A 139,029-nucleotide genomic window follows, 5' to 3' on the forward strand; every position below is an offset into this window, starting at 1 on the left:
TATTAGCAAAAATCCTATAAAAATGCTACATATGAATTGTGTGTTTCTTCAGAGCTGGGTAGTAAGAAAGAAGTGGGGAAATGTCAACCTCAAATCAAATTCATAGAGCCAGTTTGGCAAAAGACCTGTGGTGGGGGCATGGCACCCAAGTAGAAGAGTAGACAGTGGCAGAGAAAGAGTCAAGAGAGCCAAACCCCTATGACCTTGAAGAGGAAAAAAACAAATTGTGAATGGGGGGCCATTTGAGAAAATAATCTCTGGGGTTTCAAACTGAGAGAAAAGCCTGTGTCCTCTAAATCCTGCCATTATCTGTTTGTAGCTTACAGCTACACTGGTTTCTGGGGGCCTCCTATTAATCTTGTTTCCTGCCCAATGTCTTTTTATTTTCCAAGACCATCTTGCTAATTCTGTCTCTTGACTAATGTTATTTTGCAACATTTTCACAGCTGAACAACCCTGACCTCTCTATCTGCGTGCTTTAAAGTCACGATGGTGTTTTTACCATCCCACCAATCCTTTAGCTCGTCCTCCTAAATTATCTGGTCCTATGACGTGTGGTCATTTTTATCTGTCCAGGATTTCAAGGTATACTCTCAACAGAAAAGGCTCCACAAACATCTGTTGATTGATGGTAGAGTTTATAATCTAGTTGGGGAGACAATATGCCCTCATGAAATGAAAAGTCATGTAAGCAGAAGCACAAAGTTAAAGAATACAAGCCGGGCGCGGTGGCTCACGCCTGTAATCCCAGCACTTTGGGAGGCCGAGGCAGGTGGATCACTGAGGTCGGGAGTTCAAGAGCAGCCTGGCCAACATGGTGAAACCCCGTCTCTACTAAAAATACAAAAATTAACCAGGTGTGGTGGCCCTCGCCTGTAATCCTAGCTACTAGGGAGGAAGAGGCAGGAGAATTGCTTGAACCCAAGAAGCGGAAGTTGCAGTGAGCTGAGATCGCACCATTGCACTCCAGCCTGGGTGACAGAGTGACACTCTGTCTCAAAAAGAATAATAATAATAAAAAATAAAAATGCAAACTGAGTTCATAGAGGTTCAGGAGATGCAAATTGGAGAAGTGACCTGTCAAGTTGAGCTAGTCAGGGAAAGTTTCCAAGGGCAGGTTCGTTTTGAGATTTGAACTGGAAATTTAAGGAGGTGAACTGGAAATTTAAGATGGACATGAGTTGGTGGAGAGGTGGACCTTTTCAAACAAATGTACAAAGGGAGACAATGCAAGATACAACTCAGGCCAGGACAGGTTCCTGCCCCACCCTGCCATTTCCCTGTCTCAGTAACTCTGCATGATCTGCCACCATACCTGTTTCACTTAGAAGAGAGCTCCTTGTGACCTAGTGCCACAAGGCTCTCTCCTCTGCCAAATTCACCACTCATGCAGCACTTACCAAGTACCCTTAGCTGGGGTGAAGGAAAAGGGGGCATGTGCAGGGAATGTTTGTAGGCATTGTGAGCAACTATGTCTCATCTCTCTAGTCTGGACCTCAGATGGGAATATATGGCCTTCTGTATACACCTAGGTGACAGGTGGAGGATAAATGCATGTTGGAGCAGAAGAAGGCAGGAATATGGAGAACCAATATGGCTATTTTACAATGATCAGGCTAATATCACTTTGAAGGCCCAATGTGCTGCCACCGCTGAAAAATCCTTGGTTGCATGGAGATCCTTCTGCACAGAAGGAAGACCTTGTCATCACAGAACATAATAGCAACACTGCAAGTGGCAGACAAGTCAAATTACAGTCTCTGCCCCTCAGAGGTTGCTGTCTAACAATAGGAACAGGGCCAGGCAAAAAATGCATAGGACATGTTTATTTAAAAGTTAAATGTCCAAGTGCTATTTGTGATATTTCATTTAATAAATGATATTTGTCAAGCACTGTGGCTCATGCCTATAATCCCAACACTTTGGGAGACCGAGGCGGGTGGATAGCCAGAGGCCAGGAGTTCAAGACCAGCCTGACCAACATGGTGAAACCCCGTCTCTACTAAAAATACAAATATTAGCTGGGCACGGTGGCAGGCGCCTGTAATCCCAGCTACTCGGGAGGCTGAGGCAGGAGAATCGCTCGAACCTGGGAGGTGGAGGTTGCAGTGAACTGAGATTGTGCCATTGCACTCCAGCCTGGGTGACAGAGCGAGACTCTATCACAGCTTATTGGGAGAGACGGATAAGTAAACAAATAATTACAATACAATATAGTTTGTGCTATATAACATAAGACTGCACAAAGTGCTTAGGAATGCAGGAAAAGAAAGGAGAACTAATCGCACCTAAGGGAGACAGGGAAGGCTGAATAGGAGTTTTCAAAAATAAGAGACATGGAAAGGAATGACAAGAGGGATGATATCTCAGGATGCAGAGAGAAAGGTATAAAAGGGCATGGTATTTCCAGGAAATAGTGTGAAACTCTGCTTGTAACTTAGTGTGCAGGAAAGGTGTGAAGTGGCCTGAATCTGAGGAGCCTGGCATGCCTTGCTAGGGAATTTGAACTTTGTCACACAGGCAATGGGGAAAATCAGAGGAAGATTTAACCAGGGAAATTACATGATCAAAAACACAAAATTTATAGCTGGGCGCGGTGGCTCATGCCTGTAATTCCAGCACTTTGGGAGGCCAAGGCAGGTGGATCGCTTGAAGTCAGGAGTTCTAGACCAGCCTGAGCAACATGGTGAAACCCCGTCTCTACAGAAAAAAAAAAAATTAGCTGGGCATGGTGGCACATGCCTGTAGTCCCAGCTACTCTGGAGGTTGAGGTGGGAGGATTGCTTGAGTGCAGCAGGTCAAGGCAGCAGTGAGCCAAGATCACGCCACTGCATTCCAGTCTGAGTGACAGAGCAAGACCCTGTCGCAAAAAAGAAGGAAAGAAAGAAGGAAGGAAGGACGGACGGACGGAAGGAAGGAAGGAAGGAAGGAAGGAAGGAAGGAAGGGATTATACGATCACATATAAGTTATATAATCCCAGTTCTGCCTCCTTGGGCAAGTCAATCTCTGAGCATCGTTAGTGTCTGCATCTATAAAATGGGGATAATAGTTGTACCTACTTCATGGGGTTGAATTGAGGAGTAAATGAGGAGTAAATGAACTAATGTTCGTAAAACAATTTGCACAAAGACTGGCACATAATAAGGGCTCCATAAATTTTATCCATAATTACCAGACATGTTTCTTAGAACGGTAACCTTGTTGGCAGCTCTGAATATAAACTGTAGTGAGGAAAAGACTGATGGAAGGAGATCCAATACTGCACCTTTTTTTTTTTTTTTTTTTTTTTGATAGGGTGTTATTCTGTCACCCAGGCTGGAGCACAGTGGCATGATCTTGGCTCACTGTAACCTCCACCTCTTGGGCGACTCTCCCACCTCAGCCTCCTAAGTAGCTGGGACTACAGGTGCATGCCCCACACCAGGCTAATTTTTCTATTTTTAGCAGAGATCGGTTTCACCATGTTGGCCAGGCTGGTCTTGAACTCCAGACCTCAAGTGATCCGCCTGCCTCGACCTCCCAAAGTGCTGGTATTACAGGCGTAAGCCACTGCACCCAGCTGATCCTACAATTTAAATGCAGTTATAAATAGGTCTTGAACTGGGATTTGGATGTAGAAAGTTACGGAGATGAAGAGGTAACGGGTAAGTCTAGCTTGGGAGACTGGGTAGATCAGGACTACCATAAGCCAAATTCAGAGATAAGGGTAGCCAGAGGATAGGGGTATGGGTGCAGGAATAGATAATGAGTTTGGGACCTGTTGAATGAAAGTGAAGCCGTTGGAGATGTGAACCTGGAGAGTATCAGTGTTGAAGGGAAGGCCAGAAGAGCCAGTGGAGGAAACTGATTGGTAAGTAAGACCTCACTGTCGGTGGGAACTGCATATGGGGGGATGAAGGCGGGTGGAGGGAGGAGGAAGGGGGTGAGGGGGAACACCACCGTGGGCTAACCATTTGTTTATGTTACACAAGCCCCTCCACCCAACTCTCCAACGTGCATACATCCTATGTTCTAGTCAGTTCCTTGCTTCTTGCTTCTTGGCCTCCTGCTTCTTGAAGAGAAGATTTTTTTCCCTTTTGCCTTCTCCTAAATGAAGGAGGGAAAGGGCTAGCACCTCTCAATCTGGTCACCTAGGCGACTCCGAATCACAAGGGAGACGATGGAAAGGGGGAAAGGGCGAAAAACGATTCTTAAGAAAAGAAAGAGTCCACGACGACTTCTAATAATTAAAGTTCCACCTCGTTATATCCTGCCACGCCGCTCTCCTGCCGCCGTATCGGGCTCCTGGCCGCGAAGCAGGACGGGAGATGTAGTCCTCAAGAGTGACCAGGGTGGCACGACTGAAGAACTCGGTTTCCCGACTGGCTTTCGAGGCGCGTGCGCAGATGGCTGCCCCGGCGAGTGGTAAACAGAGACGTCAGGAGGGGGCTGCTGCTTGGAGCAAAACAAAAGGGAAACCCGGGGGGCGGGGGGTGGGGGGGGTTGATAGGGGAATCGGTGCGGGAATTAGGGAGGCCGCAGCCGCGGGGACCCGGACCCGATTAAGAGTGGCGAGAAGGGAAGAGGCGGGGGAAGGGGGAGTCAGGGGAGGGGCAAGTGACGCGGGGGAGCGGGGCGTGGGGGAGGGCAGCAATCCGGGTGGAGGAAATTTGGGAGGAGTGTCCGGGGGGCAGCAACTTAAAAGGGGGAGGGAACTGCGGCTAAGGAGACGTTCGGTGATGGGAGCGCAATGTATGAGGGGATACCGTGCCTCAGGTTTAAAAGAGCAGGAAGCTAAGTGAGAGGTTGCAGAAAAAGTGTTTTCGCTCGGCAGAGGTTACAGGTGGCATCTCGGAAAGAGCTCTGAGGCTGCAGGCTGTAGTCGCGAAGGGGATCGGAGAACTGTGTGAAGGGACAGCTTAGGGACTAGCGTCCTGGGACTAGGGGGAAGTTCGCGACTTTCTGAGGACTGGCAGGAATGTGCCTCCTGGCCCTCGATGCTTCCCCCCTGAGGGGAGGCATCGTGAGGGACTGTGGCAGGCTTCACTGAACGCTGAGCCGGGGAGGTCCAACTCCACGTATGGATCCGGGGAATGAGAATTCAGCCACAGAGGCTGCCGCGGTCATAGACCTCGATCCCGACTTCGAACCCCAGAGCCGTCCCCGCTCCTGCACCTGGCCCCTTCCCCGACCTGAGATCGCTAACCAGCCGTCCGAGACGCCCGAGGTGGAGCCAGGTCTGGGGGAAAAGGTACACACGGAGGGGCGCTCAGAGCCGATCCTGTTGCCCTCCCGGCTCCCAGAGCCGGCCGGGGGCCCCCAGCCCGGAATCCTGGGGGCTGTAACAGGTCCTCGGAAGGGAGGCTCCCGCCGGAATGCCTGGGGAAATCAGTCATATGCAGAACTCATCAGCCAGGCCATTGAAAGCGCCCCGGAGAAGCGACTGACACTTGCCCAGATCTACGAGTGGATGGTCCGTACTGTACCCTACTTCAAGGACAAGGGTGACAGCAACAGCTCAGCAGGATGGAAGGTAATTATGACCCTCTTACCTTCTTCCCAACACCATCTAGCCCCTGGATTCCCTAGCCTCCCTTACTTCTACTCTGGGGCCCCTTTTACTACCTCCCACCCCCACCCCCTTTGGGAAGCCCAGAGATCCACCTTCAATCTCCAGTTAGACAAACATTTACTTAGTACATAGTATATGCCACACTCGGTGCTTGATGCTGAAGGATCACAGATGAATAAGACACTGTCCCTGCCCTGGAGAAAATCGAATTCTCTGCTCACTGCTCAACACTCGCAGCACTTTGGCTTGGGCTGCCCCAAACACTTATTCCCACAGAGAAGTCTTTATCCTATGTACAGCAGGAACTGTGTGGATTCTCCACATGAACCTACCCTTCCCTCCTCCCCCACCTCCCACCCCAACACCTTTTCTCCCATTCCTGTGGGATTACTTGGATTCCCTGCTTGCCTCCCAATACCTCAGTGTAGTGGTACTGTTCTAGCACTGCTCTACCTGGGAGGAGGGAGTGCAGTGGCAAAGGGTGAAAACAATAATATTCATGGGGAAAGGTAGCTGATCTTATGCACTAAGAAGAAAAAGGGCTGTGAGCTGCCACCTGTCTCAGTTTACCCTGTGCTGCCAAGAAACTCTCCCTTGTAAGGGGCTATCCAAGTTTTGGGGGGAAGTCATCCTTTACTGTTAAGGAATATTAGTCATAAAGAGGAGGTAGGGCTCTGACTTTAGAGCATGAAGTTGGGAGTTCCCTTGGCCTTCCGTGAAGAAACTGTGAGGGAAGATCTCAAAAGATACTCTGAAAAACTTGTCCTGAGAAATATGGGGCTCTAATCACAAAATTGGGGAGCTTCAAGCCCTATTGCTGGCTTGTACCTCTGTAGGTGGTGAGGTCAGCATATAACCAAGTACAGAGGGTTGGATGAGCAGAGGAACTTCCCGTAGGTATAGGAGACTGAGGGATCAGATCTGTGCCGTCCCTAGGGGCTGGGCAGAACAGAAGACAGGACAGCTGACTGAGACCCTTGGCACTATTTCTGGGTAGACTGCCACGCCACAGTCTCAGCTCATAAAAAGCTCAACTCCTTGGACCCAGCCTACACAGCTGTTTTTCTTTTCCCTTAGGTTCATTTTCCAGTGTAGAGGAAATAACAAGTTGTTAGTTATATTGTGGGAGTATCGTCCGTCCTTATAATCTACACTTATGTGGGGCTTTAGAGTTTACAAAGTAGTTTTTAAATTTTTTACTTTATTAATCTTTACAGCAATTCTGAGATTCCACATTTTACGCATTAGGAAACTACGTACCGAAAGGTTAGGAAACTCACCTAATAACAGCAGGGTGAGGACTTGAACTCAGGTCTAACTATAAATCATACTCTCTAAGAAGAGCCTGGCTTGCTCTAATTGGAATGATGGCAAAATCAAATCAGGCTGAGCCTGGGACTTCAAGGCCCACCCCCCCCCCCGGCCCCCGCCCCCCGGCCCCCGCCCCCCTCTGAGGGAAGTCTCATGCCTGAACTGGCCTCCCTGATGATATGCCAAGGTTACTCCCACCCCACCAGGGGGCGGCACTCACTTAGAACAAGAAAGTTTAGATTAGGTGGTTTGGGGAGCAATTAGCAGTCACCCCTACCACCCTGCCCTCCAACATGTAAGAGTTATGGGCTTTTGGGAAACTGACCTCTCCAATTAAGAGGCTGTGTACCACTTGCTAGTTCCAAGGCCTAAAGAAGAGGAGACAAATGGGCCTTGTGGCTATTAAGTAGTAGAGAAAGGAATGGACCTTCTCAAGTAGATCCAGAATTAGAGGATAAAAAGAGGAGAAATCATAGTGCCAGGTCATGGTCATTGTGGTCCTTAGTTACTATGAGGTGAGGTCGGATGGACAAGTGCCACTCCTTGAAGGAACGTCAGCACAGTTGAAATGCCATTACCTCAGGGTCCCAGGAACACAAGGCGTTCTTTGGCTAAAGAGCCCTGGAACAAGAAGCATCATTTGCCAGGCAAAGGGTCTCCTTATCTTAAGAGCACCAGTCAGAGAAACAAGTAGTTTCTGACCGTCCCATGGCCTCAGCCTCCTAGTTGCTCCAAGCACTTCTGGGCTCCTCCTGAATTTCTAAACTAAAGAGCTCCATGTGGGAGGTCAAATGCCCCCAAGGTTGAAGAGTTTATGCACAAATTCCTGAGAAATAGGGGAAAGGCACTGGAAAGGAGGTAGGGAAAAGAAGGCAGGTTTCGGGAAAGGGGGGTGGCCAGGGGAGGGCCAAACCCCTTGTGTAACTAGCCTGCCCCGCGGCAATCAGTAAATATAAGCTGCGCTGGGGGCTGAAGAAGCTGCCAATCTCAGCTCCCTGGCCACTGGAAAGCATCGTCTCTCTAGTAGAATGTCACCAGTAAGGGAGGAAGGGAAAACATACAGCTTCTAATACCCAAGACACTGAAGAGCTGGCAGAGCCTCAAGGGGAACCTCACCATTGTCAACCCAGGGGCAACCCACCAATCAGGTACAAATATTGATTATGTACTGTGAGCTTGAGTAGGTATTGAGTATGTGCTGTGAGCTTGGTGCTCTGGGAGGGCTCTGTTGGGGGATGTGGGACTGGAGGACATTACACTTGGCACTTACACTCGATGAGACGAATTACATGAAACCGTAAACCACACAATATAAATTGGGTAAAATTGTGTGGTGCAGATTTTTAAAATACTATGCTAGAAATCTGGCTGCCAAAGTCAAGCAGCCGCTTTATAAAAGAGGTGGAACTGAAGCTTGGTCTTGACGAAACTAGTAAAACTTAGAGAGGGGAGATCCCTCTTCGGAAAAGAGGGGAGGGGAAGATTGCACCTCACGTATTTGAGGCACAGCAAGAAACCTGAACCTGAACTGAATGTAGTTGAGGGTGTGTGTTGTGGATTGGAAGAAATAAGGCTGGGATTCAGGGAGGGAAGAAAAAGGAATCTTTAAATTCTATAGAGAGCTGGGTGGCCCAAATGCTCTTTGGGGAATGGAGCACCTGCTGTGCTGAGATTCCTGCCCTTCAGCCTATTCAGAGAACTGGCTCTGGGCAGGGCGGGTCCATCCTGGGCTGGTGCTGTACCACTGTCCGGTAAACTCCACCCAAACCCGCACGCAAGGAAAGGGGTTGAATGCTCTTTCCCACCTGAACCTAGTTCTTGCCGGGCGAGGAGCACGTCTCCCCAATGCGCACCAGCCCCAGGTACCCCCCACCCCCGGCAAAACACACATAGAGCCCTGGGAGGAGCACGGTACTAGGAGCTTTTCCAGGGTAGGCACCCCTGTGCCCTTTGCAGTGGGTTATTACATTTTATCTCCCACCCGCTGTACAGAGAAGTCTGGAGCAGAGGCTGAGCAGCTTGTCTGGGAGCGGGAAATGTGTGTGGTCTCCCCTCACACCCCACCCCCATCCCTACTTCTACCAGTTTTCCCCCCTGGATTCAACTTTCTTTGAGTCTCTAGGAATACCCCTGCTGTGTTCCAGCATCCTTTTATCTTTTATCTTTTTTCTCTTTTTTTGTAAATTATTTAAAGTTTTTCTTAAACTTTAATGACCTGGGAAATGAACCCCCGAAATGAACCCCGCTGTGGTGGTGGCACCAAATCCTAACCCCTAGATCTTTGTGGACCAGCATCCTCTTAGACTTGACCGCTGGCCACACTAGCCTCCCCTACACACACCTCACGGCCCTTTCCTGCCTTCTCTGCCCCTCCAGAACTCGATCCGCCACAACCTGTCCCTGCACAGCAAGTTCATCAAGGTTCACAACGAGGCCACTGGCAAAAGCTCTTGGTGGATGCTGAACCCTGAGGGAGGCAAGAGCGGCAAGGCCCCTCGCCGCCGGGCCGCCTCCATGGATAGCAGCAGCAAGCTGCTCCGGGGCCGCAGTAAAGCCCCCAAGAAGAAGCCACCTGTGCTGCCAGCTCCACCCGAAGGTGCCACTCCGACGAGCCCTGCCGGCCACTTTGCCAAGTGGTCAGGCAGCCCTTGCTCTCGAAACCGTGAAGAAGCCGATATGTGGACCACCTTCCGTCCACGAAGCAGTTCAAATGCCAGCACCGTCAGCACCCGGCTGTCCCCCTTGAGGCCAGAGTCTGAGGTGCTGGCGGAGGAAATACCAGCTTCAGTCAGCAGCTATGCAGGGGGTGTCCCTCCCACCCTCAATGAAGGTCTAGAGCTGTTAGATGGGCTCAATCTCACCTCATCCCATTCCCTGCTATCTCGGAGTGGTCTCTCTGGCTTCTCTTTGCAGCATCCTGGGGTTACCGGCCCCTTACACACCTACAGCAGCTCTCTTTTCAGCCCAGCAGAGGGGCCCCTGTCAGCAGGAGAAGGGTGCTTCTCCAGCTCCCAGGCTCTGGAGGCCCTGCTCACCTCTGATACGCCACCACCCCCTGCTGACGTCCTCATGACCCAGGTAGATCCCATTCTGTCCCAGGCTCCTACTCTTCTGTTGCTGGGGGGGCTTCCTTCCTCCAGTAAGCTGGCCACGGGTGTCGGCCTGTGTCCCAAGCCCCTAGAGGCTCCAGGCCCCAGCAGTCTGGTTCCCACCCTTTCTATGATAGCACCACCTCCAGTCATGGCAAGTGCCCCCATCCCCAAGGCTCTGGGGACGCCTGTGCTCACACCCCCTACTGAAGCTGCAAGCCAAGACAGAATGCCTCAGGATCTAGATCTTGATATGTATATGGAGAACCTGGAGTGTGACATGGATAACATCATCAGTGACCTCATGGATGAGGGCGAGGGACTGGACTTCAACTTTGAGCCAGGTACAGTATCCCCTAATCACCACAGCACCTCATAGCCTGTGACCACTCCTAGGTGCCCAGTTAGTCCCATGATCTGGGCGAAGGGGAGATTTAGGACAAGTGGTAGCCAGATCTCCTGGGGAACTGGAGGGAAGATGTCATATTAGAGTAGCATGGTTTCCGGACGGGACCTCCAGGCCCCTCAGCTGTGCCCACCCCTGCAAGGTAGCACAGAAAAGGTACGTGTGTGGAAGCGGGGTAGGTGCCACCATCTTCTTTGGTGGGAATCTGGATGATAGAATGTTGGCAAGCCCCAGATAAGCCTCTTACCTTGTTCTCCGTTTCTTCTTCCCATAGATCCCTGAGCCATGGCTGGAAGCTTTCTCCCCTGCTTCGGAGGTGGAGCCAGGCGTGTCCATATCTGTTCTTTACCCTTGAGCCCTCCCCAGGAATTTGGGACCCTGCTTTAGAGCTAGGGTGGGTCTGGTCACACACAGGTGTTGAAGAAATTATAAAGATAAAGCTGCCGCATCTGGGGACAATATGGGGAGGGAGATGGGAGGGGAAAGGGGAGAGGGTTTTTCTCACTGTGCCAATTAGGGGGTAAGGCCCCCTCTCAGGAGCCATCCTCGGCTTTCCCTATTCCTACCCTCTAGGCTTTGTAGCGAGATGAGCAATGCTGTTGGAAATGCGAAGTCACCAGTGGCCTTACCCCTGCCTTTGGGAGCAGGATTTTTTGTAGAGAGTCTTAGCTGAGCCAGGCTAGCTGGAGCCTGGGATTTCTATGCAGTGGCCCCTTAGGCCAGTGATGTGGGATGGGTGGGCAGTTTAGGGGATCTGGAAGGGCCAAGGTCTGAGCACCGGAGTGGCTCGCCAGGCCAAATCACCCTTAGAAGGCTGCAGATAACAGAAAGGCTTTTTATAAACTTTTAAAGAAATACAAACACAAATATAGAGATTTTTTTAACCATGGCAGGGTGCTAGTGGTGGGCAGAATGCTTTTTTTTCTTTCTGAAGGCTTTGTGATAGTGACATGATACAAACACTACAGACAATAAATGCTAGGAGAGACACAGGGAAATGGGGAGAGGAGGGGAGTAATAGTAAACACAGGGAAGAGCTCCCCTATGGACCATGTGTAAAGAAAGGTCTATGCAGAAATAAGTTGGAGTTTCCCCTAACGAAAAAGCTAACCCAGGTCCCCTCATTCCTTCAACTTGTACCTGGAAGTGTGTGTTGTTGGGGTGCAGCCACACTCTTCTATGACCCAGCATGGGTTAGTGCTACAGTGGGAGAGTAAATTGAAGGCCTGGAATTATCTTGGGGCCAGGGAAGGGACTGGGAGGGGAGAGAAGAGGAGGGAAGGATTTAGGATGGTAAAGTTAGGTACAGAGACCTCCCTGTTCAAGGCCCCTGACAGCTGTCCCTGCCCTTCTTCCCCTTCCCTGACTGCAGGGGTTATGTGGAAGTGTGTGTGGCAGCAGGGAGGGGAGCAACAGGGAAGGGGGAGCTGGGGAGCTTGGCTGAGGGTCTGGGAAATGAGCAGGGATGGGGGGGAATGTGGATCAGGTTTACTAGCACCTGCCAGGGAGGCCATCTGGGGCTCCTTCTCCACCCCAGCCCCCAAAGCAGCCCTTCCCCCAGTGCCCTTTGCATTGTCCCCTCCCCCACCCCTGCTGTGGGTTCCCATCATTTCCTGTGTCAGCGCCTGGCCTACCCAGATTGTATCATGTGCTAGATTGGAGTGGGGAAGTGTGTCAAATCAATAAATGAATGAATTCAATAAATGCCTATAACCAGCTCTGGTTTCTGCTGCCTTGCTTCTCCCCTTGGATAAGGGGGAGGGAGGGTGAAAGGCAAAGGGCGGGAGGAAGAAACTGCCCAGAGGCAGAGACATGGAGGAGGGTGGGGGAATTTCAGCCTGGGGAGGTGGTGGAGTGTGGGGGTGGAGGGACACCTAACCCCTGCAGGAGTAGGCGGGCTGTGAGATAGGCCTCCCAAGGGGAGGTAGTCTGGTTTGAGAAGACCCCACCCCCTACTCCGTCCCTCAAAGGCTCATTGTACTAGACTTCACAGCCTTCCTCACTTCCACCCATGTGCTTGCCCCAGCCCTCTCCTGCCGTTCCCATCCACCCTCAGAGCCTCCTCGGTGCCTGGGGCGTACGTACTCAAGCCTTAGTGCAGATACTGGGAGAAGGAGTCTTTCTAGAAAAAGAAATCTCACGTTAAATTCCAGTAATGTCACACCTAGTATTACTTCTTTTGCTTGGTGGTTTTATTGAGTTGGCGACGTTTATCCTTCTTCAAGTCTGGTCTGTTCCTAAAGGTCGGAGACTTGCGAGTGGACTTCTTTTTCTCTGATCGTCCTGATAGCTTGGACTAGAAAAAGAAAGTAAGTAAACAAAGAGGCCCCTGCAGGGAAAGTTTCTACAACCCAGGGCCAAAGGAAGGAAAAAAGAAATTGGAGGCAGGAAATTCATCTCAGAGGGCTGGGATGGAGGAACATTCAGTCGGCTGGCGGGAGAGGTGGGTGCTGGGGCAGACCACATTTGGCGAGTCTTACCGGGACACTCGCAGTAGGTTCAATTATAACGACCTTCTTGGCTTCTTGCATTTTAAGCATCTGAATTCGTCTCCTCTCCAGGGTGTCACATTGTATGCGCAGTGCAACTAAGAACAAAGAAAAGGCACCTGCACCTCTGAGAACTAGAGACCTTACCCTTCCCGATGCTCCCATTCATTGTTCAAACCATCAGCTGGAACCCCACCTGGCCTAAGATGGAAATGCTGGAATGGTGATAGGGAAATATACGGAGAAGATGGCCAAGAAATAGGGGAAGCAGGGAGTAACGCATGCACATTCCACCTGGTGTGAGCTAAACATCCCTCCTAAAGTGGACCTGGACCCTGCCCCCTTTTTCCTAGGCTCCTATCATCTGACCTACAATATCTCGCTAGTCCCACCCTACATTCTCCATCACACAGCTATATACTGTACCCTTCATGTTCTTCCCTCCCCCATTTCACTTCTTACCAAGCAGCCGAGGCTCCGGATTCTTGAGGAGAGGCACAAAAGCTCTGTAACCATTCTCCAGCCTGGTTCCTGTGAACATAGCCGTGTGCTATCTCCACCCGTCAACCAGTCTCCACCCTTCAGAAGCCCAAGATTCCAGGACCCAACACTAAAGACTACCCACTGGGCGTGGTGGCTCACGCCTGTAATCCCAGCATTTTGGGAGGCCGAGAGTTCCAGACTAGCCTGGCCAATTTGGTGAAACCCAGTCTCTACTAAAAATACAAACAAACAAAAAAATAGCCAGGCATGGTGGTGGGCGCCTGTAATGCCAGCTACTCCAGAGGCTGAGGCAGGAGAATCGCTTGAATCCAGGAGGCGGAGGTTGCAGTGAGCCAAGATCATGCCACTGTTTCAGCCTGGGTGACAGAGCAAGACTCCATCACAATAAATAAATAAATAAATACATAAATAAATAAATAAATAAAAAGACTACCTTGCCGGGTACAGTGGCTCACGCCTATAATCCCGGCACTTTGGGAGGCTGAGGTGGGTGGATCAACTGAGGTCAGGAGTTCAAGACCAACTTGGCCAACATGGTGAAACCCCGTCTCTACTAAAAAATTAGTTGGACCTGGTGGCGGGCGCCTGTAGTCCCAGCTACTAGGGAGGCTCATAGGAGAATCGCTTGAACCCGGGAGGCAGAGGTTGCAATGAGCTGAGATCGCCCATTGCACTCCAGCCTGAACAACTGGACAACAAGAGCGAAACTCCGTCTCCAAAAAACAAAACAAAACAAAACAAACAAACAAACTACCTTGAGCTAGTGGATCTTACTTCTTCCCCTTAGGTATGGACCTAGGGGAGAGTATGTGTCAGATAACCTATTATTATAGAGGTAGTGCCCTTCCTTAGGCTGACTAGAGATAGTCAATTTGGATCTAGTTGAGGGCGTTCTGTTTTTTGAGGGTGTTCTGTTTTTTTAATTTGGTTTTGGTTGTTTTTGGTTTTGTTTTTGGAGGCAGGGTCTTGTTATGTTGCCCAGGCTAGTCTCAAACTCCTGCCCTCTATCAATTCTCCCGCCTTGGCCTCTCAAAGTGCTGAGATTACAAGCATGAACCACTGTGCCCAGCCTTGGATGCCTTGTTTTAAAGATAAGGTTCATAATCTATCTTGAAGGCATTGTTCTGTTTCTGGGGAACATTCCTGAGCCTCTACCTGGTGGCCCACGCTCCACCTTACAAACGTAGTAGGTGCTTCGAGCTGTAAGGTATTTGCTGGCATACTCTGCATGGGTGGGCTTCATCAGGAAAAGCATCTTCATTTTCCCCGTTTGTTCACACAAATCGATGGTGCCTGGAGGGAGATCACAGGGTAATTGGGGCAGCTAAGGAAAGAGAGTGGGAGCAAAAGGAGCCAGTGATCCTATACAGAATGGGTTGGAGGAAGCTGTAAGGATATGAGGAACTCCCTTCTTGCCAGGAGGAGGGCTTGGGGGTTAGAGATGACCCAACTCCTTCTGACCTTTGGCCATTAGTCCCCTCCCCAAGCTCCTCACTTGTTTTAGGCAACTTTACTTTACTGCGGATGTAATACAGCAACACGACGACAGCACAGTTGGTATTGACCAGAAACTGCTGATTATCTGAGAAGAGACAGGATGGGACACATGGGCCTGTTTCTGTGATCTCCACTGCCCTCAGATCCCTCCACCCCCATCCACAGACTCTAGTTCTATGCTGCCCCTCACCTCCATGTTTGATGAAGATGAACATGCCCTCAGGATCGCCTCACTCTTCACAAAATGCCCTGATGAGTCATGCAGAAGGAGGGTGTTCTAGAAGCCTTGTGTGGGGCAAATAGGCCTATAGGGTTGGTGGACTGGAGAGGCAGATGGATTTCATAGGCTGAGGATGCCCAGGCTGGACAGGCAGGAGAGAGCTGTTGGTAGTTGTGGATAACCAGTATCCCCAGGGGTGGGGCCTGAGGCTGCAGTTGAGGGATTATGAGGTCAGAAGTGGCAGGTGTGGCCAAAAAGTGGAGTAATGATAAGGAGAGAAAAACTTGGGTACTTGGGTGGGGTATGTTAAAGATTAGTTGGAAAGGGGGGGCAACATGGTAAGTCTAACTCTTTTTTTTTTTTTTTTTTTTAGACGGATTCTACCTCTGTTGTCCAGGCTGGAGTGCAGTGGCACAGTCTTAGCTCACTGCAACCTCCGCCTCCTGGATTCAAGCGATTCTCCCGCCTCAGCCTCCCGAGTAGCTGGGATTACAGGAGCGCACCACCATGCCCGGCTAATTTTTGTATTTTTAGTAGAGACAGGGTTTCACCATGTTGGCCAGGCTGATCTAGATCTCCTGACCTTGTGATCCACCCGCCTCAGCCTCCCAAAGTGCTGGGATTACAGGCGTAAGCCACCACGCCCAGCCCATTCTAAGTCTAACTCTAAACTAAACCCTGGAATGAGTGCAGGGCACCTGGAAAAAAGTCAGTTTCCAGAACAGTACTCTTTTTCTAGCGAATTGGTAATACTCCTGCCTCCACAGCATAAATGTACTACTCCTTTTTCTTCCCCTCCCACCCTCCTTGTATCCCATGTTTCCCCTACTCCTCACCCCCATGACAGACATTTTTGATGATTATCAACAGAAACTTTATTTCTCATCGGTTCAGGAACAATCAGAGGGTAGATGGAAAGAGGAAGGGAGAGAAAGAGGGAGGGAGGAAGAATCCTGTGGAAAGGAAGGGCCAGACTGAGGGAGATGAAAAACATGTACAGGGCAAAAGGGTAATTCTCAAGTGGGGAATGCCGAATGAAGAGGCGCTTACATGGGGACACAAAATTCCAAATCAGCCACAGTGGGGTGAGGTGACTATGAGACGCGGATGGGTTGAATGAAGGAAAGTTAGTACCACTTAGGGCTACAGGACCCTGGGGTTCTTCTGTCAGAGGATTGGGGTTCAGGTTTCAGGCTTCAGGGTGTAACATGGGGGGGCCCAGTAGGGGCTATGCTGGTTGCATGGGGAGGGCCCAGGCCCCTCCCCGAGGGCCCCTCCTTTTGGGGGAATCTCACTGACGAGGCAGAGTCGTTCACTGTAGTCTGGCTGCAGACTCTCAGCCAGTCCCTTAGACACACCACTCCAGGCCTAAAGACAGATATGTCCAGGTCAGGGGTCAATTAGGGGCAGGAAGTAAAATACTGAGCTCTGTGCCAAAGGAGTACTCATGATGTCTGCAACCACTGTAATTGATTACAGAAGGGATACACAGACTCCTGGGCCCCCAATACCAGTTTCCATCTGCCTCACTCAATCTATAATCTGCGCTTCTGTGTGTATCTCTCTCTGCATAGTCCATCCCCCATTTGGTCGGCCACATCCTGACAGTTAGCGCAGGGCCTCCTTCTCTCTCCTCTCTGCCCCCACCCCCACACTCTGTCTGTCTTGCTGGCAGGCAGTTGGCAGTTGATAGACTGCAGCATGCTTATGACAGCGTTCTCACCGAAAAGTTCCCGTGGTATTCAGTAACAAGATCCTCTAGGTTCTTCAGGGTGGGAATTCGGGGCATCGTCCTGACAGAGGAGAAAGAGGGAGCAGGAGCACATAGGTTAAAGCTTTTTTATCACCCTTCTCCCAGTTGTCCCATATGAAATAAAGTGATTCTGTGTTCTCTGTGCCTGTGGCTTCCTTCCATCACCAAACTCTCTTGGGTAATCTCTCATTTCTTACTGTCTCATCCTTTACTCCTAAAGACCCTGCAAAACCCTCCTCTGCTATTCTCAGCTACTGTTCCCCTTATTTTTCTGGGCTTCTCCAAATCTCACCGTTCCAGCCAGAAATACACACAGAGAAGGCTGATAATCAATCCCATGGAGCCAACGGAGATAACCACGGCTTCCAATGCAAACAGGAAAGGATTCTCTACAGAAAAAAGAAAAGCAAAGTGGACCTTATATTTGTTGTGCGCCTACTACATGCCAGGCACTGGTGCCAGGCACTGTGCTGAAGATATACTCTGTTTAATCCTCACAACAGCTCCTGTGAGGCAGGAACAATTATCTCCATCTTATATCTCAGGAAACAGAATCCAAGAGTTTAGTGATGTACCCAAGGCCAAAGAGGTAGTAGTATGTGGCAGAGCCTAGATCCAGCTGGTTCCAAAGCCATCTTCACTTTGCAGGCTCTCTAGGAATGCTTCAGGGAAATCCTATACACTCTATAGCCCCCTTGAGTACCCCTAAGCCTCCTTCTCAATCCACCCCCTCTAACAACACACTAACCCAACCCTACACAGAAAAACCTTGATTTCTAGAGGTTGGGGTTGGACAGTGTGGGGAGATGGGGCACCAAGTTTGGGGGCTTTAGTGATAGGGGAGTGGAGCAAAACACAATGGTGTTAGAAAGGCTGGGGTGTTGGGCTTATGGATTGGGGTCCTGTGGGCCCATTTTACCTTTTGAACTATTGCTCCCCCAGTGGATTGGGTGGCTCCATTCACTCCAATGCTGAGCACTTCCACAGAGTGGGTTAAAGCGGCTCCGAACACGAAACGTGTAGCGTTTCTGCCCATCCACACTAGGCAAGGAGAACTTATGTCTATAATCCACTGATTGTTCCTTGAGGAAAAAGAGGATGAGGGAAAGTAGGTGTCTATGAGAGAAGAGAGAATTAAAACATACCCCTGAACACCCACCAGTATCATCTCTGCTACTTCCCAGTTTCTCTCTCCTGCGTACTCAAGCCACACTGCTCCCTTCACTGACTTGAATCTAATGCCTCCCCTCTGGATCCCCTTAATGGCTTCCTTTTATTTACTTGTTTATCTGGTATCAGGAAGAGTATGGGTAGGGAATCCTTAATGAAAACTCACTGGTGTCAGGCATGGTGGCTCACACCTGTAATCCCATCACTTTGGGAGGCCAAGGTGGGCAGATCACCTGAGGTCAGGAGTTCAAGACCAGCCTGGCCAACATGGCAAAACACTGCCTTTAGTAAAAATACAAAAATTAGTCAGGCATGGTTGTGCATGCTCCCAGCTACTCGGGAGGCTGAAGCAGGAGAATCACTTGAACCCGGGAGACAGAGGTTGCAGTGGGCCCAAGATCGCCCCACTACACTCAAGCCTGGGTAACAGAGTGAGGCCATCTCAAAAAAAAAAAAAAAAAAAAAAAAAAAAAAAAGAAAAGAAAAGAAAAGAAAAAAAGAAAACTCACTGGGGATTACAGGGAAAGGAGTTGGAGGAGGGAGGGTAGGGGGTGAGCAGAGAAGCTGGGAGGCAGAGAACAGGAGCTTGATATTAGGTCCTCCTATCTGTCTGGTTGAATCCTTTAGCCCCACTTGCTTGGCCTTAGCTGCTACATTCACATCCCTAGTCACTCACAGTCCAGCTGTGGTCCCAGTCAGTCCGGTACTGCACCAAGTGCTCCAAACAGTGGTTCAAGAATCTGTTGTTCCAGTTCAGTTCTAGCTGGGATTCACTCAGTTTGCGAAGTGTTAGGTTCTCCGGAGCCCAGGGGATCACTGGAGATATGTGTGTGTATGTGGTCATTCCCCTGGCCTAGACAAGTCAGGATCCTGAAGGTAGTGCCCCTAATACCTCCTCCCTTCCCATCCTGATCCCCTACCTCCTTTTTTCTGCCCATCTACCCTTATGATAAAATAACACTACTCCGTAGACTCCAATGTCCCACAGTATCCCTGGTCTCTTGACCCTTTCTTTCCAAATTACCCAGATTCTGCAGTTTTAGCATCTGTGTGGCCTGTCTCCTGGGTTCCCGTGGGTCCTGGAGCTGAACAACAAATGTTTGGTAGAGGTGGATCTCCTTTTCTTGCAACTGACAGCCAGAAGTGATTTCTTCAGAGAATAGATAGTGGCTGCACTTCTGGACTTTATCATTATCCGAATTCTTGTACCTAGAGGAGAAAGGTTGGAAGGAAGAGGAACAGTGGGGCCAATCTGGGTACCGCAGCTATCCAGAGCCTAGCCTCATCTCCCCTCAACCGACTTATGACTTACCCCAGGAGAAAACAGTGGGGCACCTGGGAGACTTGCTACCCTCTTTCTTGGTCTCTGATCCAACCCACCTCTTGTTCTTCCCCTCCCCATCTTCCCTTCTCATACCAATAATGCAGAGTGAGGTTGGTAGGCTGGGGCTCAGAGCTGCTGTTCCAAGTGCAATTCATGTACTCGACATTGAACACAAAACACTGAACCTCTGGGAGGGGCAGAGTGGAAACACTGAGGGAGTCAGTGGGCATAGAGGTCAGGAAGAAATCTAGATTGGGAAGAAAATGAAGGCAGGGAGGGAAAGAGAAGAAATGATGGTCAGAAGGAAGAGGCTGAGCATGGTGGCTAATGTCTGTAATCCTGGTGCTCTGAAAGGCTGAGGCAGGAGGATCACTAGAGGCCAGGAGTTTGAGACCAGCCCGGGCAACATAGCGAGACCCTGCCTCAAAAGAAAGAAACAAACAAACAAAAAAGAAAGAAGAAGTAGCATGAGGCAGGGAACCCTCCCCCTTCCCCTTCCCATTCTACTTTTCAATTCTGCCCACATGATTGTAATGGCCAGTGGCAGGTTCCAGATTTCTGTACAGCCCCTTCCCACAGCCACCCTTCTCACCAGCCCCCTCCAGTCCCACATTTCCCACCAGTTGTGGCGTCTTCATTCCCATTGGGCGTCAGAATTGTCGTGTTCAGCGCCACTCCCAGCAGGGGCAGCTGCAGGACTAAGAGGGATCTGAATGGTAATGATGGCTTCAACATGGCGCTTGCTCTTCATTCCCTGGGTGTAGTTTGTCTGTGTCAGGAACCTGGGTCCCTCACCCACCACCCCTCCCCACCCACACATTTCCTCTGTCATAGCTTCCGGTGGAAAGAACCTTATAAACCAGGGCTTTACAGAGGGTGTGGCAAATGTGTGCTGTGTGACAAAGGCCAAGTCCTCTCAGAGATTAGGTGCTGCTGTAAGGTGGCAAACATAAACTAAGGCTGGATATACAATAGTGTCAGAGACTCAAAAATCCTCAGTCCACCTAGATCCTGGGAAGGATCTGTTCACTACCACTAGCACCATTCTCAACCACCTTCTCCTCTAAATCACTACCTTCTATAATGGAAGTTCTGAACCCCACCCCCGACATCACCATCTTATGCCATGCCTCTTCCTTGACTCGGTCACCCTTAAATCTCTGTCAAAGCTCTACTGTTTTGGGAGGATGGAAAATACCGTCTTGGCTCCTGTGGGCACATATACAGCTGTCTTTCCTCTGATCTAATCCAAACCAGAATACCCACCCTTAGCTGCTGCCTGAGCTGGGTCCCTGTTGAGACTGGCGAGGAAGTGTGACTTATAATAGAAAAAGATTCTAGAAATGGAGGAACAACAATACTAGCTTCAAGCTTCCCATCTTCCCCCAACTCTGCTTCTCTTCCTGCCTTCCCCACCTCAGTCGATGGTATCGTCACCCTCTCGGTCACCCAAACTTGAAACCTCAGAATCAGCTTCAATTTCTCCTCCTCTCTCACCCGGAGAATATAACCCACTCTGCTTCTCTGGTGTTTCTCCCAACAGTTTCCTCCTTTCCATTACCACAGCCACTCTGCTAAATCAGTCTTTCATTAGCTCTAGTCATGATTCTTTCTAGACTCCACCAACTGGCCTCCCTTTCAAAAGGTCCTCTGCTCTCTAATCCATTCTTCAAGTTGTTGCCAGTTTTACCTTCCCGCAAAACACAGAGCTGATTGGAGAATCAGAAACTATTTATTCAGCAAACATTTATTAAGTCTTTAATATGTGCCAGGCACTGTGCTTATGTTCTGGAAATAGACCAATAAGACATCCTCATATTTCCAGATGCTCACAAAAAAGTGGGGAAGACATAAACAAGTAATACAATATAGTGTAACAAGTCCTATAGCATAAATGTAGAGATACTACAAAGTATGTGATCACAGAAGAGGAAGTAACTAAATTTACCAAGATGGAGAGAGGGGTAGTTTAGTGAAGGCTGTGCTGAAGAGGTGCTATTTCAGTGGCATCTAAAAGAATGAGTGTAATTTTACCAGACAGAAAGTGAGGTAGGATACCAAGCAAAGAAAAAGAGCACTTGCCTGGGAGTCTCAGGAAAACTGGACTATATGGCCCAGTTTAGTATTTAGTATGTATCTTTAGTATGTATTAGTTTGCTACGGCTGCCATAGTTATCCCCAAATTGAGTGGCTTAAACCAACAGAAATTTATTCTCTCAGCTGGGTGCAGTGGCTCATGCCTGTAATCCCAGCACTTTGGGAGGCCAAGGCAGGTGGACTGCTTGAGGAGTTTGAGACCAGCCTGGCCAACCTGGTGAAACCCCGTCTCTACTAAAAATACAAAAATCAGCCAGACATGGTGGCGCACACCTGTAATACCAGCTACTCGGGAGGCTGAAACACGAGAATCGCTTGAATCTGGGAGGCAGAGGTTGCAGTGAGCTAAAATTGTGCTACTGCACTCCAGCCTGGGCAACAGAGTGAGACGCCATCTTAAATAAATAAATAAATAAATAAATAAATAATAAATATTTTTTTAAAAGGGGGGAAAAAAAAAAAGACATGTATTCTCTCACAGTTCTGGAGCCCAGAAGTCTGAAATCAGTGTGGCCAGGGTTGGTTCCTTCTGGAGGCACTGAGGAAGAAGTTGTTCCATGCCTCTCTTCTAGTCTCTGGTGGCTGCCATCAATCCTTGGTGCTCCTTGGCTTGCAGACACATCATTCCAATCTCTGCCTCCATCTTTGCATTACCTCTTCTTCTCCTCTACATCTCCTTTATCCTTCTCTTCTCTTACAGGGACACCTGTCATTGGATTTATGGCCCACCCTAATCAAGGGTGTTGTCTCCTAGGAGCTTTGCCTTAATTACAGCTGCTAAAAGCCTTTTGTCAAAGAAGGTGACATCCACAGGTTCCAAGTGAACATATCTTTTTGGAGGCCACATTCAACCCACTACAGAGGGCATTCTCCAACTTAAAAGTCTTCAAAAGCTACTCATGGCCTTCAGAATAAAGTCCAAGCTCCAGTGATCAATTCCAGCCACACAGGATATGTCATACGCATTGACTCTCTCTGGAATTAGTCTCTTCCTTTCCGTAGGCTAAAATCCTTCAGAGGGCAAAACTCCGTCTCTACCAAAAATACAAAAATTAGCCACGTTTGGTAGCACTCACCCGTAGTCCCAGTTACTCAGGTGGCTGAGGCACAAGAATCACTTGAACCCAGGAGGCAGAGGTTGCAGTGAACTGAGATCGCACACTGCACTCCAGCCAGAGTGACAGAGCAAGACTCTGCCTAAAAAATAAAAAATAAAAAATAAATCCTTCAGGGTTACATGCCTATTAGAATAGCCAAAATCAACTGGGCAAGGTGGCTCACGCCTTGCCTGAAATCCCAGCACTTTGGGAGGCTGAGGCGAGTGGATTGCCATGGCAACACAGCAAGATCCCATCTCTTGTTTGAAAAAAAAAAAAAAAAAAAAAAAAAAAGAGGCCGGGCACAGTGGCTCACACCTGTAATCCCAGCACTTTGGAAGGCCAAGGTGAGTGGATCATTTGAGGTCAGGAGTTCAAGACCAGCCTGGCGTACATGGTGAAACCCCATCTACTAAAAATACAAAAATTAGCCAGGCAGTAATGGCGCATTCCTGTAATCCCAGCTACTTGAGAGGCTGAGACAGGAGAATTGCTTGAGCCTGGGAGGTGAAGGTTGTGGTGAGCCGAGATTGCACCACTGCACTCCAGTCTGGGTGACAAAGTGAGACCCTGTATCAAAAAAAAAAAAAAAAAAAAAAAAAATGCCCGAATCCAGAACACTGACAACACCAAATACTGGCAAGGATGTGGAGCAACAGGAAAAACTCTCATTTGTTGCTGGTGGAAATGCAAAAATGATACAGCCACTTTGGAAGACAGTTTGGTAGTTTCTTATAAAACTAAACATACTCTTTCAGCAATCATGTTCCTTGGTATTAACAAAGGAGGAGAAGACTTGTGTTCACATAAAAACCTGCAGACGGATGTTTATAGCAGTTTTATTCATAATTGCCCAAACTTGGAAGCAACCAAGTTGTCTTTCAGTAGGTGAGTGCATAAACTGTGGTACATCCTGAAAGTGAAATATTATTCGGTGCAAAAAGAAATGAGCTATTAAGGCCGTGAAGAGACATGGGAGAAAACTTCAATGCATATGACTAAGTGAAAGAAGCCATGCAGAAAAGGCCACATACTATAGGATTCCAACTATAAGACATTCTGGAAAAGGGCGAAACTATGGAGACAGTAAAAAGATCAGTGGTTGCCAGGGGTTGTCGGAGAGGGAAGGATGAATAGGTGGAGCAGAAAAAGATTGTAGGTCAGTGAAAATATTCTGTAAGATACTACAATGGTGGACACATGTTACTCTTTTATCCAAACTCACAGACTGTATAAGATAACATCAAGAGTGAACTCTAATGTAAACCATGAACTTTGGGTAATGATGTTCAAGGTAGGTCCATCAACTGTAACAAATATACCATCTATGTGTGAGGGCAGACAGTATATAGGAATTCTCTGTACCTTCCTCTCAATTTTGCTGTGAACCTAAAACTGCTCTAAAAAATTCTTTTAGGGTCGGGCGTGGTGGCTCACGCCTCTAATCCCAGCACTTTGGGAGGCCAAGGCAGGCGGATCACGAGGTCAGGAGATCGAGACCATCCCGGCAAACACGGTGAAACCCCGTCTCTACTAAAAAATGCAAAAAAACTAGCCGGGCATGGTGGCAGGCGCCTGTAGTCCCAGCTTCTCGGGAGGCTGAGGCAGGAGAATGGCATGAACCCGGGAGGCGGCGGAGCTTGCAGTGAGCGGAGATCGCGCCACTGCACTCCAGCCTGGGCAACGGAGCGAGACTCCGTCTCAAAAAAAAAAAATTCTTTTAGTCCGGGTGCTGTGGCTCACGCCTGTAATCCCAGCACTTTAGGAGGCCAAGGTGGGTGGATCGCTGGAAACCAGGAGTTTGAGACCAGCCTGAGCAACACAGCAAAACCCCGTCACCACCAAAAAAAAAAAAAAAGCAAAAATTAACCAAGTGTGGTGGCTTGCGCCTGTGGTCCTTGGTACTTGGGAGGCTGAGGTGGGAGATTTGCTTGAGCCCGGGAGGTGGAGGTTGCAGTGAAGTGAGATTGCACCACTGCACTCTAGCCTGGGCCACTGAGTGAGACCCTGAAGAAGGAAGGAAGGAAGAAGAAAGGAAGGAAGGAAGGAGGGAAGGAGGGAGGGAGGGAAGGAAGGAAGGAGAAAAGAAAAGAAAAGAAAAGAAAAGAAAAGAAAAGAAAAGAAAAATTATCTTTTAAAAATATCCTTCAGGTCGGTGGCTCACGCCTGTAATCCCAACACTTTGAGAGGCCGAGGCAGGTGGATCGCCTGACCAGCCTGACCAACATGGAGAAACCCCGTCTCTACTAAAAATACAAAAAAAAAAAAAAAAAAGGAAAAGAAAAAATTAGCCAGGCATGGCAGCACATGCCTATAATCCCAGCTACGCAGGAGTCTGAGGCAGGAGAATCGCTTGAACCAGGGAGGCAGAGGTTGCAGTGAGCTGAGATCGCGCCATTGCACTCCAGTCTGGTCAACAGGAATGAAACTCCGTCTCAAAATAAATAAATAAATAAACAAATAAATAAATAAATAAAATATCTTTCAGGCTGAGCGTGGTGGCTCACACCTGTAATCCCAGCACTTTGGGAGACTGAGGTGGGAGGATCACTTGAGGTCATGAGTTCGAGACCAGCCTGGCCAACATGGAGAAACCCCGTCTCTACTAAAAATACAAAAATTAGCCAGGCGTGATGGCGTGAGCCTGTAATCCCAGCTACTGGGGAGGCTGAGGCAGGAGAATCACTTGACCCTGGGAGGCGGAGGTTGCAGTGAGCCGAGATCATGCCACTGCACTCCAGCCTGGGCAACAAGAGCAAAGCAATAAATAAATAAAAGCAATAAATAAAATAATAAAGAAATAAAACAAAATAAACAAAAATAAAAATATCCTTCAGAGTTAGTTCAAATGTTACCTCAGCCTCCCAAGCAGCTGGCATTACAGGCGCCCACTACCACACCAGCTAATTTTTGTATTTTTAGTAGAGATGGGGTTTCACCACGTTGGCCAGGCTGGTCTTGAACTCCTGACCTCAAGTGATCCACCCGCCTTGGCCTCCCAAAGTGCTGGAATTACAGACGTGAGCCATCGCTCCCGCCTTGAATTACTTTTTCTTTCCATTGTGATTCAATAGCATTTTATTTTTGTTACTGGTGTTATTTTTGTTTATTGTTATTTGCTACTTTTGTTATAGTACACTGGCTGTCTTTTCTCTAGAAGGCAATACAAGGCCGGCACAGTGTCGCACGCCTGTAGTCCCGGCTACTGGGAGGCTGAGGCAGGAGGATCGCTGGAGTCCAGGAGGTTGAGGCTGCAGTGAGCCGTGATCGCGCCACTGCACTCCAGCCTGGGTGACAGAGGGAGAATCTGCCTCAAAATAAATAAACAAATAGCAATACGACAATAGGATATTGGCTCTGGAATTGAGAATCTTAGTGCCAGCTCTGTTACTCAGTAGCTGTATAATACTGGGTAAGTGAATTTTCACACTTTGAAAACCAGCTTCCTCATCTGCAAAATCGAGCCAATAATAATCCCTAACTCATGAGGCTGTGAGCAGATTAAAGGAGATAGTGTCTGAAAAGCATCTGACACAGTAGGTGCCTCTTTCGCTAGACCAAGGGTTCTTAACCTGGAGTTCATGGACCCTTAGGGGATACATGGATGAGCTTCAGGGGATCTAAGAATCTAAAGTAACATTTTGCATGTCAATATATGCATATTATTATTATTTCTGGGAAGAAGGTCCATAGCTTTCATTAGCACCTTTAAGGGTTTGTGAATCAAAAAAGTTACTCTGCGGTACCCTTGGGCAGAAAAAACAAACAAAAAAGGTTAGACAACTCGATGGTAGACCTTGAGGGATTAGAGCCAGCCTTTCAGGGTTTAATAGGTTCTTTCTCATGCATACGTAGTTTCTAATGTTCACAATAGCCCCTTGAAGGAGGTGTTAGCGCACCTATTTTTCAGATGCCGGAACTAAGAAACGAACTGATTTGTAATAGACGGAGTTCCTAACCAATGCAAATATTATTGAAGACTTTTCTAGGCCAAAACCGAGCTAGGCTCTGGGAACCGAATTCCAGTCAGAACTCAGCACCACAGAGGCCTCCCTCTTCCCTGGTTTGCATCCCCAGCTCACTCTGCGCCTCCGGAACGTTTCGTAGATTTTTGCTGAGTGAAATCAACTTACCGCCGCCGCCGCCGAAAAACTCCCGGGGCACGGAGCTCCGCCCCCACCGGGCCAGGCCCCACCCCCTCTGCGGTCGGTATTGTCCGATGGTTCCCGGCGTCCCTCGGCTTCCCTCGGTAGTTTCCGGCAATGGTCGAGAGTTTCTAACGTGCCCCCTTGTTGTCTCTCGGCCGCCGTCCTCTCAACCACCGCCCCCCTTTTCGGCTCCCTCTCCCCCTTCCCGTTCCCCCAGTCAGCCTGGCCCTGCTGGCGCCTCCGGCGCTACGGGCTGGGCAAGATGGCGGCCTTCGGGATCTTGAGCTACGAACACCGGCCCCTGAAGCGGCCGCGGCTGGGGCCTCCCGATGTTTACCCTCAGGACCCCAAACAGAAGGAGGTGCGTTCGAAAATCGGGGCTCTGGAAGGGCCGGGGGCACGCGGTCAGCCTAGGAGGAGGCATTGACGTCTGGGAATGGGGGGCGGGGCGGTTCGGTGAGAGCGAAAGTCCCGAAAGGGGGAAGAGTAAAGTGGGCTGGCGTGGGAGGGCAGGACGGGGCGCGGTGGGGGGTTCCAAGGTATGAATAGGGGGTGGTGTAGGGGCCGCACCAGAAGCGCCCTCCTCCACACACATCTCAGAAAGTTGTCTGAGACAGCTTGGTGGGGTACGGCTGCTCGGATGTTCGCAAGAGAAGAGTGATGTTTGAGGGCGCCCTGGGTGATTGGGAATCGTAGTGACCATGGGGGTGACGGTGGGGTCCAAGTGAATGTAAGGGCCCAGCTTTAAGTAACGATCTGTGCTACACGGAACCCTCCTCCTGCCCTTTCACCTTGTTCCTTCGCTTCTCCTGCCCTACTCTCCCATCCCCTCCCCCTCCCCCTAAGGAAAAAACAACTAAACGCCGCTTTCCTGCCTCAGGATGAACTGACGGCCTTGAATGTAAAACAAGGTTTCAATAACCAGCCTGCTGTCTCTGGGGATGAACATGGCAGTGCCAAGAACGTCAGCTTCAATCCTGCCAAGGTGAGACAACTCTGCCAGGCTGAAGGAAAAGGCTGGAAGAATCTGAGAAGGAGCAAAGGCCCTGGGTAGGGAAGACTTATAGGGACAACCTAAGTGGCTGAGTTTGCCTTCATGACCTAATGCTGTCTCATTGGCATTTGCCCAGCAAAAGGCAGGCCACCTGTCTGCCCCTTCTTCCCACCCTGAGGTACAGTTTTCTTCCCTCAGATCAGTTCCAACTTCAGCAGCATTATTGCAGAGAAGTTACGTTGTAATACCCTCCCTGACACTGGTCGCAGGAAGCCCCAAGTGAACCAGAAGGACAACTTCTGGCTGGTGACTGCACGATCCCAGAGTGCCATAAATACTTGGTTCACTGACTTGGCTGGCACCAAGCCACTCACGCAACTAGCCAAAAAGGTAAGGTACTGTTTCCTGTCCTTCAGGCCAAGGAGGGAGCATAGGGTACCAAGTATCCTCCTATTCCCATATTAAGCTACATGGGTGTCAGCTCATGGGGATAATAGAGACCTCACTATTTGCAATGTCCATCCAGGTCCCCATTTTCAGTAAGAAGGAAGAAGTGTTTGGGTACTTAGCCAAATACACAGTGCCTGTGATGCGGGCTGCCTGGCTCATTAAGATGACCTGTGCCTACTATGCAGCAATCTCTGAGACCAAGGTTAAGAAGAGACATGTTGACCCTTTCATGGGTGAGTAACTCCTAACACCAGGTGTACGGCTGATGGCTTCAAGGAGGGATAGAGACACCCTTGCAAACATCCTCCTTCTTAATCTAGATTCCTTGTTTCTGCTTGTTTCTTGCATTTGCTTGATCAGTAAACACTGAGAAATTTGAGTGTCTACTGTGCACATATACTGGTCTACAAAAACGTCCAGTGCATAATCTCTGCCCCTAGGATACTAGTAGTCTAACAGGGCTGCTAAGGTATATGTACAAATAACATAATTAAATATAGAAGGTGGTGAATGTCAAGCTAGGAGCAGAAGGTTCTTTGAGTGGACAAAAGATTACTTTCTTATGGGGATACCCAGAAAGGCTTTAGGAAGGTGGGATTTGACTAGAGACAAAGGATGAACTGAATTTACAAATATGGTGGGTGATTGGGAGTGGGGTAAGGTATTCTAAGTAGAAGGATATTCTTTTTTTTTTTTTTTTTTTTGAGACAGAGTCTTGCTCTGTCACCCAGGCTAGAGTGCAGTGGCAGGATCTTGGCTCACTGCAACCTCCACCTCCCGGGTTCAAGTGATTATCCTGTCTCAGCCTCCCAAGTAGCTGGGATTACAGGTGCCCACCCCTGCGCCCGGCTAGTTTTTGTATTTTTAGTAGAGACGGGGTTTCACCATCTTGGCCAGGCTGGTCTCGAACTCCTGACCTCGTGATCCACCTCAGCCTCCCAAAGTGCTGGGATTACAGGCGTGAGCCACCGCACCGGCCAGTAGAAGGAAATTCTAAGCAGAAGGATAGTATCAAATAGCCCTTTTTCCCTGTTTCCTCCAGAATGGACTCAGATCATCACCAAGTACTTATGGGAGCAGTTACAGAAGATGGCTGAATACTACCGGCCAGGGCCTGCAGGAGGTGGGGGCTGTGGTTCCACGATAGGGCCCTTGCCCCATGATGTAGAGGTGGCAATCCGGCAGTGGGATTACACTGAGAAGCTGGCCATGTTCATGTTTCAGGTAGGGAGTAGGGCATGCTGTGTGGGGCATTAGGTTGAGCCTGAACTTGTACTCTGCCAATAGAGAACAGAATCTGCTTGCCACCTTGCCCCAGTTGTGGTTCTCTTCATCTTTTCATTTACTTTATCTGCTTCATCTCTAATAGTCCCCTCTTCCCTCCCCTGGTACCCATAGGATGGAATGCTGGACAGACATGAGTTCCTGACCTGGGTGCTTGAGTGTTTTGAGAAGATCCGCCCTGGAGAAGATGAATTGCTTAAACTGCTCCTGCCCCTGCTTCTCCGAGTAAGGCTTGGAATTTTGGTGGTGGTGGGGCAGGGGGAGTCTAAGAAGGATTTAAGGAAGAATAAAATGTCAGAGCAGGGTCCCCTGGAGAGAACTAGGGGCTCTGATGGTCATGTCTTCACAGTACTCTGGGGAATTTGTTCAGTCTGCGTACCTGTCCCGCCGCCTTGCCTACTTTTGTACACGGAGACTGGCCCTGCAGCTAGATGGTGTGAGCAGTCACTCATCTCATGTTATATCTGCTCAGTCAACAAGCTCGCTACCCACCACCCCTGCTCCTCAGCCCCCAACTAGCAGCACCCCCTCGACTCCCTTTAGTGACCTGCTTATGTGCCCTCAGCACCGGCCCCTGGTTTTTGGCCTCAGCTGTATCCTACAGGTAGGTACTAGGCGGGCCCAAGGAAGCATTGAGAGATAACCTGAGAAGAATTGGGTGCCCATCCCAGAGTATAGGGGTAATTCCAAATTGGATGTGGGAGTAGGTGCTGAGTACTTGCTTGGAGGTGGTGGTTTCTTGGTAATGGGGTGTTAGTCCCCTTTGGGGGTTTTGACCAGCCTCTCTCTCCCTTCCAGGGCTAAATAGTAGGCCCAGAGCCTTTTAGGAAAGTGAGTGAAGGGAGGGGATCGGGTGGAGTGATGCCTGTCTTGGGGGCCCAGTCAGAATAACTTTGGATCTGGAATCTACGGGTTTGGTCTTAGAATGGGATTCCAGAGGGGTAGCCATGTGAACGAGTTGGACTTAGCTGTTTCTATCTGGCAGACCATCCTCCTGTGTTGTCCTAGTGCCTTGGTTTGGCACTACTCACTGACTGATAGCAGAATTAAGACCGGCTCACCACTTGACCACTTGCCTATTGCCCCCTCCAACCTGCCCATGCCAGAGGGTAACAGTGCCTTCACTCAGCAGGTATGTCTGACCACTCGCCTGGTACTCTCAGATTGGGCTATGAGGCTAAAGTGCTCTCTCAGAAATAGTGATTTGGAGTCTGGTACTATTCTTCTAGCCTGGGGCTCTGGCCTTTTGTATGCCTTGGTACATCCTTATAGCCTTCCTTTTTAACATTGCAGGTCCGTGCAAAGTTGCGGGAGATCGAGCAGCAGATCAAGGAGCGGGGACAGGCAGTTGAAGTTCGCTGGTCTTTCGATAAATGCCAGGAAGCTACTGCAGGTATGTGTCGGAGAACAGATAATAGGAAGTATGTTTGAGGAAAGGATGGAGATAGTAAGGACATGTAGATCTGAGAGCCAGAATGCACTGGGCCTCTAGTTCAGTCCCCTTTACCACTTTTCCTCCTTAGGCTTCACCATTGGACGGGTGCTTCATACTTTGGAAGTGCTGGATAGCCATAGTTTTGAGCGCTCTGACTTCAGCAACTCTCTTGACTCACTTTGTAACCGAATCTTTGGATTGGGGCCTAGCAAGGATGGGCATGAGGTAAGCGAAAAGGGGAATAGAAGGAGCAAAAATCATTGCAAGAGCAATAATATATCTGAGGGGAAGTCATGGTGAGGCATTGAAAGCAGAGCATATCTGCAGAAATGATCTTACTGGGCCCAGAATGTTTTATGATGGAGTGCAGTCTTCAGGAAATTGGAACTCATTTCTTTGTCCCCACCCCTACCTTACTCCTCCCTCTCTTCCTTTGGTCTCCAGATCTCCTCAGATGATGATGCTGTGGTGTCATTGCTATGTGAATGGGCTGTCAGCTGCAAGCGTTCTGGTCGGCATCGTGCTATGGTGGTAGCCAAGCTCCTGGAGAAGAGACAGGCGGAGATTGAGGCTGAGGTTAGAGGGCAGAGATAAGAGAATGAGATTGGCCAATGGGAAGGAATTTACTGGGGTTGGAGACCAAGAGATGGAGGTGGTGGAGGGACCAGAGTTGAAGGTGTGAGAACAGAGGAAAGAAGTGGAAGAGAACCTAAAGGCAAAGTTACGGACATGAGGTGAAAGTAGAGAAGAGTGGATTGTTATCAGAATTAGAGATAACATCAAGGCTTCAGTTGGGAGGTGGTAAAGAAGATGGAGGTCAGCAGGGGAATGAAAATGAAAAGCATGGGGTAGAGGTCAAGCAGGTAGTAGTTTAAGGCCTACACATTGAGGAGTGAAGAAGCAGGTAAAAGTCAGTTCTACAATTTGTTCTGTCATCTTGCAGCGTTGTGGAGAATCAGAAGCCGCAGATGAGAAGGGTTCCATCGCCTCTGGCTCCCTTTCTGCTCCTAGTGCTCCCATTTTCCAGGATGTCCTCCTGCAGTTTCTGGATACACAGGCTCCCATGCTGAGTACGGACCCCTACCACTCTCTAGTTGCGTCTGCCTAGACTCAGTTACCCGCCACTGTCATCAAAAAGTATATTTCTCTCTTGGGCTCTATGCAGAATGACTTTTAGATGTAGTTCTAGTGATCCTCTTTAACTGATCATCTTACAGTTAAAGTAGAGAAATACAGAGAAGGATTAAAACAAGAGCTTGTGATTGAAGCATTTTCACTGCGTAAATCGCAACAAAGATATTACATTCCTTTCTGAGATGGTGTGTGGGGCAGCATGTGGGGTAACCAACCACGCTTTGTCCCTCGACAGTTTCTGGGATTTTTATTTTATCACTCCTATTAATTGCCTTAGGTGTGTCCCTCTCTCTTTTGGCCCACCTTTTTGTGTTCTCCTAACTCATGTTTCCTCATTCCCTTCCTCCAGCGGACCCCCGAAGTGAGAGTGAGCGGGTGGAATTCTTTAACTTAGTACTGCTGTTCTGTGAACTGATTCGACATGATGTTTTCTCCCACAACATGTATACTTGCACTCTCATCTCCCGAGGGGACCTTGCCTTTGGAGCCCCTGGTCCCCGGCCTCCCTCTCCCTTTGATGATCCTGCCGATGACCCAGAGCACAAGGAGGCTGAAGGCAGCAGCAGCAGCAAGCTGGAGGTGAGTGGGCTTTTCCTTGCCCTAGATCGTTTCTTCTGACATTTCTATCTTCATGGCTCCCAGAGGCCTCTAAGAGCGTCTTTTGCGTGGGGCAGGGGGGTAGTATTTTCTTAGCACTTGGTGATTGACCAAGCACTATCACATCAATTGTTTCATTGGTTCCTCCCATCAGCCTTGTGAGGTACTCTTGTCCCCATTTTCAAGCTGAAGGAAGCAGAGGCCTATACTGGTTAAGTGATTGGATGACTTGACTCCAGATCCTGTGCTTTCCACAATCTGGTCTTCTCTCTCCAATTCCCCCGTGAAGTTTTCTAGATGGTGGGAGCCGCTCCCTAGGGCTAAAGCAACTTTGCTTATGTTCTATGCCCTCAGGATCCAGGGCTTTCAGAATCTATGGACATTGACCCTAGTTCCAGTGTGCTCTTTGAGGACATGGAGAAGCCTGATTTCTCAGTAAGTTCAATCCTGAGCGTGGCAGAATCTGGCTCCTTTGATCTTCCCATTATGCCTGCGTTTGGCATTTCTTTACCCCCGCTCATCCCCTTTCCTTCTTCTCATGTTCTGCCTTCTCGCCTTTCTCTCAGTTGTTCTCCCCTACTATGCCCTGTGAGGGGAAGGGCAGTCCATCCCCGGAGAAGCCAGATGTCGAGAAGGAGGTGAAGCCCCCACCCAAGGAGAAGATCGAAGGGACCCTTGGGGTTCTTTACGACCAGCCACGACACGTGCAGTATGCCACCCACTTTCCCATCCCCCAGGTACTGTTCCCCAGCACCTGGTGATGATCTGTTTTGAACCTAGATTGCTGTCCAAGGAATTTGCTGAGGGGTTGGAGCTGTTCCTGAGGATGTGGGTTGGGAAAGGGAAGGGCTTTAGCATGTGGATGCTGAGGGATGTGGAGCATGATTTCAAGAGGAGGGAAGGAGATCGGTGCTGGAGTCTGATGGTGCTGCTGGGATGCAGGAGGAGTCATGCAGCCATGAGTGCAACCAGCGGTTGGTCGTACTGTTTGGGGTGGGAAAGCAGCGAGATGATGCCCGCCATGCCATCAAGAAAATCACCAAGGATATCCTGAAGGTTCTGAACCGCAAAGGGACAGCAGAAACTGGTGGGTTTGAGGCTCCTTAAACAGATCTCCCCCAAAGAGTGCCCTAGTCAGTCTTCCCTTCCCCAGCATAGGGAACTCCCCAGTCATGTCCCAATGTCCTGTCTCTTGGAGTCTCCTGAGAGCTCTAGTCCTTTTGAAACTTCCCCCCTCATTCCCCCCCTCTACAGACCAGCTTGCTCCTATTGTGCCTCTGAATCCTGGAGACCTGACATTCTTAGGTACCTCACAGTAAGCCCCATACTGCCCTCCCTCCCTCTCCCTTCCCTCCCTCAACCTAGCACCTCCCTGTACATATTCCTTTAAGGTCCACATAGTCTGTGGTCCTCTAAACCTTTGCTTCACTGTCCCCTTCCCTTCATTCCTCCCCCATCCCTTCCCTGACCCTCCCTTCCCTGTTTCCCTCTTCCTTCCTTCCCTCCCTCCCTCCTTCCCTCTCTCCCTCCCTCCCTCCCTCCCATAGCCTTCTCTCCATACCCCACTCCCTACCCCTAGTCAACTAGTTATCTTCCCTATCTTGACTGGTCCCTTTCAACTGTCCCCTCAGGTGGGGAGGATGGGCAGAAGCGGCGACGCAACCGGCCTGAAGCCTTCCCCACTGCTGAAGATATCTTTGCTAAGTTCCAGCACCTTTCACATTATGACCAACACCAGGTCACGGCTCAGGTGTGGGCCTAAGCCCAGCCCCTTTCCCACATTCTGGCCTCCTCTCCTGTTTTCCTTTTCTTCCCTATCTTCTCCCCGCTAGGCAGGCTAAGCCTCCTGGTCTCATCCCCTTCCACTGTCATCCTTTCCTGCTTCCCTGGTTCTTTCTTCTCTCCACTCCCGTCTCACTCCCACTGCCCTTATCAGGTCTCCCGGAATGTTCTGGAGCAGATCACGAGCTTTGCCCTTGGCATGTCATACCACTTGCCTCTGGTGCAGCATGTGCAGTTCATCTTCGACCTCATGGAATATTCACTCAGCATCAGTGGCCTCATCGACTTTGCCATTCAGGTGGGGAAGTTGGGGAGATGAGGGTGGAGGAAGGTGTTCGTGCCATATAGGGGCTATGGAGGGTCATAAGGACAGGGGTAAATGCTCCAGCCAGTTTCCCAGGCTATTTGAAGGGGCAGAAAGACTAGCACGGGGGAAGTGGAACATGAGCTGAGACTGTAGGAATAGAGACAAGTGCTCCCTGGGAAGGCCAAGAGGCAGATTAGAGCATTGGACACAGACCGTCCTCCCACTGTGGAGTTCATAGAACTGTATCCTGGATACTGGTTAGAGGTGGTGTTGATAGACTAAAGGACCGTGGCATAGGGTAACGAGCCCTTCTATCCTGAGGCGGCTCCAGCAGGAAGGGGCTCAGGCCCAGCCTTGCCAGCGTCCGCACAGGAAGGTGGGTTCTATGTAACATGAGGGGCCTCTTTGCATTTCTCACCCCTGTTCACTCTGCTAGCTGCTGAATGAACTGAGTGTAGTTGAGGCTGAGCTGCTTCTCAAATCCTCGGATCTGGTGGGCAGCTACACTACTAGCCTGTGCCTGTGCATTGTGGCTGTCCTGCGGCACTATCATGCCTGCCTCATCCTCAACCAGGACCAGATGGCACAGGTCTTTGAGGGGTAAGCAGGACATTGGAATAAATGAAACAAAGCTCTGGCGAATGCTGGTGGAAGTGGCCTGGGAAGAGCATGCACTTCCTCATACTCTGGGGAAGTGCCTGCCACTCAGATGGGAAAGGAATGGTATTTCCCAGAGGCTTGAATCCGTTTGGAGGAGCCCGCATACCATCTGCTGACCCTCCCAACCTTGCTTCTTCATGCAGGCTGTGTGGTGTTGTGAAGCATGGGATGAACCGGTCCGATGGCTCCTCTGCAGAGCGCTGTATCCTTGCTTATCTCTATGATCTGTACACCTCCTGTAGCCATTTAAAGAACAAATTTGGGGAGCTCTTCAGGTAAGAGCGGTGGAAGGTAAGGGGTAGCAAGTGGGACCTACTCCCTTCTTCCCATAACCACCCAACTCAGGAGGAGAGCATGGCCCGGGACCCTGCTGCCTGTCTAGGGTCATTTGTGGACTGTGTCCTCCACATACTGTTGTGTTACCAAGAGTGGGCCCTCTTCCTCAGCAGGCTTGCCCGCCACCTATATCTGTGGGGCCCAAACTTCCTCGCTGCCTCTTCCCCCTCTTCCTCGCTGCCTTCAGAGGCCCCAGTTCCTTATTCCCATGTGGTTCCTTTCCTGCCCAGTCCGTTTTGTCCCATCTCCCTTTTCTTGTCCCAAGATCCTTCATCCCTCACTTTCTCCTTTTTTTCTTTTCTCCCATTTCCTGACCATCCCTCGACCTCAGCAGACCTTCTTCAACACTACTATCTCCTTTCCTCCATCCCTGCAGCGACTTTTGCTCAAAGGTGAAGAACACCATCTACTGCAACGTGGAGCCATCGGAATCAAATATGCGCTGGGCACCTGAGTTCATGATTGACACTCTAGAGAACCCTGCAGCTCACACCTTCACCTACACAGGGCTAGGCAAGAGTCTTAGTGAGAACCCTGCTAACCGCTACAGCTTTGTCTGCAATGCCCTTATGCACGTCTGTGTGGGGCACCATGATCCCGATAGGTATGGGGTGTACTGAGTGAGGAAGGGCACCATGCCCCCACCTGAGATAGGGAGGGCTGAGGTATCTGGGAGGTACTACAACCTTGATTATATACTGGGGCAGAGATGAGAAGTTAATGGGTCTGAGGTTTTGTGGAGCAAGGGTTTTCCTGAGGGCATTTGTACTTTTCCCTAGGGTGAATGACATCGCAATCCTGTGTGCAGAGCTGACCGGCTATTGCAAGTCACTGAGTGCAGAATGGCTAGGAGTGCTTAAGGCCTTGTGCTGCTCCTCTAACAATGGCACTTGTGGTTTCAACGACCTCCTCTGCAATGTAGATGTGAGACTTGGGGTGGGGTCTTGCTAGTGGAGCAGTGACCAGGGCAGGGGCCGGTCATGATCCTCTGACCAGGGACAGAGTTCCATAGAGTGGAGGCACACTGCTTTGAGTGGGCCTCCACTCTGAGTCGTGGTGTCTGTCTGTTTTTTCCTCCAGGTCAGTGACCTGTCTTTTCATGACTCGTTGGCTACTTTTGTTGCCATCCTCATCGCTCGGCAGTGTTTGCTCCTGGAAGATCTGATTCGCTGTGCTGCCATCCCTTCACTCCTTAATGCTGGTGAACTACCAATCTGTAACCCCTAGCATTTCTAGACCTCAAATTTCAATACACACTGGACGGCCATCCTCTCATTGTTCACTGTGGGAGACCTTGCTGCGGCTCCCTGGCCTTCCCCAGAAGGCCAGTCCTTTGGTATGCTGAAGGCTAGAAGGAACCTGTTTTTTAGCCCTGGATTTGCAGCCCTGACCTTTCCAATTTCTGACCCTTCGACTGCATAACAGTTCTCTGCTCTACCTCGCTTTCAATATTATCTTGCTTTTTCTCCTTTCACTTTACCTCATCTTCTCTCCCATGCCCCTGCCATACACTTGCATGCATGCAGGCACGCACACATACAAACCCACATGCATTTCAGCTTCATCCTTCCCAGATCTGTTTTGTCTTCCTTTTAGCTTGTAGTGAACAGGACTCTGAGCCAGGGGCCCGGCTTACCTGCCGCATCCTCCTTCACCTTTTCAAGACACCGCAGCTCAATCCTTGCCAGTCTGATGGAAGTAAGTGACCCTGATCTGAACCAGCCAACAGTAGAAAGTGTGGTTCCCCTGCCTCCATGGATTCCACTTTTGCTTCCCCTGACTTCATCGCCTTCCCCAGACAAGCCTACAGTAGGAATCCGCTCCTCCTGTGACCGCCACCTGCTGGCTGCCTCCCAGAACCGCATCGTGGATGGAGCTGTGTTTGCTGTTCTCAAGGCTGTGTTTGTACTTGGTACGGGGGTAGGAAGGGAGTGGTGCCAGAAGTGTGTATAGGGTGGAGTGCCAGCTAAACTACAAGGGACAGTCTTTCTCCCTTCTGAAGGTGGTCTCTCTGACCTTTCGGGAGGAGGGGAGGGAGAGAAGTATATTTCTGTCCCATAGGGCAGGATTTGGGGTGTTTCTGCCTCTGTGGGCCCAGGGTGGGTCTCCACACAGTGTTCCAATCTCACTCTGCCCTCCCTATCTCCCACCCGTGAACCACAGGGGATGCGGAACTGAAAGGTTCAGGCTTCACTGTGACAGGAGGAACAGAAGAACTTCCAGAGGAGGAGGGAGGAGGTGGCAGTGGTGGTCGGAGGCAGGGTGGCCGCAACATCTCTGTGGAGACAGCCAGTCTGGATGTCTATGCCAAGTACGTGCTGCGCAGCATCTGCCAACAGGTCAGTCTCACCTTCCTCTCACACCTCCTAAATGCCTCTGTGTAATACAGTCCTGTTTCCAGCCCATGATCACACCACCTCCCTACTATACATTGTGTTCCTTACCAACTCCAGCCCATCCCCCATATTCCTAACCCCCTCACTGGTTGCTCCCAGTCCCTGATTGTCAGCTTCCTCAGGAATGGGTAGGAGAACGTTGCCTTAAGTCGCTGTGTGAGGACAGCAATGACCTGCAAGACCCAGTGTTGAGTAGTGCCCAGGCGCAGCGCCTCATGCAGCTCATCTGCTACCCACATCGACTGCTGGACAATGAGGATGGGGAAAACCCCCAGCGGCAGCGCATAAAGCGCATTCTCCAGGTAGGCCAAGGCTGTGGGGGCCGCAGAGGAAGTAGTGGGCCCAATCTGGGGAGAAACAATAGGAACCTTGAGAAAAGGAGAGGGGGAGTTAAGTAGAGAGGAAGACAGACAAGGATATAGTGGAGGGGAGAGGTAGCGAGAGAAACACGGCTCCAGCATGGGCTGAGGAGTAAGTCCAATAGGGTCTAGACTCCAGTGTAAGAGTATTAGGTGAGGGCATAGCTATCGGGAATGAATCTAGCTTATCAATGGGAAGCATAGCATCTGGGAGGCCTAGGCGTGGGCCTTGTATATTTGGCATTTTGGCCATGGCTCAGAACTGAATAGTAATGGCTACTACTTGCTGAGCATGTGTTTTGTGCCAGGTACTGTGCTAGGTACTCTGCACACATTTCCTCATTTAATCTTTATGACCCTATGAAGTAGATGAGCCTCCCTGTTTGACCGATGAGGAAACTGAGGCTTGAAGAGGTTAAGTAACTTGTCTAAGGTCACATAGCTGATAAGTTTAGAGTCAATATGTGAACCCAGACATGTCTGTGCACTTTCCACTTCACATTGCCTCACACCTTCAGATGACCAGAGAGTGGAAAAATGAAGCCATTGAGGAAAAGCTAAAGGAATAAGGTCTCTTCAGCCCAGGAGAGACAGTGTCGAAGAGAGATTAGCTAACAGTAGCCTTCTGGTCTCTATAGGACTTTGAGAGATTGTCTTATAAAGGTCCTGTCAGGGACTTTGAGCAGTTGGTCTAAAACGAGAGAAGCAGGCTTCGACTTTAACATCAAGGATTTCAAGGTTAAGCATTAAGCAGAACTTCCTGATACGAAGGGATGGGAAAGATGTGAAATCTTTCCTGAACTGTTTTAAAAATTGGAAAGATTTTCAACTAGTTTGGACTATTTAAATGTAGTCTTTTTTTTTTTTTTTTTTTTTGAGACGGAGTCTTGCTCTTGTCACCCAGGCTGGAGTGCAGTGGCGCGATCTCAGCTCACTGCAACCTCTGCCTCCCAAGTTCAAGCGATTGTCCTGCCTCAGCCTCCTGAGTAACTGGGATTACAGGCGCCCACCACCACGCCCGGCTAATTTTTGTATTTTTAGTAGAGATGGGGTTTTGCCATGTTGGCCAGGCTGATCTCGAACTCCTAACCTCAGGTGATCCGCCTGCCTCAGCCTCCCTAAATGTAGTCTTTCTTAAAGATGGGGACATAGAGGTCCCTTTCAGACCTCCAGGAGTCTGTGATTCAATGTTGCAGGAGAACAGGAATTGGCCTCAGATTGGTGGGTAGCTGGGGGTAACACGATGATTACTAGCCTGGGTGTGGGGCCTCTATCACAGAACTTGGACCAGTGGACCATGCGCCAGTCTTCCCTGGAGCTGCAGCTCATGATCAAGCAGACCCCTAACAATGTGAGTAGTGCCTGGACCCTCCCTTTCCTGTGTTCACGTTCAGCTCCATGTGTCAGGGAGGCGGTCCACCACAGAAGAACCTAGATCCTACCCTTGGGCTCTTGAGCTGAGAGATAAGAGGGGATGGGAAAATGGTGAACAAGTGGAGCTGATGATAAGGGAAATGGGTTGAGAGTGTTGGAGCTCTGAGCTGTGGGGAAGCTTGGTGGTGGTGGTGGTGGAGCCTGTTTATCTGGCCATAGATGTAAGGAGGTATGTAAAGGAGAAGACAATGAGGAATTGGAGAAATACGGAGGTACTAGAGGACATGAGTCCCAACAGAGTTGGGTTCCTGTCTCCCCATCAACCTCCGCCAGTGCTGTCCTTCTCCCTCATCTCCCATCTCTCCTACCATCTGCTTTCCTTCACCCTTAGCTACCTATTTTAGCACTTCTGTGCCTTTCATCCTCCCCAGGAGATGAACTCCCTCTTGGAGAACATTGCCAAGGCCACAATCGAGGTTTTCCAACAGTCAGCAGAGACAGGGTCATCTTCTGGAAGTACTGCAAGCAACATGCCCAGCAGCAGCAAGACCAAGCCTGTGCTCAGGTCGGATAGAAACATGTTAGGACCCATCCCCTTAGGAATTTCTCTGCTGGTAGCATGAGTGATGTCAGATGCGTGGAGATACCAGCATGTCCATCAGGGAAAGGAGAGGATGGATTGTTCCAGCCTTGCCTGGCTCCCCTGTGACCCTGTGTCCTCTGTTCTCCAGCTCTCTAGAGCGCTCTGGTGTATGGCTGGTGGCCCCCCTTATTGCTAAACTGCCCACCTCAGTCCAGGGACATGTGTTAAAGGCTGCTGGGGAGGAATTGGAGAAGGGTCAGCACCTGGGTTCCTCTTCACGCAAAGAACGTGATCGACAAAAGCAGAAGAGGTAAAGGGGCTTAGGGAGTGGACCAAGATTGAGAGGTAGAAAGGAGAAAAGGCAGGCCTGGGGAAGAATAAAATTGGGGCTAAGGAGAAGCATCATAGGAAAGTGGAAAATCAGAGGATAAGAGTGGGCATGGCTGAGCAAGAGGCTAGGTCTTAGGAGAGTAGAGTCTGGAGAATGAGGTTGGAAGTTGATTCCCAACCCACAGTCTCCCTTTTCTCCTCTTCTCTCCTCTCCTCTTCTTCTCTTCTCTTCTCTTCTCTTCTCTTCTCTTCTCTTCTCTTCTCTTCTCTCTCTTGTCTCTAGCATGTCCCTGTTGAGCCAGCAGCCCTTCTTATCACTGGTACTAACATGTCTGAAAGGGCAGGATGAACAACGCGAGGGACTCCTTACCTCCCTCTACAGCCAGGTGCACCAGGTACGGATCTCTGGGCCATGGAGGTGGGCAGGAGGGCAGGGAAGGATGCACCTAAGGGGTTACTCTGTACTTGGAAACTTCAGTACTTTCTGATAAACATATTGGCTGTTGTGAGATGGAAACACGAAGATCCCTGAACTGCATATTTTATTTGTTTCTATTCTAGATTGTGAATAATTGGCGAGATGACCAGTACTTAGATGATTGCAAACCAAAGCAGCTTATGCATGAGGCACTCAAACTGCGGCTCAACCTGGTGAGAAGGCCAGCTAGGGAAAGAAGGAAGAGGGTAGGGCTAGAAATGCAGAGCGCAAAAGCCTCAGGTTGGGGAGAATGGGGGTAAGGATAGAAGCCCCAGGTTATTCTGAGTCTTGAAGTTTTTTTTGTTTTGTTTTGTTTTGTTTTGTTTTTGGAGTCGGAGTCTCGCTCTGTCACCCAAGCTGGAGTGCAGTGGCACCATCTCAGCTCACTGCAACCTCCACCTCCCGGGTTCAAGTGATTCTCAAGTCTCAACTTCCTGAGTAGCTGGGACTACAGGTGTGCGCCACCACACCTGGCTAATTTTTGTATTTTTCATAGAGATGGGGTTTCACCATGCTGGCCAGGCTGGTCTTGAACTCTTGACTTCAAATGATCCGTCCATCTCAGCCTCCCAAAGTGCTGAGATTATAGGCATGAGCCACCGTGCCCGGCCTGAGTCTTGAAGTATTAACCGTGTTCTCTGAAAGAATGCAGGGACTGAAAGTGGTTAAGGGGGCTGTATCACTGTGGTCATGGTCCAATAGATTATGTACCCTGGATCCTTGCAGGGACTCTGCCTCAGTATCCTAGATTCTGACTGGGCCCTAGAAGCACTGGAAACCCATTGTAGAATGTTGAATGGAATCCTGGAAATCATTCAGTCCAACTCCCATCACTTTCTAAGTATGGAAACAGAGGCCCAGAGATGTCAAGAATTCCCTCATTGTCTCGAGATCATATAGTAAATCATAGGTTCAACTCAAGCATGAACTCAGGCGTCCCAACTCAGATTTGAACTAAGCTTTCCTTAAACTCTGGCCTTGTCCCTGAGCCATCTGACTGACTTGTTGTGGCCCTGGCAGGTTGGGGGCATGTTTGACACGGTGCAGCGCAGCACCCAGCAGACCACGGAGTGGGCCATGCTCCTCCTGGAGATCATCATCAGCGGCACTGTCGACATGCAGTCCAACAAGTAAAGCATCCCCACCTGCTCCCTGCAGTTTCATACCCAAGAGGCTCCCCTTACTCCCACGTCAGGTGCACCCACTGAGATTGGTATGGCTGTTACTGTGGACTCCATGGCCCTGGGCTCCCCATATGGTTTTGGTGCCCTCGGGATGACATATTAAGCACCTCTCCCTGTTTGTGTCCTCTGCTGAGGCCTTTTTCTATCTTCACCTCTTTCTTCTCTGGTTTTCTCTCTGGCTTCCTGTCTCAGTGAGCTCTTCACTACTGTGTTGGACATGCTGAGCGTGCTCATCAATGGGACATTGGCTGCAGACATGTCTAGCATCTCCCAAGGTAGCATGGAGGAAAACAAGCGTGCATACATGAACCTGGCAAAGAAGCTACAGGTGAGCAGAGGAGGCAGGGACAAGGATTGCGGGAACCGGAATCTGCTGTCCAGCCTCAGGAACTTGCTTCTGGCTTGAGCCCTCTGCCTTTCCTTCTCATGTCTATCTTTTCTTTGTTACTCATGCCATGAGCATTTACTGAGTGGGGGTCTTCTCTGTGCCAAGTTCTGTGCTGTCCCCTGAGACTTCCCATCCCTGTTTTCTGTATCTCTGAACTCTTGTCCCATCTTCCTGTGCCTGCAGAAGGAGTTGGGGGAACGCCAGTCAGACAGTCTGGAAAAGGTTCGCCAGCTGCTGCCACTGCCCAAGCAGACCCGAGATGTCATCACGTGTGAGCCACAGGGCTCCCTTATTGATACCAAGGGCAACAAGATTGCTGGCTTCGATTCCATCTTCAAGAAGGAGGCATGTTCCATTGTCTGCCCATGTCCCTTGCCTTTTTTCCCCTTTGGGCAAGAACTTTCCCTGCATCAGCTTTGTAGCTCCAACAGACTCATCAGATTCAGGAGCCCATCCAGTCTCTGCCAGTGAACACCATCTCGGGGGTTTTCAGCAAATCACTTAACTTTCCTTACATTTCATCTCCATCTCTGGAGTCCCACCCTCTTTCCTTCACCCTGCCCTCACCTTTTAACATACCACCCATTTCTCAATACCCTAACCTCCTCTTTCCTCTGCTCCACCTGCCTCATGTCCTACCCCACCCATCTATCTGGCCGACAGCCTGTATCTCTTTTATTTCTGTGTTTCTCTCCCTACACCCACCCATCTCGGCACAGTTTTATCTTTTCCCTCTCTGTCAGTTGCGTATTTGTTGAGTAACCATAATTATTGTGTATAGTTTAAAACCCAAAGTCTAACTCCTTCATATATACATTCTCTTCATCTGTCTTCCTAGTCCATCTGTCTCTTTTCCTCTGTCTCTGTCTCTCTCCGTGTCTGACTCGTTTGCCTTTCTTTGTCTCTCCACCTTTTTGTCTCTCTTCCTGTTTCTCTCTCCCTCTCTGACTCTGTCTTTCTCTGCCTGCCTAAAGGCAGAATCTCTCCCTGCCTTCCTCTCTCTCTTTCTCTGCCTTCCTTTTTCTGTCTGCCTCTGAATGTCAATCCCTCTCCCTCCCCACTTCCTCTCTGGCTTTCTCCCCAACCCCTTTCTCTCCCGGTCTCGGCTTCTCTCCCCACACGCCCGCCGCCCGCCCCGTTCATTCGTCTCCTCTCCTGGTCCTGGCTGGCTTCATCTTGCGTCTCCATACCTCTCCCTGTCCCCCACCCTTCACTCTCTCCCCGCATAACTCTTCTGCATGTATGTGTGTATCCGTGTCTGTCTGTTTCTTACCATCTCTCTTGAATCTACCTATGACTTTCTACCCACTCCTACAAGTGCTTGCGGTCTCTCTTGTGTTTTCTAAGTCCCAACAGCTTATTGTTTTTCATTTTCTGGAGCAGGGTCTACAGGTTTCCACCAAACAGAAGATCTCGCCCTGGGATCTTTTTGAGGGGTTGAAGCCGTCAGCACCGCTGTCTTGGGGCTGGTTTGGAACAGTGCGGGTGGACCGGCGAGTGGCTCGAGGAGAGGAGCAGCAGCGGTTGCTGCTCTACCACACACACCTGAGGCCCCGGCCCCGCGCCTATTACCTGGAGCCGCTGCCACTGCCCCCAGAAGATGAGGAGCCCCCTGCTCCTACCCTGCTAGAGCCTGAGAAAAAGGCTCCAGAGCCCCCCAAAACTGACAAACCGGGGGCTGCTCCACCCAGTACTGAGGAACGCAAGAAGAAGTCCACCAAGGGCAAGAAACGCAGCCAGCCAGCTGCCAAGACAGAGGTGAGCGTCTCCCCCGTGACAGTTCTCCCACAGCCTCTTACTTCATGACGCTCCAGTTTCTGGTTTGTGGGAGGGGTGGGGGCGCATAAGGAAGGGGTGCCATTAGAATCATAATAAAAATTAACCATGTACAAATCCAGCTCCTCTTTACCTCATTCTCCCCCAGCTCCCCGACCCCACTCAGCTACAACCCACTCACCCTCTTCTTCTGTCACTCACACAGGACTATGGAATGGGCCCGGGTCGGAGCGGCCCTTATGGTGTGACAGTGCCTCCAGACCTCCTGCACCACCCAAACCCTGGTTCCATAACCCACCTTAATTACAGGCAAGGCTCCATAGGCCTGTACACCCAGAACCAGCCACTACCTGCAGGTGAGTGCCAGCCACTAGGAATGCTGGAGGGACCTAGGTGTATACTCCCCCTGCCCAAAGGGTGATGCCGTTCCCCTGAGGAGCTATGGATGTCAAGGACACTGAGCAAGAGACAGAGGGATGAGGAACCTAGAGGTCAGCCCACTCTCCTTTCCAGGTGGCCCTCGTGTGGACCCGTACCGCCCTGTGCGCTTACCAATGCAGAAGCTGCCCACCCGACCGACTTACCCTGGAGTGCTGCCCACAACCATGACTGGCGTCATGGGCCTAGAACCCTCCTCTTATAAGACCTCTGTGTACCGGCAGCAGCAACCTGCGGTGCCCCAAGGACAGCGCCTTCGCCAACAGCTCCAGGCAAAGATAGTGAGAGGGGCAGTAGGGAGGGCTGTCAGGGAGAGGGGCTTTTGAGGGTCACAGGACTGAGGAGACACGGGATCTTCACAAGGACACTCAGAGCAGGAGACACAAGAGATGAGATGGCAGCAAGCATTTCCTGAGTTTGAGTTGTTCTCTTCTCTCCCTTTAGCAGAGTCAGGGCATGTTGGGACAGTCATCTGTCCATCAGATGACTCCCAGCTCTTCCTACGGTTTGCAGACTTCCCAGGTAAGAGCCTGGGATTGTGAGACTCGGGGGATGAGGCAAGCTGCTTTGCATACTCTCAGCCCTGATTCCCTCTCTCCTCCTTCCCTCCAGGGCTATACTCCTTATGTTTCTCATGTGGGATTGCAGCAACACACAGGCCCTGCAGGTACCATGGTGCCCCCCAGCTACTCCAGCCAGCCTTACCAGAGCACCCACCCTTCTACCAATCCTACTCTTGTAGATCCTACCCGCCACCTGCAACAGCGGCCCAGTGGCTATGTGCACCAGCAGGCCCCCACCTATGGACATGGACTGACCTCCACTCAAAGGTACCCAAAGTAGTGGTGAGCTAGGAAGAGATGCAGAGGTATAAGGGAGCATTTGACTTGGGAAAGCCCGTGCCTGAAGGTGATGGGACTGGTCAGAACTTTTGGAGACGTCAAGAATACTTATCTGGCCACATAGCCCATAACCACAGAAGTCTCGAGCTGGAAGGGACCCTGGAGACCAATAGTTTCATGTGTACTTCCTTAACAGTTCTTTGAGGCCCAGAGAGGGGAAATTGTTTATCTGACTCATGGAAAAATCTGGGCTGTGTGGTAGCTCACACTGGTAGTCCCAGCACTTGGGGGCCCAAGGTGGGAGAATCAGTTGAGTCCAGGAATTCGAGGCCAGCCTGGGCAACATAGGGAGATCCCATCTCTAAAAAAAAAAAAAAAACATATTTTTTTGAAACAGAGTCTCACTCCAGTTGCCCAGGCTGGAGTGTCGTGGCATGATCATGGCTCACTGCAGCCTCGACCTCCCAGGCTCAGGTGACCCTCCTACCTCGGCCTCCCAAGTAGCTGGAACTACAGGTACACACCACCACGCCCAGCTAATTTTTTGGATTTTTAGTTGAGATGGGGTTTCGCCATGTTGCCCAGGCTGGTCTTGAACTGAGCCACCACACCTGGCCAAAAAAAATTTTTTTTTAATTAGCTGGGCATGGTGGTGCATGCCTGTAGTCCCAGCTACTCAGGAGGCTGAGGTGGGAGGATTGTTTGAGCCTGGGAGTTTGAGGCTGCAGTGAGCTGTAATCGCACAATGAGCCAAGATTGATTGCGCCATTGCACTGCAGTGGTGACAGAGTGAGACACTGTCTCAAAAAAAAAAAAAAGAAAAAGAAAAAAAAAATATCTGGAGTTCATAGATGAACTACATGATAAGGAGTCCTAAAGCCAGTACCGGCTTTAAATACCAGGTTGAATACCAGGATGGATTAATGAATGAATCCTCCCACCATGGTTAATGTTAGTCAAGCCTTAGTTCAGGCCTTGTAACCATGTTTAGAGACTCCAAAGCTTGGGATTAAGAACACTGGGGAGTGGACTAACTGCCCATTGTGTGGCCAGCACTATACCAGGACTGGGTGAGGTGAAGAAAGATAGCAAAAAACCCCAAAATGCATAGTTCCTCACTACAAAGAATCTTTACTATAGCTGGGGAGATGAGACTTACAGAAGAACATTGAGAGAACACTCTGAGCAAAGATATAATCAGGTATGCAGTTGTATGCTATGAGGTAAAATGCGGATTGAGAAAAAGTATGGGGTAGTATCTGTGGGCCTGACTCATCAGAGAATGTTTCATGAAGGAGGTCAGACTTGAGTTGGCCTTTGAAGAATAGCTGTGATTAGGATTTGTGGAGAAGAGGAAAGGGCATTCCAGGTAGAGGATGTAACATGAACAAAGACATGGGGACAAGAATGAGGATGGTGTCTGGGGAGAAGGGCCTGGATGGAGTGTAAAATCTGTGCTGGGGAAGTCACTGGGGCTAGGCTAGGAGGGGGCAGGCTGAGAGATGGCCTTGAATGCTCAGCTGAAGAATTGAGACACAGTCCCAGTAAGGACTCTTTTGATCAGAAGAGTGATAGGAGGAGTTGGGTATGTTGCAAGACTCCTTGGAATGAATGGATAGCATGTGTACTGGGAGGTGCAAGAAGAAGACTTCAGGCTGGGCGTGGTGGCTCATGCCTGTAATCCCAGGACTTTGGGAGGCCCAGGTGGGCAGATGACCTAAGGTCAGGAGTTTGAGATCAGCCTGGTCAACGTGGTGAAATCCCGTCTCTACTAAAAATACAAAAATTATCTGGGTGTGGTGGCATGCGCCTGTAATTCCAGCTACTCGGGAGGCTGAGGCAGGAGAATTGCTTGAACCTGAGAGGTGGAGGTTGCAGTGAGCCGAGATTGCATCATTGCACTCCCACCTGGGCGACAGAGTGAGACTCTGTCTCAAAAAGAAAAAAGAAGACTTGAGACAGGGAGCCTGGCCAGTAGACTCTTGGAGTGATATACAGGTGTAGTAGAACAACTTGAAATGTTATTGGGGAACAACAACAGCAACAGCAAAAAACCTCAATGAGTGTTTATAGAATGCCTATTTTTTTTTTTTTTTTTTTTTTTGAGATAGAGTCTCGCTCTGTCGTCCAGGCTGGAGTTCAAGCAATTCTCCTGCCTCAGCCTCCCGAGTAGCTGGGATTACAGGCGCCCACTACCACGCTCAGCTATTTTTTTTTTTTGTATTTTTGCTAGAGACGGGGTTTCACCATGTTGGCCAGGCTGGTCTGGAACTCCTGACCTCAAGTGATCCGCCCGCCTCAGCCTCCCAAAGTGCTGGGATTACAGGTGTGAGCCACCGTACCCAGCCCTATTTTTCATTTTTGTGAGAGAAAAAATAGCTAATGCAGATGAAAAATTCCTAACCATTAAGGTTATGAGACACTAAAATAGAGTATCATCTTATGCAACTTATTCCCCAGACTGGAAGTCTGGTTAGTGACAAGAGGAATGAATGAAATAACCTGCTAACGTTTCTTTCAGGTCAGGGACCCGAGGTTTATACTGACCCCCTCTCCCCACCTCCCTCACACCTTGACCTCTGGTCCTCTTGTCTTTGGAGGTTTTCACACCAGACACTGCAGCAGACACCCATGATAAGTACCATGACTCCAATGAGTGCCCAGGGCGTCCAGGCAGGCGTCCGCTCAACAGCCATCCTACCTGAGCAGCAACAGCAGCAGCAACAGCAGCAACAGCAACAGCAGCAGCAGCAGCAACAGCAACAGCAACAGCAGCAGCAGCAGTACCACATCCGGCAGCAGCAGCAGCAGCAGATCCTGCGGGTAAGGCACTGGGGAAATTTCCTCTGGGACCTGGGAGCCCAGGGAAGAGGAGAGGCACAAGTTCTTCCCACACAGTTACCAAGACTAAACGAGGCAGTGTATCAAAACACCTAGCAGAGCAGCTGGCCTCTAGTGGTGCTGGAGAAGTTAGTTTCCTACCCTCCCCCTTTTTGTTTTCTGGGAATCATAGTAGGAGAGAGTTGGACATTGTCCACTGGGTACCCTAGATTTGGTTTCTTTCTGGGCAGCTGTCTAAAAAGGGAAGGCAGTAGACCCCGAGCTCCCACCCTGCTTCTTCATCCCCTGCCCTCAGCCCTCCAGTTCTGAGTCTTAGCTTTCTCCCTCTGCTCCTTCTGAAGTATCTTTTATGTTCTTATAGCAGCAGCAGCAGCAGCAACAGCAGCAGCAGCAGCAGCAACAGCAACAGCAACAGCAGCAGCAGCAACAGCAACAACAGCAACACCAGCAGCAACAGCAGCAACAGGCGGCTCCTCCCCAACCCCAGCCCCAGTCCCAGCCCCAGGTAGCTACTGGACTAGAGCCCCAGGCTCAGGGACAACTGCCCAGGTTGGGCATGCAGCCAGTGAACTGGGTTGGGGACAGTATGGAATAGGGTAGAGGTGGGAGGCAGGGCATGGCACCCTAAAGAGGGATTGGGAGGCCAGGTGCGAGGCTCACGCCCGTAATCCCAACACTTTGGGAGGCCGAGGCAGGTGGATCACTTGAGATCAGGAGTTTGAGACCAGCCTGGCCAAGATGGTGAAACCCCATCTCTACTAAAAATTAAAAAAAAAAAAAAAAAAAAAAAAGCCAGGCATGGTGGTGGGCACCTGTAATCCTAGCTACATGGGTGGCTGAGGCAGAGAATTGCTTGAACTTGGGAGGCAGAGGTTGCAGTGAGCCGAGATCACACCACTACACTCCAGCCTGGGGGACGGAGCGCGACTCCGTCACAAAAACAAAAACAAACGGATTGGGAAAGGAGGTTGAAGAAGGCGAAAAGTTAGACTTCAGTCTTCCACTTCCTATTTCCACCCAGTTCCAGCGCCAGGGGCTTCAGCAGACCCAGCAGCAGCAACAGACAGCAGCTTTGGTCCGGCAACTTCAACAACAGCTCTCCAGTAAGCCTGCCTGCCTTCCCAAGGAGAACCCCATGGAATAAATTTAGGGGGCGGGGTGGGCCAAAGTAGCTGAAAAGATGGCTTCAGGCCCAGGTTATGAGAGGAGGCATTCCATTCCATCCCCTTCCCTTGATACCTGAACAGCTTTCCTCGTGCATACCCACACCCCTGCCTGGTCTGCCATCCCTGATAATCTCTGGTTTTTCACAGATACCCAGCCACAGCCCAGTACCAACATATTTGGACGCTACTGAGCCACCTGGAGGAACTGCTTGTGCACTGGATGTGGCCCCACCCTTTCCTCTTAATTCCCAATCCCGTTCCTGGGCTAGCACCAGTAGTGGTTGGGGCCCTTCCCTCAGGCTCCGTTTTTAATAAGTTTTTAGTATTTTTGTTAATGTGAGGCATTGAGCTGTTGGGTTTTGTATATTATTTATATAGAGACCCCAGAGCTGTTGCACCCAATACACAGAGCTTCTTTGCAAAGGGAGTGTGTGAGTTCTGCATGTCTGGGAAGGGTGGTCTCTTGGGAGAATGCTGGGGGCTGGATCAACAAGTCAAAGTCTTCGTTCTATTCCAGTCATCTCCCCTGTTTACCTTACACTCTAAATTTCTTTTTTTCCTTTCTTTCTTTCTTTTTTTTTTTTTTTTTTTTTTTTTTTTTTTTTTTTTTTTTGAGACGGAGTCTCGCTTTGTCGCCTAGGCTAGAGTGCAGTGGTGCAATATCAGCTCACTGCAACCTCCGCCTCCCAGGTTCCAGCGATTCTCCTCCCTCAGCCTCCTGAGTAGCTGGGATTACAGGTGTGTGCCATCACGCCCGGCTAACTTTTGTATTTTTTTTTTAGTAGAGACAGAGTTCCACCATATTGGCCAGGCTGGTCTCGAACTCCTGATCTCATAATCTACCTGCCTCAGCCTCCCAAAGTGCTGGGACTACAGGCGTGAGTCACCGCGCCTGGCCTAAATTTCTTACTTCTAATTGGATTGCTACCCTCTCTTCCTCTTCTTCAACATGGCAACACGTTAAAGTACAGGGGCCCTTAGTCTCTTTTTATTTATTTTTGAGACGGAGTTTTGTTCTTGTCGCCCAGGCTAGAGTTCAGTGCCACAATCTTGGCTCACTGCAACCTCCGCCTCCCAGGTTCAAGTGATTATCCTGCCTCAGCCTCCCGAGTAGCTGGGATTACAGGCATACGCCACCACGCCTGGCTAATTTTTGTATTTTTAGTAGAGACAGGGTTTCACCATGTTGGCCAGGCTGGTCTTGAACTCCTGACCGCAGGTGATCCGCCCACCTTGGCCTCCCAAAGTGCTGGGATTACAGGCATGAGCCACCACACCTGGCCCCTTAGTCTTTTAAGAAGCGGCAGTGAACCTTCTCAACTAAATGTTGCAGCCATAAGCTTTCCTCCATGGGGGATATACCATTGGGATTGAGGAGGGGCCCTTAGGCCAGGGGAAACATCAATGGAACCTGATTCTTCCACAACACCCCAGATGTTGGGCCTCAAACAAGCTGGGGAGGGTGGAGATGACAGACACTGCCTACGCTTCTTGTCATCTTGTGTGGTCCCCATCATGCACCAAGTGGCATACCTTCCATAGGACAGAGAACTTCCCTGAGAGTCACATGCCTGGATGAAAAATTGCCCTCCATTGGCATGTGCCATCATAGAATAGGTCGTGCAAGGACCGCTTGGTTCTAGGAGGAAGAAAGACCAGTAAAAATAAGCACCCTTTCTCTCTCTGCCCTGCTGCCAGAACTGCCTGTTCTCACATGACCCACCTTGGCAGTTACCCAGGATGACTGTTGCTCGCTCCCATTTTACAGTAGAGAAAACTCAAAACTGTTACCCCAGAGTCACATTTGGAGCTGTGGCAGGGCCATTCTCGCCCTCTTGCTTTCCAGTTTGAGTTCTAGATCCAAGGCTGTCCAGGAGAGCTAACTCGTTTACTACAGTGGAGTCTTGGAGTCTTGGAGTCTTCTGCCCTGCCTAGCTAGGGCTGGAAGAGGATCAGCCTCAGCCTTGTGAGTGGGTGGTACAGGATGATTTGACAACTTAAGGATAACATGCAAGCCATAGTTGCACCCTATTACTGGGAAGTGTCTAGTGTGCTGGCAAAAACCAGGAGCGCCAATCAATACCCAAGTTATAAAAAATAAAATAGCCCTCTTTGAGGCCCACGAAGCCCTTGCTTATATGGGACTTACCAAGTTTAAGAGTTGCGTGCACAAGGAATGGAACTCCTTGACAGCGTACAGGCAAACGTGACCGAAACTTTCTTCTCCCTTACTCTATCCTGCCAAACATTCTGAGGAGTCACAGGGGTACAGGCTTGGCTGGGATGAGGGACATTCAGCGGGGCTTGGGGGTTGCTAAACAAACGGCAGGTGCGCCACATACAAAAACACAAGACACAAAGACACTGAACCTGGAGGGGAGAGACTGAAATGGTCAGACAACTGGCATGCTGACAGTCTGAGTCTGACATGCCCCAGCAGAAGCAGCAGAAGGGAAGAGCACTGACCTTTGGGAGAGTGACAGGATGAGAGCAGAGTGGCCCCACTGGTTGCTGCTTGGGTAGTGCTGGTGCTGAGAAGGGATGCTGACTGAGGTGGAGGTGTGTTTTTGTGTAGTATGACTGAGGGTTCCTGCAGGCAGTGCCTCAGTTTCTCCCTTTGGGTCAAGGTCTCAAGCTTTGCAGGTAAAGATTGGGCTAGCTGCCCTGGAAGATCACCTGTCTGATAGCTTGCAATCTGAGGTGTGTGTGTGCGCGTGCATGAGAGGGAGCGGAACGTGCCTGAGCATGGGGGGAATTGGGCCATGCCCCAGGACTTGAGCCATCTCTGGCACAAAAGGAGTTAATGGCAGGGACCGCGCCCCCCCGTGTCCGGGCACGCGCAGCGCGCCCCCTCGGTGCGCGGGCACAGCAGCCAGGCTGCCGGAGAGCTGATCTCGGGGATTCGGGTGCGGAGCCCTTGGCCTGGAGGCGATATGGGTGGTCCGTGGCCCGGTTCAGTCGCTTGCAGCAGCCCGGGGAACAGGTGAGGCCGCCTGCCCCGGTCTCTCATCCTCTAGCTGCCCATACCTTGCCCCCATCCTAACCCCTCCCAATCCCAGGCTCCTCCACTCCCCAGCCAGTGGCCCCCATCCCTCTCAACCCCATGTTCTCCATCGGCACCCCTGACCCCCGATCCTCTCCTGCTTCTGTTCTCTCCTCTACCTCCTCCCTAAATCCCGCATCCCTATCATCCTCCCGCCCATGGTTCCTCTGTTTCCACAGCCCATCCTGCATGCTCATCAAAATACCCCTATTGAGGGCCCCCAGCCCCATCCCGGGATTGCACATTGCCAGTCCCCCCTCCCCTGCAGTGCAGCTCCATCCCCCTTCCATCATAGCATCTCATAGCCAGGCTCCCTCCCCCACTCTCTGCAGCCCCCCCACCCAATGGAGGCCTTTATCCTATCCTCCCCCATTCCAGTGCAACTCCATCCCCCAATCCGTTCCAAGCCCTCATAGCCCCCAATACTGCAGTTCTCAATATTGGTCCATTCCTGCACAATGCCCCGCGCCCAACACCTCTGCAGCCCCAAAAGTACCCCCAGATGCCATTCTCATCCCCGGCATTGCTGCCTCCCCTTGTCTTCTCCCAAATTGCAAGTTGGGCAAGGATGGAGATCTTGGCCTTGGGGATTCACAGTGGGTCCTAGGGTACAGAGGGCGTTTGGGGGTCGGTCCGATTGTCTAGGTGTTCACGGGGGAGGGGCTGCAGGGAATTGACTCAAAGGAGAATTTGGCATTTGGCGCCGAAGGGTTACTGGAGAGGGGGTTATCCCGAAAGGGTTAATGGAATTTGTGGGGTGGGGGCAGCACCGAGGGGGTTAATGTGGGGGGGTTGCTGGCGGGGAAGCTGTGTGAATGAGCGGTCTGTGCCCTGGAGTTGCCATGGAGACGGTGAATGGGGGGATTGTGTGAACTCAGCTGCGGACTATCCCCCCCCATACACACACCCACCCACTCCCTCCTGCCCCACCTCCCTACTCCTACCCCTTCCTTCCCCTTCCCCTCCTCCCCCGACCCGGGTGCATTCTGGGCAGTGTCTGGGATCTTCCCCCCCAATACTTTGCTCCCCATTTCCTCATTTCCTCTGAGCCCCCACCCCTTAAGCCACTTTACCCGCCCTCCCTCCTCTTCCTTTTTCTTCTTTCTGTCTCTCTCTTTCTCTCTCTCTCTCTCTCTCTCTCTCTCACACACACACACACACACACACACACACACACACACACACACACACACACACACATTCTCATTCCCCTCTCGTGGTGGCTGATTGCCGGGCGTTCCCAATCTCCCTCCCCCACCCCTTCAACCAGTTCTTAAAGGAGCAGGCCTGCAATCTGGGAAGGCGGGAGAAATGGAGGAAAACTAAATGTGCATGTGGCGTGCATGTGGCGTGCGTGTGCATGTGTGTGCGTGTGTGTGCGGGAGCATGCGGGAGTATCTGTGTGTGCCTGTGTCTATGTGTTGACTGTGTAACTGTGTCAGAAGGCCTGTGTGTCTGAGTGTGTTGCTATTTCTGTTTCTGTCTCCACCTATGTGTCACCATTATGCTGCATGTGTCTGGATATTTACCTATGCGGGTATGTGTGATTATATTTCAGTAAGTCTCTGTGTGTGTCTCTGAATGTATCACTCTGTGAGGCTCTGGCTGTGTGAGGCGCTCTGTCTCAGAATGTGGGACTATATGAGGGGATCTCTGTGGGTTTGGAATGTATGTCTCTGTGAGTGAATATCGCAGTGTCTGTGATCCTGGCTTGGTCTCTCTCATTCCCTCTTTGAGTCTTTGTGAGTTTATTTCTATGAGTCTCTGAATATGTGTTCCCCACGCTCCGTTGTTTATTTTATAATACACCGGAAGAGCATCCACAATGCCTAGGGTGCTCGGCAGAACTCTTTCTACCTCACTTCTGGAATTCGGTGTGAATTAAGAGAGAGCCAACTGAAAGGACCAAGGCTTAAGGATTTGGGAGCAGTGAGGGCTGAGGAGAAATGTACAGAAGGGGCGCAGGAGGGTCCAGGGACTCCGGTGAATGGCTGTCCTGCCCTCTGCCCTGCCTGAGGGTGAGGGAGTCTCTCTGTGGGACTCTGCCGATTCGCTGCTTTCTGTTCTTGTGTCTTAGTGTCCCGGAGTGAGGTTGACAATCCCACCCTGTCCTGAAGTGGAGGTCCCTGTGTGGGCTTACCAGGTCCCAAGGGCTACACAGCTCCGTTCAAGCAGCATGCCCGGGGACCTGAGCTCCATCTTTGTTTCTCCCCACCCCCTGGCTGTCACACGCTACTCTGGCTCCAGCCGACCCTGATGAACCTCTTTGGCTGTGGGGTTGAAGTTGGGCACCGGGAACTTGCAGTGGCAACAACTGTCACTGTCAAACCCCTTGGATTTTCCAGCCATGGCCAGGCACATAGAATGGTTCTGATTGGCAGTGGATCATCTGTGAGTCCCTGGGCCCCTGGCCATGTGAAACCTCTCCTGCCTATAAGAGAATAGCCCAAGCCCAGCGGGGCCCCCAAAGACCAACTCTGTCGCCCTCCCAGACCATCTTGGATGACACATACTTCCCTCTTTCCACAGGCCTGTCTGGCCCTGAGGGAGTCCCCTTTCTGAAGCTGTGGTGCTTGGACGACCTGCTCTCTACGTTGCTGGGCACCTGTAGGTGTCCCTCGAGAGCTCAGTTTTGAGGTTCAAGTCAGTGTGGCCATGAAGGGGCTGCCTATTGGGCTGATGCTGTGACCCTGGAGTCTGCCTCTCCTGCCAGTCCCCCTGCCCGGAACATGTGGCTGCGGCTTGGCCCGCCCTCGCTGTCCCTGAGCCCCAAGCCCACGGTTGGCAGGAGCCTGTGCCTCACCCTGTGGTTCCTCAGTTTGGCGCTGAGAGCCAGTACCCAGGCCCCAGCACCCACAGTCAACACTCACTTTGGGAAGCTAAGGGGTGCCCGGGTACCACTGCCCAGTGAGATCCTGGGGCCTGTGGACCAATACCTGGGGGTGCCCTACGCAGCTCCCCCAATCGGCGAGAAACGTTTCCTGCCCCCTGAACCACCCCCATCCTGGTCGGGCATCCGGAACGCCACACACTTTCCCCCAGTGTGCCCCCAGAACATCCACACAGCTGTGCCCGAAGTCATGCTGCCAGTCTGGTTCACTGCCAACTTGGATATCGTCGCTACTTACATCCAGGAGCCCAACGAAGACTGTCTCTACCTGAACGTCTATGTGCCGACGGAGGATGGTGAGTGCTGCGGCCAGGCACTGTGCCCTCCCTGCCTCCCGCCTGCCCTGTTGTGTTTGTGGCTTGCATGTGGTTGTGTGCCCTGCAGCATGCGTCTGTCTGTCTGTGAAAATGCTTCTAACCATCACTCTGCTTGGCCTCCCACCCCCCTCCCCGTTCTTCCCTCTCCCAGCATTGTCTGAGCTCCCATGTGTGAGTGACACTGTTGCCAGGAGGGGCCTGGCCCGGCCTGAGAGCTGTGATGGGTCTAGGTCCAGTGCTGGATGGGGGTCCCCTGGGGGAGTATGGGTCACGACTGGCAGCTGCCCGCGGGAGGATGCTGGCTCCACCAGGCCCCCCTGTTGCCATTCCACCTGCTTCGAAAGGTGGTAGGTGTGTGTGGCCAAGGACGCTGGGTGTGTGGGGGGCGGGGGGCAAGCCTGGTGGGCAATGCTTAGGTGCCGCCTCTTTCACTAGCTGATGCCTCCTCCCGCGGGGGTCACACTAAGGTAAGTGACAGAAACAAGGAGATGGTGGGACAGGCTCTCTGCCATGTGCCGCCTGCAGAGCAGCTCAGCTCTTGGGGCCTGGGGGGTGGGGGGTGCATGCCCCTGGGCAGAGGCCTCCTGTTATTTTTTAGTTTTTTATTCATTTTACAGTAAAGCGGATTTCCAAGGAATGCGCCCGAAAGCCCAACAAGAAAATTTGTAGGAAAGGAGGTAGGTAGCGAGCCGGCGGGGAGGGAGAGAGAGAGAGAGGGAGGGCTGCCTGCCCACCTGCCCTTGCCCCCAGGACCCAGCCTTCCTCTAAGTAGCCCAGGCTCAGGGGGCAGTGAGCAGGCATAAGCGCCACCTCATCCGAGGGCCCTGGCTGCCTTGCAGGGAGGATTTGGTGGCCTAAGGCAGCCTCAGAGCAGAAGCAGCAACCCTATTTCTTCCAATATTCCCAGCCCCAAATTCCACCCTAAAGTGTGCGCCAAAGGCAGAGCCAGTGGCTCTCTCGGTGACACCTCAGGAGAAACTCTAGGAAGCCAAGATGGAGCCAGAGGCTCCACCCTTTTCCTAGTGGGTGGAGCCAGAAGACCACCCCTTCTGTGTTCTTTCTCCTGGATTGAAAGTCTAGACTCAATTGTCCCACCCTGAAGCTTAGACCAAACACGTGTACACAGGTTTAATAACTCCTGCCATACACACCTCTGCCTCCCACCCCACCACCTCTGGCCAGAGTGTAGCTGATAGACCCAGGCTGCTCTGGTGGCAGAACTTGGGGGTCTCTGGGAACTATGGACTTTAAAGGAGGCACAGGATCCTGAATTTTAAATTTGCCCTCATGCTGAGAGGAGTTTCTCCCCCTGTATAATAATTCTTCCTGTTGGAATATCACTTTATGTTTTCTGTAAAGTGCCTTGGCATTTACCTTGTAGAATCCTCCCTACATCTCTGGAAGCATCTAAGGCAGGAATCAGTATCCCAATTTTACAGATGAGGAAACAGGCCCAGGGGAGTGACTTGTTGCTGCTCAAGGCCCCCGTCGCTGGTCTGTGGCAGAGCTGGGACCAAAACCTGGGTCTCTTGACCCTCAGGACATGTTCTTTCCACTGTAGCACACGGAAGCAACTCCCATCTGCTCATTCCCATCTCCCCAACTCAAAAAAATGGTGAGATGTGGCTGGACTGGGGAGAATTGGAACAGTAACAGCCTAAGGAACAGGTGGAAAAATCACAGCTTGATCCCTACAACCCTCTGGCAAGCTGGGAGTTTGTTTTCCTTTGATGTCCTAGGGCAGGGTTTCTCAGAATGGGGTTGTCAGGATTCCTGGGATGGGGTGCTCCTTACTGAATAAGAATTTCTGGGGGCAGAGCCTGGGAATCTATATGTTGAACATAAGCCCTGAGTGCTTCTAATGCACACCTGAGCATGGAGTAAGACCCGCTGCTCTAGGGATAGTATTTCACCACAGCCCCATATCCCACCCAGGACCTCACACACTATAGGCAATTGATGTTTTTCGTGTAATTCAGAAGCATCATGGTGCTGCAGAAAGAGTACAGGTCTGGGAAGCACAAGGCCTGAGTCCCAGCTCTGCTGCCAACTCACAGCGAGACCTTAGCCAAGTCTTTTCCTTCAAGAACCTCTGTTTCCACATCTGAGGTTGGTAGGGGACAGTTCTGGCCTTAGCATTCCATTAGTCTATAAATGAATTCAGGAAGAAGGTCTCTTAAACCTGCAGGAGCGGCTGGGCGCGGTGGCTCACGCCTGTAATCTCAGAACTTTGGGAGGCTGAGGCGGGCGGATCACGAGGTCAGGAGATCAAGACCATCCTGGCTAACACGGCGAAACCCCATCTCTACTAAAAATACAAAAAATTAGCCGGGCGTCGTGGCGGGTGCCTGTAGTCCCAGCTACTTGGGAGGTTGAGGCAGGAGAATGGTGTGAACCCGGGAGGCGGAGCTTGCAGTGAGCCAAGATCGTGCCACTGCACTCCAGCCTGGGCGACAAAGCAAAACTCCGTCTCAAAAAAAAAAAAAAAAGAAAAAGAAAAAGAAAAAGAAAAGAAAAGAAACCTGCAGGAGAGGAGATGGCATTCACATTAACCATTTCTTAGGAAGAATGATCTCCCAGTAAGAGCCTTGGGCTGTCCAGTCCAGCCCTGAGAGTGTGGCCAGAGAGCAGACTGGAAGCCCCGGCTCAAACATGCATATTTACCAATTGTGATTGTTGACTGTGGGCAAGGCCATGTGCTAGGTGTTGTTGGGATGTGGAGGGATGTAAGGTAGAGGAAAGATCTAGAAATGACTAAAGGCCTAATCACTGCTCTGAAGAAGCTCTTAGCCTTGTATTAAAACTCAGCTGGTTTGGCCGGGCGCAGTGGCTTATGCCTATAATTCCAGCACTTTGGGAGGCCAAGGTGGGTGGATCACTTGAGTTCAGGAATTCGAGACCAGCCTGGCCAATATGGTGAAACCCCATCCCTACTAAAAATACAGGTGCATGGTGGCACGCACCTGTAGTCCCAGCTCCTCAGGAGGCTGGGGCAGGAGAATCGCTTGAACCCGGGAGGTGGAGGTTGCAGTGAGCTGAGGTGGTGCCATTGCACTCCAGCCTGGGCAACAAGGGTGAAACTCCATCTACAAAAAAAAAAAAAAAAAAAAAAACAACTCAGCTGGTTTCCCTAAGTCCCATGGGCCAATCAGGAAGTGGGTTCCAGACAGTGCAAGGGAAGGCATTTGGTCATTTCGCTGTTCAAATTAGTTCCCTACCCAGGACCTGGTGGCCATTTGGAAGAGTGACAAATCCCGCCTCTTGAGGGAGACCCATCCCCAGAGGTCGTTAGGGTTGTGGTGTGCAGAGGTCTGGGGGCTGGCCTGGCTGGGATCCCTCAGCGGCACAGGGTCTGGGAATGGTGGTCGGCAGTCAGGCTGGCCTGGGTAAGAGGCATGGCAGCTAGGAGCCGCTCAGCAAGTGCCAGGCTGAAGGAGCAGAGGCATCTGTGTGAAGGAGGCTGGGACAATGCAGCAACCCAGGGACACTCTCAGAGGGGTTCACAAGGGATGTATCTTCTAAGTCAGGGATGATGGGAAATGAAGGGTTTCCTGGGGAAGACCTGCCCCATCTCCCCAACACCCCACCCCATCAAGTTGGAAGGAATTCGTGTCGGGATAAGTGACTCCTTTCCGTTTGGTAGGCTGTCCACAGTGTGAGGGATGATACCCATGTCCCATTAGGTTTCTGAGGACAGCAGTGGCAGGTGTTGAGCTAATGTATTAAGACGGTAGGTGCCACCGGAAGTTCAGGGAGCCAGAGGCAATTTCTCCCCTAGAGCTGTGCTCTTGTCCTAGTTGAAAAGCCATTTTGTAGGATGAGGGCAGTTCCTGTTTTGATGAATGGCTGTAAGGAAATCTAGTCATCAGAGTCCAGACCGGCTGGGAAAGAGGGCTCTTTGCTCCTTCCAGGCTGAGGGTATCTGATGTCATAGATGCAAGAGAGCAAGCCCTGGGGTGGCAGCACAGCCCCCTCTGTTTCCACACACTGACCAGCATCCAGACAGCCGGTCCTCTCCCTCCTTGGCCATCACCAGGATGCGCTTCTAGCCTCCTTAGAACAGGAAGGAGAATTTGTGCCAGCTTAGCCCCAGATCCTAAATGTTTCCCTTCTCACCTCTAGTCTCTTCTTTTTTCTCTGCCCTCCTTTCCCCTTCTCTCCCCTCCCCTCCATGCCCCACTGCTTTTCTCATCTAATTCTTCCCTCCCCTCCCCTTTCCCCCACCCCAGAAAGGTGGCATGATGCAGTGGAAAGATCATGGGCTTTGGAGTCAAGCAGACCTGGGTGTGAATCGCACCTCTAGCACTTCCTAGCTGTGTGATCTTGAGCAAGTCACTTTACCCCTCTGAACCTCAGTTTCCCCATCAGTGAAACAGGAATAAAGATAGGACCTATCTCATTGGGGTATAAGGATCAAACAATATGGCAGAAATAGAGTGTCTGGCACATGGTGAATATTCAGTACATGGTTGGAGCTGTGACCATTATTCCTATCTCTTTGTTTCTCTTCTATTTTTTTTTCTCTCTCTCTCACCATCCCTTTCTCCTCTTCCCCTTTCTTCTCTCCCTCTGTCCCTCTCTGGCTCTCTCTACATCTCAGAGCAATGCTTGCTGCTCTCGACACTGGTTCCTGTGGGCAGGAACCCCATTTGCCATTAACCAGAGCAGGGGCTCCAACAAGGAAGACCAGAGGGAAACTTCATCTCCCATTTTCTCCTGTGGGGATCAGGGTCAGCTGAGGCCCAGCTTGAACCTGCCCACTGGGCCCCAGGAGCTCAGGCCTGGGGTCCCTGTACACATCTCTGCCCTAAGTACCTCGTATCCACAACCTCCACACTTGCTGGCAATGTCGCCCCTCACCCTTGGTACCTGACCCTGCTCTCCAGCTCAACCTGCCTGTGTACACACGAGCAGCCCCTTCCACCCAGAATGAATCCTTCCCCTGAGTGGGTCTCTGGCTCTGTGCCCTGGCCCACTTGCTGCTACCTCCTTCCTCACTGGAAAGGTAGTTGGTTGAGATGGGCTGTCGGGGACAGGGAGGCGGGGCAGGGCGGTGCAGAGAGGCCAGCACAGCAGGGACCTGCAACACCATCATCCTGGTGAAGGTCTGGGCCTCAGCCCACCCATTCCCTCAGTTCTTGCCATCCCTCCTGCCTGTCCTGGGCCCAGGCCCGGAGCTGGCTTGCTGGGCCACACTGCAGTCATGCTGTTTTTGAATTCTCTCTCTGTTTTGTTCTCTGTTCTGTGCTGTTGTGTCTCCCCGTGTCTGGTCCCCAGGATCCGGCGCTAAGAAACAGGGCGAGGACTTAGCGGATAATGACGGGGATGAAGATGAAGGTATTTGGGGGCTGCAGGGCGCGGCGGCTGGTGCATGGCACAGAGCCCCTCCCCTTCTCGATGGGGAGAAGCCCCGTCTGTCTGTCTGTCTGTCCGTTGGTGTGTTTCTGTTCCTGTACAAGGCCGTTGGGCTGTTCATCTGTCTTTGGCCCCGTTGGCCACTGGGAGTTCCGGGGTGATGGACATGGCTGGCAGGAGCAGGGGACCACAAGCAGAGCCATGGGGAGGACATCCTCCTTGCCTGGGTCTCCCGCCCCTTCCCCATCTTCTGTGGTTCAGAGGCACCTGCCCCTACTGAGCAGCAGGGAGAGTGGAGAGAAAGCAGGACCACTGAGGGTGGGGAGAGGACAAAGGCAACGGAACGGCAAGGAGATTACCTGTGTTTCAGTGAAGAGACCCCTGTGTCTCACAGGGAGCCTGGCTTCTGGGAAAGGGACCCCGCAGGACGGCGAACTGGGGAGTGAGGCAGTGACAACCAAAGGGGCTGGAAAAGCAGCACCAGAACCTCCCCAGCCTTATCCTAGAAAAGAGAGAGATGGTCTCGGGGCCAGGGGCTGCAGTAGGTACAAGACAAGGCCAGAAAGAGTGGGCTAAAATGCCAGGCTAAGGCCAGGACACCACAGCCATCAATAAATGGCATGAGATCCTTGGGCAATGATCGGACCAGCCTTCCTCCTTGGAGAAACAAGTTCTGTTTGCTCTGCAGCAGAGAGCATCCCTTCCTCCTCCATGCCCTGGCCCCGCCCCTCTGTCCCGAAGGGGCCAGGCAGCTCAGGGGGGCCCAGTGGTGATGGGTAGGGCTGTGCTGGCATGGCAGAGAGTACTGGTCCAGTTCACAGACTGACAGGCTACAGGCAGAGGTGATCAGGCCTGGAGCCTTCTCTTGACTGCCCCAGCCCTGATGCCGTGCCACCTGGGCTTGGGAGCAGCTGCTTGATGGTCCCTTGTTGAATGGCCTCTGGGGAGGCTCCATCTTCATCTTGGTGCTGACTGGGAGCAGGCTCTGTCATTCTTAGTTCTGCCCCATCCCCAATGCTTCTGGTTAAGTCTGCCCGGGGAGAATGGGGAAATGGGCACATGGCTAAGAAACCATGTCAACAAGGTTCCCCCCACCCTATCTCTGCCATTCACTCCCCTTTCCCCACATCCTTCCTTGTTCTCTCCCTGTGCCACCCCTTATTCCCACACCTCTTGTCTCTGTCTGCACTGGGGGGCCAGCTGCTGCCAATGGCCATTTTTCCATGTAACTGGTCTAGTCTTGGGGGTTTCAGGGCTCCCCAGCTCCTGCTCTCTAAAGCCATGTCAGGTCCCAGGACTCCTGGGTGCCCAGGGCAGCGACTCACCTGATGTGGCTAAAGGACCAGCCCTTCCTCTTTCTGCTGCCCCCCGCTCCCAGGGCCCAGCCATGGCCCACTGAGGCCTGGCTATATCACATGCCTGGCTGCCTTCAGCTGGGAGACACTTGAAACCAGAGCCTTCAAAAACATCACTGAAGTCCCACTGTCTCAGGCTGATGCTTGAGCTCCAGGTTGAGCAGCCTCATGAGTCCTGCCCTCAGGGATGGCGGTGGTGTCCTGGCACCTGGGATAGCTTTGCTGCCCGCACCCACCCCCCGGGCTGGCGGGGGTTGGGGAGGAAGGGCATCCCACCCAGCCTGTGTCTCACCCCTTCTCCTTGCAGACATCCGGGACAGTGGCGCTAAACCCGTCATGGTCTACATCCATGGAGGCTCTTACATGGAAGGGACAGGCAACATGATTGATGGCAGCGTCCTCGCCAGTTATGGCAATGTCATCGTCATCACCCTCAACTATCGGGTTGGAGTGCTAGGTATGGTTCCCTGTCTGGTGCCTAGAAGGAAGACTGGCTTCTTAAGGAGGGGAGGAAAGAATGCTGGAGAATTTAAAAACAGAGAGCCTTGCTTCTCTAGCTGGTGCTAATAACCACAGTCAAAATGGTGTTATCCTCTGGCCCCTACCCAAATGCTAGGGGCTTCCCCATATCCCCAGGCCCTTTCTTAGAAGGTTTAGATGCCACTGGAAATTCAATTCAAACTTCACACCTTCTCTCAGGTCCCAAGCCAGGTCTCTGCTTCCAGACTTTCACTTGGCTGGGTTTTGTAGGATGCTTCAATTTTCCACTGTCCCGTCTTCACCTCTACCCACCCGCCCCACATCCCTAAACACCCCACACATGTACAGATATTCCTTCCAGTCCACTCCATGGCCACACACCTATTTACCTTCACGTGTTTACACATCCACCCCGCCATGCAGCTGCAGGCAGACGGTGCTTTCTCACTCACCCCCACAAAGTACACACACCTAGCCCCACATTCACATCTCCAGGCCCCTCACACAGAAACACATTCTCCCAGCACTCCAGGTAACTCCACTCACATAGTCTCTCCAGAACACACACCCGCACACGCGCACACCCGCACACCCGCACATGCGCACACCCGCACACGCGCACACCCGCACACCCGCACACCCGAACACCCGCACACGCGCACACCCGCACACCCGCACACCCGAACACCCGCACACCCGAACACCCGCACACGCGCACACCCGCACACCCGCACACCCGAAAATCCGCACACGCGCACACGTGCACACCCGCACACCCGCACACGTGCACACCCGCACACGCGCACACCCGTACACCCGCACACGCGCACACCCACACACGCACACACCCGCACCCGCGCACACGCGCACACCCGCACACCCGCACACGCGCACACCCACACACCCGCACACCCGAACACCCACACGGTCTGTGTACTCCACATCTGCACCCCGCAGATGGCTCTCACCCTCTGCATGTGCACACACATGCTCATGTGCTTCTCCCCATGTCTCTGGAGCCACATCCATACCCATACCCACGATGCATACACACCCACACCCACACTTTACCCCCGTATTTACAGCCCACACAAAAACCTACACCCTGCACATCCACGTCCACACCCAAACTCCACACATATGCACCTTAAACGTATATAAATATTCCTTCCACCCACCCCGCACACATACCTGTACACGCCCGTATCGCCCTGCACACCCCACTTCTACATCCACTTTACACACCCACCTGCTACCACACACACCTGTCCCTATCTCCTCAGAAACACAAACCAACATTCCCCTTCCCTACACACATATACTCTTACCTGTTTGTCCACACTGTCCCACCCTACACATACACAGATACTACACACACACCATATCCACATCTACATACATCCCACATACTGCCCTTATGTCATTCCCCTACACATACACTCCCCCACACACACACATCGTGCATGCATGCATATACATGTGCACACTCTTCCATACACAGCCTGCATATGTACACCCAGCACACACCCACGCACTTCTCCCCTCACCCCACCCCACAAATACATACACATCCGTGTACATGGGGCTGCACCTGTATCCATACATGCACACACACCTCTACCCATGCCCAACCGCATCCCCCCAAGTCCCCCCACACTTCCTTACCCCGTATATGCACACATACACACTCCTTGTACTCTCTCTATGCATGTCCCCTGCACACTCCCACCCATCGCACACATACTCCCATTCATACGCGCTCATTGCCCAAATGCCTCCTCATATGCACCCATACACCTCCCCACCCGCGCATTCTCTGCTGTGCACAAGCTTGTGTCAGTCATTTAGGCTGCCCCTGAACCCTGTACCTTCCTTGGTGACCACCCATGCCTATCTATGGTGAAGGTCTTGAGGTAAATGAGGTGCCTCAGAGAGGGTGACTAAGCACACAGGGCCCTGCTCATGCTTCCCCAAGCCCCGCATCCCTGTAGTGGCATGAAGAAGCCAACTTCTTCCTGGAGAAGAGTTTCAGCGGGAGTATAGGCTCTTGGTCAGGTCTGTAGGCATATGGGTGCTAAACCAGCAGTTAGGCATGGCTTATTCCATGGCTAGTTAGGGGACATGACCGTATTTTATTTCATTTCATTTCATTTTTATTTAATTTTTGAGACAGGGTCTCACTCTTGCCCAGGCCAGTTTTGAACTCCTGAGCTCAAGTGATCATCCTCCCACCTCAAGGGCCTTATTTTAATTTTTTTTTGAGACGGAGTCTCGCTCTGTCACCCAGGCTGGAGTGCTGTGGCCGGATCTCAGCTCACTGCAAGCTCCGCCTCCCGGGTTCACGCCATTCTCCTGCCTCAGCCTCCAGAGTAGCTGGGACTACAGGCGCCCGCCACCTCGCCCAGCTAGTTTTTTGTATTTTTTAGTAGAGACGGGGTTTCACCGTGTTTGCCAGGATGGTTTTGATCTCCTGACCTCGTGATCCGCCCGTCTCGGCCTCCCAAAGTGCTGGGATTACAGGCTTGAGCCACTGCGCCCGGCCGGCCTTATTTTAATTTGCTTTTTCTCTTTTTTTTTTTTTTTTTTGAGACAGAATCTTGCTCTGTTGCCCAGGCTGGAGTTCAATGGCACTATCTTGGCTCACTGCAACCTCCACCTCCTGGGTTCGAGTGATTCTCCTACCTCAGCCTCCTGAGTACCTGGGATTACAGGCACCTACCACCATGCCCGGCTAATTTTTGTATTTTTAGTAGAGACAGGGTTTCACCATGTTGGTCAGGCTGGTCTCAAACTCCTGACCTTAGGTGATCTGCCCGCCTCAGCCTCCCAAAGTGCTGGGATTACCGGCATGAGCCACCACGCCTGGCTCTTAATTTTCTCTTGACTATATTGCTTTGTCAGTTCCAATCCCAGAGGCCCCGGGGCTGCATTTCACTTCTGGGTGCAGTTGTATGCGCAGAATGGCAATCTTCTCTTGGCTTACAATTAATACTATGTGAGATAGGAAGGTACCTTTTTGGGGTTCAAACTGCAGAAATGATATTCCTTGAAAAAAGCAAAGTCTGTGTCCCCTTCATTGGCACCTGGGACACTGAATATGGAGCATGCAGGCCATTCACGCTGGTCTCCCCAGGGTCTGGTAGGCTTGGGATGTTGGGATGTCATGGTTCTGTCCCTGCCCCTCTGTCTTTCTGCATTACCTCAGACACCATGGTGAGGCTCTTGTAAGCTGTTCTGTCCTGTTGAATCTCATGGTACCGTGAAGGTGGCTGGAAACCCGCACACTAGGGCTGCACACTTTCTTTTTTAATTAATTAATTAATTAATTAATTAATTTTTTTGAGACAGAGTCTCACTCTGTCACCCAGGCTGGAGTGCAGTGGTGCAATCATGGCTCACTGCAGTCTTGACCTCCCAGGCTCAAGTGATCCTCCCACCTCAGCCTCCTGAGCAATTTGGGATTATGGATTACAGGTGTGCACCAACACACCCAGCTAATTTTTGTATTTTTAGTAGAGACAAGGTCTCACTGTGTTGGCCAGGCTGGTCTGGAACTCCTGACCTCAAGTGATCCGCTTGCCTTGGCCTCCCAAAGTGCTGGGATTACAGGCGTGAGCCACCGCGCCCAGCTGGGCTCCATAGTTTCTAGAGAGGAATGAACGTGCAAATGTAATCACAAACAGATATACAGACACATGTACACGGTAGTTCAAAGCCAAAAGTAATTTTGCTACTTTCTTTCCTTAGAGTGACAGAAAACACTCAACTCAGCTGCTTAAAAAAATATAAACACAATGCTCCATTCTATAAGGTTTACTGGAAAATACAAAGAATATTAAAAATGTGCTTCAGAGCAGCTAGGGATGAAGAAAGAGAGCACGGAAAAGAGGGCGAGAGACAGGAGAAAGCAAAGAAGAGAAGAAAAGGAGAGGACGAGAGAGTCAGGGAGAGGAAGCAGAGAGGAGACAGAAGGAGAGACTTAGGATTTGGAGAGAGGCTCGGCATTTCACGTAGGATGTGAACTCTCCACAGTGTCAGTTGGGAACTGCGGGCCGCACAGAAGGCTGTCGCTGGTGAGCATTCCGTATGATATCCTGATTTGCTGATTACTTCAGAGTCCTTCAGCTGCTGTAATCCTTAAGCTTCTACACCAGAAGTTCTTAACCTTTTGGGGGGTCTTGGACCCTTTTGAGATTCTGATGAAAGCTCTGGACTCTCCCCTGGAACGATGCACACATGCACGCGCACACACACACAGACACACACATGCTTAAGAAAACAATTTTACAGGGCCGAGTGCGGTGGCTCATGCCTGTAATCCCAACACTTTGGAAGGATGAGGTGGGTGGATCACCTGAGGTCAGGAGTTCAAGACCAGGCTGGTCAACATGGTGAAACCCTGTCTCTACTAAAAATACAAAAATGAGCTGGGCGCGGTGGCGGGCGCCTGTAGTCCCAGCTACTCAAGAGGCTGAGGCAGGAGAATCGCTTGAACCTGTGAGGCGGAAGTTGCAATGAGCCAAGATCATGCCACTGCACTCCAGCCTGGGCAACAGAGTGAGACTCCATCTCAAAAGAAAAAGAAAGAAAGAAAGAAAAAACAATTTTACAGATCCCTCTTAAGTTCATCCATGAAAATCAGGTTAAGAACTCGCACTTGACAGCCCCCTGTCATTTGGATAACCAGAACAGCACATCTGGGGGGCAGGAACATTCTTCTTTGGGCTTAAGCAGTTGATGATCAAATATTACTGAAAACTCAGAAGGAGTCCTACACTGAGATTTGCTCAGAAGTTCCTCACCACTTCCTACATACCCTTCAGTTCCTGTTTTGGAACACAAATATAATCAATAAGCCCATATTGGATCCTGGGTGCATATAAGATGTTTTTGTCTCTTGACACCAGATGTAGAACATGGGTTTGTCCCTGATGCTTGGGAATTTTCCTGTGTAGTGGAGCCTTTGTTGTTTTGTTGCCCAAAGCATCCCAGAACAGGTGGCTTGTTTTGGACCCCAGTCACAGGCATTCATTCACTCTCCTTCCCATCAGCTTTCCTGAGCACTGAACTCATCAGGCGGATCACTCTAAGGTGCTTTTCTTTTTTCTTCTCTTTTCTTTTTCTTTCTTTCTTTCTTTCTTTCTTTTTTTTTTTTTTTTCTTTTTGAGACAGAGTCTCGCTCTGTCACTCAGGCTGGAGTACAATGGCGCGATCTTGGCTCACTGCAACCTCCGCCTCCCGGGTTAAAGCAATTCTCCTGCCTTAGCCTCCCAAGTAGCTGGGACTACAGGCACCTGCCACCACGCCCGGCTAATTTTTGTATTTTTAGTAGAGACGGGGTTTCACCATGTTGGCCAGGCTGGTGTCGAACTCCTGACCTCAGGTGATCTACCTGCCTCGGCCTCCCAAAGTGCTGGGATTATAGGCATGAGCCATCACACCCGGCCTCTAAGGTGCTTTTCTAGATATCTTGGGTGATTCATGCATGTTGAGAATGTCACAGGCTAATCCATGGATCCTCTCCAAGGCAGAGGGGTAGCTATTATTTGAGAAGGCCCCACTGGGCTTGAGGCCAACAAAGAAAGGGACTCCAGCAGGATATAGGATGTGGATATCCCTGAGGCTGAGCAAGCAGGAACTTGCCAAGTTTTTACTCCAGGTTCCAGAATTGAATCCTACGTGCTTGCTCAGGTACCCTCCAGGCAAACCGAAAACCCAGTAAACATCAAGTCTTGAGTGACACAAATATCTGGTTTTGTTGCAATCTGCCAGATTCCCCCATCTTCTGTTGACGAGCAGTTTACCATGAACTACAGTATAAACTTGGGCCCAGGGAGACTGGCTCCGATTTATTCTGACAGTTTATGGAGTTGGATATTTCAGCCTTCATTCTCACACGGTTTCTGTGGATGGCTGAGTTACTGGGAACTAGCAGTGAGTGACCTCTCCCAGAATGCCAGATTTTGTGTGCTTGCGGTTGGTCAGGTTTGCTGTCATCTTCCTGAGCCTGTTAGAGATAGTATTTCTTTTTCTTTCTCTTTTTTTTTTTTTTTTTTTTTTTTTAAGATGGAGATTCATTCTTGTTGCCCAGGCTGGAATGCAATGGCACGATCTCAGCTCACTGCAACCTCCGCCTCCCAGGTTCAAGCGATTCTCCTGCCTCAGCCTCCCTAGTAGCTAGGATTACAGGCATGTGCCACAGGCGTGCCTGGCTAATTTTGTATTTTTAGTAGAGACGGGGTTTCTCCATGTTGGTCATGCTGGTCTCGAACTCCCGACCTCAGGTGATCCGCCGGCCTCGGCCTCCCAAAGTGCTGGGATTACAGGCATGAGCCATCGCGCCTGGCCTGGAGATGGTATTTCAAATAGGACTCTTCGTGGAGTAGGGATCATTGACATGGCATCATCCACATGCTTCAGGGCCCCTTATCCAGAGGCTCATAGGATCTGAGGGAGCAGAGAGTGATGGTCAAAGCCTCTATCCAATCACCTGAGGTCAGGAGTTCATGACCAACCTGGCCAACATGGCGAAACCCCATCTCTACTAAAAATACAAAAATTAGCCAGGTGTGGTGGCGTGCACCTGTAATCCCAGTTACTTGCGAGGCTGAGACAGGAGAATCACTTGAACCTGGGAGGCGGAGGTTGCAGTGAGCCAAGATCGTGCTATTGCACTCCAGCCTGGGCGACAAGAGTGAAACTCCTTCTAAAAAAATTAAAAATCCAAAAAAAAAAAAAATCCTCCATCCAGCCCTTTCAGGCCTTTGTTCCTAACCCAGGAAATTGATACATGTTGGAGAAGTCTGCTCTATTACATCCAAATGCAGGCTTTGCCTGCTGATCAGGGCAGACATGTTTGACACATTTCAGTAAATGATGCCTTGGAAAAGGCTGAAGCCAAGACCACTATTGCCTAAATGAAAGAAAAGGAAAAGAGAATACAGGGGAAGGAGAGAGGAGGGAGGGTGGACTGAAAGAAGGACAGTGATTTCTGCCAGAGGGTCCCAAGGCTTGGGCAGCTGGGTTGGATCATGGTCAACAGAGTTGGGGTTTTGAGGGATTTTTTTTGTTTGTTTGCTTTTTTAGAGATGGAGTCTCATTCTGTCCCCCAAGCTGGAGCGCAGTGGGGTAATAACAGCTCACTGCAGCCTTGACACCTAGGCTCAAATCATCCTCCAGCCCCAGCCTCCTGAGTGGCTGGGACCACAGGCATGCACCACCACAACTGGCTAATTTATTTTGTTTTAAAAATAAAAGGAGACAGGGTCTTGCTACATTGGTCAGGTTGATCTCAAACTTCTGACCTCAAGTGATCCTCCCACCTCAGCCTCCTAAAGTGCTGGGATTACAGGCGTGAGCCACCGTGCCCGGCCAAGGTTTTAAGACTCAAAGGAGCAGTTTCAATTTCTGAATGGGCCACGCAAAGGAAAAGCTGGTTTCCTTGTCTGGAAGAGCAAGGGTTCCTTTGTTCATCCTCATGCAGGCTTTCTCTAATTCATTCTCATTTCCTCCTCTGCAACCTGGGGCTAAAGGGGACTTGTGACTAGGGCCCGGGAGAAAGAACTAAGTACTTTACATACTTAATTGTACCAGAGGTAAATTAATAACACACTTGAAGAGGATGAGATGAGCTCTTTTGCAGAAGCTAGGTACAGAAGGACTTGAGAAAGACAGTGGTGAGGTCTTGTGACTGCTTGAGTCTATTTGAATTCAGCCTCTGCCTATGGACTGCAAGGACCACCAGAGAACTCCCCATGAGCTCTGGGAGCCTTCTCCAACATGGCCTCTCACAAAGTTGATTCCAGGTGCTGTGAATGAGCTTTTAACCAGGGAGTAAAAATACTGATCCAAGTGTGGGTTTCCAATGTGTAGGAGCTCCACAATTACCCACCTCCAAAGACTTCTTCCAAAAGCCTATGGCAGGAGAAGACAGAGCCTTCCAACGGACCCAAGGATTCAGGGAAGAGAGATGAAATAAGGCCGCAGGATCAGTCTAAAATGGAAGCAGAGTAGGGGGGAATATAGGACATCTCTGTGGGATAGCCAGCAGGTGGGCAGGAAGGTAGTCTCCATGGCAACAAGTCTCCACAGCAGCAAATCCCAGCAGGTGGGTGGGAAGGTAGTCTCCATGGTGACATGTCTCCTCAGCAGCAAATTCCAGTGGGGGGGCGGGAAGACCTGTTTCTGTGGTAACGCACTGCGCTACTTCCCTATTTCTCCACCAGATGAAAAAGATGGTCTGATCCAGTGGTTTCTCAACTTTAGCAGGTGTCAGCATCACCTGGAGAGCTTGTTAACACAGATTGCTGGGCCTCACCCCCAGAGTTTCTGATTCGTTAGGCCTCCAAGGCAGGGAAATGAGGACCTGCCCTGAAAATGAGGGGAAGGGGGCCATCGAGGCCCCAGAAAGAAGTGGAGAGGGACTGATTTGAACAGGAAGGGCAAGGAGAGTTTAGGGATTGTTGCCTCTTGGGATCATCTACACTTCCTTTGGAGAGAGAAGAACGGGGAAAGAGGAGTAACTATAGAGCTACAATGTGCTGAGCATGTTCTAGATGATTATATTCGTTTTATCCTTGTTACAACCCTGTGAGGTATTTGTATCCCCATTTTACAGAAGAGGACACTATGGCTCAGAGATTTTAAACTAAGTGCCCAAGGCTACATGGCTGAGATGTGATAGAGCCAGGATTCAAATCAAGGACTGTCTGACTCCAAGGTTTCCATTCTATCTTGCCAGATGTTAGGGTAAGGTCCTCAATAGTAGCTCAGAATGCTGAGTTCTAGACATTTGCAGTTTCTGCAGTTTGTCTCCTACCTGGAGGCATCCACTTCAAATGGTCTGCAGACCCCTCCTTCCAAGCTGGATAACAGGTGGGAGGCAGGGAGCCGACCCCTCCTCTGTTGACGATGCTGGACATTGCAGAAAGGAGCACTGGTTTAAGTTAGCTAGGTGGGAAGAACTACGCTGCGTGCTCATTCTCTATCCCCACCTCCCCTGTTGACCCTGCCTGCCGTCATCACCCAAATCCTCCATCCCTCTGCCTTCATTGTCCTCATGCCCTTTGTCGAATCCAGGTTTCCTGAGTACTGGAGATCAGGCTGCCAAGGGCAACTATGGGCTCCTTGACCAGATCCAGGCCCTCCGCTGGGTGAGCGAGAATATTGCCTTCTTCGGGGGAGACCCCCGCCGGATCACCGTCTTTGGCTCGGGCATTGGTGCATCCTGCGTCAGCCTCCTCACGTTGTCACATCACTCAGAGGGTGAGTAACTCCTGGGGCAAAACATGAACTAGCCAAGTGCTGGCTGCCCAGCGTGCTCCATCCATGTCCCAGGGCATCCAAGGGAATCGGCCAGCTCTCTTCTACCAGCTTGGTATCCCTTTGGCAAGAAGTGGAAGAGAAATGTTCCTCTGGGAGAAGTACTTCTCCCAAAGCTGGAGAGGGAAGGAAGAGAATCCCATTTATGTCCCGGGAAAGCAAGATTCTCCTTCTGATGTGGGAGTCTTATCTGGGGGAGTGGGAATAGAACAACTGTCCCCTCAGAGGACAATAGTTTGACAGGGGTTGGGGGAGATCTTTCAGTATGGGAAGGACATGTTACTTCTCAGTAGAGATATAGGGTGGAAATTGGTTTCTAGGTCTAAGAAACACCCATTCTCTGCCTTTCTCTCTGAAGAACAAGTCTGTACAAGAGGGGAAACGTCCTAGAGGGGAAAGTGGATCTGAAATGAGAGTCCCTAACCCGTGAGGTGGGCTCCTTCCATAGGACGATGGTCTATTATCGGACTCCAGACCTCTTCCTGGACTGTGCAAGCTGCCGGGGAGATTTTCATTTTTGGCCTCTCTCCTTGTGGTGGGTCCCTTTGCCAGTGACCCTTCCAAGAGAGCAGAATAGGTCCTTTTTGCTCGGCAGGAAATGTTTTCTCCACCTCTGGACTACAGGGAACATTCTATCTCTAAGAGGCAAAGCTGAGCTTCTCAAGAAGGAAAGATCTTCCTGAAATAGGTGCCCTTTTCTTTTTTTTTTTTTTTTTTTTTTTTTTTTTTTTGAGACGGAGTCTCGCTCTGTCGCCCAGGCTGGAGTGCAGTGGCACGATCTCGGCTAGCTGCAAGCTCCGCTTCTCGGGTTCACGCCATTCTCCTGCCTCAGCCTCCTGAGCAGCTGGGACTACAGGCACCCGCCACCGTGCCCGGCTAATTTTTTGTATTTTTAATAGAGACGGGGTTTCACTGTGGTCTCGATCTCCTGACCTTGTGATCCGCCCGCCTCGGCCTCCCAAAGTGCTGGGATTACAGGCGTGAGCCACCGCGCCCGGCGTAGGTGCCCTTTTCTGAAGTAAGGAAATCTGTGAGCGAGGATGCTTTCTTTCTTTTTTAATTGAACACTAACCCCCTGAGTTAGGGACATTCTCACAGGAAGACCTTCTGTCTCTCGGAAGAAGTTATCTCTCTGAGAGAGAAGAACCACCTTCTTTGACCTAGAAATTCTGTCTTTGCCCCTCCAGGGACTACCCTGGTGAGGGAGGACTCAGGTGGGATCTGCATCTCTAAAGAGAGAGACTGTGTTCCTAGGTGACCATAGTGGGAACAGGAATCTCCCCTTTTTCCCCAAAGGAGGGTGAAATGACAGGCTGCAAGGGTGCCTTGGCCTGAAGAAACGTTCTGTGCCTCCTCCGACTGGGGACTCCTCCCCCTGGAGTGGTGCTATGCTTTGTCTCATAGGGGGCCTGTGTCTCTGGAGGTTTGACTTTTTTTTCTTTTTTTTTTTTTTTTGAGACAAGATCTCGCTTTGTCCCCCAGGCTCTGTCTCCCAGTGCAGTGGTGCGATCACAGCTCACTGCAACCTCCGCCTCCCAGGCTCAAGTAATCCTCTTGCCTCAGCCTCCAGAGTAGCTGGGGACTACAGGTGCATGCCACCATGCCCGGCTAATTTTGGGGAGAATTTTTTTTTGTAGAGACAGGTTTTTGCCATGTTGCCCAGGCTGGTCTCGAACTCCTGAGCTCAAGCGATCCGCCTACCTCGGCCTCCCAAAGTGCTGAGATTACAGGCGTGAGCCACTGTGCCTGGCCAAGGTTTGACTTCTTTAAAGACCTGTTCTCTCTGTTTTTCTGTAATTGATGCATGGAGAATAATTTTTGGGAAAATGAGGCTGTCTTTTAAGTAGTAATCTATCATTTCTTTCCCTCTCTTTCCACTCATGCAAACTGGCTTTCTCTTAAAGGAATGGAATTGTGTGCCTAAGGGACAAATTCTCCCTTGGGAATGTTGGGGCCAGGGAGGGAATGATATCCTTTTTTTTTTTTTTTTTTTTCCTAGAGGGGGAAAATTATCTTCTTTTTGAGTTTGGGGGACTGGTTCCCTCTCTGCTGGGGGAAAATCTGAATTTGAAGTATCAGTAGCTTCAGATAAAAGGAAAGTCTCTGCCAGGTGCGGTGGCTCACGCCTGTAACCCCAGCACTTTGGGAGGCCAAGACAGGCGGATCACCTGAAGTCGGGAGTTCAAGACCAGCCTGACCAACATGGTGAAACCCTGTCTCTACTAAAAGTACAAAATTAGCCTGGCGTGGTGGCGCATGCCTGTAGTCCCAGCTACTCGGGAGGCTGAGGCAAGAGAAATGCTTGAACCTTGGAGGCAGAGGTTGCGCTGAGCCAAGACCCCGCCATTGCACTCCAGCCTGGTCAACAAGAGTGAAACTCCATCTCTAAAAAAAAAAAAAAAAAAAAATGCAAAGTCTCAGTGGAGACCACAGATGGGGAGCACAGGTTCCCTGGAGACTTTCAGACCCCAAGGCCTTTGCCCTTGGGCTCCTTCCCCAAACCCTCAGAATGTGGGGCTCTTGCCTGCCTGCATTTCTCATCTCTCATGAAAAAGACTCCTTTGTGGTGCAAGTGCCAGCTCCCTGGTGGTGCGCTGGCACAGAGCTGGGCCCAGCTGGGCAGGAAGCAAGAGGGGAAGACAAGGAGAGATAAAGAGAGGCGGCATAAGGGGGCTGACGTCTGGGATTCAAGGGGTTAATTCTTCCTGACATTGCCTTAACCCCTAAGTTACCAGTCATTGCACCAGGACAGGGAAGGGATGGAGGAAGCTGTCAAGGAAGGGGTTCAGCAACCCCTCCTTTGGCCCTACATCATCCCCTGCCAAAAGAGTTGTTCCCCCTTCCTAGCCCATTTAAACCATGGGGCAGCCTCAGTGACAAAGGAATGAGGGGATTTATGGCTATGTATGACACGACAGATCTGACCTAGTGCTACCTGTCTTCTGTAGGACTTTTCCAGAGAGCCATCATCCAGAGTGGCTCTGCTCTGTCCAGCTGGGCTGTGAACTACCAACCAGTGAAGTACACCAGCCTGCTGGCAGACAAAGTGGGCTGTAATGTGCTGGACACCGTGGATATGGTGGACTGTCTTCGGCAAAAGAGTGCCAAGGAGCTGGTAGAGCAGGACATCCAGCCAGCCCGCTATCACGTGGCCTTTGGCCCTGTGATTGATGGTGATGTCATTCCCGATGACCCTGAGATCCTCATGGAGCAGGGCGAGTTCCTCAACTATGATATCATGCTAGGTGTCAATCAGGGCGAGGGTCTCAAGTTTGTGGAAGGGGTGGTGGACCCTGAGGATGGTGTCTCTGGCACTGACTTTGACTATTCTGTCTCCAATTTTGTGGACAATCTGTATGGCTATCCTGAGGGTAAGGACACCCTGCGAGAGACCATCAAGTTCATGTATACAGACTGGGCAGACCGTGACAACCCTGAGACCCGCCGTAAAACACTGGTGGCACTCTTCACTGACCACCAGTGGGTAGAGCCCTCAGTGGTGACAGCCGATCTGCACGCCCGCTACGGCTCACCTACCTACTTCTACGCCTTCTATCATCACTGCCAGAGCCTCATGAAGCCTGCTTGGTCAGATGCAGCTCATGGGGATGAAGTACCCTATGTTTTTGGGGTTCCTATGGTAGGCCCCACTGACCTTTTCCCCTGCAACTTCTCCAAGAATGATGTTATGCTCAGTGCTGTCGTCATGACCTATTGGACCAACTTTGCCAAGACTGGGTAAGGAGAAAATAGGGTTTTTTTCTTCTTTGAGACCCCAGCATGCCCTCCCCTCCGCTCCTCTAGCTAAATCTCTTCCATCATATCCCTTCCTAAGATGTTCCCAAAATCTTGCTTGGTACCCCTTCACTCATCTTCCTACCTCCCTTTCCTGAGTCTTTCATGCCATTTTTCCTTCCTTCAAAAATGTCGTTGAGGCTCAGAACTCAGTTAGCATCGGGACTAGGAAGGAATGAGAGTTACTGGAAGAACTGTGAGATTGAGCCAGGCCCAGTGGCTCACGGCTGTAATCCCAGCACTTTGGGAGGCCAAGGCAGGCAGATCACTTGAGCCCAGGAGTTCAAGACCAGCCACAGCAACATAGAAAGACTGTCTCTAAAAGGAAAAGCATTAGCCGGGCATGGCAGTGTGCACCTGTAGTCCCAGGTACTTGGGAGGCTGAGGTGGGAGGATCACTTGAGCCCCGGAGGTTGAGGCTACACTGAGCTGTGATCATGCCACTGTACTCTAGCCTGGGTGACAGAGCAAGACCTAATCTCAAAAACACACACACACACAAACACACAAACTACGGGATTCAAGGTTTGCTGGTCAGAGGTCATGCGAAATAGGAATGCAGTACTTCAGAAAGAGCCTTCAGGGCCAGGCGCGGAGGCTCACACCTATAATCCCAGAAGTTTGGGAGGCTGAGGCAGGCGGATTGCCTGAGCTCAGGAGTTCGAGACTAGCCTGGCCAACATGGCGAAACCCTGTCTCTACTATAATACAAAAAATTTCCCAGGCGTGGTGGCAGGCGCCTGTAGTCCTGGCTACTTAGGCAAGAGCATTGCTTGAACCCAGGAGGCAGAGGTTGCAGTGAGCCAAGGTTGCACCACTGCACTCCAGCCTGGGTGACTCTGTCTCAAAAAAAAAAAAAAAAAAGAAAAGAAAAGAAAACAAAAGAAAAGAAAGAAAGAGACTTCAGGTTCAGCAATTTCTGCTTGCTTAATGAAAGAAAGAAAGAGCCTTTATTAGGGGGCTCCTGGCAAAACTGGGCAGCTGAAAAGATTGATAAATGCTCAGTAGCATGTGCAAAGAAAAAGCATCTATAGCCTTAACATTAAAGGATGAGTGCCGGGAAGGAGGAGATAGGAGTTCAGGCTCTGGGGAAGAAGCAGGTGTGGGCAGAGCAGGGGGACCCTGAAAAAGATGGAAACGGTAGGAAGTTCTGAACTGGGAAAGAGGTTTGGCTGTCACAGGAAAAATGCTGGGCCTTGTCCTCAACCAGATAGAGTGGTGACCCCAGATTTCCATGTGGTATTTCAGGGATCCCAACAAGCCGGTCCCCCAGGACACCAAGTTCATTCACACCAAGGCCAACCGCTTTGAGGAAGTGGCCTGGTCCAAATACAATCCCCGAGACCAGCTCTACCTTCACATCGGGCTGAAACCAAGGGTCCGAGATCATTACCGGGCCACTAAAGTGGCCTTTTGGAAACATCTGGTGCCCCACCTATACAACCTGCATGACATGTTCCACTACACGTCCACCACCACCAAAGTGCCGCCTCCGGATACCACCCACAGCTCCCACATCACCCGCAGGCCCAATGGCAAGACCTGGAGCACCAAGCGGCCAGCCATCTCACCTGCCTACAGCAACGAGAATGCCCAGGGGTCCTGGAACGGGGACCAGGATGCAGGGCCACTCCTGGTGGAGAACCCTCGTGACTACTCCACTGAATTAAGTGTCACCATCGCCGTGGGGGCCTCCCTCCTGTTCCTTAACGTTCTGGCCTTCGCTGCCCTCTACTACCGTAAGGACAAACGGCGCCAGGAACCCCTGCGGCAGCCTAGCCCTCAGCGGGGAGCCGGGGCCCCGGAATTGGGAGCTGCTCCAGAGGAGGAGCTGGCAGCGTTACAACTGGGCCCCACCCACCACGAGTGTGAGGCCGGTCCCCCCCATGACACGCTGCGCCTCACTGCGTTGCCCGACTACACCCTGACCCTGCGGCGCTCCCCAGATGACATCCCACTCATGACCCCCAACACCATCACTATGATCCCCAACTCCCTGGTAGGGCTGCAGACATTGCACCCCTATAACACCTTTGCTGCAGGGTTCAACAGTACCGGGCTACCCCACTCACACTCCACTACCCGGGTATAGCTCCAGCTCAGAGCACAGCCAATGTCCCGGCTCCCTCCCTCCCAGATCCAGGAACACACGCACACACACACACACACACACACACACACATGCAGACACACACGCACACACATATATGTATACGCACGCACCCACACCCTACAGCAGACCCACCCGCACAAACATAGACAGATGTGGACATGCACCCGCATGTACAAAAACACAAATACGGAAGTAAACCTGAACAAACCCTTTAAATGGGGACGCAGATGAGTCCTTGGGAAACCGAGGACCCATGAAACAGCAGCTGAAGCCAGCTCCCTGAGCCTGACCACAGACACTCCTGGGGGGCCTGAAAGCAACAGCCGGACACCCCCTTGGTGCTCGCCTTCGGCCTCTCTTGGAACTGCACCACCGACCAACTCCAGACTTGGGAGCTCTTCCTCCCCAGGACTTGGTCTGTTTTCTGGGTCTTGTTTTGTTGATTTTTCTTTTTTAATTTTGGAACAAATGCTTTTCCAACCCGTGAGTGCTAAGAGGCTCTGGAAGGGAGGGCTCCAGGCCCGAAGGTCTCTCTGGCTCTAGGACCCCCCAGTGCTCACACAATCAGACCAAGGAACAGGACCCCCAGGAAGGAAACAGATTCAAGCAAGACCATGGGGTGGAAGGAGAAAGGGGCTAGCACTGGATGGGGCTGGAGGGCCGTCGGGGAGAGATCTCCAACGCTCTCTGTGTCCGTGTGGAGGGCTGCAGAGCCTGCAGGGTGACCTGCTTCCCCAGAAGCCAACAGCGTTGGCCTGGCCAGACCAGGGGACCTTAGATTTGGGGAACAAGGTACTACGGAAGCCACGTCACTATTGGGCCCCCGGGTCTGATCTGGGTTTTGCCTCTGCCCTTGGGGAAATGCTATCAGAAATTCACCCCATTTTCTTTACAGTCTCTTTTGTGTCTGTCATTTCTCTTTCAAAAAGGCGGTGTTTTTGTTGTTGTTGGCTTTTTTTTTTTTTAAAGAAAAGTTCTTAAAACACTAACGGAAACCCATGGAGTTTGTCCTTTGTAAAAATTTTAAACACAGTGTCTTGATATAAAAATAAAAAATCCAGTTAGCACTCCCAACCTGCCTCCCTTGCACAGGCCTTGCCCCAACAGACCTCTGAACAGGGTGCCCCTGTGGGCTGGGAATCAGGCAGTCTCCCCCTGCCTCCTGTATCTCTAAGCTGATACGAGTCTGGGCTGCACTGTGCAGGGTTGGGCGGGGGGTTGGCGGCCCCTGCGTGAAGGCCTCTCCAATCTTAATCAGGTTGCTCTTCCCATCCCCCTGCCCCCAGCGCGCTGGGTTCCTGCAGCTGAAGCCTCATCTCAGCACTTCAGGCCTCCTAATGAAATGGCAAAAATACTTCCTTCCTCCTCTGCTATGGCTGCGGCCTCCTCCTCCTCTTCCTTCTCCTCCTCCTCCTCTGCTGCAACCACCCTGCCCTCACCTTGGACTGGGGGCTGGGAGGAAGTTTGACCTCTAACATGCTGAAATTCTTTCTCCTATCTGAATCCAGTGCAGCGTCAGACGTGGACTCCCTGGCCTTGAATGACTGACAGAGCAGGGGCCCTCTCCTTCCCCAGGAATACTTGTTTGCTGCTCTGTGAATTAGAACTGGAGAAGTCCTTGGGGCCCTGGGAGCGATTTTTCTACAGGATTGTGATCAATGACTCCCTGTCAACCCTGGGGCATGGATTCAGTGGGGCCCCACAGGGTTAGCATTATGGGATTTCATATTATTCTCAGTGACTTGAAAGACTGAACTGGGAGTGTGCTCGGCAAGTATGATAGTTGGGTGGGGTTGCTGATACCTCAGAAAGCAGGAATAGAATTCTTCAAATGACCCTGACAAAATGAGGGAGATGAACCATCACAAGCAGGACCATGTCCAGAGAGGACGAACACAGGTAGTGTGCACAAAGACCAAAACCCAGAACTAATACACTAATATGGTACACTGGACAAGGGAGATGGGCAGTGATTGACTTGACACAAGTATAGTTAAAAAGAAGAACTGGGGAGATGGTGTCAGGGTACATCACAAGTGAGTCCATGATATAAAACTGGTTTTCTCCCTCCTTTCCTCCCACCCTTCTTTCCTTTCTTTTTTCCAAAACTAATGTGGATCCTGCATATAGTAACAAAAACCCAGCATGGAGGAGCTGAGAAGCCATCCAAGTGTGAGATTTAGAACCAGAAGTCACCTGAGAGTCATCTAGTCCAACCCATTTATTTTATAGTTGGGGAAATGGGCCCAGAAAAGCCCGTCACAGTTAGTATTAGAAACAGACGTAGGATGCCACCCAGCACTACATGACCCTTGCCACAGTCCCACTCAACTTGTTCCATTCTACCTGCCATTGGTCATACCTTTCAAAGCATGATGGGTCTACCTTTGACCAACACATTTTTAGCATAAGTGGAAAGCTAGAGAGGATCTGGAGAAGAGCATAAATAATGCCACAGGACTGGGTGCTGTGTGCGTGTGTGTGTGTATGTGTGAGTGTGTGTGTGTGATCTAGAAAGGAAAAAGCTGATGAGGTAACATTCAATGGTTGTAGAGCACCTACCATGTGAAAAGTGTGCTATACCCATCTTCAAAATTTAACTCCTAAATAAGGACAGAGCTGATGACCTGTTCTCCATTTCTTTTGAGAATGATAGAAGGGAAAATGAGATCAAGTGACATACAAGGAATAACTTTGCTATGAATAGGAAATGATCACAAGCACCTAGTGAGTCCTCAATAACAGTTGCCAAATTGAGTGAATGGCTACTAAGGGAAGCACTGGTATTTCTCATCTTCCTGAAAGCAGAGGGCTAGATTATATGTCTTTTTTTTTTTTTTTTAAACAGAGATGGGGTTTCACCATGTTGCCCAGGCTGGTCTCGAACTCCTGGGCTCAAGTAATCCTCCCACCTCAACCTCCCAATTGACCTTTTGAAGTCAATCCAGAGTCTTTGTTCTTATGTTCCATCCTTTGATTGGTCCATTTGAGATATTACGTGGCCTCCTATTTGAGACCATACCTGGCCTCCCGCTCTGGAGTGGGAAGTGTACCTCCAAGTTAGGAGGGCTCTCTATTTTGGGATGATTTAGACACTGCCTCTCCTCTAAGAACTCAAGGCGCCATAGCAAAACCAGCTCCAATCCTATTAGGGACCCATCAGTGAGAGATTACAATTGGTCTTCACACTTTTGAAATGTCTAGGTGGAAGAGGTGATCTCCAAGACAGGCAGGATTTCAATCTAATTGACAGTCAATTCCATGCCCATGTAGCTTCAGGTTCTCAGCCCTGTTGCTGACAGCTGGCCCTGGGCCCAGCTAAAAAGCCCAGCTCCTTGTTTGAAGTGAAGTTGAGGATATACTTGGATTTTATTTAACATTACAAAACGCATTAGTGCCTAGATGGGGTCAGTCCACATCCCTAGATTTATCTGGTTTCTATTTTAGTCTTTTAAGGAGCTGGACACAGCTATCATATGATCTGAATTTGTAGTGTGTGTGAAGGGTCAGAGGTTGGTCACTGTGGAAATCTCCATAGCTTGAAGTATGGTTACCAGGACCGTAGGCTTGGCCCTGTGCTAGTTTACATACTATGGGGGATAGAAGACACCAGTTGCATACGGTCAGGAAAACAAAACGGAACCACAATCAAATGAATGAAATGCATGTGCTTCAATTGTATGGTAAAGGTTAAAGGGATTGGAGAAACTGTAAAAGAGGCTATGATGGGATTGGGGTGGGTGGGTGGATAGAGTGGGCATTGGAGGGAAAACACAGCCAAATCATGGAGATGAGAAGGTCTAGGTGTGCTTGAGGGGACTGGCCAAAATGGTGGGAAATCAGCTTGGTGAGGCAGCTCATGAAGATCTTCACAGCAGAAGAGTTTGGCTACTATTGAATGAGCAACTGGACACCCTGATTGAACTCTTTTGCGAATGGTTTTATGGTGGAACAACAAAGCCTCCTCAGCTCCTCTTTCACTCCTTCTCTTCTACAAGGAAAAGGATTTTCACACTAGAAAGGACAAGGTGAACACCAGAGAGAAGCTCCTGAAGGCAGTCTAGTCCAAGAGAGCCGTAAACTGCCCTGAGTAACTCCATTTCATTGTCTGAGTCAGTAACATCCCAGGGCACTTAAGGACTTGCAGCTCAAATTGCAGGACAACGGGTGGTGGCCCTGAAAACCCCATAGAGAAGGGAAGAGATACGTGCTGCAGCCTAGAGATGGGCAAACATGGCCCCACTTTGACAGATGGGAAAAGGTAAACTCCACAAACTTTAGATCAATACGTTTGATATTGATGGAGGGCAAGATTCTAGGACAGATGATTAAAAGGATGGTTGGTGAGCACTTACAAAAAGAAGCAACAGCCGGGTGCGGTGGCTCACGCCTGTAATCCCAGCACTTTGGGAGGCCGAGGAGGGCGGATCACGAGGTCAGGAGATCGAGACCATCCTGGCTAACATGGTGAAACCCCGTCTCTACTAAAAATACAAAAAATTAGCCGGGCGTGGTGGCGGTGGGCGCCTGTAGTCCCAGCTACCCCGGAGGCTGAGGCAGGAGAATGGCATGACCCCGAGGTGGAGATTGCAGTGAGCCGAGATCGCGCCACTGCACTCCAGCCTGAGCGACTGAGCCAGACTCCATCTCAAAAAAAAAAAAAAAAAAAAAAAAGAGGCAACGATCACGCAGTCCCCACATGGATTCAGGAAAAACAAATCATGCCCCGCTGGGTTAATTTCCCTTGACAGAGTGACCGGAGAGGTAGAGGAGGGAAAAGTTATCACCCACAGCGTATCTGGAGTTCAACCAAACATTCTCTCAATGCTTTTGGGACAACATGTATACATGTGGGGTGGGTAAAGGTAAACCTAGGCGAATTCTTAACTGGTTGAATGACTACATACAAAATAGTTCTGTTTTAATGTCACTAGATCAAATTTACAAATTACACAAAGTTGGTAAAGTCCCTTATTTGAACTTCAAAATGTGGCAGTACAAATGTAAGATGTGAGAGATGTGGCTTAGAGGGGTTTTAGAGTGAATGAAAGCTTATGAGTTGAAAGTGTGGTTTGGTTGCTATAAAAAGTATTGTGACCTTGGGCCATATTACTAAGAGTACAACTTTCAGAACAAAGGAGGTGATCATCTTGTGCTACTCTGCACTGATCAGACCACATCTGACGCCCAGTGTTCAGTTATGAGCACCAGACTTCAAGGGAGATGTTAACAAAAGTATATCCAGAGAAGAGTGAGAGGACTGAAGAATCCCAGGAGAAATTTGTCTACTGTCAGTGAATAATTACTGGGCTCACAGTAGATTTGTTCTGTGTGACTTCAGGGCTCCAAGATCTAATGGATGGAAATTATAGGAAAACAGATTTGGGTTCAACATAAGGAAGAGGCTCCTTTTCCTTCCTTTTTTATAATGAAAAATTATAATAAAAGTTTCAGCTCCTGATTCCAGCCTCTTGAAGTCCTTTAAAATGTATTACCAACAGTTTCAGAAACAGAAGAAAAATGTCCTAATCCCAACATCTAAACGTAAGCATTTTGCTGTGTTTGGGAAGACCTTTCTAGTATTAGTAGTACTCTCTGCAATTAAAATGGACTGCCCCTAAAAGTAGGCAGCTCTCCATCACAGAAATATTCAAGCAGGGACTCCATGTTGGTGATGCAAAGACGATTAAAGCATCTGATAAAGGACTGAACCAGATGACCTTTAGGGTTACTGAGATTCTATCGTACATGAGCTGGAAGGTCTCATGGTAGAATATTCAAGAAAATATTTCTAGAGCCTACGTGCAAGGTGAGCTGGAGGAGGAAAGCCTGGAAGCAAAGATAATAACTAGTTCAGAGGTACCTACTCTGAGGGCTACAACTATTTTCGCCTCCAACCACCCCCCGCCCCGACTTGAATTTCCAAATTATAGTGTCAGAAGTAGCTTTAGGCTAGGTGCGGTGGCTCATACCTATAATCTCAGCACTTTGGAAGGCCGAGGTGGGAGGATCTCGAGCCCAGGTGTTTGAGACCCGCATGGGCAACATAGGAACACTCTGTTTCTAAAAAACAAAAAAATTAACCAGGCGTGATGATACATGCCTGTGGTCCCAACTACTCAGAAGGCTGGGGTGGGAGAATCACTTGAACCCAGGAGGTCGGGGCTACAGTGAGCTGTGATCGAGCACTGCACTCCAGCCTGGGTGACATAGAGAGACCTTGACTCAAAAAAAAAAAAAAAAAAAAAGAAAAAGAAGCAGCCGCCTTACTGGTTACCTAGTTCCCCTCCCTTATGATCTGGTGCTTTATTCCCTTCTGCAATCTCTTTGCCAAGTAGTTATTTTGCCTCTGCTTAAATATTAAATACTTCCATTGATAGGAAATTCTTGTCCTCCCCAAAAAGGCTAGTGCATATTATAGCATCTTAAACCATTATGAAGTTCTACCTTATGTTGATTCAAAATCAGCTTTCCCACAGCACCCACCCATTGCTCCTGATTGCACACTGTTACAAAGCAAAACAAGGTGAATCCCCCTTCTATATGAGGACTCTTCCAACACTTGTATTGTTTTCTCTTTTTAATTTTTTTATTTATTTTAATTATTATCATTATTTTTAGATGGAGTCTTGCTCTGTCATCCAGGCTGGACTGCAGTGGTGTGATCTCGGCTCACTGCAAGTTCCGCCTCCCAGGTTCAGGCAATTCTCCTGCCTCAGCCTCCCGAGTAGCTGGGACTATAGGCACACACCAGCTAATGTTTGTATTTTCAGTAGAGACGGGGTTTTGCCATGTCGGCCACGATGGTCTCGATCTCTTGATCTTGTGATCCACCCACCTCAGCCTTCCAAAGTGCTGGGATTACAGGCGTGTGCCACCAAACCCAGCCAAAATTTTTTTTTAATATTTTTATAGAGAAGGGGTCTATGTTGCCCAGGCTGGTCTCCAACTCCTGGGCTCTTGTGATCCTCCCACCTCGGCCTCCTAAAGTGCTGGAACCACAGGCGTGAACCACCTTGACCTATCCCAATATTTCAAACCTGTATTTGAAAACTGGATCCTGAACCACCATCATCACCCTGTTGATCCCTACTCCAGGTTAAATAGCTCCAGTCATTCATACACAGTGATTTTCAAGTCTTCCCACACTTCTGGTCTCTTGCTTTTGTACATGCTCCAGGTTGCTAACATCCCTGTTCATATACGGTAATTCAAGGCTAAAGACAATCATCCACTGTGGTCTAATGAGCAGACAGGAAAGCAGAACTGTAATCTCTCCCATTCCAGACCCTAACATATTAGCATTTGGGGCAGCTAGTATCAAAAATAATGAGGTTACAATTACTCCAAACACTTAAAACCTTTTCACACATGTCTCTCTTACCTTGCACTTAAGCATTTGGTTTTAAAAACTTGATTATGAAACTTTACATTTCATCTTCCTCGTTCATTATGGACTCTTGGGATTCTTTCTGAAGCCAGCTTCATGTCATTTGCAAATTTGATCAGTGTGCCATCAATGTCCTCATCCAAGTCATTAATTAAATTATTGGCTAGGCAAAGGACCTCCCTCCAGGCTGACAAAGATCCGTTAGTCACCAGCTGTGAATACACCCAACTGTCCTGTCTTCACCCCACATTTTTCCTTCTTATCTACAAGGACATCTCACGCCAGGGCATTCTTCAACAAAACAAGATTGCATTTTGAAATTCTTTTTGGAAACAGGGAGTGGGGAGGAGAAGGGAGTGGGAACGAAAGGCGTTTGACCTTTAGATCTTCTCCTCCCTTCTCCCCAGCCCCCAGGATGAGCCCTGTGGCTTCAGTCTCCAAGAAGGAATTTTCCAACCAACAGCTCAGATGTAGAAAGTTGAAATAACTGGACTTAGGGTCAGGAAACATGCATTCAGATCCATCTCTGCCTCTTCCTAGCTGGATGACCTTGGTTGAAGTGTTTAACGTCTCTGAGTCTGTTTGCTCATCTGTAAAATAGGGACAGGCCGATTACACCTACCTCACAGGGTTGTTGTGAGGATTAAATGAGATGTATGTGAATGTGCTTCGGAAACTGTAAGCGTTATACAAATGTAAGATATTATTATTATGACTGAATGCCTACTGTGTTCCCCAGTATAGGCTATAAAAAGATGAATACGACGTAGTCTTTGCCCTCAGGGAGCTCACAGTTCTGTAGGGGAGATATGTTCACAAATAGCCATGGTATAAAGTATAACAGGGCAAATGACCCAAGTTGTTACAGTAATTCAGAAGAGGGAGCAGGCCCTTCAGACTGGGGGGAACCAAAAGAGAGGCTTCAAAGAGTTTGATCTGTACCCTGACAAATGGGATAGATCTGACACATGGACACGGCTGAGAGAAGACAGCATTCCAGGTGGAGGAGTCTAGGAATGGGTATTTATGGAACGCGTCTGTGGTGCTGGAAGCAGGCCTGTTTGATTGTAAGAAGTAATGAGGCTGGTCAGCCACATCACAACTTTTTTAGACACGGTCATTTTCAGCATGCCCAGGGTAGAGCATTCAGTCCTTCAGAATGAGGACTAGAATTTAAGCAGAGCCTCTGAGGTCTCATGTCCACTGTTCAACTGACCTCCTTGGAGAAAAACAACTCTTCTGGAGGGTGGAGGCATCCACAAAGGTTCTAGGAAAATCACCCTTTTCCTCTTCTGAAGCTGAAAAATAGGTCTCTGGGAAGAGCAGGGACTAAGGCCATATTTAAATCCTAAAAATTGGCCGGGCGCGGTGGCTCACGCCTGTTATCCCAGCACTTTGGGAGGTCAAGGCGGGCGGATCACCTGAGGTCAGGAGTTCCAGACCAGCCTGGCCAACGTGGTGAAACCCCATCTCTACTAAAAATACAAAAATTAGTTGGGCGTGGTGGTGGGCACCTGTAATCCTAGCTACTCAGGAGGCTGAGGCAGGAGAATCGCTTGAACCCAGGAGGCAGAGGTTGCAGTGAGCCAAGATCACGCCATTGCACTCCGGCCTGGGCCACAAGAGTGAAACTCCGTCTCAAAAAAATAATAATAATAAATCCTAAAAATCTTCAGCTGGAAGTGGCTCTGGCTTAAGAACTCAAGAGTTCTAATTGAAGGAGGGTCATCCACCATATCTGAAAGGCTTCACACTCTTCAATTTCACGTGGGGAGTGGGGAGGGAGAGGAAAATAGTTCAAGGGCTCTCAAGGTCCATTTCCTGATGGTTTCTTTGGAGCTATGGTTATGATTTGGTGCCACCTGGTGTCCAAGACAGAATATAGCGCCCTCGTGTAGAAGCTGCCTTTCCCCTCCTTCCTAAATCAAGAGCACTGAACTGCTTCCCAGCATCTAGGGATGGGACTAGCTTCCTTCCAGCAGGATAGAGCCAGTCATTCAGAGGCATTCTGGGGTCTGTGTAAATGGAAAAGAAGAGGAGGAAAGGGAAAGTCCTGCACCAGGCCTCATAGCCATCCTTTCCTATGTTACCAAAGTTTCTATTTTTTCCCAGAGCACCCCTGGGGTAAATAGAGTATCTTCCCCCAGAGTACCTTCCCCAGAATACTACAGGACTGGGTTTGCCATGTCCCCCTCTCTCCACCCACACACATTCTCTTATGATGGCTTGAGTATCCACAAAAGATTATTACAATACCTCTCTCTCAGACGTGACCAAGAGAAATTGTCATGATTGTCTAGGGTGGCCAAGGGAGGAACAGTAAATGAGTCTTGTTCCCCACTCAGCTCAAGTTTAAGTGCTGTTTCTTCCTGAGTGGGCTATACTATTCTAGAATGACTGAGCTAGAATAGCTCCTCCGTAAGAAACCTGTTTATTGAAACTACACTTAGAAATCCTACAGCCCCTCTTAAAGGTTAGGGGAGGGAGAAACGGTGCCTCTGATAATAGAACAGATGGTGGCCCCCTTTTCCCTCAAGCCCCTTTCCTAAATAGATTCAACAGGATCAATAAAACTGACACTGCGGCTGGGTGTGGTGGCTCACGCCTGTAATTCCAGCACTTTGGGAGGCTGAGGTGGGCAGATCGCTTGAGGTCAGAAATTTTCAAGACCAGCCTGGCCAACGTGGTGAAAACCCATCTCTACAAAAAATACAGAAAATTAGCCAGGCATGGTGGCAGGTGCCTGTAATCCCAGCTACTCTGGAGGGTAAGGCAGGAGAATCACTTGAACCTGGAAGGCGGAGGTTGCAGTGAACTGAGACCGCGCCACTGCACTCCAGCCTGGGTGACAGCATGAGACTGTATCTCAACAACAACAATAAACAAACAAACAAACAAACAAACAGGAAAAAACTGGAGTGGTCTGATGATGTCTTATAAAGGAGTATTAGTAGAGCATAGTTTGAGGGGATGGCTTGAACTGGGATGGCCAGAGCTGAGCAAGGACAAGACTGAGCTAATGAAAAGGTTAATCCTTCTGCCACTACTTCCATTCCTAGGTACCCTTAAAGTCTGAGTTTCTGTTGTGTCCACCTCAGGCTCTTCTGGGTGCTGGAGAATCCTGGACCAGCTCTCAGTTTGGATTGTCAATTGCAGGTGAGGGGCATGAAAATGGCAGAAGTGCAAAAGAAAGAAACCATCAGCTAGATTAGCATGCTTCAATTCATGGATCACTACTTTTATTTGCCTCAATTCTTCCCTGGTCCCTACATTACAGGGCTGCCAGAGTGCATGCCCTCTAACTGTACTGGCTAAGAAGTAAACAAATTCCTTTTTATCTTTTAGTTAAGACAAGGCTGCAATTTTTGAAAAGTACCATTTGCTAGGACACTAATGGATAAGAAAGTAACCAAAAAAGGTAACAAGAGAACGCACAAACTAATGGGCTTACAATGTTCATATTTCTTATCCTGTATCAACTAAAGTTTAACCATAGTTGGCCGGGCCTGATGGCTCACACCTGTAATCCCAGCACTTAGGGAGGCCGAGGTGGGCAGATCACCTGAGGTCAGGAGTTTGAGACCAGCCTGACCAACATGGTGAAACCCTGTCTCTACTAAATAAAAATAAATTAACCCCATCTCTACTAAAACACAAAAATTAGCTGGGCATGGTGGCACACTCCTGTAATCCCAGCTACTTGGGAGGCTGAGGCTGGAGAATAGCTTGAACCTGGGAGGTGGAGGTTGCACTAAGCTGAGCCACTGCACTCCAGCCTGGATGACAGAGCAAAATTCCATCTCAAATAAATAAATAAAGCTTAACCATAGAGGAGGCCGGGTGCAGTGGTTCACGCCTGTAATCCCAGCACTTTGGGAAGCTGAGGCAGGTGGATCACCTGAGGTCAGGAGTTCGAGACCAGCCGGGCCAATATGGTGAAACCCTGTCTCCACTAAAAATACAAAAAATTAGACAGGCGTGGTAGCAGGCACCTGTAATCTCAGCTACTTGGAAGACTGAGGCAGGAGAATTGCTTGAACCCGGGAGGCGTAGGCTGCAGGGAGCCGAGAGAGTGCCATTGCACTCCAGTCTGGGCAACAAGAGTAAAACTCCGTTTCAAAAAAAAAAAAAAATTCATAGAGGAAGTTATCTGGTTCAATGTATAGGGCACCTTAGCAAATCCTTTTTTGCCAGGGCAACCTTTCCCAATTCATGATAGGTCAGAGGTTAGACAAAGCTGCCTAGACCCGAACCTGAAGGTTGGTGCAAAAGTAATTGCGGTTTTTGCAATTAACGTTAACGGCAAAAAACCGCAATTACTTTTGCACCAGCCTAACAGATCTACTGAGTTTCACAGTACCTGGTGGAATCAGTTTCCCATACTGCTCTGAGTGCAGAGACCCTAGTGGGTGCCTTCTATCCTGGCACGTGCTGCTTGCCGGTTCTACAGTCACCCTGGCCCTTGGGTTTCCCCCACCCTCCTCCCACCCTTTTCAGGCCTCCGGAAAGAGAAGACCCTCAGTGAAACTCTACCCCTTCACATAGTTTTGATGACTTAGGACATGTGTTCGGACAAATACAAATAAACGTGCTTACGATTCTAATTAGAAAAAGACACTTAGAATTGAGACTGCTTCTGAAAATCTGATCCTGTGCTGGCAGTTCCTGTTGATATCAGCTAGTATTTCGTTTTAGTCCCCTAAAGTGGCCATGTGACCTTGATGGCAAACGCCATCTTTCTGCGGAGCACGCCTGCGCTGCATCAGGCTGCTCTGACGGCTCTCTCGCGCTCCGCCTTTTCCGATTTCAAAAGCTTTAGACCGCCCACCAAGACCCTTTTTCCGGTCGGAGAGGCCAGGTAGGCTCTCAGTTCATTTGCGGAGCAAACGTGATTGACACAATCTGCGTCTAATGAATGTTCGTCTGCTTCCCAGCTCGGATTACTAGTTCCGCTCCCTTTCCCAGCTTCTTTTTGATGACTCATCCCTCAAATTCTTCACACGCTCGCCTGATTCCCGCCCCTCCCGTCCTCTCTCGCCTAGTTCCCACTTGACGCCCACCCCCCACCTCCGCCGCCTTGCTCTAGGGAAATGGATTTGGTGAATCCTATCGAGGATCGTTTTTTACAGTGTATTTTGAACATATAGAAGCAAAAAGCACAATTTCCGCACAGGAAAGAGGAGGTTCATTTCCTTATAAGGAGCTTAACCCCTCATTGTTCTTTGAGCTTTCTCCCTTCCGCAAGATCGGGGTGGGGGCAGGGGCGGGAGAAACGACAGCGGGCCTTTTGCCTCTCGGTTTCCAGTTCAATTCCAGACCCCCCGCAGCTCTGAGTCCCTAGCAAAGGTCAGCTGCCTTGCCCCAACCGCCGGCCCCACCGAGAGAGGAGTCTGGGGAAGTACAATCCAGGGTTGAAGATTTACAAACATTTCTCCGGGTCTTGGGCATCTGCAGTGGGCACCTGCAGTGGGCACGTATGACAGTTTTGCCGGGGACTGCAAATGCAAAATTACAGCCCTAAAGAGGAAACAGACCTTCAGTCGTTACTAGGAGGAGGGGGAAAGGTAGGAGGAGTAAGAAAAGTAGGGAGCTGAGACTGAAATAACAAGCTGTTCTGGACCCAAACTCCTGAAATAGGCGAATGAATGGACTTCCACCTGCACAAGAAATCCTAGCTTTCCTGGATAGGGTCAAATGAAGCCAATAGAACATCCATAGTGGGAAGTTGGCAAGAGACTGGCTAAGTTTGCCCCCTTTGGGCTGCTGCTTGTAGTCTCATTTGCTTTTTGATGCTCACGCAACCATCACCACTTCTCTGCTGTGTGTCTTCATCCCACAGCTAAAGCATGTGATTGAAAACTTGCAGTTTGACCTAAGTTTAACACTGCCTTGTATAGAGCTTTGTGAATAATGGGTGCAGGATCAATTCCCAGGAGCCTGAGTATCATACCAAAGGCTAGAGACTCAGGGGCTTCCCAGTCTGCAAAGTGCTCTCAGACTCAGGCACATATTCTGAGAGAGCTTTTGCATTTTGGTATTGGATCTCCAGGAGAGGGGAGGAGTTTCCGATTGGGAAAACAAAGAAGGTGCTAAGAAATAGGTGGCCACCTTATTTTTCGATTCCCTCCTAGGCAGCCCTGCTGCTCTCCCTTTGGAGGCCCCTTGGCTAAGTCTCATCCAAAGTTCATTTGCATTGTCCAGCTTGCCCCTCTGGCCTCAGAGAGGAATGTAGCCAATGAACAGGAAAGAGGAGGCATGCTTTCTGTCCCTGCTGGGGTGAAGAGTAAGTGGAGACACAAATCCTACCCCCTCCCCAGCTTCTGCTTCCAGCGCCTCTCCTTCATCTTCATCACAAAACGTTTCTAAGGCATTTGTCTGTCCAATACTCCGTCCACATTAGTTTACACGCAGTCGTTGCCTTGACAATCAGAGACAACAAGGGCTGAGTGATACTGAAAATGCAGAAAGCGGCCAGTCATGGTGGCTCATGCCTGTAATCCCAGCACTTTAGGAGGCCGAGGCAGGCGGATTACTTGAGGTCAGGAGTTCCAGACCAGCCTGGTCAACATGGCGAAACCCTGTCTCTACTAAATTACAAAAATTAGCTGGGCATGATGGTGCATACCTGTAATGCCAGCTACTCAGAAGGCTGAGGCAGGAGAATCGCTTGGACCTGGGAGGCGGAGGTTGCAGTGAGCCAAGATTGCGCCGCTGCACTCAGTGAGACCCTGTCTCAAAAAAATAAAATAAAAAAAGAAAGAAAATGCAGAAAGCACATATATGCAGGGTGGGGAGAAGTAGGTTCATGTGTAAAATATGTAATCCACAAATGTTCACACCAGCCACACATCTGAGATCAGTGCAATTTCACGGGGAAGGAATCAGGATAAATGCATGTAACAGATGAAAAGTGGAAGTGGGCAATTGTGAGAGTTTTTGATTTATCTAGGCAGATTGGGACCAGGAAAGCTATTGGCTCTCGACTGCACAGGATTCCTAGAGGACATGGGATTGCAGAAATATCTGAGCGACAGAACCAAATGGTGATAAGGTACTTGCCTCCTGAGGTGGGAGTGGGATTAGCAAATGGAATAGACTTTGATCAGGAAATGGAATAACCAGCGATTGTTATTTCTTTTCCTCCTCCCCTCTCAACACACATTTGTTGAGTGCCAATTCTGTCATAGATACTGGAAACATAAAAACAATAATGATAGAAAATAGTTCTTGGATATTTACTTGGGTGCCAGCTACTATATTAAGCATGTTATCTTCTTTAAATCTCACAGTGACGTTCTGATGTAGGTATCATTATCATGCCCATTTTGCAGATGAGCCAGCTGTGGTTCAAAGAGATGAAATGACTTACCCCAAGACCACACAACTGGTTGTAAGTGAAAGAAGTGGGATTTGAATCTAGGAAATTAAAGTCTAGAGCCTGTGCATTTAATCAGTATGCTCTACCTTATCTTTTAGCAGGACAGTGATAGAAATTGGATTCCTTTGGTGACAGGGGATGCTAGAACAGGGAGGGTCAGGACTGTGAGAGCAGACAGATGGTCCAGGGTAAAGCAGATCCCAGAAGTAGAAGCAGAGCCTCAGCCAGCTATTTAGACAGGCAGGTAGAGCAAGCATCTGGGTAACCAGGATGCAGCAGAAGCCAGGAGGAAGCCCAGACAGGCAGGTGGTTGGCAGCCAGAGTGTCTGGCAGCCAGTGACAGAGGCCCTGCCATGGGGCCTGGGCTTCCAGGGAAGGATGCCAGGTGTCAAAAGGTCTGGCAAGAGCTAGACAAGCACTATCCCTGTGAAGATGAAGGTGCCAGACAGGGCACTAAGGTAGGATGCAGGAGCTGGGGGCACCAGAACAGATGCTTCAGGTAGGGGCTTCTGTACAACAAAGCAGGAAACAGTCTTATGAGAGCAGGGACCAGCTTCACTCATTCACCCTTCAATCTACTCTTTCAACAACATTTTTTGAGCTCTTGCCATGTTCCAAGTACTATGCTAGGCTCTGAAGTAACACACAGTCCGGCAGGGGAGCCAGACCTGTTTTACAGGTATCTCCAATACTGTGTGATAAGTTCTATATTAGAGGCACAGACAGTGTGGGGATGGGGGTGGGGAATACTAACTTAATCCTGACAGAGTTCTCAAATAATTGTTTTGGTTTTGTTTGTTTGTTTGTTTGTTTGTTTGTTTTTTGGATGGAGTCTCGCTCTGTTGCCCAGGCTGGAGTGCAGTGGTGCAATCTCGGTTCACTGCAACCTTTGCCACCCAGGTTCAAGCGATTCTCCTTCCTCAGCCCCCTGAGTAGCTGGGATTACAGGCATGGGCCACCATGCCCAGCTAATTTTTGTATTTTTAGTAGAGACGGGGTTTCACCATGTTGTCCAGGCTGGTTTTGAACTCCTGGCCTCAAGTGATCCGCCCTCCTCAGCCTCCCAAAGTGCTGGGATTACAGCCATGAGCCACTGTGCCTGGCCCACAAAGAATATTAACTCTGAGCTGGGTCTTTAAAGAAGAGAAATTTTGGCCGAGCGCGGTGGCTCACACCTGTAATCCCAGCACTTTGAGAGGCCAAGGCAGGTGGATCACGAGGTCAGGAGATTGAGACCATCCTGGCTAACACAGTGAAGCCCCGTCTCTACTACAAATACAAAAAAATTAGCCGGGCGTGGTGACGGGCACCTGTAGTCCCAGCTATTTGGGAGGCTGAGGCAGCAGAATGGCGTGAACCCGGAAGGCGGAGCTTGCAGTGAGCCAAGATCATGCCACTGCAGTCCAGCCTGGGCGACAGAGGGAGACTCCATCTCAAAAAAAAAAAAAAAGAAGAAGAAGAAGAGAAATTTTCCAGGCTCAGAGTGGTGGGGAGGATTTCAGACAGAGGGAATAAAGTTTTGAAAGAGTAAGGCACATTTCGGGGACAGTAAGCAATTCATACAGGACAGTGGGTACATGGTAGGGAGGGGTGGGGAACATGAATCTGAAGAAGACCTAAGGCAAAATTTTAAAGGCTTTTCTGAGACCTGCTGAAGATCTTGGATACTCTCCCATAGGTAAAGGGGAGCCAGCTGTGGTCTTTATGTCAGCAAGTACCTGGATTACATTGGGGTGTTTTAGAAAGACCGAAAGGGATAGTACCCGGATGCACTGGAGGCAGGCAGATAACCCAAGAGGTTCTTGCAATTGTGCAGGCAAAAAAAAAAAAAAAAAAAAGAATGATAGGAGCAGCCAGGCGCAGTGGCTCACGCCTGTAATCCCAGCACTTTGGGAGGCCGAGGCAGGCAAATCACAAGGTCAAGAGATCGAAACCATCCTTGCCAACATGGTGAAACCCTACTTCTACTAAAAATACAAAAATTAGCTGGGCATGGTGGCGCATGCCTGGAGTCCCAGCTACTCGGAAGGCTGAGGCAGGAGAATCACTTGAACCCAGGAGGCAGAGGTTGCAGTGAGCCAAGATTGCGCCACTGCACTCTAGCCTGGCGACAGAGCCAGACTCAGTCTCAAAAAAAAAAAAAATGATAAGAGCTTGAACTAAGATAGTGACAGAGAAGATTAGTTTGGGAAAACATTTCTGAAGGAGAATTGACAAGGCTCAGTGATTGATGTTGTCAGTGAGGGGGGAAAAGGAGTCATAAACAACTCAAAAAATTTTGTGCTTGAGAAACTGGGCCTGTGGTGACATCATTCACGTAGGGACTGGGAATCTAGGATGGGGAGCAGGTTTTACGGAGGGAGATAAGTGATTCAGTTTGGCATATGTTGAGTTGGAGGTACCCAGTGGTGTGCTGGAAGACATTTAACTACTGGCTCTAGATGGTGGGAAAAGCCTTGATGAACCAATTCCTGTGGTAAATACTCCCACCCCTAATTTCAAGCCACCCCTAATGTGACATCAATCACTCGAAAAATTCCTAAAATTTTAACAACTGGTCTCAGAGACCCATGGAAAGAACTATACCAGATACTTTGAGAGCACAGGCTTCTGATGGCATTGCTTAAATAACTTTGAGACTGTACCAGTGGACTAAGTCGAGATTTCCAGAACTCCAGTGGAGAAGCCGATGGGGTCACAAAACTGCTAACCCAGTATCTTAACAGAAAAAGAATTAATTACATAGGACTGAATAAACTGATGAAAGATTATTATGGTTTTTATTTAGAATATTGCTGCTGGATTTAAGAAAGCCCTTTTCTCTTTTCAGTTATCTATAGTCATAACAACTAGTAGATTATACTTTTATTTGTTTGTTTATTTTTATTTATTTGAGATGGAGTCTCGCTCTGTCGCCCAGGCTGGAGTGCAGTGGTGCAATCTCAGCTCACTGCAAGCTCCGCCTCCAGGGTTTACGCCATTCTCCTGCCTCAGCCTCCTAAGTAGCTGGGACTACAGGCGCCCACCACCACGCCCAGCTAATTTTTTTTTGTATTTTTAGTAGAGACGGGGTTTCACCGTGTTAGCCAGAATGGTCTTGATCTCCTGACCTCGTGATCCGCCCACCTCGGCCTCTCAAAGTGCTGGGATTACAGGCGTGAGCCACCACACCCGGCCTATTTATTTATTCATGTATTTATTTTTGAGACGGAGTCTCACTCTGTCACCCAGGCTGGAGTGCAGTGGCGTGATCTTGGCTCACCGCAACCTCTGCCTCCCAGATTCAAGTGATTCTCCTGCCTCAGCCTCCCTAGTAGCTGGGATCACAGGCGGTGCCACCACGCCTGGCTAACTTTTGTATTTTTTAGTAGAGATGGGGTTTTGCCATGTTGGCCAGACTGGTCTCGAACTCCTGACCTCAGGTAATCCACTCACCTCAGCCTCCCAAAGTGCTGGGATTACAGGCATGAGCCACCGTGCCCAGCTTTTATAAACAGAAATGAGATATTTATCTTCTCTCCCTGACTGATTCCTATGGAATTTGGGAACTCTTATTGAGTACTCTTATTTTCATGGCAATATAATTATCTGCATAAATTCAATAAGAATCTGTCCTCTTCTAACAGGACATAATTGAAAACATTGGTTCTATAACCGGGACTCTGACCGGAATGTCATATTCAAGAATAGTATGCATAGAATGAGATATGACCAAACAGTTTTAAGAAGCTAAGGTTGACTTTATGGACCAAATGCTTACAAAGCCCTCATGAGAAAACTGACCTGGTACCTGGCTTATAGGGATCCCAACCTTATTCTTGTTTACAAAACAAGCCTGGTCTCATTAGATTCAGTGTTATTCCCCGGGCATGATGGCTCATGCCTGTAATCCCAGCACTTTGAGAGGCTGAGGCGGGTGGATCATTTCCCCAGGTAAGACAAGGTCACTTCATGGCAGGCAGGCTCAAAAACCTTAGGATATTTATGGGACCTTGAGAAGAGAGGAATTCACCCAAATTTATAAGTACTGCAGGTAAAATCTGGTCACAAGTTCTTGGCTTGGCTTCCTAGCCTCCAGAAGGCTTTTAAAAATCTAATATGAAACTCCAGGCCAGGCACCGTGGCTCATTCCTGTGATCCCAGCACTGTAAGAGGCCAAGGTGAGTGGATTGCTTGAGCCCAGGAGTTTGAGACCAGCCTGGTCAACATGACAAAACCTCATCTCAACTAAAAATATAAAAAAATAGCCAGGGATGGTGGCATGCACCTGCAGTCCCAGCTACTAGGGAGGCTGAAGTGGGAGGATCACCTGAGGCCAGGAGGTCAAGGCTACAGTGAGCCGAGACTGCGCTGCTACACTGCAGCTGGGGCAACAGAGTGAGACCCTATCTCAAATAAAAAGAAAAGAAAAGAAAAAACTAATATGAGTTTCCTTATTAAAAGTTACAGCAAAGCAAACTGAAAAAGTCCTATGTGGCCACATACCATTCTTCCTGCTCTTATGTAAATAATAACCCCAAGTTATTTTATTTATTTATTATTTATTTATTTATTTTGTTTATGTATTTATGTATTTATTTTGAGACGGAGTTTCGCTCTCGTTGCCCATGCTGGAGTGCAATGGCACGATCTCGGCTCACTGCAACCTCCGCCTCCCGGATTCAAGCGATTCTCCTACCTCAGCCTCCCGAGTGGCTGGAATTACAGGCATGCACCACCATGCTCGGCTAATTTTTTGTATTTTTAGTAGAGACAGGGTTTCTCCATGTTGGTCAGGCTGATTTCGAACTCCCGACCTCAGGTGATCCACCCGCCTCAGCCTCCCAAAGTGCTGGGATTACAGGCGTGAGTCACTGCACCTGGCCCATTTATTTATTTTTGAGACAGGGTCTCATTCTGTCACCTAGGCTGCAGTGCAGTGGCATGATCTTGGCTCATCGCCACCTCTGCTTCCTGGGTTCAAGCGATTCCCCTGCCTCAGCCTCCGGAGTAGCTGGGATTACAGGCATCTGCCACCACATCCAGCTAACTTTTGTATTTTTTAGTAGAAACGGGGTTCACCATGTTGGCTGGGCTGGTCTCAAACTCTTGACCTCAAGTGATCCACCTGCCTCAGCCTCCCAAAGTGCTGGGGTTACATGCATGAGCCACCATGCCCAAACAATAACACCAAATCTAATGAAACCAGACTTGTTGTGTAAACAAGAATAACCTTACTGGCCTGGGTGTGGTGGCTGGCTCATGCCTATAATGCCAGCACTTTGGGAGGCTGAGGCAGGTGGATTACCTGAGGTCAGGAGTTCGAGACCAGCCTGACCAACATGGAGAAATCCCATCTCTACTAAAAATACAACATTAGCTGGGCGTGGTGGTGCATGCCTGTAATCCCAGCTACTTGGTAGGCTGAGGCAGGACAATGGCTTGAACCTGGGAGGCGGAGGATGCGGCGAGCCGAGATTGCGCCATTGCACTCCAGCCTGGGCAACAAGAGTGAAACTCCATTTCAAAAAAAAAAGAATAATCTTACTCTGATTATTTTTTGTTTGTTTGTTTTTGTTTTTTGTTTTTGTTTTTGTTTTGAGACAAAAACAAAACGACCCTCTGTCACCCAGGCTGGAGTGCAGTGGCGCCATCTTGGCTCACTGAAAGCTCCACCTCCCAGGTTCACGCCATTCTCCTGCCTCAGCCTCCCAAGTAGCTAGGACTACAGGTGCCCGCCACCATGCCCAGCTAATTTTTTTTTTTTTTTTTTTTTTTTTTTTTTTGTATCTCTTAGTAGAGATGGGGTTTCACCATGTTAGCCAGGATGGTCTCAATCTCCTGACCTCGTGATCCGCCCACCTCAGCCTCCCAAAGTGCTGGGATTACAGGTGTGAGCCACTGCACCCGGCCTCTTTTTGTTTTTAATTGAGACAGAGTCTTGCTCTCTCACCTAGGCTGGAATACAGTGGCATGATCTCGGCTCACTGCAACCTCTGTCTCCCGGGTTCAAGCGATTCTCCTGCCTCAGTCTCCCGGGTAGCTGAGATTACAGGCACGTGCCACTATGCCTGGCTAATTTTTGTATTTTTTAGTAGAGATGGAGTCTCACCATGTTAGCCAGGCTGGTCTCAAACTCCTGACCTCAGGTGATTCCCCTGCCTCGGCCTCCCAAAGTGCTGGGATTACAGGCATGAGCCACCGTGCCGGGCCTTGTTTGTTTGTTTGTTTTTAAACTCCCCTTCTGCACACTGATTTTGGTTGTCATTGATCAAAAAAGGGGGTGACTATAGAAAGAAATTTTATGTTTCAATAGAAAACTTTAGCACACCCTTGTGGGTTATTAGATTCTAGTCCTGTTCATTGTCTTTGAAATATTTTTCACCACTTGGCAATCTACATTTTACGTTTTACTTTGTTATCTACCTATAAGTTGGACTAGATTCTGCTGTCCTGTGCATTTTGTTAGTCCTCAACAAATTCTCAATTCTTCCAGTATCCTTCAATATATAGCTATAACTCTCTAAATTGATCTTTCCAATTATTTTCCCACCCTCCTGACTTGGTGACACTGGGAACTAAAACCTGACTGCCTAGATCCTTACTGGGACTCTAGATTGTCTTGTAGCTGACTTTCTTTCTCCTCAGGATCTAAAGAAGCCCTACAAGTGAAAGCAAGACACCTTGATATAAAACTTCAAAAGGATTCGTCACCAAAGCTGATCATGTATGAACAACCTTCATGCCTGCTGCTGTGTGGGCCACTCAGGAAGTTCAGTGGAACTTCCATGCTCTTCCATGCTTCGCTCCAGGAAATAACCATGCAAACTGCAAATCAGAAAATCCCTTGGCTTGCCACTGCTGTCCTCACTCCACCATCTAAAGATGCTTCAAGCCCAGTGTATAGAAATCTTCTCAACTGGTTGTCCTCTGGACTCATGAATTTATAGTCTGCTCCAACCATCAGTCTTTTTTTTTTTTTCTTTTGTTTTCACAGAAACCACCCTCATCAAATACCTGATTGCAAATATCCTCTACTACCAAGTCTCAACACATGGTTCAGCTGGTCCTTAATGAACAAAAGGCTACTGAATAAGAAATGATTTTAAATTGTTCAGAGGAAAGAAGAATGTCACTTCTTGCCTTGAACAAGAGGAAGGACTGAAAAAGAATCTCTCATTGACCAAACTTTATTTAGGCTCCTCTGAGCTCTCTTTTTGACTAGGCCTCTACGTTGGCCCTTGTCCTTCCTTGTCCTGCCCAGTCAAGTCTTAGCAGGGAATCCTGCTAAGTTATCCCCATCTCATTAATATCTGATCAAATTCTTCATTGCCCCACTTTTTGCTTTGTTTTGTTTTGTTTGGATGTTTTGTTTGTTTGTTTTGAGACGGAGTCTCGCTCTGTCACCCAGACTGGAAAACAGTGACGCGATTTTGGCTCACTGCAACCTCTGCCTCCTGGGTTCAAGTGATTCTCATGCCTCAGCCCCAGAAGTAGCTGGGATTACAGGCAACCGCCACTACGCCTGGCTAATTGTTGTACTTTTATTTTATTGTATGGTATTTATTTATGTATTTATTTATGTATTTATTTATTTATTTTTGAGACAGAGTCTTGCTCTGTCGCCCAGGCTAGAGTACAGTGGCATGATCTCGGCTCACTGCAACCTCCACCTCCCAGGTTCAAGCAATTCTCCTGCCTCAGCCTCCTGAGTAGCTAAGACTACAGGCGCCCGCCACCACGCCTGGTTAATTTTTTGTACTTTTAGTAGAGACAGGGTTTCACCCTATTGGCCAGGCTGGTCTCGAACTCCTGACCTTGTGATACGCCCGCCTCGGCCTCCCAAACTGCTGGGAATGCAGGCATGAGCCTTATTTTTTTTATTTATTTATTTATTTATTTTATTTTATTTTATTTTATTTGTGGAGACAGAGTCTCACTCTGTTGCCCAGGCTGGAGTGCAGTGGCACGATTTCAGCTCACTATAACCTCTGTCTCCCAGTTCAAGCGACTCTCCTGCCTTAGCCTCCCAAGTAGCTGGGATTACAGGCGACTGCCACTACGCCCGGCTACTATTTTTGTACTTTTAGTAGAGACGGGGTTTTGCCGTGTTAGCCACACAGGTCTCAAACTCCTGACATTGTGATCTGCCCACCTTGGCCTCCCAAAGTGCTGGGATTACAGGCATGAGCCACCGTGCCCGGCCATTCCCCTACTTTTGATCTCTAAATCCTTAGTCCTACTCTTGATGTCTCCTCTCAATAATTGTCCATCCACTGACCCCTTACACCACTCCTCGGCTATAAATAAATCCCCACGTGTCCTTACTGTATTTGTATTGTATTTGGAGTTGAACTCCACCTTTCTTCCCTATTGGAATAGAATAGTCTTTTCTTTCTTTCCTTCCTTCTTTCCTCCCTTCCTTCCTCCCTCCCTCCCTCCCTCTCTTTCTTTCTTTCTTTCTTTCTTTCTTTTTCTTTTCTAGAGACAGGGTCTCACTCTGTCACCAAGCTAGAGTGCAGTGATGTGATCATAGCTCACTGTAGCCTTGAGCTCCTGGGCCCAAGTGATCATCCTGCCTCAGCCTCCCAAGTAGCTAGGACCACAACAGGCTAATTTTTTATTTTTTAATTTTTATCTATTTATTTCATTATTTATTTATTTATTCTGAGACGGAGTCTCGCCCTGTCGCCCAGTCTGGAGTCCAGTGGCGTGATCTTACCTCACTGCAACCTCTGCCTGCCGGGTTCAAGCAATTCTCCTGCCTCTGCCTCCCGAGTAGCTGGGACTACAGCTGCCCGCCACCATGCCCGGCTAATTTTTTGTATTTTTAGTAGAAACGGGGTTTCACCATGCCAGCCAGGCTGTTCTCAAACTCCTGACCTCGTGATCCACCCGCCTCGGCCTCCCAAAGTGCTGGGATTACCAGGCATGAGCCACTGCTCCCAGCCTATTTTTAAATTTTTATTTGTTTTTCTTAATTTTTAAAGTATTGTGTAGAGATGAGGACTTGCTGTGTTGCCCACCCAACTACTCGGGAGGCTGAGGCAGAAGAATTGCTTGAACTTGGGAGGCAGAGGTTGCAGTGAGCCAAAATCGCAACACTGTACTCCAGCCTGGGTGACAGAGTGAGACTCCAGCTCAAAAAAAAAAAAAAAAAAAAAAAAAAAGGCCGGGTGCGGTGGCTCACACCTGTAATCCCAGCACTTTGGGAGGCTGAGGCGGGCGGATCACGAGGTCAGGAGATCAAGACCATCCTGGCTAACATGGTGAAACCCCGTCTCTACTGAAAATACAAAAAAAATTAGCCGGGCGTGGTGGTGGGCGCCTGTAGTCCCAGCTACTCGGGAGGCTGAGGCAGGAGAATGGTGTGAACCCGAGATGTGGAGCTTGCAGTGAGCCGAGAGCATGCCACTGCACTCCAGCCTGGGCAACAAAGCGAGACTCCATCTCAAAAAAAAAAAAAATTAACAATTGGCTGCCAGTATAAGCTGACTTCAGCACATCAGTAGAGGTGCCTGAGGAACATCCAAGAGATGTTTACAAGAGCACTGGAAACACAGATCTAGAGCTAGCAAGTTTGGGGCTGCTCTGCCTTTATCCTCATCCTTGCCCCACCCCAGCTGTTCCTGCCTATGATGAGCTGATGAGTCCAGCTGATGAGCCTGCCCACGCACCTGTACTCTGAGGCTATGCTCCCCTCAGCCTTGCCTTCGAGTCCAGCAGGTCAGGATGAGGAATCTGTCCCCCACATACCAACTGGATTGGTAATTTAACCTTTTTCACAATTAAATGCAAGAATGTCTTGCTAGACTCTCCCAGGACACAGTTTAGCTTAGTTCTCACCTGAATATTCTGGCAAAATTTCCCAAACTTTAGTTATTCAAGTATCACATTCACAATTTTTGCTCTATTTGCGTGACTACTTGTACTATTATTTACTTAACATTTTTCTTTAAATTGCCTTTAAATCAACTCCTTCCCTCTTTTTGTAATATTGCCTCTTCCGAAGCAACAATAATCTAACTCACCCTAAAAAAAATCCATGAGGAGTATGTCACACTAGAGACCAACATTCTTTCTCTCAAGAAATTCAACACAGTCATCTTGAGACAGATTTCTGTTTCTTTCTTTTCCCTTTTTTGTTTTTGAGATGGAGTCTCGCCCTGTTGCCCAGGCTGGAGTACAGTGGCACGATCTCTACTCACTGCAAGCTCCGCCTCCCAGGTTCACACCATTCTCCTGCCTCAGCCTCCCAAGTAGCTGGGACTACAGGCGCCCACCGCCACATCCAGCTAATTTTTTTATATTGTTTAGTAGAGATGGGGTTTCACCATGCTAGCCAGGATGGTCTCCATCTCCTGACCTGATCCGCCATTCGCGACCTCCTAAAGTGCTGGGATTACAGGCGTGAGCCACCATACCCAGCCCTTTATTTTTTCCTTTCTTTCTTTTTCGAGATGGAGTCTCGCTCAGTCACCCAGGCTGGAGTGCAGTGGCGTGATCTTGGCTCACTTCAACCTCTGCCTCCCAGATTCAAGCGATTATCTTGCTTCCACCTCCCACTTAGCTGGGATTACAGGCGTGTGCCACCATACTGGCTAATTTTGTATTTTTAGTAGAAACAGGGTTTCATCGTGTTGGTCAGGCTGGTCTCGAACTCCTGACCTCAAGTGATCCACCCGCCTTGGCCTCCCAAAGTGCTGGGATTACAGGCGCGAGCGACCGCACCCGGCCTTCTTTTCTTTTCTTTTCTTTTCTTTTTTTTTTTTCTTTTTTGCTTTTCTTTTTTTGAGACGGAGTCTCACTCTGTGGCCAAGCTGGAGTGCTGGAGTGCAGTGGCATGATCTTAGCTCACTGCAACCTCCACCTTCCGGGTCCAAGGGATTCTCCTGCCTCAGCCTCCCAAGTAGCTGGGACTACAGGCGTACGACAACATGCGCAGCTAATTTTTGTATTTTTAGTAGAGACGGGGTTTCACCATGTTGGCCAGGATGGTCTCGATCTCCTGACCTCGTGTTCCACACACCTCGGCCTCCCAAAGTGCTGCGATTACAGGCGTGAGCCATCGCGCCCGGCCTGTTTTCTTTTTTTTGAGATAGGGTATCGTCCTGTCACCCCTGCTACAGTGTAGTGGTTGAATCTCGGCTCACTGCAGCCTCGACCTCCCAGACTCAGATGATCCTCCCACCTCAGCCTCCCTAGTAGCTGGGACTACAGGTGCATGCCACCACGCCTGGCTAATTTTTTATATTTTTGGTAGAGATGAGGTTCTGTCATGTTGCCCAGGCTGGTCTCAAACTCCTGGGCTCAAACAATCCTCTCACCTTGGCCTCCCACAGTGCTGGGATCATAGGCATGAGTCACAGTGCCCAGCCTGGAATCTCATATCAGATTTTTAAAAGCCTTCTGGAGGTTAGGAATCAAGTCAAGAACTTGAGACCAGATTTCACCTGTGGTATCTATAAATTTGGGTGAATTCCTCTCTTCTCAAGGTTCCATAAATATCTTAAGGTTTCTGCCAAGAAGTGACCTTGTGACTTACCTGGGCAAGTAATCCGCCTGCCTCAGCCTCCCAAAGTGCTGGGATTACAGGCATGAGCCACCGCACGCCTGGGCAATAACACTGACTAATGAGACCAGGCTTGTTTTGTAAACAAGAATAAGGCTGGGATCCCTGTAAGCAAGGTACCGGGCCAGTTTTCTCACGAGGGCTTTTTTAGCATTTGGTCCATAAAGTCAACCTTAGCTCCTTAAAACTATTTGGTCATACCTCATTCTCTGTCTCAAAAAAAAAAAAAAAAAAAAAAAAAAAAGGAACAGGATGTGGTCATCACCCCCAAGGTCTCATAGTGTAGTAAGAGACAGACATCGAGATCCAGGAGCACAAGAAGGGAAGATAATTTCTATCAGAAGAAGGGGTTGGGAATCTGAGAAGTCTTCACGGAGGAGATGACATTAGAGTTGGGATTTGAAAGATGAGGAGAAGTTATCCCAGTGAAGAGTGGGGAGGGCATTCCAGGTAGAGGGACACATGAGCAAAGGCATTCAGATGTAAATGTCTGTGACATGGTTGGGGATGACTAACAGTTCAGTGCAGCTAAACTGCAGGCTGCTAGGGGCTAGACTGTGAAGGGACTCCTTTAGCCATGTTCAGGAGTTTGGACTTTATTCTGTAATCTAGATAATGGGAGCCTTCAGAGATTTTTTTAAGCTGGATTGATCACATGTCCGGAATTGGAAGGGTAAAATTGCAAGTGGCGAGACCATTTGAGACACTTTCATAATTGTCTGAGCAGGAGGGGATGAGGGCCTGTTCTAAGCCAGTGAAAAAATGCTGGGGGAGAGTGAAGTAGAAGTAGAAATAGAGAAGTAAGGGAGGTGATCTGATTTAGGAAATAAAGATAATGACTTGATTTTTAGATCGATTATAGCGAAACTATTAAGCTCTCAGGCTGTGGAATCAGGAAGAATCTTGACTACATGACACCCCAGTTATGTGACCTTGGACATTATTTAACATCTCTGGGCTGGGTGCTGTGGCTCATGCCTGTAATCCCAGCATTCTGGGAGGCCGAGGCGGGAGGATCACTTGAGCCCAGGAGTTCGAGACCAGCCATAGGTAACATGGTGAAACCCCACCTTTACAAACAATAGAAAAATTAGCCATGCATGGTGGCAGGCACCCGTAGTCCCAGCTACTCAGAAGGCTAAGATGGGTGGATCACTTGAGTCCTGGAGACGGAGGTTGCAGTGAGCCAAGCTTACGCCACTGCACTCCAGCCTGGGCAACAGAGCAAGACTCTGTTTCGAAAAAAGAAAAAATCTCTGACCCTCAGCTTCCTCATCGACAAAGTGGGGATAATAAAATACCTACCTTGTAGGATTGTTATAGGATGTAAAGGAGATAACATATGTGATATGCTTAGTACAGGACTCACAATTAAGTACTGAGTGTTAGCTATTATCATTAGTATTATTAATTTTACTGCAAGCTAAATTTAATAATTTAAATAATACTATTTAATTTAATACTATTTAAATTTAAATCATACTATTATCATTAGTATTACTAATTTTACTGCAAGCTCAATTTCAGTGACTGGTGGAAACGTCCAATAGACAGTTGGAAATGTGAACTGAGGTGCGAAAGGAAGGTGTGAACCAGAGATTTCTGATCCACCTTGTAGAGATAACAGTTGCTATAGGAGTGTGACTAAGTATCTGTGGAGGGCAGAGAATGAAAAAAATTTTTTTTTTTTTGAAGCGGAGTTTTGCTCTTGTTGCCCAGGCCGGAGTGCAATGGTACGATCTCGGCTCACCGAAACCTCCACCTCCCAGGTTAAAGTGGTTCTCCTGCCTCAGCCTCCCAAGTAGCTAGGATTACAGGCATGCACCACCATGCCCGGCTAATTTTGTATTTTTAGTAGAGATGGGGTTTCTCCATGTTAGTCAGGCTGATCTCAAACTCCCAACCTCAGGTGCTCCGCTCGCCTTGGCCTCCCAAAGTGCTAGGATTACAGTCGTGAGCCACCACGCCCGGCCAGAGAACGGAATTTTACAGAATGTTCACATTTAGAGATGGTAGGAGAAAGGTCATAGAAAATTAGTGGCTTGAGAGGGAGGGGTCCTTACCTTGGAGAGGATCTTTAAATTGCTAATCAGTGGCTTCATTTAGGTCCTCAGTCTCTGATGCCTCTGCAGCATTGGATGCAAGTGACCTCTTAAAGCCTCCTTTCAGAATCTCTCTTCAGTTTCCATGGTGTTCTGTACACTTCGATCTTCTGTGATTATGCATAGATGTCACAGCTGAGAGCCTTATAGAGCTTACTTACTCCAGCCCCCTCATTTTACAAATGAGGAGACTAAAGAGTCAGAAAATGGAAGTAGCTTGTTCAAGGCTCACCGTCAGTTGTTCCTTCCTTGTCTTCCCCCCACCAGCTTCTCTCACTTCCCATGGTTCTTCGCTCTTTGCTCTCATATACTCATTTCCTCTTTTGATAAACTCATCTGTCTGCATAGCTTCTAGTGTTGCTTTCAGGCTTTTGGTCGCCAAATCGAAATCTCTCCCACCCTTGCCTCTCTTCAGAGCTGCTATCCCACCATTTGTACAGTCAGCTAGATGTTCCACTAACACCTCACACCCAGCATGTCTGCACATCATCTTTCCCCATACAACTAGCTTCCCTCTTTGACTCCACCATCCTATTAATGGCACCTCCACTTTCCTAGTTAATCCTTTACCAAGTCTGGTAAGTTAGTCCTACATAAAGCCCCATGCAGTATAGTCGTTAAGCACATTCCAGCTGTAGGAAACCTTAAAGGTATTTATTTCTCCCAGCTTCGCCTTTTCCTTTCTCTTTCTTTCTTTTTCCTTCTTTTTTTTTTTTTTTTCCTGAGACGGAATTTTGCTCTCGTTGCCCAGGCTGGAGTGCAATGGCGCAATCTTGGCACACCGCAACCTCTGCCTCCCAGGTTCAAGCAATTTTTCGGCCTCAGCCTCCTGAGTAGCTGGGATTACAGGTGCGTGCCACTACACCTGGCTAATTTTTGTATTTTTAGTAGAGATGGGGTTTCGCCATGTTGGCCAGGCTGGTCTTAAACTCCTGACCTCAGGTGATCCACGTGCCTCGGTCTCCCAAAGTGCTGGGATTACAGGCATGAGCCACCATGCCGGGCCAGCTTCGCCTTTTTTGAAAGAAAAAATTGAGTCTGTGGGAGGCAAGGCAATACAGCCTGTGAATAGAAGTCAAGACTAGAACCCAGGGGGCCAGACGTAGTGGCTCACGCCTGTAATCCCAACACTTTGGGAGGCCGAGGTGGGCAGATCACCTGAGGTCAAGAGTTCAAGACTAGCCTGGCCAACATGGCAAAACCCTGTCTCTACTAAAAATACAAAAATTAGCCGGGCATGGTGGTGGGCGCCTGTAGTCCCAGCTACTTAGGAGGCAGAGGCAGGAGAATTGCTTGAACCTGGGAGGTGGAGGTTGCAGTGAGCGGAGGTCACGCCACTGCACTCCAGCCTGGCCGACAGAGTGAGACTCTGTCTCAAAAAACAAAAAAAGGCCGGGCGCGGTGGCTCAAGCCTGTAATCCCAGCACTTTGGGAGGCCGAGACGGGCGGATCACGAGGTCAGGAGATCGACACCATCCTGGCTAACACAATGAAACCCCATCTCTACTAAAAATACAAAAAAATTAGCCGGGCGAGGTGGCGGGCGCCTGTAGTCCCAGCTACTCGGGAGGCTGAGGCAGGAGAATGGCGTAAACCCGGGAGGCGGAGCTTGCAGTGAGCCGAGATAGCGCCACTGCACTCCAGCCTGGGCGACAGAGCGAGACTCCGTCTCAAAAAAAACAAAACAAAAAAAAAAACAAAAAAAAAGACTAGAACTCAGGGATATTGGAAACCCCGTCCAATGTACTTTGTACCACACCACATTGCCTCTTGCAATCTTATTAGATTTGTCACTTCCTTTTCATCATTATTGCCACCTCCCTAGATTAAACCTTCATAATCTCATGCCTAGATTGTTGACATGGCCTCCTACCTACCTTTGCAGCCTCTAGCCTACCTAGTCCCCAGTGCATCCTGCCACGTTAATCGCCCTAAAGCATTGTTTCCACCTTGTCTTTCTCACTGAAAAGCTTTTAGTGGTTCCTCACTGCCTACAAAATAAAAAATAAAATTCAAATTTCCAAGCCAGGCACTAAAACTCCTCCAAAATCTGGTGCCAGCCCACCTTTCCATGCTTCATTACCCACATTACCCTTTTATACCCTATGGCCCAGCCATATCCAATACCCTGTGTTCCTTGAAGAGCTTATACACTTTCATGCCCTGTTGCCTTTTTACACGCTGTCCTCTCAACTTCAAGCGTTCTTCCTTTGATTTTCTCCTGATCCAATGTCTACTACTCACCTTCCAAGGCCCAACTCAAACGTCCTAGTGCATGAAATTATTTCAGATTCCCCTAGTCAGAATTAATCTCTGTGAAAACATGTGTGACAAGACTTCCTGTCATAGGTGTTCAGTAAATATGACTTCCCATCCCCCTTCCCCTTTTCACCTGTGTTCCCATAACATATTGCTAATACCTCTGTTTAACACTGATTTCACTTACCTTGTAGTAGAGCTACTTATTTAAACAACCAGTGAGACTCATCTCATTCATTTTGCATCCTCCACAGCCCCTAACAGAGTTCCTGGTACACGATAGGTACCAGGAACTTAACAAATATTTATTGAAATGAAATCTGTGGTGCCAAGTTTCATTAGTAATTCAGCAATACCCACTCCTGTTTCTGAACATGAAGTGATATGTTGAGAGAAGAGAATCTGGGAAACCTTGTTGGAAAATCGCCAACAATTTGCTTCAGAGCAGCCTCAGTAACTTTCAACCTGACTGTTTGCTTGAGGATGATGAGGTATGAGGTAGGAAGGGTGACAACTCAAATAAGGTTCTTGTCCACGCATTCTTTTTTTTTTTTTTTTTTGAGACAGAGTTTCTCTCTTATTGCCCAGACTAGAGTGCAATGGTGCGATCTCAGCTCACGACAACCTCCACCTCCCTGGTTCAAGTGACTCTCCTGCCTCAGCCTCCCGAGTAGCTAAAATTACAGGCATGTGCCACCACGCCCAGCTAATTTTGTATTTTTAGTAGAGATGAGGTTTCTCCATGTTGGTCAGGCTGATCTCAAACTCCCGACCTCAGGTGATCCACCCGCCTTGGCCTCCCAAATGCTGGGATTACAGGCGTGAGCCACCAAGCCTGGCCTGTCCACGCTTGCTTGCTTGCTTGCTTGCTTTTTTATTTATTTATTTTTTTGAGACAGAGTCTCACTCTGTCAGCCAGGCTGGAGTTCAGTGGCATGATCTCAGCTCACTGCAACCTCTATCTCCCAGGCTTAAGCAATTCTCCTGCCTCAGCCTCCCAAGTAGCTGGGATTACAGGCGTGTGCCACCACACCCGGCTAATTTTTGTATTTTTAGTAGAGACGGGGTTTCACCATGTTAGCCAAGCTGGTCTCGAACTCCTAACCTCAGGTAATCTGCCCGCCTCAGCCTCCCAAAGTGATGGGATTACAGGCGTGAGCCACCAAGCGTGGCCTGTCCATGCATTCTTTAAAATCAGCTGAGGTCCAGCTGAGCACGGTGGCTTACGCCTGTAATATCAGCATTTTGGGAGGCCAAGACAGGAGGAACATGAGGCCAGGAGACCGAGATCATCCTGGCCAACATAGTGAAACCACGTCTCTACTAAAAATACAAGAATTAGCTGGGCATGGTGGTGCGTGCCTGTAGTCCCAGCTACTCGGGAGGCTGAGGCAGGAGAATCACTTGAATCTGGAAGGCAGAGGTTGCAGTGAGCTGAGATTGTGCCACTGCACTCCAGCCTGGCGACAGAGTGAGACTCTGTCTCAAAATAAATAGATAAATAAAATAAAATAAAATAAAATCAGCCTTAAGTCAATGCAGGCCCATCATCCCAAGCCAGTGGGTTACAAGTAGCTGGAGAGAGCAGTGACTGGTGCTGAAGAAGTGAGGAAGTGGAAGCAGAAGCTCCTTGGAGCCATTCAGAAAAAGAGGCTACCATGATCCCGAAGTCAATCTTTCCCTGGAAAGGAATTATTGACCTTGGAAGAGTGGGTAACCATGATGGATGATGCAGGCCAAGTAGGTTGGCATGTGTGACACACCTTTATGGTCTCTCCAGGCCATACTGGACACAGCTTTTATAATAGCTAAGGCTGCTGTGCAGATCATTCCAATTCTGGAAGTGCTGCCTGAAATGTGGCCAAGATAAAAAGATGACTGGATTCTCATGCTGACAGCTGAAGGACAGCTTGAAGGCCTCAAGTCATTTCTTTGTTGATCACCTTCATTCATTCATTCATTCATTCAGTCAGTCAGTCAGTCAATCATCATCAAACATATTCTAAACACCTACTATGTGCGAGGCACATAGGTGCTAATACAAAGATGAATGGTTCCCTGTCCTTAAAACGTATTTTGTCTAGGCCAGGTGCGGGAGCTCATTCCTGTAATCCTAGCACTTTGGGAGGCTGAGGCGGATGGATCATTTGAGGTCAGGAGTTTGAGACCAGCCTGGCCAACGTGTTGAAACCCTGTCTCTACTAAAAATACAAAAATTAGCCGGGTTTGCTGGCACATGCCTGTAATTCCAGCTACAGGGGAGGACGCTGAGGCAGAATTGCTTGAGCCCAGGAGGTGGAGGTGGCAGTGAGCCAAGATTGCGCCACTGCACTCCAGCCTGAGTGACAGAGCCAGACCCTGTCAGAAGAAAGAAAGAAAGAAAAAAAGAAGGAAGGGAAGGGAAGGGGAAGGGGAAAGGGAAGGGAAAAGAAAGAGAAAAAGAAAAAGAAAAAGAAAAGCCGGGCACGGTGGCTCATGCCTGTAATCCCAGCACTTTGGGAAGCCGAGGCAGGTGAATCACCTCAGATCAGGAGTTTGAGAGCAGCCTGGCCAACACACTGAAATCCCGTCTCTACTAAAAATACAAAAATTAGCCGGGTGTGTTGGTGCGCACCTGTAATCCCAGCTACTTGGGAGGCTGAGGCAGGAGAATCACTTGAGCCCAGGAGGCGGAGGTTGCAATGAGCCGAGATGGCACCAGTGCACTCCAGCCTGGGCAACAGAGCAAGACTCTGTCTCAAAATAATAATAATGTCTCATGTGATGACAATTTTATTTTAAAAGCATATATATATATATATATATATATATATTTCTTATTGAAAAATGAATTTAAGGGGCTGGGCACAGTGGCTAACTTCTGTAATCCCCAGCAATTTGGGAGGTCAGGGTGGAAGGATTACTTGAGCCCAGGAATTTGAGACCAGCCTGGGCAACAAGGTGAGACCCTTCCTCTACAAAAAATTAAAAAATTACCGGGATATGGTGGTGCATGCCTGTGGTCTCAGGTACTCAGGAAGCTGAGATAGGAGGATCACTTAAACCAGGGAGGTTGAGGCTGTAGTGAGCTGTGAGCTGTGATCGTGCCACTGCACTCCAGGGGACAGAACGAGATTGTCTCAAAAAAAAAAAAAAAAGAAAAAAAAAATGACTTTAAGGTTTCACATCTGTTAGTAATGTTTTTTGTTTTTTGGGGATTTTTTTTTTTTTTTTTTTTTTTTTTTTGAGATGAGGTCTTGCTCTCTCTCTCAGGCTAGAGTGCAGTGGCGTGATCTTAGCTCACTGCAACCTCTGCCTCCTGGGTTCAAGCAATTCTTTTTCTTTTTCTTTTTCTTTTTCTTTTTTTTTTTGACACAGTGTCTCGCTCTGTAGTCCAGGCTGGAGTGCAGTGGCATGATCTCGGCTCACTACAAGCCCCACCTCCCGGGTTCATTCCATTCTCTTGCCTCAGCCTCCCGAGTAACTGGGACTACAGGCGCTTGCCACCACGCCCAGCTAATTTTTTTTATTTTTATTTTTAGTAGAGACGGGGGTTTCACCGTGTTAGCCAGGATGGTCTCGATCTCCTGACCTCATGATCTGCCCGCCTCGGCCTCCCAAAGTGCCGGGATTACAGGTGTGAACCACTGCGCCCAGCCACTCAAGCGATTCTTGCACCTCAGCCTCCAGAGTAGCTTGGATTACATGCATGCACCACCATGCCCGGCTAATTTCTGTACTTTTAGTGGAGACAGGGTTTCATCATGTTGGCCAGGCTGGTCTCAAACTCCTGACCTCAAGCGATCTGCCTGCCTCGGCCTCCCAAAGTGCAGGGATTACAGGCTTGAGCCACTGTGCCTGGTGACTATTTTTATTTTCACCCTTACCCTTATGATTTTGTTTTTTCTTTTTTTTTTTTTTTTTTTTCCTTGTTTTTTTTCTTCTGAGACAGAGTCTCACTCTGTTGCCCAGGCTGGAGTGCAGTGGCACAATCTTAGCTCACTGCAACCTCCACCTCCTGGGTTCAAGCAATTCTCCTGCCTCAGCCTCCAGAGTAGCTAGAATTACAGGTGCGTGCCACCACACCCAGCTAATTTTTCTATTTTTAGTAGAGATGGGGGTTTCACCATGTTGGCCAGGCTGGTCTCGAACCCCTAACCTCAGGTGATCTGCCTGCCTCAGCCTCCCAAAGTGCTGGGATTACAGGCATGAGCCACCACGCCTGGCTGATTTTCCTTTTTTAATTTTCAGTTTCTTATTTTATTATAAACCATTATTTCTTCTTTATTTTCTTTATGTTTTAACTTTTCAGTTCAGGAGTACATGTGCAGGTTGTTACACAGGTAAACTTGTGTTATGGGGGTTTGCTGTACACTTTAAACCTAGTACCCATTCGTTATTGTTCCTGATCCTTCCCCTCCTCCCACTCTCCGCCCTCCAATAGGCCCCAGTATGTGTTTTTCCCCTCTCTGTGTCCATATGATTTTCTTTGTACTTCTCAGTTTTTCTGTAAAGAACAGGCATTACAGCCGGGCATGGTGGCTCACGCCTGTAATCCCAGCACTTTGGGAGGCCGAGGCAGGTGGATTGCTTGAGCTGAGGAGTTCGAGACCAGCCTGAGCAACACAGTGAAACCCTGTCTCTACCAAAATACAAAAAATTAGCCGGTCGTGGTGGCGTGTGCCTGTAGTCTCAGCTACTTGGGAGGCTGAGGCAGGAGAACTGCTAGAACCCAGGAGGCGGAGGTTGCAGTGAGCCGAGATCTCGTCACTGCACTCCAGACTGGATGACAGGGTGAGACTCCGTCTCTGGGGGGTAAAAAAAAAGGAGAAAAATAAAAGGATGAAATGTTTGATGAAGGTGGGAGTGGTCAACTGTATCAAACACCTCAAAGAAGTGCAGTGAGGCTAGTCCTGAAGGGTGTCCATTGGATTTAGCAACAAGGTGACCTTGGCAAAAACCATTTAAATGAAATGGGGAGTGGTGGAGGAAGCCAGGTTGGAGGGGAATTGAAGAGTAAATAGGAAACGAAGAAGTGTAGACAGCAAATATAGAGTTGTCATTGAGGCCAGGTGCAGTGGCTCATGCCTGTAATCCCAGAATTGTGGAAGGCCGAGATGGGAAGATCACCTGAGGTCAGGAGTTCGAGACAAGCCTGGTCAACATGGCAAAACCCCATCTCTATTAAAAATTTAAAAATAAAATTTAAATTAGTGAAGCGGGTGGGGCGCAGTGGCTCACGCCTGTAATCCCAGCACTTTGGGAGGCTGAGGCGGGCGGATCACAAGGTCAGTAGATCGAGACCATCCTGGCTAATATGGTGAAAACCCGTCTCTACTAAAAAAAATACCAAAAAAATTAGCTGGGTGTGGTGGCAGATGCCTGTAGTCCCAGCTACTCGGGAGGCTGAAGCAGGAGAATGGCGTGAACCTGGGAGGCGGAACGTGCAGTGAGCCAAGATCGCGCCACTGCACTCCAGCCCAGGAGACAGAGCGAGACTCGTCTCAAAAAAAAAAAAAAAAAATTATCCAGGCATGGTGGTGGGCGCCTGTAGTCCCAGCTACTTGGGAGGCTGAGGCAGGAGAATCACTTGAACCCAAGAGGCAGAGGTTGTGATGAATCAAGATCAGGCCACTGCACTCCAGCCTGGGAAACCGAGCGCGACTCCATCTCAAAAAAAAAAAAAAAAAAAGTGTCTTTCAAAATATGTGGTTAAGAAGGAAAAGAGAGAGAGCAGAATCCCGGTTTAAGATATCTTCCAATTTGGGGGCCAGGCACTGCAGCTCACGCCTGTAATCCCAGCACTTTGGGAGGCCGAGGCCGGCAGATCACTTGAGGTTGGGAGTTCAAGATGAGTTTGGCCAGGATGGCAAAACCCTGTCTCTACTAAAAATACAAACAAATTAGCCAGGCATGTGGTGCACACATATCATCCCAGCTACTCAGGAGGCTGAGACATGAGAATCGCTTGAACCCGGGAGGCAAAGGCTGCAGTGAGCCAAGATCGCACTACTGCACTCCAGCCTCTGCCACAGAGTGAGAAAAAAAAAAAAAAAAAAATCTTCCAGTTTGGGAATCCCACTCTAAGTGTGGTAGCTTTAAACATGCTGAAGGCAGGTAGGTTATGAAGGTCATCTGACATCCAGCTTTTCAATGTAAGGGGTATATACAGCAGAATGCGGAATTGGAAGTGGTAGCCAGCTCAGGGTATCAACATCAGAAATTGCTCCTCAGAATCAGAGATAAACTTATTATTATTATTATTACTACTATTATTATTATTATTATTACAGGCACCTGCCACCTTGCCTGGCTAATTTTTGTATTTTTAGTAGAGACGAGGTTTCGCCATGTTGGCCTGGCTGGTCTCGAAATCCTGACCTCAGATTATCCATTCGCCCACCTCAGCCTCCCAAAGTGCTGGGATTACAGGGTGAAGCCACCGTGCCCCGCCAATAAACTTATCATTATTAAAACTGAGCAAAATAGCTGGGCGCGGTGGTCATGCCTGTAATCCCAGCACTTTGGGAGGCCGAGGTGGGTGGATCACAAGGTCACGAGTTCAAGACCAACCTGGCCAATATGCTGAAACCCCGTGTCTACTAAAAATACAAAAATTAGCTGGGTGTGGTGGCACGCGCCTGTTATCCCAGCTACTCGGGAGGCTGAGGCAGGAGAATTGCTTGAACCCAGGAGGTGGAGGTTGCAGTGAGCTGATATCATGCCACTGCACTGCAACAGAGGAAGACTCCGTCTCACACACACACACACACACACACACAAAAGCTTCCTCCCTGCCCCCAACTCCGCCTCCAAGTCTTGTGATGCGTATGAACTAGTTATGGAAGTTCGTATGACTCATGTAACAACAATAAGGCGCTTCTTCTCCGAGAAAACACCAAATGGCGGATGACACCGGTGCAGCGGGGTACCCGGAGGCCCTGGTGGCCCTGGGATGGGGAACCGCAGTGGCTTCCGTGGAGGTTTCGGCAGAAAATGTGGCACATATACACCATGGAATACTATGCAGCCATTAAAAAGGATGAGTTTGTGTCCTTTGTAGGGACATGGATGCAGCTGGAAACCATCATTCTCAGCAAACTATCACAAGAACAGAAAAGCAAACACCGCATGTTCTCACTCATAGGTGGGAACTGAACAATGAGATCACTTGGACTTGGGAAGGGGAACATCACACACCGGGGTCTATCATGGGGAGGGGGGAGGGGGAGGGATTGCACTGGGAGTTATACCTGACGTAAATGACGAGTTGATGGGTGCTGACGAGTTGATGGATGCAGCACACCAACATGGCACAAGTATACATATGTAACAAACCTGCACGTTATGCACATGTTCCCTAGAACTTAAAGTATAATAAAAAAAAAAATCCAAATCAATAAAGTAATAGTATATAAACTGTAAAAAAAAAAAAAAAAAAAAAAAAAAATTGAGTTCTTCTAAAGGCCTGAGGTCATTCAATGACATTTACCTCCAGGTGATAGTAATATCTTCGGTTTTCTAGATGGCATGTATCTTTTAAAGTCATGATGCTGATTGCTGCTATCTAAATAATTGACCTACCTGGAAACTAGGCAACTGAATTATAACAAGGTTTTGTGGTATTGTTTAAGCTTTAAAAGATCAATTCTATTCAAACTGAAAAACAAAACTGTGGTTTAAGAGTAGTATTAAGCCGGGCGCGGTGGCTCACGCCTGTAATCCCAGTGCTTTGGGAGGCCGAGGCGGGCGGATCACAAGGTCAGGAGATCGAGACCACGGTGAAACCCCGTCTCTACCAAAAATACAAAAAATTAGCCGGGCGCGGTTGTGGGCGCCTGTAGTCCCAGCTACTCGGGAGGCTGAGGCAGGAGAATGGCGTGAACCCGGGAGGCGGAGCTTGCAGTGAGCCGAGATCGCGCCACTGCACTCCAGCCTGGGCGACAGAGCAAGACTCCGTCTCAAAAAAAAAAAAAATAAAAAAAAATAAGGGCTTCTTTTTTTTTTTTTTGAGACGGAGTCTCAGTCTGTCGCCCAAACTGGAGTGCAATGGTGCGATCTCAGCTCACTGAAACCTCTGCCTCTTGGGTTCAAGCTATTCTCCTGCTTCAGCCTCCCAAGTAGCTGGGACTACAGGTGCCTGCCACCATGCCTGGCTAATTTTTGTATTTTTAGTAGAGATGGGGTTCACCGTATTGGCCAGGCTGGTCTCGAACTCCTGACCTTGTGATCTGCCCACTTCTGCCTCCCAAAGTGCTGGGATTACAGGTGTGAGCCACCGTGCCCAGTCAATAAGGGCTCCTTTATCAATATGTGTAGCTCATTTGCAGAGACAATATTGTTTCTCTAGGAATAAGCCAAACCCCAGTGCATTCTATGGCTCGACCCAGCCCCAGCACTGTGAAGTGGAATGTCAGCAGTGAGAAAAAGCTGTTTACGTTCATTGGAAAGCACTAGCTCAGATTCAGAAATAAGTAACTGCTTGACATTCTGCAAAGTGCCCTCATGCTGGCAGATGCAATGCCACTGAACATCCATTTCCTAGGAGACAATGAAGTAGCTCAATTATCCTTGTCTTTTGTAGGAAGAAAACAACCAAAATGGAGGCATCTTCAGAGAGCCTTCAGAAGCGTCTTCAAAGCCCTTGCTTTATATCTGAAGCAGGGGATCCCAAGATTGTGGAATCCTTATTCTGGATGTGTCTGCTTCTGCCATGAGCAGAGGGAGGAGGATCCTACAGGCATCCAGCTAGAAGAGCTTTTCACCCGAGGAGGTCCAGGGTGGCAAAGCCTTACAGGAAAACTGTAGTTGTCTATCAAAGGGAAAGGCAAAGATGAAAACAAAAGGGAGGCTGGACATGGTGGCTCATGCCTGTCATCCCAGCACTTTGGGAAGCCGAGGTGAGATGATTACTTGAGCCCAGGGATTTGAGACCAGCCTGGGCAGCATGGCAAGACCCCCTCTCTACAAAAATAAAAATAAAAAATTAGCTGGACATAGTGGCATGCACCTGTGGTCCCAGCTACTCAGAAGGCTAAGGTGGAAGGATAGCTTGAGCCCAGGAGGTCGAGGCTGCAGTGAGCTGTATTCAGGCCACTGCACTCCTGCGGGGTGACAGAGTGAGATGTTCTCTCCGAAAAAAAAAGAAAAAGAAAAAAAGAAAAGGAAAGAAAGAAAAGAAAAAGTGACTCCCGCCTGTAATCCCCAACATTTTGGGATGCCAAGGCAGGTGGATGGCTTTGGCTCAGGAGTTTGAGACCAGCCTAGCCAACATGGTGAAACCAGATCTCTACTGAAAATACAAAAATCATCTGAGTGTGGTGGCGCCCACCTGTAGCCCCAGCTACTCAGGAGGCTGAGATGGAAGTGCCACTGCACTCCAGCCTGGATGACAGAGCAAGACCCTGTCTCAAAAAGACAAAGAAAGAAAAAAAAAAGAAAGAAAGAAATAGGAAGACAAAATATTTGGCCAGAAGACTTGGGAGCAAGATTGTTCTGATTGTTCTGTTCAGGTGCAAGACACAAATTCAGACCAGGCACAGTGGCTCATGCCTGTAATCTCAGCAATTTGGGAAGCAGAGGTGGGAGGATCACTTGAGCCAAGGAGTTTGAAACCAGCCTGGTCAGTTTGGTTGACATAGCAAGACCTCATCTTCAAACAAACAAACAAACAAACAAACAAACAAACAAACAAAAAACAGATTGAGGAGAGTAGGTTAGTTAGAATATGAATGTAGGGTCCTGAGTCAGGCACCAAAGGGGAGAAAAAAGATGGATGTAAAGAATGAAGGGTGGGGCGCAGTGGCTCACACCTGTGATCCCAGCATTTTGGGAGGTTGAGGTGGGCAGATCACCTGAGGTCAGGAGTTCAAGACCAGCCTGGCCAACATGGTGAAACCTCATCTCTACAAAAATTAGCTGGGCGTGATGGTGGATGCCTGTAATCCCAGCTACTCTGGAGACTGAGGTAGAAGAATCACTTGAACCTGGGAGGCGGAGGTTGCAGTGAGCTGAGATCGTGCGATTGCACTCCAGCCTGGGTGACAGAGGGAGACTCCATCTGAAAAAAAAAAAAAAAGAATGCAGATGAGCCAGGCTCAGTGGCTCACGCCTGTAATCTCAGCACTTTGGGAGGCCAAGGCAGGAGGATCACTTGAGCCCAAGAAGTCAAGGCTGCAGTGAGCCATGATTGCTGCACCACTGTACTCCAGCCTGGGTGACAAAATGAGACCCTGTCTCAAAAACAAAAACAAAAAAGAATGAAGATGTATTAGAGCTCCGGTTTGTTGTTGTTGTTGTTGTTTGTTTGTTTGTTTGTTTTTTTGAGACGGAGCCTTGCTCTATTGCCAGGCTGGAGTGCAGTGGCGTGATCTCGGCTCACTGCAACCTCTGCCTCCCGGGTTCAAGTGATTCTCCTGCCTCAGCCTCCCAAGTAGCTGGGACTACACGCGCACGCCACCACGCCCAGCTAAGTTTTGTGTTTTTAGTAGAGACAGGGTTTCACCATGTTGGCCAGGATGGTCTCGATCTCTTGACCTTGTGATCCACCCGCCTCAGCCTCCCAAAGTGCTGGGATTATAGGCATGAGCCACTGCGCCCAGTTTCAACTTTGCTTTTGTTCTCCACTCCAAACTGTCCTTAGAGTAAATGGTATATGTCTAACTCTCAAGTGAATTGGGGCACTATCTGGTACAATTCTTCAGAAACCTCCTTGGAAAAATACTGATAACTCCCTCTCGTTGGCTTCTTCAAAGAATATGAATTCCTGGGGCATAGATTCATTCATATGATCATGTGGCCTTTTGAAAAGGATTTGTGAAAAATAATACCAATTATGAGTACAAGACCACTTCCATGTTTCCCTTGCACCTCTCACTGGGAACAGTTTGCATGATTTTCCACAGCCTGAGCTGGCGTGGGGATTTGGAAAATGTTCTGCAGCTTCTCGGCGTTAGCCATCTCCTTAAGCCTATGGACCCATTTGGGAAGAGTTTTTGCCTGTGTGTCATAAACAACATTTATATTGGAAGCTGTCCCTTTGATTTCTGAGTCATACAGCAATGCTGTCTCATTGATCAAAGCCATACAAAATGCCACATTTTGTTCGGTAATGAGACCCAGGGACAGGCTGGATGATGGACTCCACATGCGAGGCTGTGCTGCTGCCTGCCATCCCAGAAAGCCTCAAGATTACCGTTGCTGAGGCAGCTGCCACAACTCCCTGATGTAATGAGCAGAGCTCTCACCAGGCTGCCGATTCTGTTTATGAGGCCTAAAGCTCTGAACTATGACAATGTCGGTGGTAAGATGTGCTTTTAAATAATGTGATCGGTTTGTTCCATCAACTCTCTTGGTCTTCAGTGGAACAGGAATGAGGAAAGCCCTTGTTTGGGCTGATGTTTGAGCCATGCTGGAGACAGCAGGCTTGTGTTTAGGGTCTCTTACCTGTCTCAAGATTTAATGAAGATTTCCTTGAGTGAATATCAGGAAATAAGCAGGCTGATTTTTTTTTTTTTTTTTTTTTTTTAAGACGGAGTCTCTGTCTGTTGCTCAGGCTGGAGTGCAATGGCGTCATCTTGGCTCACTGCAACCTCTGCCTCCCGGGTTCAAGCGATTCTCTTGCCTCAGCCTCCCAAGTAGCTGGGATTACAGTCATATACCACCACGCCTGGCTAATTTTGTATTTTTAGTAGAGACGAGGTTTCTCCATGTTGGTCAGGCTGGTCTCGAACTCCCGACCTCAGATGATCTGCTCGCCTCAGCCTCCCAAAGTGCAGGAATTACAGGCATGAGCCACTGCGCCTGGCTGTAAAGTTTTTAAATATTCCCCCAAAACATTCATTGTAATGAGAAAGACTGGGCAGAGCACCTGTTATCTCAGCACTTTGGGAGTCCAAAGTGGACAGATCACTCAAGTTCAGGAGTTCGAGACCAGCCTGGTCAATATGGCGAGACCCCCCATCTCTACAAAAAATTTGAAAAGTAGCCGGGTGTGGCGGCACACACCTGTAATCCCAGCTACTTGGGAGACTGAGATGGGACGATTGCTTGAGCCCTGGGGGTGGGTGGAGGTAGAGGCTGAAGTGAGCTGTGATGGCGCCACTGCACTCCAGCCTGGGTGACAGACCATGACTCTGTCTCAAAAAAAACAAGAAGGAAGTCTGCTTAGGATTCCAGGTAGCAGCTGAATTCAGCTGCATCACAGGAGCAAATGGATTTACATTGTTTGCTGTAGTCATTTTCCCTTTGTCCTCTTTTTTTTTTTTTTTTTTTTTTTTTTGAGACAGAGTCTTGCTCGGTCGCCCAGGCTGGAGTGCAGTGGCGCGATCTTGGCTCATTGCAAGCTCTGCCTCCCGGGTTCATGCCATTCTCCTGCCTCAGCCTCCCGAGTAGCTGGGACTACAGGCGCCCACCACCAAACCCGGCTAATTTTTTGTATCTTTAGTAGAGATGGGGTTTCACCGTGTTAGCCAGGATGGTCTCGATCTCCTGACCTCGTGATCCGCCCGTCTCGGCCTCCCAAAGTTCTGGGATTACAGGCTTGAGTCACCATGCCTGGCCTGCTCTCCCTCTTTTCCCTCCCTTCTCTCTCTTTGCCTTTCCTCTCTCTAGCAGCCACACTCCATCCAGAAGATGGGCTCAAGTAACAGTCAACAGGCAGCAGACAGGTCAATTCTAGCAACAGTATATTTTATACAGCTACAAAGTATCCAAATAGACTTCCTATAGTTTAGAACTATAAGCACCACAAAGAAATCCTGCCAGAGCTCCAAGGAACAATGAGTACACACTAATATTAACCTGTAGTTTCCCTTCCTAGGAACTCCGCTATGTATAGGAACTCTCTCTTCTGGTCAAACAGGTCTGCCTACCGTTCCCCAAACACAGCTCACAGCTTCCTGTCACCTGAAATGTTTGTCCCTCCATCTCCTTTATGACCCACATCCAACTCTGCCTTTCTGTTAAACCTACCCTTTTCTTCTGCATCTGAACTTCTGGCATCTCATATCTACATATGGCATTTAGGAGAAACTCCCTTGTAGTTACTCAGGTGAGTGTCTCATCTGTCCTGTTAGCTTAGAATCTTCTGGAGTCAGGGACCACCTGTAACTGATTCTCAGTGGGACCCTGTAGAGCTCATCAGCTGTGATATATAGTGGTCAAGTGAACAAGTTCTGGAGCCAGACTGCCTGGGTTCAAATCCAGCTTTGTTACTTACCAGTAGCCAGCTAACCTCAATTATGTCACTTAACCTCTGTGTGCCTTAATTCCCCTGTAACACGAGAATATTAGTAGTGCCTACTTTGTAGGGTTATTTTGAAAATCAAACAAAGTAATACAAAACACTTTGAACATTGCCTTTTATGCATTCAGTACTCGGGAAACGGTAGTCCTCTTTATCCACTACAACTTGTACTCTCAGAGGGAAGAATGGTGTTCAGCCTGTCCCCCACCCACCATGATGTCCAGCTCAGTTTTGCCTTTCACCAGGTTTACCAGGCACAACTAAAGGATTCCCTATCTGGCTTTAAATGTCCTCTATACTCTAAGCCTCTTAACTGACTGACAGTTTCCTCCACAGCCCCTCAACACAGTCCTACCTCCTTACTGGCTCCCAGATATGCCTTGCTCCTTCCTACTCTGTGCCTTCACTCACACTGTTCCTCCTCCCTGGAATGCTAACCCTGTCCTTCCCCTTCTGGCTCCTACCTGTCTTTTACGTCTCCACTCAAACCTCACCTCCTCTAGGAAGCCTTCCCTGATTACTTCAGTTTACTCTCATCATTCCCTTCTCTGGACTCTCTCAGGAATCAAAGTTACAACCACATGATTGAATACACACTGATATTTTTCACAGCAATTTATTGGGTCTTGGTCCCCTCTCCTCCAGAAGTTCGGCAGGGCATGATAGCTCACACCTGTAATCCCAGTGCTTTGGGAGGCTGAGGTGGGCGGATCACTGGAGCCCAGGAGTTCAAGACCAGCCTGGCCAACATGGCGAAACCCCATCTCTACTAAAAATACAAAAATTAGCCAGGCGCCTGTAATCCCAGCTACTTGGGAGGCTGAGGCAGAAGAATCGCTTGAACCTGGGAGGCGGAGGTTGCAGTGAGCCAACATTGCGCCATTGCACTCTAGCCTGGGTGACAGAGTGAGACTGCAACTCAAAAAAAAGTTGATAAATCTCTTATGAACAGTTGGGATGTTTTCACCTCCTTTGCTACCTGCACCTGGCACGTAGCCCTTTGTTGGGTTCCTAGTAGATGTCCAACACTCATGGACTGATGTATCCATATGCCCAGGTTTGGCTAAGGAAAGCTGAGGCCCTGACTCCCTTTCTAGCAGTGAGCTCAAGCTGGAGTGAAGAACAGAAGGCAGGGGGCCAGTTTCTCTGCTAACTTCCCTTATTTCTCCACTGCCATTCAGGCCACAGAACCCAGCAGGGTCTTCAGGTAAGCCGTCAGTGGTGCAGACCTTGAAACTAGACTGATCCCTCAGTTAATGGTTGACATTCTCTGTTTACCTTAATGATTGCCAAGATTCATTGCTGCACATGATACACTTTGCAGTTCAACTGCCTTGGCCTTGAGGGTAGAAAGCAATTTCTGAGGTTTTAGGGTTCTGGGATAGGATTAGAAATACTTTGGTCCGTCCCCAGCCACTCAGGATGTGGACAATAAGCAAGTGGCTGAAGGGCACCCTGGTACTGCCATATGGTGGGAAGCACTGCCAGCTCCCATCTTGACCTCAGGTGCCAGCAGGCATCACCCATGGCTTCTTCCTCCCCGTTGTCATATAATGTGTTTATTTATTTATACTTTTTGTAGAGATGGGGTCTTACTATGTTACCCAGGCTGGTCTCAAACTCCTGGCTTCAAGTGATCCTCCTGCCTTGGCCAAAGTGCTGGGATTACAGGCATGAGCCACCATACCCAGCCCTGTCATATAGTTTCAGAGGCTGGGAGCTAGAAGGGTTGACCAGGATGGCAGCCTGTACAGGATCCATCTCTGCAGCTTGCCTGCACTGTGGATCTACCTAAGGCTAGGGCATGGGGGAAGCCTGAGGGATGCTGAGGAGCACAGGTCCAGCTGAGTCTCCCAGAGAGACTAAACATGGGTGGGTGACAATGATGCCTCTCTTCCTCTGGGACAAGGCAGTGACTCCAGGCTATGTGATCTGTCTCTCCAAACTCATAGGGCGCTCAGAGGATCAATCGTGTTTAATGACTGTATGTGGGAGGAGGTGGGGCTGGTTAATGTTTGTCTGGTTCCTCTTGGGCTGTGGGCCATTTCTGGCTCTGGCCCTGAGCTCGTTGTCCCTCCCCTGGGCTGGGCTGACAGTACCTGGTGGCATAGGGCAGACACACCTGCAGACATTCTCTGGGAAAGGGCAGCAGCAGCCAGGTGTGGCAGTGACAGGGAGGTGAGGAGACTGGGGGCTGAGGGAGGTGGGCCAGGGAGGGCTGATGTGGCACAGGGGGCCGGAAATAGGGGCCGGGTCTTGCCTTCTATTGACCTCCGCCTTCAGTCACTTAGGTCCCTTCCATGGTTCCTTCTGAAGCTGGGGTGAGGCCCCTCCTACCAGGTGCCAGGCTTGCTTAGCCTCTCTCTGCAGCCTCTTTCCAAGTTCGGTGTTGCTTCTCCTCTCACTTTTTTTCCTTCAGCCAAAGATTCCCCTATTTCCATAGGGTCAGATTCGCAGGAAGACTTGAGGGACCCCCTAGGTGCAAGGTGGCCAAGTTTGTCTCTCTGAGACATTTCCTGCCGCACAGGGTTAGGGTTTAGTGGGAATGTTGGGCACTGCCAGGTGCTGTTTTCCTTCCTTGATTACAAGGCAAACCAGGCATGCACCCAACACGGTGCTGCGAGTGGATGAATAAAGCGTGTTCAGCGGGCTGCAGAGGGCTAGCCAACAGGGCCAAGGATTTGGGAGCGTGTGTTTCCACTTTCTTGAAGGAGGCGGACAGACTCAAGCTGAACTTGGAGTAATTGATGGTTTGGAGATTTTTTTTTTTTCCTTTTTTTTTTTTTGAGACAGAGTTTCACTCTTGTTGCCCAAGCTGAGGTGCAATGGCGCAATCTTGGCTCACCGCAACCTCCGCCTCCTGGGTTCAAGCGATTCTCCTGCCTGAGCCTCCCGAGTAGCTGGGATGACAGGCATGCCCCACCATGCCTGGCTAATTTCGTATCTTTAGTAGAGACAGGGTTTCTCCATGTTGGTCAGGCTGGTCTCAAACTCCCGAACTCAGGTGATCTGCCCACTTCGGCCTCCCAAAGTGCTGGGATTACAGGTGTGAGCCACCATGCCCGGCCGGTTTGGAGATCTAAAGGAGAGGTGTTCCCCAGCTGTTTGAAAGTTTTGCAGCTGTTGGGAATGGCACAGCAGAATGTGTAAACTTAGAAAACGAGATGAGGAGAGGAGAATACAGACAAGAGGGGTTTTAATGGAGAGAAGTATAGATTAGAATGCAGCCTGGCAATGGAAAAGGGACCCAGGCTTGGGTGAGGGACCAATATGATTCCTACTCTTTCCTACTCGCAGCACTTGCTTACCACCTGTGTAGTAAGTTACTCAGCTTCTGTTAGCCTTCATTGCCTCACCTGTGAGTTGCAGACAATAGCTCCTGGCTGACGGGGTTGTTGTGCGCGTGAGAGTCTGTGACTATACACACAGGGGGCACTCCATAAATGGCAGCTGTTATAATAACCCAAGCAGAGAGCAACAGGAAATCAGGTGGGTGATGGAAGAGTAAGGGAGTAGCGTCCAAACAATGGGGAAGGGAGCTGGCATGAGCAGAAGCTCTCCGAAAAGACCGCAGCAGAGAGGGGGAAAGAACAAATTGGAATGAGCTAGACTGGACCTGACCCAAGCCTGGCCACGGAATACGTATGGCAGGGTGGAGAGGCTAAGTCCAGTGACTGAGATACTGTAGAACCACAGGACGGAGGCAAGAGAGAGAAGCAGGGGAAGGGGAAGAGAGCTGGAGGAGTTTGGCCTTAGCCACACCAAACTGATGAAGGCAGCCAGAAATTCCTAAGTAAATCTCAAAGAAAACCCCATGTCCCTTCCTGACGAGTGACTGCCTGTGAAATGGGGGAGGGAGCATGGAGTCGCAGGCTGAATGTAACCCCATCCATCCCAGCCCGTCCCTCTTCCCCAAACCCCACATCACAAGGATTTTCCTGTAGTTGGAAGGATAGGGAGGAGGTGAGGGCAGAAACAGAGAGAGACAGAGACAGACTAGATGAATGTGTGTGTGCACGCGCGCGCGTGTGTGTATGTGTGTGTACGTGCCAGCACACGCAGGAAAGTGTATAGGTTTTTGAATAGTAGGCCTGGTCTCAGTTAGAATGCAAACTCCTTAAAGGAAGAGAGGCCGCCATAAGCAGCACTATATACAAATACTTTGAGGCAAGAAAATAAACTTGGAACTTGATTCTACCATTTAGCAGCAGTGCAATTGCCGTTGAGGCAAATTACTTAACGTCTCTGAGCCTCAACTTCCTTGTCTGAAAAATGGGGATAATATTACAGGACTGTTGTAAGGACTAAGTGAGATCACCTGATTTTGCACTGTGCTTGAGTGCTAGGGCAAATCTAAATTTGGCCAAATCTAAATTAGGGCCAGAGCCTGACAAGGCCAGAGAAGTCCTGTCTAATTAAACATGAGAGCAAAACACACCTGCAGCAACACCGAGGATATCAATACCTGGACTTTAACCCAAAGTCACAAAAACAGTTTGGATTTCAAAATCAGGTCACTCCCCTGGATGTTTTTAGAATGAAATCCTTGAGGCATTGATGTTGACATAGGGATCAGTTCTCCTTCCACAGGGAACAGCAAAAATTGAGATCACAGCACCCAGACAAGGGTCCTTAGAGGCCCCACAGGGAGCTACTGGCTATGTCCCAGAAGCCTCAAGAAGAAAAGAGGCGGAGAGTTACAAGAACCTAGAAACTCAGGGGTGGCCAGGATATCTGTGGCACACCCCTGAAGGGCAGAAAAAAGAGAACAGCTAAGGTTTGCTTTGCAGTTTGAGAAAGCAGCCCAAGAAAGGTAAGGAAAGGGAAAAGCAGACCAAATCAAGAGGCAGCAAAAAATCCTGGGACAGAAGGAGAGGGAAAGAATTGTCAATTGCTACAACAAAAGTACCTTAGAAAAAAAAGAGCTGGGCCAGGCACAGTGGCTCACGCCTGTAATTCCAGCACTTTGGGAGGCTGAGGCAGCAGGATTAACTGAGGTCAGGACTTCAAGACCAGCCTGGCCAACATGATGAAACCCCATTTCTACTAAAAATGCAAAAATTAGCCAGACATGGTGACACGCACCTGTAATCCCAGCTACTCAGGAGGCTGAGGCAGGAGAATCGTTTGAACCTGGGAGGCGGAGGTTGCAGTGAGCCGAGATCACACCACTGCACTCCAGCCTGGGTAACAGAGCAAGACTCATCTCAAAAAAAAAAAAAAAAAAAAGAAAGAAAGAAAGAAAAGAAAGGAAAGAGTTGTCAATTGATAGGAAAGGAGAGAAGGGGCTAAAAGAAAATAGGACATAGCAGTTTCCAATCTCCCTCCCTGTTCCTTCTTTTTTTTTTTAATCTCCCTGTTCCTAAAAAATACCCACAGAAAGTAAAGTTATACTTGTAGCCAAGTAGAGCTTATGGGAAAAAGTATGTGCTCTGTGAGAATCACGTGAACCCGGGAGGCAGAGCTTGCATGGAGCCGAGATCGTGCCACTGCACTTCAGCTTGGGCTACAGAGTGAGACCCCGTCTCAAAAAAAAAAAAGTATGTGGCCAGGCGCAGTGGCTCACACCTATAATTCCAGCACTTTGGGAGGCCAAGGTGGGCGGATCACGAGGTCAGGAGATCGAGACCATCCTGGCTAACATGGTGAAACCCCATCTCTACTAAAAATACAAAAAATTGGCCGGGCGCGGTGGCTCAAGCCTGTAATCCCAGCACTTTGGGAGGCCGAGACGGGCGGATCACGAGGTCAGGAGATCGAGACCATCCTGGCTAACACGGTGAAACCCCGTCTCTACTAAAAAATACAAAAAACTAGCCGGGCGAGGTGGCGGGCGCCTGTAGTCCCAGCTACTCGGGAGGCTGAGGCAGGAGAATGGTCTAAACCTGGGAGGCGGAGCTTGCAGTGAGCTGAGATCCGGCCACTGCACCCCAGCCTGGGCGACAGAGCAAGACTCTGTCTCAAAAAAAAAAAAAAACAAAACAAAAAATTAGCCAGGTGTGGTGGCGGGCACCTGTAGTCCTAGCTACTCAGGAGGTGAGGCAGGAGAATGACGTGAACCCGGGAGGCGGAGCTTGTAGTGAGCCGAGATCACGCCACTGCACTCCGGCCTGGGTGACAGAGCAAGACTCGCTCTCAAAAAAAAACAAAAAAAAAAAACAGTGTGTGTTCTAGAGTCAGCTTGATCTGGCTCAAATCCCAGCTCTATCACTTAACTGACTATGTGACTCTTAGGTAAGTCCTTTCACCTTTCTTTGCCTCAGTTTGCTCATCTGTGACACGAGGATAAATCAAAACTTACCTCAAAAAGTTTTTTTGAGGATTAAACGAGAGTGCATGTGCAGGGGCCTGGCATATAACAGGTACTCAATAATTTTTTTTTTAATAAAAATGCTACAGTGTTGGGAGGTCTTATCATTATTATTATTTTCTGAGACAGGCTGGAATGCAGTTGGCACCATTGAAGCTCACTGCAGCCTCGACCTCCTGGACTCAAGAGATCCTCCTGCCTCAGCCTCTCGAGTAGCTAGGACTATGGGTGAATGGCACCAGCCACCATGCCTGGATAATTTTTGTGTTTCTTTTTTTTTTTTTTTTTTTTGAGACGGAGTCTCGCTGTGTCGCCCGGGCTGGAGTGCAGTGGCCGGATCTCAGCTCACTGCAAGCTCCGCCTCCGGGGTTTACGCCATTCTCCTGCCTCATCCTCCCGAGTAGCTGGGACTACAGGCACCCGCCATCTCGCCCGGCTAGTTTTTTGTATTTTTTAGTAGAGACGGGGTTTCACCGTGTTAGCCAGGATGGTCTCGATCTCCTGACCTCGTGATCCACCCGTCTCGGCCTCCCAAAGTGCTGGGATTACAGGCTTGAGCCACCGCGCCCGGCCTTTGTGTTTCTTTTTTTGTAGAGATGGGGTCTCACTATGTTGCCTATGGCTGGTCTTGAACTCCTGGACTCAAGCGATACTCCCACCTCAGCCTCCTTTTAATTTTTTTTTTTTTTTTTAAGAGACAGGGGTCTCCCTGTGTTGCCTAAGAATAACCTGGCCAGGGGCCAGGCGTGGTGACTCACACTTGTAATCCCAGCACTTTGAGAGGTTGAGGCAGGTGGATCACGAGGTCAGGAGATCAAGACCATCCTGGCTAACATGGTGAAACCCCGTCTCTACTAAAAATACAAAAAAAAAAAAAAAAAAAAGCTGGGCGTGGTGGCACGCGCCTGTAGTCCCAGCTACTCGGGAGGCTGAGGCAGGAGAATGGCGTGAACCCAGGAGGCAGAGCTTGCAGTGAGCCGAGATCACGCCACTGCACTCCAGCCTGAGTGACAGAGTGAGACTCCATCTCAAAAAAAAAGAACCTGGCCAGGTTATTCTTTTATTATTATTATTATTTTTTTTTTTTTTTTTTTTTTTTTGAGACGGAGTCTCGCTGTGTCGCCTGGGCTGGAGTGCAGTGGCGCGATCTCAGCTCACTGCAAGCTCCGCCTCCCGGGTTCACGCCATTCTCCTGCCTCAGCCTCCCGAGTAGCTGGGACTACAGGCGCCCACAACCGCGCCCGGCTAATTTTTTGTATTTTTAGTAGAGACGGGGTTTCACCGTGGTCTCGATCTCCTGACCTTGTGATCCGCCCGCCTCGGCCTCCCAAAGTGCTGGGATTACAGGCGTGAGCCACCGCGCCCGGCCTATTATTATTATTATTATTGTTTATTTTATTCTTTTTTTTTTTTTTTAAGAGACAGAGTCTCATTCTGTCACCCAGGCTGGAGTGCAGTGGCATGATCTCGGCTCACTACAACATCTGCCTCCCGGGTTCAAGTGATTCTCCTGACTCAGCCTCCTGAGTAGCTGGAACTACAGGCATGCGCCACCACGCCCAGCTAATTTTTGTATTTTTAGTAGAGACGAGGTTTCACCATGTTGGTCAGGCTGGTCTCGAACTCCTGACCTCAGGTAATCCACCAGTCTCGGCCTCCCAAAGTGCTGGGATTACAAGCGTGAGCCACTGTGCCTGGCCTTTTTTTTGGTTTTTCTTTTCTATTTTTTTTTTGAGGCGGAGTCTCACTCTGTCACCCAGGGTGGAGTGCAGTGGCACAATCTGCTCACTGCAAGCTCCGCCTCCCGGGTTCACGCCATTCTCCTGCCTCAGCCTCCCGAATAGCTGGGACTACAGGCACCTGCCACCATGCCCGGCTAATTTTTTGTATTTTTAGTAGAGACGGGGTTTCACCATGTTAGCCAGGATGGTTTCGATCTCCTGACCTCGTTTTCCACCCGCCTCAACCTCCCAAAGTGCTGGGATTACAGGCGAGAGCCACCGCACCCAGACTTTTCTTTTTTTAAATACAATAGAGACAGGGGTCTTGCTATATTGCCCATGATGGTCTCAAACTCCTGGGCTCAAGCAATCCACCCACCTCAGCCTCCCAAAGTGCTGGGATTCCAGGCGTGAGCCACTGCACCTGGCCTAGGTGTTTTGTTTTGTTTTGTTTTCCCAAGACAGAGTCTCACTCTTTCCCCCAGGCTGGAGTTCAGTGGCGGGATCTCCACTCACTGCAACCTCTGCCTCCTGGGTTCAAGCAATTCTCCTGCCTCAGCCTCCTGAGTAGCTGGGATAACAGGTGCCCGCCACCACACCCAGCTAATTTTTAGTAGAGACGGGGTTTCACCATGTTGGTCAGGCTGGACTCAAATCCCTCAGTGATCTGCCTGCCTAAGCCTCCCAAAGTGCTGGGATTGCAGGCGTGAGCCCCTGCACCCAACCAGTTATTAATAATTCTCTGGCCACCTGTTCTAGAGTGTAACACATCTCACCACCTGAAGCATTTCTTTTTTCTTTTCTTTTTTTTTTTTTTTTTTTTTTTTTTGAGACGGAGTCTCACTCTGTCACCAGGCTGGAGTGCAGTGGTGCAATCTCGGCTCACTGCAATCTTCGCCTCCTGGGTTCAAGCGATTCTCCTGCCTCAGCTTCCCGAGTAGCTGGGATTACAGGTGCGTGCCACCATGCCCAGCTAATTTTTCTAATTTTAGTAGAGTCGGGGTTTCACCATGTTGGCCTCGATCTGCTGACCTCGTGATCTGCCCACCTTGGCCTCCCAAAGCGTTGGGATTACAGGCATGAGCCACCGTGCCCAGCCTCTGAAGCATTTCTTTATGGCTAGCTGTGATGCCTAGTGCAACAGCTTTGCATGTAGAATCCTAGGCTTGGGAGAAAGGGCACCCATATCCCTGCTTCCCCATGCTGGTTGGCACATGACATGAACTCACTAAGGCTATTTATTTAGTTAGTTAGATAAAGAAACCTTGTTCTGAGAAGTAATCTATGTCCTGTGGACTGTCCTTCTTTCCCCTGATTCTTTCATCCCATTTCCCAACTTTCGAAGTTGCTGTTACCCCACCCCTTTCCTCTACAGCATAGAGGACCACCCAGGGCTGAATATGAGGCTTCTTCCACAACCACTTGCTCTGCTGTGGAGCATGCATTGGGGTCAGGAAATGACTCCAGGGATCACTGCATCTCCTATGGTCCAGCCCTGCGTGTCCTCCTCACATTCAGTTTCCTGCTGCTAGTATGATCTCCTTGCAACTTAATGGCAGAAGTGGCAAGAGATGGGAGAAGCCTTCTTAGCCTGCCTAAGGGATGGAGGAGAATTTCCTCCCTAGAGCAACTGGCAAGCTCCTGAAACCACGAGGTTACAATATGCACTTGGGGTTGGGGGCTGGTCTCAGACAGACCCTATAGGTCAACAACAGCATCGGGGGCTGCTCAAGGTCGCTCACGCCTGTAATCCCAACACTTTGGGAGGCAAAAGTGGGAAGATTGCTTGAGCCCAGGAGTTCAAGACCAGCCTGGGCAACATAGCGAGCCCCCGACCTCTACAAAAAAAAAAAAGAAAAATTCGCTGGGCGTGGTGACACACAAACCTGTGGTCCCAGCTAATTGAGAGGCTGAGGTGGGAGGATCGCTGGAGCCCAGGAGGTCAAGGCTGCAGTGAGCAGTGATTGTGCCACTGCACTCTAGCCTGGGTGATATAGCCAGACCTTGTTCCCATCCTCTTAAAAAAAACAAAAAACAAACAAACAAAAAAAACCCCACAGCATTAGGGAGAAAAAGGAGAGATCTTGGGTTTGGCAGACCATTTACTCCCCCAAGGCAACTTTGTTTTCTCTTCCCGAGAAGAATTTTTTTTTTTTTTTTTTTTTTTTTGAGATGGAGTCTTGCTCTGTCGCCCAGACTGGAGTGCAGTGGTGCAATCTTGGCTCACGGCAACCTCCGTCTCTGGGGTTCCAGTGATTCTCCCACCCAGCAGCTGGGATTACAGGCATGCACCACCACACGCGGCTAAATTTTTGTATTTTCAGTAGAGATGGAGTTTCACTATGTTGGCCAGGGTGGTCTCAAACTCTGGACCTCAAGTGACCTGCCCACTTCAACCTCCCAAAGTGCTGGGATTACAGATGTGAGCCTCTGTGCCCGGCCCCTGAGAAGATTCTTAACCCCTTTGGTCACCAACTATGATCCTGGAGCTGGGCTAAGAACTTTTGCAGATTGCCTCGTTGAATCTCACAATAACCCTGGGTATTAACCTCATTTATAGATGAACAAGCAGGCTCGGAGAAGTTTAGTAGCTAGCCCAAGGTCACATCAAGTGAAGAACCAGAATCCAAACCTAAAGCTATGTGACTATAGGTAAGAGTCACAGCCTATCTCCTGACCCTCTGTTTGCTCAGTGACTTTTTTTTTTTTTTTTTTTGAGATGGAATCATGCTCTGTCACCCAAGCTGGAGTACAATGGCATGATCTTGGCTCACTGCAACCTCCGCTGCCCAGGTTCAAGCAATTCTCCTGCCTCAGCCTCCTGAGTAGCTGGGATTACAGGTGTATACCACCACGCCCGGCTAATTTTTGTATTTTTAGTAGAGACGGGGTTTCACCATGTTGGCCAGGCTGGTCTCGAACTCCTGACCTCAAATGATCCACCCGCTGCAGACTCCCAAAGTGCTGGGATTACAGGCATGTGCCACGGCGCCCGGCCTGCTCAGTGACCTTTTGCTTTCTCTTTCTGGCTTATGCTCACCGTGTGCCCACTTGACCACCCCCTGCATGAGTTCCCTTTCCTGAAACTCAAAGAGAGACGGCCAGGGTTTGCTCCATGACACTGGAGTTGGAATGTGCTCACGGATTGACAGCTTCCATACTTCTTGTGCCTTTATGGTTAACATTCGCCTTTGCTTTTTTGTTTGTTTGTTTTTGTGATAGAGTCTCACTCACTCTGTCGCCCAGGCTGGAGTTCAGTGGTGCAATCTTGGCTCACTGCAACCTCGGCCTCCTAGGTTCAAGTGATTCTCCTGCCTCAGCCTCCCGAGTAGCTGGGACTACAGGCTCGTCCCATCACGTCCGGCTAATTTTTTATATTTTCAGTAGAGACAGGGTTTCACCTTGTTAGCCAGGATGGTCTTGATTTCCTGATCTTGTGATCCGTCCGCCTCGGCCTCCCAAAGTGCTGGGATTACAGGCGTGAGCCACTGCGCCCGGCCGTTTTTTTTTTTTTTTTTTTTTTTTAATGGTTAGCCTTTGCTTTCTACGGACACTGTCTGCAGAAGCACAAGGAGCCTGCTGTAGAAAGACTTCTGTCTCAGATACATTGTTTCATCCTACTTATACTACCGCTTTGTAAAGAGTGTGACCTTAAGGAGTTACTTACCTGAGCTTCAGCTTCTTCATCTGGAAAATGGGATAACAGGCTTCCTAAATGGGTCGAAAGAAAAAAGGTGTGGAACAACACTCAGCACAGTTCCTGGCTTGATAAATGAGCTCTCTTTCCTCTCCATATTCCGGAGGGGATCTAAGCCTCAGGGAAAATCCTGCTGACCTTAAACTTCTGATGGGGCCATGGGGAAGGGCCTCAGCCCAGAGCCTCCGGGTCCCCTGAGGTCCCCTCTTCACATCCACCTGCCTGAGTTTTATCTCCCTCCCCCGCGTGGCCATTCTTCTGGTGGGGCTATGGGGCGGGTGCGGCGATGGACCGGGCGGGCACAGAACAGGTGGGTGCAGGCTGGGTGTCCGGCGCTGGGACACAAGTGCTCTGTGTGTAGGGTGGGCGGAAGTCAGGGCGTTTGATCTGAATTCTAAAGGGCGTTGTTCAGAGCCCCACAAAGGTCTCATTGTGCAGACACTGGGTATAAAGCAGCATATGACTCCCCAGCACCGGGCGGTGATGAATTGGGACGCAGGCGCGGAGCCCAGGGACCACTCCCCCTGCACAGACATGAGACCATAGGGGACCTGTCTGGGTGGCCTCAGGGATAGGCGCTCCCCAAGGTAAGAGGGCTTTGTTGAGTTTGCCCCAGGTCTGGAGTTAAGGAGCTAGGGAACAGGGAGCCATAGGGGATGGCTGATATCGGAACAAGACGGGCTTGGCAAAGAAAGGGGCTGGCGAGAAAAGAATGTTGGATGAAAGCAAAGAAGGGGGATGGGGCTCAGGGAGGTCAAGTCAAGTGAGTGAGGAGGAGGAGAAGCTGGCAAGGGGATGGGGTGACGAGGAAAGTCATGACCATCCTTCCTTTCCTGCTACTGGCTCTTGGAAGAGTTGGGTGGGGGGAGTGCACAGGCAGTGCTATGGCGCCCGACTTTCCACCCCAGCTTTCTGACAGCTTGCTTCATGGCTGGTGTTTTGCAGGTGTGAATGAGGCAGGATGAACTGGACAGGTTTGTACACCTTGCTCAGTGGCGTGAACCGGCATTCTACTGCCATTGGACGAGTATGGCTCTCGGTCATCTTCATCTTCAGAATTATGGTGCTGGTGGTGGCTGCGGAGAGTGTGTGGGGTGATGAGAAGTCTTCTTTCATCTGCAACACACTCCAGCCTGGCTGCAACAGCGTCTGCTATGACCAGTTCTTCCCCATCTCCCATGTGCGGCTGTGGTCCCTGCAGCTCATCCTAGTTTCCACCCCAGCTCTCCTCGTGGCCATGCACGTGGCTCACCAGCAACACATAGAGAAGAAAATGCTACGGCTTGAGGGCCATGGGGACCCCCTACACCTGGAGGAGGTGAAGAGGCACAAAGTCCACATCTCAGGGACACTGTGGTGGACCTATGTCATCAGCGTGGTGTTCCGGCTATTGTTCGAGGCCGTCTTCATGTATGTCTTTTATCTGCTCTACCCTGGCTATGCCATGGTGCGGCTGGTCAAGTGCGACGTCTACCCCTGCCCCAACACAGTGGACTGCTTCGTGTCCCGCCCCACTGAGAAAACCGTCTTCACCGTCTTCATGCTAGCCGCCTCCGGCATCTGCATCATCCTCAATGTGGCCGAGGTGGTGTACCTCATCATCCGGGCCTGTGCCCGCCGAGCCCAGCGCCGCTCCAATCCACCCTCCCGCAAGGGCTCGGGCTTCGGCCACCGCCTCTCACCTGAATACAAGCAGAATGAGATCAACAAGCTGCTGAGCGAGCAGGATGGTTCCCTGAAAGACATACTGCGCCGCAGCCCTGGCACCGGGGCCGGGCTGGCTGAGAAGAGCGACCGCTGCTCGGCCTGCTGATGCCACGTACCAGGCAACCTCCCATCCCGCCCCCGACCCTGCCCTGGGCGAGCCCCTCCTTCTCCCCTGCCGGTGCACAGGCCTCTGCCTGCTGGGGATTACTCGATCAAAACCTTCCTTCCCTGGCTACTTCCCTTCCTCCCAGGGCCTTCCATTTGAGGAGCTGGAGGGGTGGGGAGTTGGAGGCCACCTATGCCAGTGCTCAAGGTTACTGGGAGTGTGGGCTGCCCTTGTTGCCTGCACCCTTCCCTCTTCCCTCTCCCTCTCTCTGGGACCATTGGGGACAAGAGATGGGATGCTCCGACAGCGTCTCCAATTATGAAACTAATCTTAACCCTGTGCTGTCAGATACCCTGTTTCTGGAGTCACATCAGCTGGGAGGGATGCGGGTAAGTGGAGTGGAGGGCGGGGGTACTGTGGACATGTGGGTGGAGAAGGGAGGGTGGCGAGCACTAGTAAAGGAGGAACAGTGCTTGCTGGCCACAAGGAAAAGGAGGAGGTGTCTGGGGTGAGGGAGTTAGGGAGGGAGAAGCAGGCAGATAAGTTGGAGCGGGGGTTGGTCAGGGCCGCCTCTTCCTCTAGTCCCCAAGGCCTCTCTCTGCCTGAAATGTTACACATTAAACAGGATTTTACAGTAAATGAAGAGGTGGCTCGTGTGTTTGTCAAGTTCTTTCTCCTGCAACCTCTGACCTCCCCCAGGATGAGCTGGCCTTGGGTTTTTACTGATTAAGAAAGGAATAGGGCAAAAGAAGTAGTTACTTGAGTAGCTGAAGCTGCAAATGAGGAACCACTACACTTCTGGGCTGCAGAGCCAGCCGCGGAGCCATTCCGCCCTGTTGTTTTTGTTGTGGTTCTTGTCTTTTTCGTTGTCTAATAACAGCTTTATTGGGATTTAATCTACATACCTCCTTCCTCTGATTTTGAAAAGATTAAAAATGACAACTCCCTCTGAAGAGACAAGAAATGATTGGGAAATTTCTCATGCCCCAGAGAGTGGCACACATTCCCTGGGCACCTCGGTGAGAGCCCCTTCCCCACACACCTGGAGAACTATCTCCTTACTCCCTCCAAACTCAGCATCCCCTACAAGCTGATGTCCCACAGTCCACCTGTTGGGTTGCACGATGACCCTGGCCCCTTTCCTCTGGACATAGCCCCTAATTCCATCCTCTTTCCCAGTTTCCTTATCTCAGGAATCAATGCTTCCCACTCCAGAGATGCCTCCACACAGGTCAAACGTTTCACAGCAGCAGTTTCCTCACCAGCATCACCCTTCCCTGTCAGCTGTGGCAGGAAAAGCCCCAGGTTGAGACTTGGAAAAGCTGCGCTGGAGTCCTGGGGCTGTCACTTAGCAGCAAGGCATTCCCTTCTCCGAGCCTCAGCTTCCTTATGAGCAAAGGAGAACTGGCCCAGCACATCTCTCAGCATCCTTCAACACTCTGTGCTTCTGGGATTCCTAAAAGACTTCCCCAAGTAACAACGCATCATCTTCCTGCAGCCTCACGGGGGTTTCCTCAAAGTCACTGCCCCCACAAATAGCCTCTCAGAGTAAAAGTTTCCCCCATGGCAAGTTTGCCTCCTCAGCTTCCTCACCTCCAAACAGGAGAAATTATTTGTCACTCCCTCTGAGAGTATGTGGACTCCATGTAGGAAGTGCTGGATATCAGAAAGGGAGAGAAAATCAGACACAATCTCATATGAATTTTTCTCCCTTGAAACAGTTTTTCCTCTTCAGAGAGAAAGCATGGAAGTTTTCCTTATTTGAGATTTCTCCTTTAGAAAAAAAAAAAAAGGAAGGCTGGATGTGGTGGCTGTAGTCCCAGCAGTTTGGAAGGCCAGGGAGAGAGAATCACTTGAGCCCATGAGTTTGAGACCAGTCTGAGCAACATAGAGAGACCCCATCTCTACAAAAAAAAAAAAAAAAATTAGTCAGATGTGGTGGCATGTGCCTGTAGTCCCAAGCTATTTCAGAGGCTGAGGTGGGAGGATAACTTGAGCCCAGGAGGAGGTTGAAGCTGCAGTCAGCCGTGATCATGCCACTGCACTCCAGCCTGGACCAGAGAGTGAGACCCTGTCAAGACAGAAACAAAGGAAGGAAGGAAGGAAGGAAGGAAGGAAGGAAGGAAGGAAGGAAAGGAGGGAGGAAGGGAAGGAGGGAAGGAAAGGAGACCTTTAGAGGCCGAGGCAAGAGGATTGCATGAGGTCAGGAGTTCAAGACTAGCCTGGACAGCATAGCAAGACCCTATCCCTATCTCTATTTTTAAAAAATTGAAAGAAAGAAGAGAGTAAGTATTCCTTTCCACCACACTTAGCAATCCCTGAGAGAGAGCTTCCTCGGCCTTAAAAGAGGAACATTCCTTTCCTACAAGAAATTTCCTTTCCCCTTAGAAACTGACATTATGTTCCATCAGAGGAGAGGTCCCCACCCCCTCACGGTGGAAAAGATTCCTTTTCTTATCGAAATCCATTCTCTTCACCCACAGCAATACAACAAACACATCCCCTCTCCATACAACATGCCATCAGAAGAAATATTTTCTTTTGAAAATTCCATCCTGGTCCTGGGCGGAAGCAGGGAACCTCATGCCCTCTCCGCATTGAGAAATGCTAACCCCACCATCACATCAGAAATGTGGTTTCTCTTGTAAGATTCTACCAATCCCCCTTGGAAAGAGACTCCAACTCTAGATCAAGGCTTTCCTCTCCAGGGGGCAGTGGTGGGACAATAAAGCTATCAGGCAGGGTGTTACAGCCCAAGTGGGAGACACAGGATTCTTGGGTCCCATGAACCAGGTAGGAGCAGGCCCAAGGAACCTTGAGGGCAGATGGTGGACACAATGTCTCAGGGAGGTAGGAGGCAGAGTTAGACTGACTCCAAGACTGACTTTTCAAATCAGGCTCTGTCACAAAGAGTATAAGAGAGAGACATAGAGGGAAATGAGGCATGCTCTCTGCCACACAGTAGAAATTCAATGTACTGAGTGACCTGGGTTTTGAAGAGGACATTGGAATTAGGAGACCTTGTTCTCCACTGATGAGCTCTGTCCCCTTGGACACGTGATATTTACCCTCTCCAGGTCTGTTTCCTCATCTCCAATAGAGAGTTAATAATAACCTCTCTAC

At 49.5% G+C, this 139,029-nt stretch overlaps 6 protein-coding genes and 1 long non-coding RNA gene across 34 annotated transcripts; 4 read left to right on the forward strand and 3 right to left on the reverse strand.

Annotated features, from left to right (window-relative positions):
* The first annotated feature begins 4,382 nt into the window (after window positions 1–4,382).
* On the forward strand, window positions 4,383–12,076 carry FOXO4 (forkhead box O4). Of its 2 annotated transcripts, XR_013413212.1 has the most exons (4): window positions 4,383–5,513; window positions 9,240–9,941; window positions 10,090–10,296; window positions 10,633–12,076. XR_013413212.1 is itself a non-coding variant. In XM_015127651.3 (3 exons), exons 1-3 carry the CDS (start codon window positions 5,061–5,063, stop codon window positions 10,638–10,640), a joined length of 1,518 nt encoding a protein of 505 aa, XP_014983137.1. In that variant the 5' UTR covers window positions 4,383–5,060; the 3' UTR covers window positions 10,641–12,076. The 2 variants fall into 2 exon arrangements, 1 of the variants encoding a protein (XP_014983137.1); XM_015127651.3 differs by having other exon boundaries at window positions 9,240–10,296.
* A 452-nt stretch (window positions 12,077–12,528) lies between these two features.
* CXHXorf65 (chromosome X CXorf65 homolog) lies at window positions 12,529–15,063 on the reverse strand. Its single transcript, NM_001190834.1, has 6 exons — window positions 15,039–15,063; window positions 14,847–14,933; window positions 14,507–14,644; window positions 13,310–13,378; window positions 12,839–12,945; window positions 12,529–12,654 (listed from the first exon to the last, which is right to left on the reverse strand). The coding sequence occupies exons 1-6, from the start codon at window positions 15,061–15,063 to the stop codon at window positions 12,529–12,531; spliced, it is 552 nt and encodes a 183-aa protein (NP_001177763.1).
* Window positions 15,064–15,918: 855 nt separating this feature from the next.
* On the reverse strand, window positions 15,919–27,095 carry IL2RG (interleukin 2 receptor subunit gamma). Of its 8 annotated transcripts, XM_077987397.1 has the most exons (11): window positions 26,643–27,085; window positions 22,489–22,609; window positions 21,892–22,118; window positions 19,936–20,069; window positions 19,409–19,562; window positions 19,016–19,200; window positions 18,668–18,807; window positions 17,741–17,903; window positions 17,114–17,210; window positions 16,792–16,861; window positions 15,919–16,436 (listed from the first exon to the last, which is right to left on the reverse strand). In XM_077987397.1, the coding sequence occupies exons 4-11, from the start codon at window positions 20,048–20,050 to the stop codon at window positions 16,251–16,253; spliced, it is 1,110 nt and encodes a 369-aa protein (XP_077843523.1). In that variant the 5' UTR covers window positions 20,051–20,069; window positions 21,892–22,118; window positions 22,489–22,609; window positions 26,643–27,085; the 3' UTR covers window positions 15,919–16,250. The 8 variants fall into 8 exon arrangements, with proteins under 8 accessions (XP_077843523.1, XP_077843521.1, XP_077843524.1 ...); XM_077987395.1 differs by lacking the exon at window positions 21,892–22,118; XM_077987398.1 differs by lacking the exon at window positions 22,489–22,609 and having other exon boundaries at window positions 26,643–26,669.
* Window positions 26,891–50,214, forward strand: MED12 (mediator complex subunit 12). 16 transcript variants are annotated; one of them, XM_077989548.1, is made up of 46 exons: window positions 26,891–27,018; window positions 27,538–27,642; window positions 27,850–28,041; window positions 28,178–28,334; window positions 29,144–29,325; window positions 29,500–29,610; window positions 29,735–29,989; window positions 30,371–30,517; window positions 30,679–30,778; window positions 30,909–31,045; window positions 31,265–31,396; window positions 31,764–31,890; window positions 32,304–32,533; window positions 32,906–32,986; window positions 33,118–33,288; window positions 33,494–33,638; window positions 33,806–33,856; window positions 34,183–34,301; window positions 34,488–34,631; window positions 35,077–35,240; window positions 35,444–35,575; window positions 35,971–36,240; window positions 36,416–36,560; window positions 36,717–36,837; window positions 37,233–37,334; window positions 37,435–37,548; window positions 37,800–37,975; window positions 38,155–38,334; window positions 39,671–39,742; window positions 40,197–40,330; window positions 40,497–40,658; window positions 40,962–41,073; window positions 41,240–41,329; window positions 42,177–42,286; window positions 42,533–42,668; window positions 42,912–43,073; window positions 44,112–44,486; window positions 44,710–44,860; window positions 45,018–45,223; window positions 45,387–45,464; window positions 45,555–45,609; window positions 45,685–45,772; window positions 48,385–48,607; window positions 48,987–49,130; window positions 49,647–49,728; window positions 49,939–50,214. In XM_077989548.1, exons 1-46 carry the CDS (start codon window positions 26,920–26,922, stop codon window positions 49,980–49,982), a joined length of 6,513 nt encoding a protein of 2,170 aa, XP_077845674.1. In that variant the 5' UTR covers window positions 26,891–26,919; the 3' UTR covers window positions 49,983–50,214. The 16 variants fall into 16 exon arrangements, with proteins under 16 accessions (XP_077845674.1, XP_077845675.1, XP_077845676.1 ...); XM_077989549.1 differs by having other exon boundaries at window positions 48,990–49,130; XM_077989550.1 differs by having other exon boundaries at window positions 45,018–45,214.
* Window positions 50,215–52,656: 2,442 nt separating this feature from the next.
* NLGN3 (neuroligin 3) lies at window positions 52,657–79,534 on the forward strand. 3 transcript variants are annotated; one of them, XM_015127653.3, is made up of 8 exons: window positions 52,657–52,774; window positions 55,364–56,020; window positions 56,659–56,718; window positions 61,319–61,378; window positions 63,059–63,208; window positions 72,310–72,495; window positions 75,501–76,290; window positions 77,596–79,534. In XM_015127653.3, the coding sequence occupies exons 2-8, from the start codon at window positions 55,564–55,566 to the stop codon at window positions 78,437–78,439; spliced, it is 2,547 nt and encodes an 848-aa protein (XP_014983139.1). In that variant the 5' UTR covers window positions 52,657–52,774; window positions 55,364–55,563; the 3' UTR covers window positions 78,440–79,534. The 3 variants fall into 3 exon arrangements, with proteins under 3 accessions (XP_014983139.1, XP_014983140.1, XP_014983141.1); XM_015127654.3 differs by lacking the exon at window positions 56,659–56,718; XM_015127655.3 differs by lacking the exons at window positions 56,659–56,718; window positions 61,319–61,378.
* On the reverse strand, window positions 72,485–107,164 carry LOC144338826 (uncharacterized). Its single transcript, XR_013413213.1, has 3 exons — window positions 106,843–107,164; window positions 92,476–92,578; window positions 72,485–72,668 (listed from the first exon to the last, which is right to left on the reverse strand). It is a non-coding gene; the product is annotated as an uncharacterized LOC144338826 (long non-coding RNA).
* Window positions 107,165–124,395: 17,231 nt separating this feature from the next.
* GJB1 (gap junction protein beta 1) lies at window positions 124,396–136,545 on the forward strand. Of its 3 annotated transcripts, none has more exons than XM_015127648.3 (2): window positions 124,396–124,543; window positions 135,039–136,545. In XM_015127648.3, exon 2 carries the CDS (start codon window positions 135,055–135,057, stop codon window positions 135,904–135,906), a length of 852 nt encoding a protein of 283 aa, XP_014983134.1. In that variant the 5' UTR covers window positions 124,396–124,543; window positions 135,039–135,054; the 3' UTR covers window positions 135,907–136,545.
* Window positions 136,546–139,029: the final 2,484 nt, after the last annotated feature.

This window comes from Macaca mulatta, chromosome X (genome assembly GCF_049350105.2).
Source record: "Macaca mulatta isolate MMU2019108-1 chromosome X, T2T-MMU8v2.0, whole genome shotgun sequence".
Classification (NCBI taxonomy): Eukaryota; Metazoa; Chordata; class Mammalia; order Primates; family Cercopithecidae; genus Macaca; species Macaca mulatta.

Coding starts and splice junctions, on each gene's coding strand:
- FOXO4 (XM_015127651.3), top strand. CDS start 5,061: ATGGATCCGGGGAATGAGAATTCAGCCACAGAGGCTGCCGCGGTCATA. Junction 5,514..9,239: donor ACAGCTCAGCAGGATGGAAG/GTAATTATGACC, acceptor CTGCCCCTCCAG/AACTCGATCCGCCACAACCT.
- CXHXorf65 (NM_001190834.1), bottom strand. CDS start 15,063: ATGTTCATCTTCATCAAACATGGAG. Junction 14,645..14,846: donor AGTAAAGTTGCCTAAAACAA/GTGAGGAGCTTG, acceptor ATCTCCCTCCAG/GCACCATCGATTTGTGTGAA. Junction 12,655..12,838: donor AACCTACTGCGAGTGTCCCG/GTAAGACTCGCC, acceptor TTCTTTTTCTAG/TCCAAGCTATCAGGACGATC.
- GJB1 (XM_015127648.3), top strand. CDS start 135,055: ATGAACTGGACAGGTTTGTACACCTTGCTCAGTGGCGTGAACCGGCAT.
- MED12 (XM_077989541.1), top strand. CDS start 26,920: ATGGCGGCCTTCGGGATCTTGAGCTACGAACACCGGCCCCTGAAGCGG. Junction 29,611..29,734: donor TCCTGCCCCTGCTTCTCCGA/GTAAGGCTTGGA, acceptor ATGTCTTCACAG/TACTCTGGGGAATTTGTTCA. Junction 30,779..30,908: donor ATGCCAGGAAGCTACTGCAG/GTATGTGTCGGA, acceptor TTTCCTCCTTAG/GCTTCACCATTGGACGGGTG.
- IL2RG (XM_015127637.3), bottom strand. CDS start 20,050: ATGTTGAAGCCATCATTACCATTCAGATCCCTCTTAGTCCTGCAGCTG. Junction 19,563..19,935: donor GAATGAAGACGCCACAACTG/GTGGGAAATGTG, acceptor TTCCCAATCTAG/ATTTCTTCCTGACCTCTATG. Junction 18,808..19,015: donor GCTAAAACTGCAGAATCTGG/GTAATTTGGAAA, acceptor ACATATCTCCAG/TGATCCCCTGGGCTCCGGAG.
- NLGN3 (XM_015127653.3), top strand. CDS start 55,564: ATGTGGCTGCGGCTTGGCCCGCCCTCGCTGTCCCTGAGCCCCAAGCCC. Junction 56,021..56,658: donor CTATGTGCCGACGGAGGATG/GTGAGTGCTGCG, acceptor TTCATTTTACAG/TAAAGCGGATTTCCAAGGAA. Junction 76,291..77,595: donor ACCAACTTTGCCAAGACTGG/GTAAGGAGAAAA, acceptor GTGGTATTTCAG/GGATCCCAACAAGCCGGTCC.